The sequence below is a fragment of the Heliconius melpomene genome, chromosome 21 (assembly GCF_056956725.1).
Source record: "Heliconius melpomene rosina isolate 202511_hmr_F chromosome 21, ASM5695672v1, whole genome shotgun sequence".
NCBI lineage: Eukaryota > Metazoa > Arthropoda > Insecta > Lepidoptera > Nymphalidae > Heliconius > Heliconius melpomene.
The window spans coordinates 5,774,646-5,906,494 of record NC_140409.1 but is presented as its reverse complement, the minus strand read 5'-3'; the positions used below and the strand labels follow the sequence as shown (position 1 = coordinate 5,906,494).

The 131,849-nt window shown below is 32.4% G+C and overlaps 6 protein-coding genes across 10 annotated transcripts; 2 read left to right on the top strand and 4 right to left on the bottom strand.

Moving 5' to 3' along the window:
• Positions 1-13,362: 13,362 nt before the first annotated feature.
• Positions 13,363-20,421, bottom strand: zld (zinc finger protein zelda). Its single transcript, XM_085206159.1, has one exon. It carries the CDS (start codon positions 19,815-19,817, stop codon positions 16,665-16,667), a length of 3,153 nt encoding a protein of 1,050 aa, XP_085062285.1. The 5' UTR covers positions 19,818-20,421; the 3' UTR covers positions 13,363-16,664.
• A 15,014-nt stretch (positions 20,422-35,435) lies between these two features.
• Positions 35,436-83,280, bottom strand: Nca (neurocalcin homolog). 2 transcript variants are annotated; one of them, XM_085206828.1, is made up of 5 exons: positions 83,114-83,280; positions 43,644-43,793; positions 43,410-43,528; positions 43,043-43,231; positions 35,436-42,948 (listed from the first exon to the last, which is right to left on the bottom strand). In XM_085206828.1, the coding sequence occupies exons 2-5, from the start codon at positions 43,711-43,713 to the stop codon at positions 42,754-42,756; spliced, it is 573 nt and encodes a 190-aa protein (XP_085062954.1). In that variant the 5' UTR covers positions 43,714-43,793; positions 83,114-83,280; the 3' UTR covers positions 35,436-42,753. The 2 variants fall into 2 exon arrangements, with proteins under 2 accessions (XP_085062954.1, XP_085062955.1); XM_085206829.1 differs by lacking the exon at positions 83,114-83,280 and adding an exon at positions 43,861-43,900.
• Positions 44,081-82,841, bottom strand: LOC146527017 (neuronal calcium sensor 2). Of its 2 annotated transcripts, none has more exons than XM_085206831.1 (5): positions 82,696-82,841; positions 49,583-49,701; positions 48,874-49,017; positions 48,452-48,580; positions 44,081-48,367 (listed from the first exon to the last, which is right to left on the bottom strand). In XM_085206831.1, the coding sequence occupies exons 2-5, from the start codon at positions 49,691-49,693 to the stop codon at positions 48,191-48,193; spliced, it is 561 nt and encodes a 186-aa protein (XP_085062957.1). In that variant the 5' UTR covers positions 49,694-49,701; positions 82,696-82,841; the 3' UTR covers positions 44,081-48,190. The 2 variants fall into 2 exon arrangements, with proteins under 2 accessions (XP_085062957.1, XP_085062956.1); XM_085206830.1 differs by lacking the exon at positions 82,696-82,841 and adding an exon at positions 64,863-65,408.
• A 414-nt stretch (positions 83,281-83,694) lies between the features above and the next one.
• Positions 83,695-98,479, top strand: LOC146527015 (DNA damage-binding protein 1-like). The gene is made up of 24 exons (XM_085205866.1): positions 83,695-83,711; positions 84,170-84,331; positions 84,673-84,821; positions 85,035-85,300; positions 85,515-85,614; positions 86,289-86,394; positions 86,954-87,036; positions 87,340-87,493; positions 87,956-88,177; positions 88,857-89,019; positions 89,213-89,321; positions 89,716-89,903; positions 90,248-90,399; positions 90,809-90,980; positions 91,342-91,485; positions 92,936-93,059; positions 93,803-94,010; positions 94,407-94,540; positions 94,969-95,094; positions 95,512-95,661; positions 95,913-96,043; positions 96,901-97,067; positions 97,665-97,891; positions 98,356-98,479. The coding sequence occupies exons 2-24, from the start codon at positions 84,271-84,273 to the stop codon at positions 98,437-98,439; spliced, it is 3,420 nt and encodes a 1,139-aa protein (XP_085061992.1). The 5' UTR covers positions 83,695-83,711; positions 84,170-84,270; the 3' UTR covers positions 98,440-98,479.
• A 2,261-nt stretch (positions 98,480-100,740) lies between these two features.
• Ack-like (activated Cdc42 kinase-like) lies at positions 100,741-118,082 on the top strand. The gene is made up of 26 exons (XM_085206634.1): positions 100,741-100,908; positions 101,007-101,085; positions 104,094-104,274; positions 104,353-104,529; positions 104,658-104,807; positions 105,224-105,372; positions 105,470-105,610; positions 105,791-105,950; positions 106,363-106,494; positions 106,590-106,687; positions 106,790-106,886; positions 107,420-107,647; positions 108,465-108,633; positions 109,363-109,436; positions 109,975-110,070; positions 110,515-110,568; positions 110,872-110,955; positions 113,393-113,430; positions 114,134-114,259; positions 114,646-114,776; positions 114,894-114,949; positions 115,646-115,842; positions 116,117-116,165; positions 116,338-116,776; positions 117,312-117,424; positions 117,864-118,082. Exons 1-26 carry the CDS (start codon positions 100,893-100,895, stop codon positions 118,080-118,082), a joined length of 3,453 nt encoding a protein of 1,150 aa, XP_085062760.1. The 5' UTR covers positions 100,741-100,892.
• A 3,201-nt stretch (positions 118,083-121,283) lies between these two features.
• Positions 121,284-129,862, bottom strand: LOC146527013 (uncharacterized). Of its 3 annotated transcripts, none has more exons than XR_014879307.1 (3): positions 126,751-127,670; positions 126,159-126,238; positions 121,284-121,490 (listed from the first exon to the last, which is right to left on the bottom strand). XR_014879307.1 is itself a non-coding variant. In XM_085206480.1 (3 exons), exons 1-3 carry the CDS (start codon positions 129,836-129,838, stop codon positions 121,335-121,337), a joined length of 303 nt encoding a protein of 100 aa, XP_085062606.1. In that variant the 5' UTR covers positions 129,839-129,862; the 3' UTR covers positions 121,284-121,334. The 3 variants fall into 3 exon arrangements, 1 of the variants encoding a protein (XP_085062606.1); XR_014879308.1 differs by having other exon boundaries at positions 126,873-127,670; XM_085206480.1 differs by lacking the exon at positions 126,751-127,670 and adding an exon at positions 129,772-129,862.
• Between the last annotated feature and the right edge of the window lie 1,987 nt (positions 129,863-131,849).

Below are 131,849 nucleotides of genomic sequence, written 5' to 3'. Positions count from 1 at the left end.
ACTCGATGAAATAAATTATTTCCTCTATCTGAAAATAACTAGACAGAGCGCGCAGGCGGGTTGCATTCATTCATTCAATGTCGCAATGTCTCAAAAATTGGACGGAAATAAGGGACCGAAGTGTCTTAACTCTTCTCTCTACCAATAATGTTTAATGGACGTACTTATAACATACAGAACCAGTGACATGTTTAAACGAATTTAACATCGAGCATTTTTGTAGCGAGTGATCTAATAACGTAATTTGAAGGTGGCTATATACCTCAATGTGTGGTCTTCGATAATTTATGCGAATAAAATACAATCGTTCGTCACTAATTCAAATTAAGTTGTATGAAATTTATATGGTCGTTTAGACATCGGTGGATTTGAATATGTGATATGTATATACTACTGTTTTAACAGGATTGATTGTAAGTATAGCTGGTTTAATAATGGGAAACATAAAGAAGAAAATAGAAATAGGAAACAGACAATAAAATCATTCCTGCTCATATAAATATTCAACAAAAGCAGAACATAAGCGAAATATTTTTATTTTTACATTGCAATCTTAATCGCGATTGCTAATGTTTCGTGAATTCAATATGTAATTTTATATGCAGACCTAATGCATTCTTTATCAATTTAGCGTTTAATAAGAATCACATATTTTATGATTTCTTTGAAAAAATATTTAACCATAGTAATTTTCAGTATTTATATTACACTTGAGACCGTAGTGGCGCAGCGGCACAAGGGTGTGACTGTAACGCGACGGTTATGGGTTCGATCCCCACTCGAGGAAGTGAAATATTTGTTTAAGTTTATATTTACATTTCTTCGCTCTGCTGTAGAGGCGTAGAGTTCTGCCACTCAACACGCAATGCCTCCAGAATTCGGCAGAATGTGGGGAACGGAGTGTACACTAGGGTCCCTCTGCCTACCCCGCTGTGTGCGGGATACAGCGTGGAACTGATTTTATATATGTTACACTAAATAAATAAAATGTGCATTGCAGGTGCATGACGATGACTGTGATCGTCCTACCGGTGTGAGTACCGGTTCTTGTACCAATTGTTATTGACATTAGCAATAGAATGTGCCGAATGTGGAATGCTTTGGTGGTTTTTGTTACCCTTCATATCAAAAACTATGATTAAAATACTTAGAATTTTATTAAATTCTTACCTCGAGTGGGAATCGAACCCGCAACTGTCGCGTTACAGTTACACCCATGTGCCGGTGCGCTACGACGGCAAAACACATTGTTTTATATAATACTAGCGGCCCGCCCGCGGCTTCGCCTGCGTGAACTACGTTATTATTAATTTCTGTCTCCATGAGTACCTACGTCCTATAAGTGACGTCCATGCAAAATTTGAGACTCCTAACATTTGTAGTAACGAAGTTTCATACAAACTTTCAACCCCAAAAACAACCCCTTAAAAGTCGAATATTGCAAATTCCCGTCTTAGCGAGCACCTACGTCCTATGAGTAACTCCTGTGCAAAATTTGAGATTCCTAGAACTTGTAGATTCTGAGATTTCGTGATGAGTGAGTGACCTTTCGATTTTATATATATAGATATAGATATTTATAAAAATTTATACATATATTATAAAAAACAATTTATTAATTATTATTTAACCTTTTAATGAATGAACATTGCTTGTGCTTATACTACCCTTTTTAAGAAAAATACTCGCATTTGCATATTCTACATTTCTAACATCTATATTTGTAGTCTGTTCTAAAGAATATTACTCTTGAGATTTATTTGTAGGTCATTGAAAGATATTCATTTTTATACTATTTTTGATCATTAAATTGTCAGTCAACCGCGCGTAGGCACCAATGACCTATGAGTAATACGTGTTTTTTTAAATAACTCACAATTGCTAACAAAGACTTTAAAGAATAGCATGAATAAATATATAATTAAATAATAATATCAGATAGATTTATAATCGTTTAAAATATATTTAACTTGAGACTTAAATAATAATAGAAAAAAAAATAAAAAAATCAATAATAATTAATAATAATTCTAATATCTCTAAGAAAAGGTGTACAAAGTTTCCTGATAATCGGTTGAGTAGTTTTGGCGAAAAAGCGTAAGAAACAAACTTACATTCAAATATTAGTATTATGTTTGACAGACTGCTAAATCACACAAGTAAACCAAGATGGATGAACGGTTGTTAAAATTACTAATTACGGGTAATTGTAAAACATATTCTATTTAAAAACAATGGTAGGGTAACATTTCTAATGATAATATTTTCCTTTTTTTTCAGCTTCACGCTGTATCCCGCATGTATCAGGGCAGAGGCTACCCAGTGTTAAGACACTCCTCTCTTTCCGCCGAATTTTTATACGTTCATTACAATGGCAATGGCAATGGCAATGGCAATGGCAATGGCAAATGGCAATATAGATATTTATTATTATTAGAATCGATTTATTACTTAGTATTCTAAATACATATTTCATATAATACTTTATAATCTATGTAACTTTTACGAATATAGTAAATGAATAACAAGTTATAATATATTCTTTGCTTTGGCACTGATACTCAATATTTTGAATATTACCCAAGGTCCAAAGCTCGTTAAATCAGCTTAAAGATTTACTTTCACAGGTATGTGTAGTAGCGTTAGCAAGAAAATATTTTTATTATTTTTACAATATACAAAATTTTGTACTAATAAATAATTTGTTTTAAAATAGTAATATAGTAAATATTTCAAATGGAATTAGTTCCTATGATCCAGTGTGAAATTGAAAATTCGTGAGTTAAAATAAAAATAACAATATAAAAGTCGCGTGTAACTGTAAGCTCGACAGATTGTGGCTTCGATTCCAACTCGAGTAAATAAAATATGGAATATTTCCATTTTGTCAAGGCAAACCGTAACGTTGAGTTCTGCTACTCAACACGGAACGCCTCCAGAATTCGGTGGAAAGTGGGTAGCGGGTGTCTCTGTGTGTCTGTCGGGCAGTTAGTCTTGCAAGAATGAAATCACTGAACTGATTTTAGTGAAATTTGGTACAGAAATAGAATTGACCTTGAAGCATATAGTGTGCCTTTTATCGCCAATCGCCGAATTGAAGGGGTGAAAAATTGTACGAAAGTTGCTTCCCAGTGGGGATACACTGTTCAATATAAATTTAAACGATATACATAACTGTACTTTTTGAAAAGGTGGCCAATACAGCCCGCCATGTTATACAGGTCTATCTCCTAAGCAGTTTTGGCGGCAAAGAATAAAGATATGGATGACAAAATTCCGATAAAATCACTACTATAAGTTATACCACAATCTATTTACTGTAAAACAAACGAAGATTAAACAACCAACCATCCAATTTAATTTTCAAACTTCAACTTCCCTGAGCAGTAATGGTACTAGTGGTGGTCCTCGTTTCCAGGATTCCAACCAATATTCTTGAGGCTAAACAAAGTTAGTGCGGGCAACTTAGTGCCAAGACACTCATAATGGAAATTAAGACACTTCCGTTCACCAATTGCGACGGCTCTGGTGGTTCGATGGACACTCGGAGGAATGAAATAATTCTGGTGACGAAGCAAAGCGCGGTGTTGAGTTTCGTTATATTACCAGCGTGATATTAAATATCTACAATATTCGATAATGCCAAATAATTTACGAAAAAGAGTAGGAATTTTAAAATTGCATATTGGAATAAATAAAAACGTTATAGTATATTAACATTTATAAAAACACAATTAAAAGCCAAATCAATATCACCTTACAAATTAAACAATAATTAAGAATTGAAGTTTTGTATAATAAAATCTTTTATATAGATACTTAATATAACTTGATATTATTTTACATCGTTATAAAAAATAAAATTAGAAAAATATCCTATTAATATATGTCCTTGAATCTCAGACGACCTTAGGGCACAGCGCTCAAGCTATGCATAAGGAATCAAACGTTAAACTGGGGCTGGTATAAAAACTGGTTGGTTCACTTTTGCGTGGTGACGTCAGCCAGTCGCAACGCGGTCCCTTCCGATCTTCTTACGATTATTATAGAAATCGATAGTTTCTCAGCTACTAACTATTCGAAATTTTTATTTGTTATTGTTTCCTATTTACTTTAATTTTGTTTTGATTTTTTTTCTCATTTTATTTTATTTTAATTAATTAAAAATATACTTTTTTATATAAAATATGAAATACTTTTTTATATCAATATAATAAATTTATATTGCTATCATTACAAAGGTCAAGAGAAAATGTCGTCTAGTAGGTGTTTTTGACACCTTGTCGTTCATTAACTTAATTCAAAACATTTAATGTATTAAAAAAAAATGTTTTCCTGCTTCCCCGTATAGGGCAAAAAAGACAGAACTTAGTTAGACCTTTTCCGTTCCCGTAACCCATTCCCCGAGCAACCACCATATGCAACCCGTAACCCATTCTTCGAGACATTGATGCATGATTGCGTGCTGAGTAACGGAAAGCATCGCCGCGCTTTGTCTTCTTAAAATAAACTTAGAGCGAGAAAACGGAATCGAACCTGCAACCGTTGGGGTTACAGTCAGAGCTGGGCCGATTAGATGAACGTATCTACATTTTCTAAGTTCAAGAGAGCAAAAATACTAGGAATAATTACCACCTCTTTTATTATTTTATATTATTCTAATTACCGACTTATTAATAGAGGTAGTATAGTCTACTAATATGTATGTAAGTAATTTGCATTGTATTATGCAATTTTTACTTCGAAATGACAACATGTTTTAATTAAGTTTATTTTTTAGTTTAGTTATGTATAGATAGATTAGATAGAATGATTTTAACAAAGGCGTGTAGCATCTTAACTTAAAATAAATAAAAGAAATGTTGATAAATACCCAAACTTATTTACAAAAGTTTTTATTTTTAAAAAATGTACATTTTTTATGAAAGAATGCTTACAGTGATATATTTAAGTACGAAGTGAATGCATGTGATGCTTCTACTCAATATGGGTCAAGGAACGTTTCCCCTTGCAACCTCCTTGAGCTGGCAAGGCCAATCACCATCACTCGCTATTCTCGTTTTTCTTCCGAATCAAATCATTTTTATTTACGTATTGCTTGACCAAGCCAAGTTAGGGTTATCTGGTCATCAACAAGGACAAACTTAATTCTAACATACATTGTACATTAGTTACTTAAAGAAAAACAAGTATGTGTGTCATATATCTTTCAAAATGTAATATCAATTAGATATTAAAGTTTAACGTAGATCTAAAACAATTGTGCATAATTCATTATTGTATTATACATAATCGATTACAAGTAGGTGGTAGGTACAAGGGTGTGACAGTAGTGGGTTCGATCCCCACTCAAGGAAGTGAATTTTTATTTACGTTCTGCCACTCAACACACAATGCGTCCAGTTCGGCAGGAAGTGGGGAACGGACATTAGGTTCCCTCTGCCTATTCTACTGTGTACGGGATACAGCGTAAAGCCGATTTATTTATTTCACACTGTATCCCGCATATAACAGGGTAAGCAGAGGAAACTTAGTGTTAAGACACTCTGCTCCCCACTTTGTACCGTGTTGAGCGGACACAAGATCGAAGAAAGGGAAATATTAAATATTTAATTTCCTAAAGTGAGAATCTAATCCGTAAACTATCGCGCTTAGTCATGCTTGTTTTCCTGCCACGACTGGCCTCATTACATATACCTACTTATATTATAAACCTAAAGAGTTTGTTTGTTCGTTTGTTTAACACACTATTCTCAGGACTTACTGGTGAATTGAAATACTTCTTTGTGTAAGTTATTTCATTGATCGGTGAGGTCTATAGGTATATAGGTCTATCTGAGAAGGATAAGGTCTAATTTTTAATCAGAGCTACCCTACGCACTTAGTATATCACAGTAACATGTGTCATACACAACTTTAAGTTATTGCCATTTGACCATAGGAAAGTAGCCACAAGTGACAATAAAACATACATTATTTATTTATAATAGAAAATGTTTCGAAGATATAGTGAAAATGAAAATATAAAAAAATGGAAATTACAAGTACCAATATTTTTTATTAAGTACAATTATTTATTTCTATTATTATTAATATAAATAAATACCTAATTCACGTTTATTAATACAATCTGAAATTATTTTATTTCTCGATTTTTAAATTTTTATATTCTCCGAAATATACCTGTACCGAGTAATATGGCTTGTTATACCAATACATAAATTTATTGGTTTATATACAGGTGTAACGAGATCGACGGATCAATTTACATCATTTTCTACTTTACTCATGCGACCGTCCTAAGACAATGTATTGAACATTTTAATAACATTAGATATTCTTAATTTTATATTTATTATTAATGATTTTTAAAAATAGTAAAAAGTAAAAAAAATATATTATTTTTTATCGACTTTTCTGTAAGAAGGAGGTTATCAATTCGACTATATTTTTTTAACTATACATATCATCAACATCATATGCATAATTTAACACCTAAATAAATATTGTTTTGTATATTTTTGGGTTCCTTGTGGGTTATCGACCCCATTATAAATTAGTAATTAAGTAATAAGTACACTTTCAATATACTTATTCACGTTCCTTTACAGTATTGTAGTAGCTTTTTGTTTAAACTTTCTATTGGATTTTCATATTTTATGTACTTAGAATTCGGCGGAAAGTGGAGAGCGGAGTGTCTTAACACTAGGCGCCGTCTGCCTTCACTGCTACATGCGCGATACAGCGTGAAGATGAAAAAAAATATTTAGTATATTACCATGGTAGCTATTGCAATAATAATGAAAAATTCATGGCGAAAAACATGCCGTGTACGTCATTAGACCTGATATTGGAGTAACGTGCTTACATTATGCGCGTTAAGGGCTGTGTTTTTTGTACTATTGTAAATTTTGTAATTTTATTATTTTCTGTCAAAACAATTATAAATTTTATGTCATAATTATTAAAAAAAATATAAGATACCTAAACAAAGTATTCTTTTAGGTATCTGTTTATTTTTGTCGTTATTGTATATTGACTCCGAAACTAAAGAAATTTAAAGCACTATAACTAAAAATGTTATAGCCAAATATTCCCATTCGTTTGAAGACTTGCTAACACAGTCAGCCCTGTATCACGCTTGACCACGTTCCAGTCTCTAAGTTATAATTGCAAAACGTAATGGCGTCAGCGACACTGACCTCCACCGTCTCAAGTACAAGGGGTCGTTACCTTTGCAGTCCTGCACTCGTTATGCACACACCACTTACGTACGTTTCACAAGCTGATACATATTTACGGAAAATCGCACAGATTATTCCGAAATTGCGAATGCGGAATAATTTGTGTGTGTTACTGACGTGTACGTTGCTAAACTGTCACAGTTTTAAATAGTTACCATGATCTAGTTTATGGTTTTCGTTTCTTTTTGTAAATTAGGCCATGCCAAATATAGTATTTTACCGCCTATTACAATATGGAATTTAATTGTATTTTTTTGTCTTAATTTCTTTGTTTATCAATATAGGAAGTTCAATATACGAGGTTTAGAAGTTACGCTCGAGAGTCTTGCTACGGCGGCTTTCTCCTTGTATTTTTAATATTTGACATCTTCTGAGATATTAATTTAATAATATGTTCTAAAGATCAACTACTTATCTATATATATAAAATCGAAAGGTCACTCACTCATCACGAAATCTCAGAAACTACAAGTGCTAGGAATCTGAAATTTTGCATAGGAGTTACTTGTAGGACGTAGGTGCTCGCTAAGACGGGAATTTGCAATATTCGACTTCTAAGGGGTTGTTTTTGGGGTCAAAATTTTGTATGAAACTTCGTTACTACAAATGCTAGGAGTCTCAAATTTTGCATAGACGTCACTAGAACGTAGTCATGGCGACAGAAATTAATAATAACATAGTTCACGCGGGTGTAACCGCGAGCGGGCCGCTAGTAATCTTCTATCTATATATATAAAAGGACTTGTCCTCACTGACTGAGGTAAGACGCACGCACAACCTTAACCGCAGATGGTAGAAACGTTAAATTTGAACAAATGTTTACTTTCGTAATCTGGACATCCACTAAGAAGGGATTCTGAAAAATTTTAACCCTAAAGGGGAGAAATAGGGGTTGAAAGTTTGTATGGAAAAAAAATTAAATCGGCACCGATTTTTATAAAAATTGAAATTCAGACTCTTAAACGTATTTAATTGAATACGTGTTTCATCGTTTTCTAGAATTCCTCCTCTAAGGGTACATATAAGGGGTTGAAAGTTTGTATCGCCTTAAACCGCCTTAAACATCTTTAAACCGCCAGCGATTATTATAAAATTTGAAACTTAGACTCATAAAAATATTTAATTGAAAATGTGTTTGATTGTTTTCTAGAATTCACCCCCTAAGGGTGCAAATAAGGGGTTGATAGTTTGTATGGAAAAATCTTTAAATCGCCACCGACTCTTTTAGACTCTTAAAAATACATTAATTGAACACATGTTTCGTGGTTTATTAGAATTCACCCCTAAATACGCAAGCGAAGCTGCGCGCGTCCGCTAGTCTACAATAAATGCACAACGTATCTAATGAATAAAATTAAATAAAGGGGGAGGAATTTTAAAATAATATTAATAAATAAATCAGCTTTACGCTGTATCCCGCACACAGCACGGTAGGCAGAGGGCACCTAGTGTCAAGACACTCTGTTACCCCTGAATCTCCTTTGAAAATACTTTGTTTTACAACTATAAAATACTATGTATATATGTATACATATTATGTATGATTTCTTTGATAATTTAAAATTAATTAAAATTGTATCAAGTTAAAACAAATACTAAGAAATATTTGAAAATCCCTTAAATGTGTAAACATTAAAAGTCATTATAAATGTAATTTACTGCAAAATCTGATTGTAATATATTTTACATTAAGCTAAGAGGAAAATTTTGAGCATTATTATATTGAATTCGATGACCCCTTAATTTTGTCAGCTTGATAAATTCACCTTGGACAAATATCAATGACCATACAGCAAGGTGACCAGCCTTGTTTGATTTTAAAGTGTTTTTAAAATAAAACACGCTCGAATACTGGTTTAATATTAAATTAAATACCTACTTATATGAAAACAAAAGACCTATATCTGTATGCATTTGAAGGAATAAAAAAGAAATAACGAAGTCGTCATAGCGCAGGGGCACAAGCGTGACTGTAACGGCGGTTCGATTCCACTAGAGAGAATCAATTTTTATTTTTTAATATTTTCATTTCTTCGCTCTGGTATTAAAGCAAGCGCATGCCTCGAAAATCAGCGGAAAGTGAGGAACGGAGTGTCTGGACACTAAGTCCTATCTGCCTACCGACGCTGTATTTTTTTTAAAGAAAAAAAGACTGGTTAAATATAATTTAAACTCTCGCTAAAAAGCCTAACGCAGAATATTTAATTACCTGTGACTAATGGCATATGAACGAATCTGTGGCTTTTTTACTGCTACTATCAATAATCGAAGGCGATTAAAATTAAAAAAAAAACACTTTAAATTAAAAGAAGTAACCAAAGAATTTAACATCTAACTTAAGTTAATTTACAATTTCAAAAAATGCACTATGTGATGTCGACTTAAAGCTTTTTAAGCATACACACTAAGTTATCAAGATTAATATTTAAAGATTTATTTTTATTACGTCTTGTTTATTCATTATTCAATTAATAATTAATTATTATTCAATTAATTCATTATACAATTTAATTATTCTTACATTCAAATATATACCTATATATAATAGATATCTACTTTTGTATTATTTTGTACAATGGTCTTCTAAGGCTATATATAATTCTTAAAATATACTCGTATATTCGATAACCTCGAGATTTCGGATACTTCAAGATTTATTATACTTAACAAACCAATACTTAGGCCCAGCATTCAAGTTCATACATTTAAAATAAAGTGCGTGTTGTTCCTAGAAGTTCTCACCGCATTAAAGACGCCGGCCGCCTCCGCACCACGTGAATTACGTTATCAGACCACAGTCGGAGGCCGGAAATTAATTGAATACCGAATTAAAATGAGATTTAAATGAAAAACGGAAAAAGTGGAATATTTTAAATGTAGCTTATTTAGTCGCTAGTCGTAGCTTATTTAAAACAAGTTGTTAGTGCCGCAGTATATTTGTTACCCCAGCTTTAGCAGGATGCAACCTAGTGTTAAGACACTCTGTTCCCCATTTACCGCCGTGTTGCTAATCGCGGCGCTCTGCCTCAACACCAGAACGGAGAAATGAATATATTAAATATTTCATTTCTAAGTCATACACTTTAATATATCGATCTGAGAAGCATAATAAGTATTGGAGCACTTATAGATAAGAACATAATCAGCCATTTTTTCTTTTTCAACAATCTGTGGGGCGGCAGAATTCAAATCCGTTTCGCCTTTCAGTTTGCAGGCCCAAACTAGTATCAGAACTGGCACCCAAACTAGTATCAGTGTGACCAAGTAATAGTTGGAGTGTGGAATACCTGACTCCTTCTGACCTTTTGCTGTGACAAATAAGAACAGAAGACATCGGGAAACGTCTCGCAGCAGTTCTAACTGTAAGACATACGAAGCACGCTGGCTATCACACCTATAGGCATTATGCAAATTTGTTTTGCTATTTTCGATATTTCAATATTTATTTAATTGTCAGACATAGTCTATAATTTATTCTATGGCCGCTTTATACAATTTAAAAATATTGCTGTGATACATGCTTCGTTTTTTATGTTATTTAACTTAGAATAGATAGAGTAGATAGATATACAATCTGTACAGTCTATACTAATATTGTAAGGGTGAATAGTGTGTTTGCTTGAATGCGCAAATCTCAGGAATTACTGGTTCAAATAAAAAGCCACCAAGGATTATCTTATCACTACGTTCTCGTGGTAATCGGAGTGCTCTTTCTTCTCTTTAAATTTAACTTTGGCTAATATTTATTTTATAAGTTTACCATTTTATCCCAGTCTGGTTATGCACGCACAGTATCTAAAAGCATGTTCTTATTTCATACTTAGGTTTACGATGTATCTTACGTATAGCAGGGGACCTTATGTTAAAACACTCCGTTTTCCACTTTCCGCCGAATTTTCGTAGCATTACGTGTTTGGAACTCAACGCCTTTTGCCTTAGTACCAGAGCGGAGAAATTAAAATATTAATAAATAAAAAATCATTTCTCCGAGTAGAAACGGAACCCCCAACTATCGCGTTACATTCTTTCATTTGTACCCCGCTATAACTAGCACCAAAAATAAATATTTAAAAAAAAATTCAATTGTTAAAATAATATGAACGTTGAATTACTTGTGTGACCAAAAATTCTCATTCTCCATATACTTGTTGATGATCTATATAAATTTTACAGCGCTTGCGTTCTCTTGAAAGCGAACGCATCGAGCTTGTTGACCTCTGCCGGTTTCACTTTCATTTGAAGGTCATGTCTGAATCAGCGCAACACTAACCAGTTCTTATCATATAAGTTGATATACTAGGATGTGAATGGCTTATGTAAAATATTTTGTTTATAACACAGATGCTAGGATTAGAGACCATCGTGGCGCAGTAGATCAGCTTACACTGTTGGAGATGATTGTGGATTCAATTCCAGTTTGTAGAATGATTTTATTAAGTTCCCACAAAAACAGAAGAACAAAAAATATCTTAAAGAAAAACAATGGATTACTAGTAAAGTTTTTTTTTTCCTTTTTTTTAAATAGGTACGCACTGGTTAAGACTTAATATATAGTTACTTAGATCTCATATACTTAGACATACATATATTACCTATCATTTTATCGCACTAATTTACATATAACTTTACCCTATATATATAAAACTGGTTTCATAAGATACCTAAAGTCAATGACAGGTCAAAAAAATATGCAAATATCGAATACTATGCAAAATAAGACAAAATGACCTCGAACGTGTAAGCACTCGTGGGGTGTTGGCGCAGCGATTAATTATAAGTGTCATAGTAGTCGGTTCAAAATCAAAGCTAAATTTATTTCATTTTCGATTCGATGTTCTTCTTTCTAACTTTGATGACATGCCGTCGAGATCCGCTCATGGCGATGTCTCTAGAGGCGTAAAATGGAGAATGGGTATTTAATTGTACTGATAGGTTACAGAGTAGATTTTATGACCATTTTCATACAACTTATAATTCGAAAGTTAGATACTTTTGTTGAATGGCGGTACTCAACCTTGCGCTTTATTTCACCGGAGCTAGGAAAAGGAATCAATTAGGTTTTTCAAAATTATATCATATATTATAGATTCATAATGAAATGTTAACAAAAATGTATGAATAATTTTATTATAAGTAAAAAAATTAAACTTTGATACAACACTGCTCTGTTCCCAACTTCCTCCCTTTTTAGTTAACGTTATACTGAACTTGAAAAATGAGAAAACTATACGCTCTTTATTGAACCATATAGAGAAAACTACAATATTATATTTTAAAAAGGCCGTTTGGCGCAACGGCACAAGGGTGTGACTTTACAGTCGCGACGGTTATGGGTTTGATCCTCACTAGAGGGAATGAAATATTTAATTTCATTTATATTTTCATTTCTTCGCTCTGGTGTCAAGGCAAAGAGCAACGTGCTCGTGATGCCTCCAGAATTTGGCGGAAGGTGGAGAATGGAGTGTATTAACCACTAGGTTCCCTCTGCCTACCCTGCTGTGTGTGGTACCCTACGGCGTAAAACTGATTTGATTTGATTTTGATTTATATTTATATTTAAAAAACAATGTCTCGAATTGAGTAGCAACCTACAAGCTACATGATATACCATGAAATATTTTCTAATTACACCAGAATGGCGTCGTTCTAATCTTGTACATAAATAACTATTGATTCTTTTTTATTAGCAAAAATATTATCTTCTGTTCTGATTTTATAAAGCCACCGAGTGTTTGTTTAGTATATCTGTATTCAAAATTTATATATATATATATTATTTTATTTTATTGTCTCTTAAGGCAATTAAATTTTATTTTTTGTTCATTTGTTTTATTTATACTTACTACGAATATCCATACTTACTCGGGAACTAGCACTAACCGTTGTTCAGCCAAATGGTGACCACCAGGTGCAGATAAATTTATTTCTTATTTTAAATTTATATCCTTAATTTAAAATATATAATGGTGCAATATGGGAAAAGGAAGGATAATTTCTCAAATAAAAATCATAGATAAAAACAATAAACGCAAAAACAAGACAATATACATATGTATTATAAGTGAATAAAATTTTATTTCGCTTTAAGCAGCAAGGAGTTTGAAATAAAACAATAATATTTTTCACATTAAATTTATATTTACTGACAGATCTGAGACAGACGACCGACTGCTACATCAGCAGTGGTAAATGGTAAGTACAATTAGTAAATATTTCCAAGTAATCGAAAACTCAATACAGAGAATATGTCCATATTGAACATTAATGAATTTAAATTTTGGCAATGCTTTTCTCATTCAATCGATTTTAGTTAATATATAATGAAAATAATTAAACAACATTTAAATTTTGCCAAAATTTAAATTGTATTGTATTGTATGATATATAAAATCGCACAGCTGTATAAGTCGTGATACGTCCGTGTGTGCTTGAGACACACGGACATCACGGACATACACGGACCCATCGAGCATAGCAATAAAATTCGTTCGCCGTGGCGGTGTGACAGATCTGCCACCTATCACTAGAGTCAACTATCATCGATATCTTAACTTACTATGATTCTAGGCAAAGCCAAAGTAACCTCAATCACAAATTCATTTTTTAGATATTTTTTTTTTTGGGGTATTTAATTTTAGATTATCTAATATAGTTTTTTTTTTCGACATTATTTCGGCTTCGCCTAGCAACAGTTTAATTTCGCACTACGCTTACAATAAACAAATTTAACATAACTTAAAGATATTAAACGCAAGACAAGAAGATCTAAGCACACGCCAACTCACGAGGGATAATGTTTAAAGAAAAACAACTTGTTCTCGTATTTATCCTCTGCGATTTTACTCAACTGAATATAACAGAAATGTGGTAACTGATAATTAAATTAATATATTATACACAAACATAAATCGTAACCTTACACTTTTATATTCCTTAATAACTATTTTATAAACTTGAAACCGCTACTAAATTATAATAAAATAAGAGAATCATGAATACGGTAATAGAATATGTTAAATAACAAATGTATCGTTAATATTTACATGAATTACTTCTATTCAATACTACTAGTGCACGTTTTAAACAGTACAAGAAAGACAAATATGTCTATAATATATTTGAAGACGGGCGTCGGGCGGCAGGAGACGAGGTGGCCTGCAGTAAATAGAGGGCAGCTATGATTGAAGGCAAGTTGAGGTATTCGTTAGATCGGCGACCTCTGCCGGCCCACGGCCCGCGCCCTCACAACACATCTAAGCCTATTACTCGTTACTTGAGGTAGTTTAATTACATATTGGGTCATTGTATTTAATATTACTATGTCGAAAATATTTTGTGTCATATAAAAAATTCAATTGTATATAATATACTTTGCATTTTGATATAACAGTTTATGTTGTTATATATTTATTATTTATAGAATATAATTATTTTTCCTTTTTTTTATACGTTCCTTGTTTGTCAATTTTTTTTTGTATGGTATTATTTGCTATTAATTATATAGTGAACGCACGCAATATCGTAACTTTTATATTTTTGTACAGAAAAAATATGTATGAATGAATAATATCAATAGACAAACTAGTAACATTAATATGCGTTAATATTATAATATAAACCATTAAAATTTCACATTATTTTACATAATGAGTCAGATTTTAAAATTAATTTCAATACATGTATAAAGTTTAAAGATATAGTTAATGATGAGGTAGATAGGTACTGTAAGTGTCATTACATAATTATATATAAAAATATTTTTGAATATAATCAACAGTCAAATACAAACATTATCAAAATTAAGTCGACACAACGTTCATATTGCACGTTTACGTTCACAGATATTCGGATCTCGGCGATATATGTAGCTATAGTTATAAGACGATAGCTTTGCAAAATATTATTCTTGTTATTTCTAAGTACATAACGTAATCACCGCCTTCAAAGTCTAATTTATTTTTTGATACTCTCAATCTAGAACAAACGTGTTATCTGTCGCAGTGTGTTATTTCAATCATTTATATACTATATACAAAGTATTCAATAAAATATTCCTTATATTTCATTCGATACCTAAGTAAAATAATAAACATCATATTCATTTATTTATTACTATACAAAAACATTTACATTATTACTAAAATTATTGCTAGAGAATTTCATTATTAGTTTAAAAATTATTAAAGTTAATATGTATCGCAACAGATAGTTGGCGGAGATAATTTGGCAACGTTCAGGAAGACTACTTTCCTACCACTAGCGAAACAGGAATGTTTTAACTAAATTCGTTCAAATAATATATTGGTAACTTAATTGGACATAAATTAATTACTTTTACGAATAATTCTGAATTTCATCAACTACTTTAACAGTAAAACAAAGTAAATGTCAACAGATAAAATAATAAAATAGGAAGCACCGGAAAAATATTAATATAAGTTATAACCAATAGGATAATTTATACCTAAAACAAAAACGATAAGTATAACACGTATTAGAGGCGCACATGCGCCTGCGCACTGGCAGCGTGCGAACAACGCGCGTTTATCTCTATAAGATGCTCTAACGCTAGAAACGAGATGGCACGGAAGAAATCTTACAACTCTCACTCAAAAATAATTTTATATGTGCAAATTATCACGTAATTAATTAAATGGAATAAATTTTTGTCATTGAAAAATATTTCACAAAATTTAAAATCAATCTCCGAATATACGTCAATTTGAACCAAATAATTTAATTAATATATTTTCATTAACAATAAACTACTCACTAAGCGAACCAGAAAAGAGGTTTCGTGAGATTTAACGGTTACAATATAAAAATAAGTCTGGCATTACGTCCCCTTATTACATTATGTACATAAAATTATAGTGATACCTCAAAAAACTGACATCGCCCATTAAACATTAACAAACATAAACATAATTTTTAACTAAACTTCTCACGGTAAATCATCTCATTTACGATTAAAAGATATGTTCAGATTAAATGTCGAGAATGACGACTATTAAAATCACCTAATGTTTAAATCACCTGATATTTTTTATCTAACTAATACTACTATATAATAGTAATTCATATGTAAAAATGATATGGATCGGTCTATAAATATTATTGCGGAATATCACTCCGACGTCATGTAATTACATGTTTAGCGCCCAGACACTCAGACATGTAAAGTCACCTTGCACCGAATACAAGGTTAGATTGAATGAACAACAAAAAACATAGCTGGCAGACTAAATGCATGCGCCGGAGTCAGTCCGCGGCTGCGGCAACAAAACGTCAACTATTAACGTTATTAACTATTAAAGATATATTTTAAAATTAAGACATTGCAAAGATTAATTTAATAATGATATGTGTGTTGCAACATTAAAAACAAAGACCACATATATTATATTTTAACTGTTTTGTTTACGTAGAGGAGGACGGTGACGTCGAGGATACTGATGAGGACGATGATCGGAAGTTCTTTTTCATGTGCGTGTCAAAATGTTTCACCATGTGATCTTTTCTAATGAACCCTTTGCCGCAATGGTCACAAGCGAATGGCTTGCATCCCGAGTGTAGGCACATGTGCCTACGTAAATCTGTCTTGTGATTAAAAGATTTAGGACATTCATTACATTTGAAGGGTTTATTATCGGCATGTTTGAGGTAGTGGCCCTCGTACGAGACATCATCTGAAAAACGTTTGCCGCACCGATCGCATTTGAAGGGCTTGGCCCCAGAGTGGAAAGTTTTATTATGTTGAGTGAGATAGCAAGCTTTGTTGAATAATTTGTCACATTCAAAACATTTATGTATTGTAGTAGGTGCGGTTTTTTTCAATTGATTTCTCTCAGTAAGAGGTGTGGGAACAGTGGAAGAAATTGAAGGAGATCCATGACTTTCGTTCTCAGCCTTTGCGCTCTCTGGGCTTGCGGGAGATTTCATTTGAGCCCCATAGTTTTCTTTATTAGCGTAGTCCATAATATCTTCTATTTTTAAAATTTGAAGCTCGCTAGAGTCAGTCCGCATAATATCATCATCTCGTTTAATTGTTTTACCTCCCACTGCATAACCGAAAGGATATACTTTGACATTATCCGTGTTATAGCTTATAATATTTTCTTTAATTGTCTTAGGTGAAAAGCTATAATCATAGTCTAATGACTGTCCGTTAATATCAATACCATTATATTGCATAGGAGAATGGACTGGATCAACAATAATGTAACCGGCGGTAGACTCGTCGGAAACAACTTGACCCCCCACGTTAGGCGATGTAATATAGTTTGAAACAAAAACGCTGAAGTTCTGCGTTTGGAGCTGCGAGAAGCTTGGCAGGCGTCCGTTAGCAGGCTGGTTCGACGTTTCTTGTTCCATACCCTCGACTTCTTCAGGTGACGTCTCACCAAAAGTAGCCGGATTGGCTATAGGCAGATTGTTGATAGCCATATCCATAACGTGGGGGGCCATCCCGTTTGGGTAGTTCGGTGGTATAGTCTGTTGAAAATTCTGACCCAAATATAATGGGGTGTGCGTGGGGTCCGGAACTGAAGGCCCCAAAGGATCCGTAGACCTCGGATTGTACGGGTTGACACCCAAATGGCTGAACGGCGGTAGGGTGTGCGCCGTAAGAGTTGGCGTACTCTGTGTTAGAACTGGTGTTGAAATATTGCTGGTTGACACTGATAGCAGGCCCCTCATATGGTGATTTTGAGAAACAGAGGGACCTGCTTCCCCGTTTGGGGGATTGACACTAGTAGTTATTGGAGTGCCTTTTGAACCTTGAGGACTATCGTTATTAATACCTATACCCGACGGTTGACTACCCATATTAATAGGATGGGAGCCAACTTGATGCTGTAAAGGGTGATTAGCTAAAGGATTATTACTGAAATTATTATCTAAGTTACCCTGTTGTAGATGTGTATATGGCGACTTCGACTGCATATTGGCGACCCGATGCGAACGCTCGAAGTTTTGCGATGCATAGGGCGATTGCAAGGCACCCTCGTCAACACTGCGGCTGTCTTCAGATGGAACTGGGCTTTGAGTGTTTGAATCAACACTTTGTTGTTGTGCGCGATTTTGCAATGAATCGCGACTTGGATGATGATGGCTGGATATGGGCATTGTAGCTGGATCAGGTTGCCCCGACGATCTCACTGCATTTTTGTGAAGCGTTGTATTATAATGTCGTTTTAAGTGACCCGAGCTGGTAAACCATTTATTGCACGCAGTACAATTATAAGTTTTTGGTCTTCTTGCTTCATTTGACTTCCAATTTGCACCTTTTCCTCCAATTGACGGCAGTGATGAGGAGGTTGGGTTTGCTGGTTGTGTGCTGCTTATTTGTGGAGCTGATGGTGAATCGTAAGGACGATAAGGAGGTTTCATATCGGAGTTAGTTGATGCCACTGCCCCTGGATAGTCAGATAGTGGTGGAATCTGAATACCGGGGTATATTTTTTGCTCTACATGCATAAAAGGTTTCTGTTCATGATGTAGTAAAAACTTTTCCTGAGTATAAGCAAATTTTTGTTCCGGATGAAACATTTTCCCTTCAGCCGCATAAACCTTTTGTTGTTCTGCAAACATTTTTTGATCTTTGAACAATGACACGTCACCATTAAGTTGAGGATTATTATACAATTTTTGAGTTTCCCACGGCATCATAGGTACTGTTCTAGTATTTACTTCTCGGACTTGAGATGAGGCTTCTTCATAAGTTGTATTTTGTTGTTCAGCTTCATTGCCTTGATATACTACTTTTTGTGAATCTAAATCTAATATATCAGAAGATTCTTCATGTTCTTCTTTTACTTTTATATTATCATTTTGATACCCTGAATTGTTATAGGGTTTTCCAGGAAACTGTTGAAAAGGCATTTGAGCAGATCCTGGCGCAGAGCTGGTTCCTGCATGTGCAGAATTACAATGTTCATTCAATTGAACAGCAGAATCACAAACGAAGCCACATTTGTCGCATTGATTCGGTGAAGGCGAAGGAGTTGGTTGATTTAATGGTTGACCATAAAGTGGACTCGATGATGATACTTGTGACACACGATCTTGCATGTTATAAGGATGAAAGCGATTTGGTTTATGATAGTCTTGATTATATTGTGACTGATCCCAGTTTATTTGTTCTGCGTGTTGATTTTGTGAAAAATTTGAATGCGAAAAATTATTACCAAATTGCGCTCCCGGTGAAAAGTTTGTTTGATCTGGATTTTGGTATGGTGATGGAGCACTATGGTAACTTTGTGGTGTTGCTGGATGCGGAAATTGAACTGTTGTTTCAGGTGTTGCCCGCTGCTGGAAGTCGGGGCTCGGTTTGGTGATCATACTGTCGCTCGAGTCAGCCGGAGCCGACACTGTCGTCTCGTTCTTCACTTTCGCACTATTATTGTTTTCATTGTCATTTTGAGAGTTTTGGGTCCCCCACTTTACGTATAAATTCTCTTTGTGGTATTGAAGATGTACTTCTAGAGAATCCACGGTGTCCAAGTATAAATCACAAACTTTGCAATGATAATCTCTCGACGGCAAAGTCGACGTTACGGCGTTGTTAGCCATCTAATTCATTAATCGAAGGGAGAGCACCGTCTCCTCCAACGAAAAAAAAATAAAAATATAAAACTCTTCTTCTCGACGAACATGTATACGTGGCATTAATCAGGCGCTACAAGTCGAAGTCATGGCCGCGGTTGCGTTATCTCCCAGGCGCTAACTTATACTAGGGCAGTGTTGTCAAAGAAAGTTTTTCGCGGCATAGCGCGGGCGGGCGGCGCGGCCACGTGCGCGGCGTAAACACTCCAACCGAACCGGTGGATATCAAAACAAAGTTCAAGGTAACTTCCAAGACCACAATATGATGAACGATAAATGTCTCACTTTTAATTATTCCGGATATATTTCAAATATTTTTAAAGTTCGCAAAATCTTTGTATCACACAAATTTATAGTCTGAAGCGCGGTAAACTAAAGCACGGTAACAACTTTTCTAATGTTTGCTCATCACTTATATTTATTTTAACATTAAAAAAATAATGTATTGTTATAGTTTAGAAAGAGGCGGCACGGACGCGACACGAACCACCGCCGGGTACGGACGCTGCGAACGTTTACTAGCAACTGACAGCCTTCCCGAAGTCGCCTTCGGGGGCATGACTTCAATAACAATTCGCAACGTCGTCCCCCACCGAAGCGCGCGAGCGAGAGAGTAGCGCAGTGATGAAGTTATCGTTCCTTCGTCCTTTTGTGCGTCCCGAGTAGAAACGAGACGATGTGGAGAGACGCGGGGGGCCAGGGGGAGGGCGGGGGGGGGGGGTCGGTTGTGAGAGGGGAGGTGCGGGGGGGGGTACGCTTTCTCAAAATTGAAATGCCCGGTCGAAATGTCCGGTGATGCTGCGTCCTGTGTCCGAGTGGGACAGCGATAGCAGCCACCCTTACAATGCGGGACGCTCCAGCTCTGCGACTAAATTTTCTAAATTTCAAATCTTGTACGCATATAAGGAAATGTAGTAGGTTCTTGAATTTTTAAATTGGTTTTATTTGAAAATAATTTTGAACAATATCACTTGCACAACAACAAACCAACAGATGCTTATAAAATGATTCATATTTTAGTTTTTTTTTAAATTTTATATTGCTTTATAAATGTTATTTGGTTATAAATAGTCAATGGCCAAATAAATAAAGGGCAAAGTTGGAAATTTAGCTTTTTGTTATAATTAAATACACACACAAATTGTATTTCTAAAGTATTGACTTGAATAACTGTCCATCACTATATAAGTAAAAAGTAAACTATTAGCAACGTTTCTTTTATACGTTATAATTATAGTGAATCTATATAATTTAATATACATAATTAAAATACAAATATTTAAAATTAGATAACTGAATGAGCAAACGCGCAGGGCTACGAAAATTTTGCATCACGGGGTGAGGGGCGGGGAGCATGGACAGAAGCGTCCGTTTCTTTAATATTTAAAAATGTTTCTTCAAGTATTAAAACAATATATCAAAAAGCAAAGTAAGCTTTTCAAAATTTCCTAAAGTTGTAATGAAAAGTGTTTCAGATACAAGACCAACTGGTCACGGGCATGCAAACTATGAGGGGTGTCGACATCGATTTTCTCGGACCATGCCGATCGCTTCACATCCTCCCCTACCATTCTACACTCGGACTCTTCTTACCCTCTACCTCTATATATACAGAATAGGTACAAACCTCTTTGCTTTAAATAGTTCAATTTAATTTTATTTCACTTCAACTTGAAAGGTGCTGGAAACACGTGTTATTTTAATATTTTTACACATAAGTAATACACGTAAATACCCAATGTTATTAACAAACGCAAAATTTTTAAAAACATAAAATATCTATTACCTACATAATTTAAGGTCGGCTGTATTAAAAATGTAACAACATATTACATTTCAGTTTATTATATAATTTTATTCTTACCACTACCAATATACGTTCACACAAACGTTGACATCATAATAAATATAATATAAATTTAAAATTATATAAATAAATAAATAACAAAATAAACATTGTTTATTTCCTGTTAATAGCCAAAGTCAATTTTTTGGGATAGGCAAAGGTCTAATATAATAACATCGACACAAATCTGCCTTTAATCTGTACGAGAGGATCTTTCATAACCTTTTACGAGGGATGGCAATAAGCACGCCGACAAAACAAAGTTGGCTGCACGAGTCAAAGCCCTGTGTCTGTCAGTGTTTTGACCGACTTTTATGTTATGTATCTATATGAAAACAGCTATACTGCTATAGCTGACTCTCTATAGTCTTTTTAATAGATATTTATATTATATTTTGTTTAAATTATATTTAATTACTAGCGGCCCGCTCGCGGTTGCACCCGCGTGAACTATGTTATTATTAATTTATGTCTCCATGGCTACGTCCTAGTCACGTCTATGCAAAATTTGAGACTCCTAGCATTTAGTAACGAATGACAAAGACAAATGTCATTAGTAACGAAGTTTCATACAAACTTTCAATCCCAAAAACAACCCCTTAGAAGTTGAATATTACAAATTCCCGTCTTAGCAAACACCTACGTCCTATAAGTAACTCCTATTCAAAATTTCAGATTCCTAGAATATGTAGTTTCTGAGATTTCGTGATGAGTGAGTGACCTTTCGATTTTATATATATAGAAGAAAAGTTGTTTTGTCAATATAGTATCTCATTAGAATAAGGATTCACATGCACCCCGAGTATAGCAGGGTAAGCAGAGGGAACCTACTATTAAGACACTTCGTTTCTCACTAATAATAATAATAACAAGTAATAAAAATATTTAAAGAGATAAGCATATAATATACATCATTGTATTTGCAATTCTTATTGTTTTATGACGTTAAAACTATAAAAAGCAATAGAAGCTTTTAGTTCTTACAGTATTCAGGAAATTATATTAGTTATAATTTTAAAGTATTTTTATAGACATATAAACATTTTTGTAGAAAGATGCTTAATGTTAAGACTGAAGCGTGTTAGAATTAAGTATTATTAAAAAATAAGTACACGACTTACTCATCTTTAAAACCTTAGTAAATAATTCATAATAAATAATTCTTCATAAAACTATTTTCTATAAAAAAAGCCGTCATGGCCTAGCGATTATAAACACGACGATTGTAGGTTCGATTCCTATTTGGAGTAATTCGGAGAATTACTTTCATTTCCTTGCTTCGATATGAAGACATTTCCGTGACTTAACAAGCAATATCACGGAAATTGGACGGAATGCGTGGGCCACGTAGGGGACACTAGTAGTGTAGCGTAGTGTTAACACTAGGTCTCTGCCTACCCTGTGTTATACAGGAAACTCCGTGAAGCTAAATAAATTGCTAAGGTCACTTGTAAATTTTGATATATTATTTATAGATACCTATATAAGATACTAGCGGCCCGCTCGCGGTTTCACCCGCGTGAACTATGTTATTATTAATTTCTGTCTCCATGACTACGTCCTAGTGACGTCTATGCAAAATTTGAGACTCCTAGCATTTAGTAACGAATGACAAAGACAAATGTCATTAGTAACGAAGTTTCATACAAACTTTCAATCCCAAAAACAACCCCTTAGAAGTTGAATATTACAAATTCCCGTCTTAGCGAGCACCTACGTCCTATAAGTAACTCCTATGGAAAATTTCAGATTCCTAGCACATGTAGTTTCTGAGATTTCGTAATGAGTGAGTGACATTTCGATTTTATATATATAGATTATATAAATATTTTTTACTTATAGTATATATTAAGTTATTATTCTCATTTATTTATATCTTCTTAATTTATGTCTAAATATAAAAAATAAAAATATTTTTTTCACATCTACTAATAACCGTCGAGAATCCCGCGAGAGTCCTTTTTTGTCCCGAGATAAGACTTGAGTTGTAAGGCTCAGTTATTAAATAGATACCTAGTCTTGTTAATATATCAGTAAATAAAAAACGAAGGAAAACAAATGTCATTTTCATGTGTAAAATTATTTATTTTGTAGCAATTACATTAATTATAACGATAGATACTTAATTATTTCATATAATAGTGTACATAATAGTATCTATATTTTAATTATTTTTTAGGTGTTTTCCAAGTTTCGAGACATTACGTGGCGGGCTCAAATCTTCGCTTTCTTCTTTCCAGAATACATATAGTAATTACCCCAATCGGGACACCAACCCAAACCATCGGATATAAGTATATACGAGCTGGCTAATCAATATCTTTAGAAACTATTCAGATTTCTTATCGATTTCTATAATATTGTTTGTTTTACATTTTTTTTTTCAGTACAATTATTATTATTATCATTTAAATATAACATTATTCCAGTCTTAGTATGCTATTCATATTTTGTATATTTATAACGCTTGCCCATAATACCTAAGAACAATGTTATCTCACGTTCTTATTCTTTTACACGTATTATTCTCAAAACTTGTTAAAACCAAAACTAAAAAGTTAAAGCTCATTTCAATAGATTTTACAAGATATTATTAATTATTTTCACACAATAACTTAAGCTTATTGTATAAGGAAGAAAGTAATAAAAATATTAAAACAGATAAGCATACAATACACACACCATTGTGCTTGCAATAATTATTGTTTTATGACGTCAACGTCGTTAGTTCATATTAGTTATCATTTTAACATATTTTTTTACTATAGGCATATAAACATTTTAAGTATTAGAACTATTTAAATATAAATATAAGATTTATTTATCTTTAAAGCCTCAGTGGCTTATTTTAACTGATATTATCCGGAGTATTTAATAATAAAAAGCTAAGTAAGTCAAATTCTATTTAGAACATAAAGCATAAAAATACAAATTTGAAATTTCCAGTTATTATTATTGTTATTATATTTTGGCCAGTGGCCTTCGTGGTGCAGGGGCCATTAGGGGAAATTGAATATTAAATATTGTCATTTACTCGCTCTGGTAGCATTTTGAGTAGCGGAATTTAACGCCACGCTTTACCAGAGCAACAAAATAAAAATTATTTATTCCACTGAGTGGGAATCGAATGCGCAACCATCGCATTTTTACAGTCAGATGCTGTGCCGCTGCTCGGCTATGGCTTTATTCAAATGTTTAATTAAATGCCAGTCAATAATAAAGTTATAATAATATTTATTAACTGTTCAATTCATGATTTCAGTAGTGGTTCGATAACCACTCGAGGAAATGAAATTGTACTGTATGTATGTGTGTATATCCTAATAATGTATCTAATGTAAATAGTATTTCAATTTATTTATATTTTTAATACATTGACTAAAATAGTGTTTCAATACTAAAAGTTTATATACGAACAATTCTTAAAGATATATGAGATTCATAACAATAAACTGTTTCATGTTCACATACGTATATTTGGTAAGGAATTCGTACACTAAAATGATCGAGATGCTATTGCAGCCTGATGCAATCATTGTCTGTAATATGATTTCAATAATATGTTTTAAAGGAAGTAACTTTTTGTCAGTGAAATAAAAATAAGAATATTAATTATGATTTTTTTTTAGAATAATAAGTTGTTTGAAGTGCTTAGACTCAAAAGATTATAAATATAATATGACGATATACATTACATGTAATGTAATATGTAAGTATTTGAATGAATTTATATGGATTATTTTTCTTTTATACGGAAGGAATTCAGATTTGGCTTAGAACACCTGTACAAAATATTTCATATATCCATTGTCTTCGCTCTGTTGTCGAGACAAAGCGCGGCGTTGAGTTGCGCTACTCAATACGGGGAACGAAGTGTCTTAACACTAGGTTTCCTGTGCCTTCCTGGTTGTGTTAAAAAAAACAGTGTTCAATATAGAAAATGAGCTAACATGGTAAGCTTTTACGAACATCGACTAAAATTACATAAAATAAATGTGCACAAATGATGCAAATTGCATATATACGAGAATATCGTATGGCTAACTAATTAGATTCTGTCCCCGCTTTGACTTTAGTGCTGAGGTCACATTGATGGAGCAGTTCTACGAACGCTCCCGTTTAGTATAAGTAGAATTGACCAGACCTGTTATTATATAGTGATTACTAATCGTTATTTTTATTGAAGTAGTATATCACTACGCGAAGCAACGGCAACGGCAACGCCTACATCGACGAAGTAAAGCGGAATGCCCATTCTGGGTACCCCTTTTGCTCTTGCATCAAAATAAAAATAATATTATAATTACCTTTTTATTTTTTTTATAGTGTTTTGTCAATCGGAATGTGTGCTTTGCATGGAAAATTTCAATTAACACAAAATTAAACATAACATAACTTTAAAATTTACATATTTTTTTTTTTTTTTAAATCTCTTTCCTTATAAAGAAAACAAATACAGTACAAATATATATTTGTATAAGTGCGTAGGAAAATAAAAAAATATATACAACAGAAAATATAATATTTATTAGTAAATAATACTTCAAATATTGTTTTTTTAGAAATATTTAAAGCTAGAAAGAATATATAAAGACCAAACAAACACAAAAGAACTGAATTGCGCGACGTTGTCAAATTTACTAGGCTGAACGAAAAAAATGCATCTAGCAACATCGCACTAGCTGCACCTCCACGCACACACACACACACAGACTACGCACACAAGTGCAACAGCAGGTGTGATATAAATGTTCCCACACAAACACAAAAGTTGCACCCTCAAGGAAACATTTCCAAGAAACGCTCCCCACACAGAAACACTTGCGTCTGTGTGCAATTATCTATTAAAAATATTTTAGATAATAATAATAGCTCGGCCTCGGCGTTCACAAACGCAATCTTCGCATGCAATTTTTAGATAGGATATAATAAAATATATATTTAATTTCTTCTTCGAAGCTTCTTCTAGTTTCATAATAAATATACTAAATATGTGCATGTCAGTTTAGCTGGCAGATATATTAGTATGTGCAAGATAAATTATGTTTTTTAAATTACCATCGATCAAATCGTGTAGAAACATACCGAATGTGACCATGAAAAGGTCGGTACGTTCTCGTATAATTGAAGTGCCATTTTATTTATAATAATTTCCTAAAACAATAATTTTTCATTGTTTTACTGGGACGAGGTGTCGGGCAGAAAAGAGGAGAGTGGGACGTCGTCACGTTGCCCTTAAATGCAACTCCGTAGAAGATGGCAGAATCATAGCACTCGATATAACTCTTGTTCCCGTGAATATAAGGTCTTTTATCTTACTTATCTAGTATTTTTTTTTATATTTTACATTTTTCGAACTTCTTGTTCTCATATATGATGAATTAGAAAACCTCGAAATGTTAACTGTTAATAAAATTTAATGCATAATTTCTATAAGTAAGTAGCTTAAAATAAATTACATATCTCTGTAAGATGCTTATAGACTTATATAATCAGCCATATTTATTATAGTAGCATTATAATATATAGTAAAAAAGTTCCTTGTAATATTAGTCGAAAAATTAAAGCAAGTATAAAGGGATGGGGTGCATAGGAATGCAGCGCGGGTAAAAAACGATTTACAGTTAGATGCGGGGGTGGCTCTCCACAACCGGTTTTGAACCTCTGAACCACTGTCATTTTATACGATTTTGTTTTCTCGTGCTTTGAAAAGTAACGTAATTTAATCAACGTTATATAAATTATAGATATATTTTATTACATCTATTTATAGATGTTACGTCGGCATGTTATTATAATAATTTTGTAAAACAGACTTTTTGTAAAATATTTATAAATACTGACTAATATAATTGCTTTAATTTACTATTAAAATGTAATTTTTATATTTTTTTATAGTTTGTATAGTTAAAGAGGAATACACTGAATTTCATAATTTTAGATTGAAACTGCTTTTACAAAATGAAACAAAATTAAGTGGAATTCTCAAAGAAAAAACACCGTAAATATTTTAGTTTTTTTGTAGTTAAAGTACAGGTAAAAAGTGTAGTTATAGTTAAGTTTTTAAACATAACACAATTAAAAAAAAAAGATTTTGCGCACTTATTTAAAATATTCGCTCGTTTGATAAGTTATAATACCATGTGTATGTGATGGTAAACAGAATAGAACATTTTTTGTCTTAGAGACATTATTTTCAAAATCGTGTTGTCAAATTTTATTATTATTGATTAACGTTATGTCTGTTGTGGAAATCCATTTTAAAATTCACATAAATGTTAAAAATATTTTATAAATCGCGGCACAAGAGTAGGACGAACGTATCTATATTTTCTAAATTTTACAGGAGAGCAAAAATAATAGGAATAATCACCATACAGTAGTTTATCAAACTATTATAAATTTTTATAAATTAATTTCTAAAGTTTACCTTTGTTGCTCCTACATTATGCAGATTTTCAAGATTTTTTTTACATTACTACATTTATTTTTTCGTTTCTCTATTATAAATAAAATACTAAAATTATATATATCTAGTACACATATCTCATTTCTATCTATATTTCTATCGTGGCATAGATATTATTTCTTATTTTCTATTTTGAATATCGTTCAAAAGGGCATTAATGCAGTGTAGTGTCGCCGTCGTCTTTGTCGCTAATGTGTGATATTAATCCTACCCATACACTATCCTAAATAAAACATACATCTTTATTTATATATATAAATAAAAACAAAGTGTCTATCTGTGATTCAAGGTAACCGTGTTTACGGGAATTTTACTGAAAGACAGAGTAGGTAGATATGGAGAAAAATATAGGCTCCATTTATTCGGTGTCCTGCGGGGTTGACATCGACAAAATCGAATAAAATCACAAAAGATTTTACATTTAGTATGCCCATAACAATATACATAACTGTACTAAAATAATAAACCAATTTTCAAAAAATATAATGTTAATTAAATATTCGTTTAGAGATAGCGGGCGAAGCCGCGCGGGAATGCTAATGATACATAAAATCAGACTGAATATGTAGACGCATATAAAGGCTTAACTTATAAATAAATAGATATTACATATATGTAAATTCTTATCGTATCTACTAACTTTCTTACCTATATCAGTATAAAACTGAAGAAATATGGAACGAATTAATTTTTTGACATGTTTGAAAATAAAAAAAAAGTAATTAAAACAAATGATAAAAATATCAAAATAATTTACAAGAGAATATTAATGAGCGAGAATAAGGTTTGGAAGCGTTTTACTTTAAAACACGATATGTGTTAAATTTGAACCGATCTCCCTGCGGGTGGACGGTCATCAATTTGGCGAGGGGGGGTGGGGGCGCGGGCCGGGCGAGCTCAGAGCCTCGACTAACCCCTTATTTTACATTTCACACTCCGGGAAAATCGTTAGAGAAATCTGCGTAACGTGCATGTCCGAGACGAACACACACACGCCCGCGCCGCTGTAGGCGCGCGTCCGAGCCACCCTCGCCCGTCCTCCGCGATATCGACCAAACTTCAAGAAATCCTCTTACCTATACGCACATGTGTACATGTAAATCGAAATTAGATATCCGACTCCAATTTGAAATTTAAATTTCTGTTATACACAAAATATAAGTATATCTTTATCTTACTAAATTAGAACATAGTTAGTCTTTGATTACACTAGCAACATTTATTACTTTACAGGAACCATAAAAAAAAATCAAGTTCAAAATTATAATAAATTTACACCCGAATTTAAGTTTGAATATTACAGATACTGCTTTCTTAACTTTTATGAAGAAAGATGATGAAGCTGAGGAAGCGAGCCGCGCCGAGTGGTCACATAGGTACATTATTACTGTACAATGTCACTATGCAAATGTATGTAGGAAGGCTTTGTGCGAACACACTTACGAACACGGGGCGGCGGGAGCGTCCTCCACATAATCCGGGCTTCCCCCGATATCCTCGCGCCTGCCGGCTCTTGCCAAAGATGGTCTTCGCATGTGAGTATACACACGCGGCACTTTCTCTTGAAGCTCGCCACTGGCTTTTAAAGAGGGTGGCGGGAGGCTCTGGGGGGCCGGGGGAGGCGAGCCGTTCCGAACGGGTGACCACAGTGGGCGGCGTGTGGACGTGGCTCTCCTAGCTTTGACGCACCGTGCTTCGTTACCTGGCCAGCACGTCGTCACTCGTGACTGAACAGCACGTTGGTGACATAGCTCTTCAAAAATAAACAAACCAACAACTAAGATATCACTCAACTCATCTAAGGAAAAGCAAAATTAATATATATATAGTAGTTGGTGTTCAAGGAGACACTGACGGGTCTCGGTTAATTGAGTGTACTCAGCACCCTCGCCAAATGATAATCCGCTGCTCCCGAAATACCTGTACTAGATGTTAATTAGACCTCTGCTCCGTACGGTGTAAGGAAAAAATAATAATTTAAACAAGTCGTAATTAGAGATGTTTACATAACTGTAAAACAAATATTTTTTCAATTTTAATATTTTTTTCCGGCAAAGGGTCGGGTTTAAGCATATTTATATTTCTCAAAGCTAGAGGAAAAATCTAAAATTACATCTAAAAGACGAGTTTCTACGTAGTAAATGTACGGTGTGGGGGATTGGGGTAGGCAAAAGCATTTTAATTTAATAGTGTGATATCTGCATCACTACGTAACTACTGATGAATATGCAAATCCTATTGCTACCATCGTGCATATCATCACAAAAAGTATGAAACGGAATGATAAAACGAAGGAAGCTTTGACGCTGGGAGGCCACGGCTCGTTTGAATCGAACGCACGTCCGGGCCCTCCACCCTTAGGGTGTGTAGTGGACTTTTCGCTCAGCTTGATATATATTTTCCATTTCTCCCAATGTAGGCTATTGCGGCTGTAGGTTCCGGAGAGCGGCGCTGTCGTCTGTATTCTAAATTTACATGCGTCGCTTGGACGGCCTGCTTGATTGTCATCATGGCTGCGCTATATTACTTTTATTAGAATTTTTAATAAATAATTAGGGGATTGGCGTTAAATCTAAGGTTGATCACAATAATATACATTGATGGATTATAAAAAGCAAATAAACATTTGAAATTAACATAGAATACACAATGCTAAGAATCGAAGTAAATTATTTAATATTAACGTTCCAAATCCGTTGAGGCCGCGAGGCCGTTGTGGCGCAGCGGCACAAGGGTGCGACTGTAACGCGATGGTTGTGGATTCGATTCCCACTCGAGAAAGTGAAACATTTATTTACGTTTATATGAAACGGAAAGACAATATTTATACATTAAAACCAACTCCTCAATCAATTCTTCATTCTATATCTTTCATGTATAGACACCGGTCAGTAATGATTTTATTATAAGTATAGAAGATATATGAGAAAATCTATAATTACGGGCATTTATTCGTGTAATAGAAGCCAAAACAATGTTTTCTTTTTGTCTATTTATTGGCTATTTGTCTCTGTGTTATGTCCATGTTTATCTGAGAAACGTCTAAACCATTTTAAATGCAGTTTTGAGTGTTATATTTCACCAAACTTTACTTATATTTAGTGTTTCTTTTATTTCAACCAATACATAAAAAAATATGTCAATATAAAGAATTGCATGCGACAATGTTGCTACAAAATAAATGTTTTATTGAATTGCTTGAAACTTTAGATATCAATGTATAGAGGTTGTCTTTACAATGATAATGTTATTAGATCAGGATATTAAGATAAAATTCAGATGAGAAAACAAATAATCGTGTACAGTAAGAGCGGGCGAAGCCGCGAGCGGTTCGCTAGTTAATAATACTTATTTCATTTGTAATACTTATGGCGTAGGGGCACAAAGTGTGACCGTAAACGCAACTTGTTGTGGGTTCGATCGAAAGTGGGGAACGGAATCTTAACACTGGGTTCCCTCTGCCTTTAATTTTTTAGTTTTTTTTAATTTACGTTCCAATATATTTAACTTTTACTGCCACAAAGAAAGTAGCGAAGTAAAGAAAAATATGCCTATTATACAAATAAATTTTGTGTACATTTTTTGAGGTTCCGTACCTCAAAAGGTAAAAAAAGGTCATCTAGGTCACCGCAATCAAAAGATACGAACATTTCTGAAAGAAAAAAATCGAAAATTTAAAGATATAATTTTCGAGGCATTGCTGAGTGGAAGAACTCAAAGCCGCGCTTTACAACGTTGTTAATTATTTGTTATTCACATACGATTAGAATTTTTAACTAAGCATTCTGTGTAAAGATGCAGTTGGCATTTTGTAAACAATGGAACCTTTAGTAATGAGAGCTATAGAATAGTAACTTTAAAATGAAATTAAATATAAATACCTAAGTTAAATTAAATTAAATTAGCTGTATCCCGCACACGGCAGAGTAGGCAGAGGGAACCTGGTGTTAAGACAATCTGTTCCCCACTTTCTGCCGAATTCTGGAGGCATTGCGTGTTGAGTGGCAGAACTTAACGCCGAGCTTTGCCTCGACACCAGAGTGAAGAAATGGAAATATAAATGTAAACGTAACGTACATAAATAAATATTTCACTACCTCGAGTGAGTGGGGATCAAACCCACAACCGTCGCGTTACTGTTAAATGGGATAAATTTGGCATTTTCACAAATATTTGACAAAATATTTGATCGTAACGAAATGGACATGCAATGGACTCATTATTTGGGTTTACTTGATGCTATGCTCTTCAGCAGCAGTAACTCTCTCAGTACATGCTGAATGACATCTACATAATACAATTTTCGTTTTGAGCAGAGAGAGGAACCAGAACGAACAAATGCAAATACGAAATATTTAATTTCTTCAAGTTGGAATCGAACGATGAACCTGTCGCGTCTGTCCCCTGCGTCTGGTCTTAAAAGTATTATAATGTATTTTCAGTATTTTTGTATAAAATAAGTAATTTAATACAGATTCTATTACATTAAATATGAACTAATATCAACGACTTGAATTTCAGTAAACAAAGATCGTATATATTTGATTGGCAGTTGTTCAAAACAATAATTTAATGCACTCCGAGTTCCGATTACCAAATATAAGCATTTTCTGAAGGTAAGCTAAGATGTATGTAGAAAATAATCGTCATTTTAAGTGTATATTATCAAAAAAAATCATAACAAAGAGACATTTTATTCAATATTTGTGTGTATATTTATATAATCATTAATTTCCATATTTTTACGGTTTCAATAAAATAAAAACTACGACTACTACTACTATAGAACGGTATTTACTAATAGTGTATAGTTACGTTTTTATTTGCAATAGGATTTAAAAATGTGTCCGAAAGACACTTACTGTGGATTCTTTAGGGTTAAATACTCAAATCGCAGTTCCTTGGAGTTTAGGAAAACAAACTTCTAAATCAAATACCTACCATACCTATACTCCGTTTATTGCCGCATATTGTTTGAAGTTCTGCTTTTCTTTTCGAATGGATTTTATTGCTGTCTTGACCTACTGGTCTTGACAGGGAATCAAAAGCAGCAGGATCCAACCGTTAAAGGTGGAATTAATATTTTTGACTTCTGTTGCTTTAATAAAATCAAGTATTTAGGTACAGAATTGACTTTTTAATAATTTCCATATTATTTCCATTACCTTCCCCTGAAGATCATTGCTTGTCTTTAATGTTGAAACTTAACACTGTGTTTTTTTTACCAGAGTAAGTAACCAGCTCAAATTATCCATATTTACAATCGAACGCTGTCACTGTATTATTTTTCGACTAGGTACATATATAGATAATTTAGTAGGTATCACTTCAATTTCCGTCTTCCGTCCGAAATTAATACTACAGAACTCCATGACGTTCCATGGCGCTTTATCTTAACCACAACGAGGAAATGGAAATAATTAAAATATAATCATTCTCCTAAGTGGATGTTGAAGCTACTACTGCCTCATGGTGGCTTCTATTACTACAATACAACTTGTAAATCATGCAAATGGACACGTATAATATTTTGAAAATATATTGTATTCGATTCTATTGCTTCTCTTATCTACCTACTTTATTATTTTTTTTTTTATTAATTAATTCGTGGTGGACAATCGTGTCACTGTAAACACTATAGATTATGGGTTCGATTCCTACGCGAAGAAATGTAAATCATTTCTTACTTATTTAGAAAACGTATAAAATTTTTGAACGTAGCCAGACTCGAACCCGCGCCTCCTGGTCTCTCTGATATAAACAAAATATCAGATTTTACAATTACACTCAATATCAATTCGAGTATGCACTAAAATGCCTTCCGCAAGTATGACGTTCTACTGTGAAATATAAAAGCTTAATCGATTTCACTATAGAATGTTCCAATGTCCAATATATAAGCAAATTTCCAAGCGTCCCTTTCCCAACCTGTTCCATTTCCTATGTCTGCATAATAGATAAGTTTATATACGCACATATGTAAATAAGTACTCTATAGCGCGTAGTATACGGACCGATATATAGTTTAAAGCTATACGTATACATCGACTTGACAATACTAGCCTCCCTCATACCAGGATATTTTACTTTCTCTGGACGAGGCCCCTTAGGCGCGTTGAACGCCACCCACGAGGAGGCCTCTCCCTCCCTCTAGCGGACCCACCTCGCTTATACTATACACCATACAGAGAGAACTAATTCTGCCAACCTCCATAAACTCATATGTGTATATAGACTTATTTAAATACGCAATTTGGAACGAACCTCTACTTAAACAAGGAGGCACGTACGTACAAAGCTCAAATCAATTTAGCTTGGATTTTAGTCTGCGTGATTAAATCCAAATTGACTTACAATAATAACTTTGAACTGTTTACTTAGTTATGTTATATTATTTTATGTAATTCTGGCATTCGTGTTAATATTATAAAATTTCATCGTAAATCTTCGTTACGTATCTTTTTCTGGATTCACAGAATTTAAGGAAGTACCTACCTAAAGTAAAATATTCTTAGGTTGTAACAAGAAAAAATTAAAACATTGATACAAGAGTGATTATGACATTATTAATCATTTATCATATATTTTGTTTATTTCCTTTCATATATTTTTTAAAATGATTATCTCGAACTACCATGGTAGGTAAGTAGCAAGTACTAGATGTAATATTAATAACTAGGTCCATAGTAGCTACCTAGTTAAAGAAATTATATTTTTTTTGCAGTCGTAATTATGCCCTTTTAGTTGAGTAGAATATTTGAAAGTTACCTTTTTAAAAAAAGGCGATAAGTACAAAATAACACTAACAATAAAAGATAACTAAATACATTTGAGGCCGTCGTGGCGCAGCGGCACAAGAGTGTGACTGTATCGCGACGGTTGTGGGTTCGATTCCTACACGAGGAAGTTAAATATTTATTTACGTTTATATTTCCATTTCTTCGCTCTGGTGTCGAGGCAAAGCGCGGCGTTGTGTTCTGCCACTCAACACGCAATGCGTCCAGAATTCGGCAGAAAGCGGGTAACGGAGTGTCTCAACACTAGGTTCCCTCTGCCTACCCTGCTGTGTGCTGGATACAGCGTGAAGCTGATTCTTTTTAAGTTCCTTACGTAAGTATACTTGCTTTTAAAAATTATAACTTAAAATATAAAACTTTAATTCACTATTAGGGCTAGATTTTATACAAAAAATCTGTCAATTGCGAGTCAGACTCGCCCATCGAGGGCTTCGTAAGAATTCCATGAATATAGGAGGTATAATAAAACACCATTGAGAGAAGAAAGATTTAATAAATAGATATAATATTAACTTTAATCTAAAACAGTATCAGAACTAGGTCAATATTAAATTATATATTAGGAGTTACAATTGACTACTAGTACACAGAATATTTTTATGACATCGTACCATATTACGCATATACATATATTTTGTATATATATATATATAGCGATTATACAAAATTTTCACTGCGATATAGTAATAGTTTTTTCACAAATTATTAGAACTAGGGTGCTATTATTATAGAGAAATGGTGTAAACTACATTGTAACTTCAACAATCATTGATAGTTTAATCATAATAATAAATGTAATATGACGTCAGGAGGGTGTTGAAATGTAAGCATATTGATATGTTATGCGCGTGTCTGTATTGTGAAATATTCTTACGAATATGAGAATACAAATGGTATTTCTATCGACATTATACTATACATAAAAAAAACCTACAGCGTTGGTAGTGTTGGTCCAAGAATTTTTGTTTAAAAAGCTTTTGGAAAACTTAAATGATAATAACTTAAATGATAATGATTTGATTTAAGACTGAAATGTTAAAGTTTAATAAAACTGCTACAATCAAGCAATTTTTGGTTTTATATCAGCAACTAAATAAATACTATATATATATATATTATTTAAAAAATATATTATTCAAATTATTTTATCAAAAGTCTATTTCAATTGCGAAAATGCTATACAAAATAAATTGAACATAATTATGACATACTATAAATCGTTATATAACAATGTAGTATTACGATTACTGGATTTATAGGGGGAGTATATGCAAAAGACAGATCTTTTATCAGCTAGGTACTAAACTTGTCCTGTTCTTGACTTCACTATTGATTTCATAATCTAAAATTATATTTTAAATATGGGATTATATCAAAAAAAATTAAGGAAGACAATGTTTATGGTGATATATCTATACGTTACTACTACGTACAACTATTCGAAAAAACAATCTTTTCCACTACATTAAATCGTCGGAAAAACATTATATTTAGCTCTGATTAAGTCATATTTTTTTCAATTTGACCGTTGTGGGCCATGGTTTCACGATCAATCCTCTGAAAGCCTAGCTAAAAGAACAGTGTCACTCACTCCCCCATTATTAATAGCACCCTGAAAATACGAAGTTGTGATGTAAATCATAAGATCGTATTTAATCCCTAAGTATGTAAGTTATTGACATTAATAAACAGTTATTACAGATTATATAAATATTATTTAATCTCAGAACATATATTTATGCACCATAGATTATAAAAGTGATTAATTGTTGAAGATAGCAATAATAGTGAAGACTTTGAAGAGGCATTTAAGCTTAGGTATGTGGGAGAGCAAAATCCTAACTACATTAAGGGAAAGAAGGCGAAGAAGTTAGAATAAAGTAGTACTAGAGCCATAGTTAAATAAATAGCACGTATACGATATACGAAACTATCATTAACATTTAAATATTATATAAATAAGAATAAATAATCAAAGTAGATTGGGTCAATTTTGCAAAGTAACACCTTTTGGAGTTAGTAGGTGCCGTTCTCAACATATTTCTTGGTTTTACTTCGTCTAGTGCTTAAAATATTGGAAGACAGTAAAGAAACCTATAGCAATATGAACGTAGATTCAAGTTTTATAATTATTAATTTATAAAAAGTATTTAAAGTTAGCAATTCGCTGTAGTTGATAGTCCACAACTCGCGAGCCCGGCGTCGCAGGGTTGTGCGACGTTGCCGCTCCGCCCCTACTTTCGAGCCTACGATGCACGAGGCATGTTATTTCTTTAACAATAGAACGTAGGGCAGCTACTATAAAAAACAACAGGTAGTACTGTTTTTTTGCTCGCATTGTGAATAGAACACATTTATTACGCGAATTGTTTCGACGAAGTTAAATTCTGAGGACTCCGACGTTTAAATACCTGTAATTTAGAATTCACCAAACTAGGAAGTCGATTTATATGAAAATAACTTTTAAAGATACATACTTAGTAACAATATTGTAGGAGATTACAGCATGTACAACAGTAAGAAGTACTAGTACTTACACTTAATATGCATATTGGAAGAAAATTTGTTCTACATCCACTTAAGTAATTCGCTAAATTTTGATAAAATTTTCACGAACATCTAACAATCGATAATACGTTGTTAAAATTACGTAATAAAATATTTTTCCTCTTTTACATTATAACATTAATGTTTAAGATTTTTTTTATTGCAGAAGTTCCGGAGACATTAAACACTTAACACCACGCAAAGCTTAATATTAAGAATTACATAATACTTTGGAAGTAAAAGTTCGCTGTTTGTTGCACTGTGGCTCATATGCCATAGGTCCATACTCTTTTAAGTGTTCGTATCGATATTTGACATGTACTTTAATAATTATAGTCTGTATCCTTTTGTACTACTCGTGTTCCTATCCTAAGACAGAAGATAGTTGACGACATTTAGGTCACGCAGAACAAATTCAATGTATTTAATTTAACCTATATCGCGTCTAGCTATACAAAATTTTATCACACCTGATATTACCATTCAAATACGCCCCCATATTTTTAAACATCTTGGTTTACATTCTTAATTAATTATATTATTTGAAAATACAGTTAATAGAGTTTTACACATTCAGAACACAATTATTGTTTATATTATTTTAAAATATATAGCAGTAGAAGAGCACAGCAAAACAGTAGAACTTTTAAAATCGCCCGACATGCGTTAATATTGAACATTATAAACAAAATGGCCGTATCTAATAATGTACCTTTAGACATGGCCGTATCTAGAGATATTTTTTGTGAGAGGGGTCTGGACTTTGGTTTTGCACAAATTTGTTCGTGTAATTTTTTTTTTTTTATGATAAATTTCCGTGTATTTTTTCTTAGGCATGGGATGAGAGGGGGCCGGGTAGGCATGAACCACCCCTCTCTTTCTACGCCCTACCAGGTAAGCTTTATCCCGTTCTCGTATATTCAATAACCGATGTCACTAATAGTTTTATTATTGCTACAGGTCATGTTCACATTCAATATAGTTAATTACTCATATACACTTGTATAATGAAAAATTGTAATTAATATTAAGTAACACAGCCCTAGATGTTAATAATTTAGAATTTTATAACATTGTCTTTAAATGATGTTAGTATAATAGGTATAAATGTTTATATGTACTTAATATCTTATATATAATATAAAATTAGCTGACTTGTTCTTAAATAACCTTGCACCTGTTCGATTTCACCAGGTACGAATTGTTTATTTACATAAACAAAACACTGCAATGCTAAATTGTTACAAGATAAGGTAATTAACCAACGCCCTTACAAAGTAGATATCTCAACTCGTCCTGAACACGTTTTTAATATAATAAAATTATAAATAATATTTATACTGTATGTTTTTTTTTTGTATATTCAACGATTAATATAATAACGAATTAATATAATATTGCAAAAACTGTTGAACTGTCGTGATTTATATTATATTATAACAACATTATAATGGTAACGCTATTTATTTAAAAACTGATTAAATTTACTTTAGAATATGATTCTATAAATCTTACTATAATACAAATCGTGATTATTTTAATTTAACTAGTCTCATAGTCAGTTAAGACACTATTAAATTTAGGTCATGTATGAGGGGTCATGTATGACATAATAAAATTATTCGTCGCCAACCCCTAACGCAACAATAGTGTATAAACCTTATATTATTTATTATATTTGTTAAAATTCCAAAAAAAAATATCGTAGCAATGGCAGCCGATATACAATTAAGTAAGAATTACTTAATGATCAGAATACACAGCATCATGCGTGGGCTTCACTGGCGGGAGATACGCGTACTGCTCGTAGGCACAATATATTGAGTTTTCAAATGTAAAATTCTAAAAATTATCCGTATTTTATATTATAAAATAAATGGTATTTCGATATTAACTTTCAAATGTTAAAAATTTAATTCGCAAGAGAAATTGCAACAGAAGCATCCAAAACGTAGCTGATCTAGTACTATCGTTAAATGTAATTTAAAATTAACTATATTATCATGTGGTAAGACACATTATAGACCATTAGACGTCTGGCTGCAAGTATAGTTTAGAAAAATTGTAACAAGTGAAATAAGTACAACATACGACAGTTCCTTTAATGCGTGACTTAATTTTAACTTTTATGTAGTTTATGGTTGCATTATAACATAAATTCTCATAGCTAGAACGACCATTGGTTACAGATATTTTAAATATATTTTTGTTAAAAATTATAAGCATCATAAGTGATTGTCAGTAACAAAGAGACATTCCAACTATGCACACGATGACAGTACTAGCTCTGATTAAATTATATTATTATATATTAGAATATAATTAATAACAAGAAGCATTCTATTTTTACCTTTTAAGGTTAGTATATCATTGTGCGAAAAGAGAAATTGTGCATTAAACATAAATGTGTGCGAAATAAAAATATTTCATATAATATGAAAATGAATAATTTATTATAAAAAAGAAAATCACACAAGTTGCATTAATGTAAACGTGCTGTGAGCAAAATGAATTAATACTGTTAATAAAATATTAATAAACAATAAGGACAACCATTTGTTTGTAACATACATATTATATAAGATGACACAGACAGATGTCTCATTATAGAAAATTAGAAAAAACTAAAAGCTGCACCAAGAACATATATAAATTTAGCGCGTTATAAATTTATGAAATATAACAAAAAAAATAACACAATCCATATTGCAAATCAAATATATTAAGGTTTTGAGTCGACAATTAAAATGAAAATAGAAATAATACAAATAATGGAAACACTGAATGTTTGTAGACTATATGCTTATTATTGGAAGACTACTACGATAAATTATGGTGGTTAGTACATTAGGAGAACATCGATGGTCAACGATGTAGGCTGATATATTTTTAATAAAAAAAATAAACGCAACATCGATAAATACAAAAATAATACTGATTCCTCATTATTATTAATTTCGTTTCTTTAATGATATTAGAAAAGTCACACATCGATGATATGATTCTTCGTAAATGTTTATCAACAGTTGTATTTGATTCTTTATCTATAATGGATGCTTAAATTTATTATTATAAAAAAACTGGATTTAGAATTTCATTTCCTGTGTACGATAATACATACATAAATACATAAATATGCATATATTCGTTCTACCCTAAGGTTATGGAAAATTTTGTCTTAATTTAGTTAACTTATGGTTATAAGTTAGTTTCATTATTTACACTACTTATGTCTTCCTGTAATCTATTTAGTATTTCGTTATTCGAAATAAAAATTGGATAAAACGTTCAAATACCGCCATCAACGCAATTCGTTTAATTTTGTCCAATAATGTTGAAATATATATTTTCAGTTCAAATACGTTAATTGGGATGTACAATAGATATAACACATCATATGATCGGGAGAAGTGCATTTATTTTATGTATGTATTATAAAGCAGAATAATTGTCGACTCGAAATTTCTAAATTTAATCACCGATTCGTAAATAATTTAATTTTATCAATTATTAAATTAACTTATAAACTTGTGTAATACTTAAACTGACTCAAGACTATAATTAATCTTAAATAATTTTTATTAACAACTAAACCTTATAGTAATAGCTATGTAAAATCAATCAAAGTTATACAAGAATCCGTTGTTGCGTTCACATTATTAGCATTGTGCAAATAAATTCATTTCTTTTTTTTTTTAAAGTGCTACATTAAAAAAAATATAAATGTAACACGAATTTTCTTAATACTTAACATTCAATCGTATTTTATAGATGGTTAACTAACTTAAATAATAACGCACCGCCATGTTGTGATTACGACGCGAATGAAAACGACACAATTTCGGTGTTAATTAAATATGATTTAAACATTTTGTAAGCTCACCGGAAACAAACGCGTACAAACGCAATCTTTGGATAATACAAGAAAAGCGGAACATCTTCCGAATAGAATGCATCGACCTAATTGATAAAATATATTAAGGCCCTAAAGAATTTATTTTTTTAATTAGGTACTTCTACAAAATTGATCGTTCATTGTAAAGCGCTAACTATTGTAAGTATAGCGTTCAGTAACAAAACACACAAAATTGTGTGCTAACCGATATAACAAACTAGTAATCTGCATCTATATGACAAACCTAGCTACAAATTTTTACTATAATATATTTTAAAATTTATACTTATAATTTAGAATACGTCTTTCGTCATACACAATATTCTTAAAATTATTATAGAACCATTACAGACTGAACCAGATCTTCTGAGATATTAAAAATATATCTAAATTTCATTCTAACTAAGGATTTTATACAGATACTATATATTTTATACGAAAAATAAACAAATCTATATTGGCATCGGGGATCTCGTTGAGAAAAAAATGTATTGGAATAACGGAAGAAATAATGTAGGAGCTTTGGCGGTCGGGAACGATGTGTTTTAACATTAGGTTCCCTTTGCCTCCCCTTCTATACGCGGGATGCAGCATAAAATTTAAAAAAAATCTATGTAGGAGCTGTGAGGAACTTGCAGAGCCAAAATATTAACAGAGTGGCTATATTGTGTTAAGAATATTAGAAGTGCAGACTGCAGTGTTGTTTAATCTGGCTTGTTTTAACCGATATATGTCTATATAATGAGTTACCTTATATCTACTTATTCTATTCTATGTTTGCCCGCACAGCCCCATGTTACATAATATTTAAACAAAAATATTTTCTTTTAAAGTTTTTTCGATTATCTTATTGTTTAAATTTACTCTGGTATCTGGTTGCATAAGACTGTTCACTATTTCTAATATTACATCGATATATTGATAATAACAAGCGATTTAGAAATAACGCAAAAGCAACAAGCTTTGTTTTAAGCAATAATTCGTCTTATAATATTCTCTTTTAAACTTATTAAGTCACTCAACTCTCATATATAAGAGAATAAGAGGATCCTCTTTCTGGGACGCCAACAACCTAATTTGCGCGGTTCACAAATCAATGTCTTTGCTTTTGCGCCAATTCCAAATCACGTACATCACTTGTAGAGATATGAATATTACAGGATAGATAACACAAGTAAGGAAGTTTACAATCGGCTAAGCGACAGGACCACCATTAGAGATTCCTCGTGCATAACGCTTAACGGCGCGCACTAGCTCTTACAAGCATGATATAAGAGTGAAAGTATACTAAATGTCTATATAGAATTAAGGGATTCTTAAAGGATTGGTTTTAATTAGTATCTGAGATATCACTGAGACTGCGGGTCACATTGGAGAAGTCGGACGATGGAGGGGTCGCTTTTGGCGCCTTCTATGAACTCCTCGAGGGACAGCTTGCCGTCCTTGTTCCTGTCCATTTGACGGAAAATTTTGTCGGTGCGTTTTTCGGGTGTCGACTCGTCTTCGGGCATTTTCATGACGGATCCCACCATTTTGTAGATGGCCTGCAATATGTGAGATATATTTTTAGATTAATGTGGCAAAGTAATTTAATGACAAGTGGATGAATGAACAGATTAATCCAATGATAAGACTTACAGTAACTATTTCTAACATCTCTTGTCTGGAGATGTAACCGTTGCCATCTAAATCATACATTGAGAAGGCCCATTTTAGTTTCTGTTCGAGTTTTCCGCGGGACGTGACACTCAAAGCACATAGAAACTCTCGAAAATCTATTGTTCCATCACCATTTGCATCAAAAGTGCGGAAAACGTGCTCTGCGAACTGTACAAAAATTACAAATAAAATTATACATCATTAAAAAAAGAGTACATAAGTTATGTTTCAGAATTTGCATTTGCTTACTGAATATTTTTGAGAATAGAAAAAGTAGTTTGTTATTTTTTTTATGGTTACAAAATATTTTAGTATTAAGTATATTTACAACAATCTTTATGCATACCTTACTAGCGTCTCCATATGGGAAGAAATTACCATATATCTTTTTGAACTCTTCCACTGACAAGTGACCACTAGGACAATCTTTAAGGAAACCCTTGTACCACTCTTGAATCTCTGCATCTGTAATTCACAAATTACTTTTGTTAATCATCCATATTTTAAAATTACATTTTATAACATTGGGTTTGTAAAGACTACAGATCCAACAAAATATTGTGAAACGATTTAATTTTACCTGAAAACTCCGTATTCTGCTTCAGGTCCTCTAAGACCTCTGGTTTTAGTTTGCTATTTTGTTTACCCATCTTTATTTTTATAATCGCTTAGTAGAACGTTTCACTGAGTTGCGCAGCCTTATTTACTTCTTAGTTAATCAATTTAGCGCCTAAAAAAAATAATTAATATTTTTTTTAAATATAACATATACCAAAGGGTAAAAAAAATATATTTACCTGTCACAATGATAATATTTTGCATTATACTTACAATGCTCTGGAGGCAATAAACAGGTACAAAAAATATATTTATAGATACATATATATGTTTAATAAGAAAATCAGTACTGAACTTTACTTGTTTTCCATACCTAATTAAAAATTTCTAATTTTAAGTCATTCCGAAATAAAACTAAATACTAAATAAATAGGTGAATTTCGAAAATAACGAGACAAGTTAAGAACTATTTTTTTGTAATTTGTATATTATACATGAATAGGCAAAACGTGAATCATTAAAAACATGTATTCTTAGAAATACAACAGAGACATCATAGGGACAGTGGCTAATTTCCATCTATAAGTGCCTATGCATTACACTAATGACGCTGGTACGACACGGTTGTTTCTAAGATATACCGCAAATTTGATACGTTTGTAAATAAGTGCAACTTGTATGCACGGTAAATATTTAAAAACCTTATTCAGACTTGGGAAATTCATGAAAATAATAATAATACTGAGCGCCTACATATTATGTCAAGATATTTCTTTCACACCTTAACCTACTTCATATTGCATAAATTAAATCAACTTAAAAGTAAAAAAAAAAATATCATTTAATAATCTCTCGATTTGCTGTTTTTATTTAATGTTACCTAATAAAATGGCTTAAACAATGAAGATATATAAAAAATGTGATATTAATTTATTAAAAATTACTACTAAAAATAAGTGTAGATACAGCTGTAGATAGATATTGTAAGAACGTAAAGTGACACAGGTTACAGTGACAAAATCTTTCTAAAACCTCTGAAAAGTCATTTCATTAGGTGACGAGAATCAATTATAGTTTATTTCATGAATACAATCATTTGTGCTGCATTAAATACTGCTTTTGTGTAGTCCTTTTGAAACAAAGTATTAATAATCTGTGCTGCTAAAATAAATGTTTTATTTTTTCATTGTTTTGGTTTGAATTGTAAGAAAATACTAGGGCTAGATAGTATTGAATGCAACTACGTACGCACATATAATGATAACTGTAGACATATATGCTATGACACAAACTACGAGAATAATAAGATTAAAAATTGCGCTTAAAGCCTTGTAAAGATTTAAATTACTAAATAAATACATAAGAGAGTATCACAATATTTTCTATTTAATTTGGAAGAACATAATAAAAAATTAAAAACGAATGAACTTGATGGGTTTTAGATATGTTATTTGGCTCTATCATATACTAAACATAACACTTATATAACTTAAAATCTACAACAAAAACAACATGGTACTTAATTACAATAAATAATCCTAATCGTTATATAAAAAGAAATGTGTAATATAATGCGTTGAATAGTTACTTATACGGAAGAACTAATTGAAGACCACAGATTATAAAATTGACAGTAGGTATATTTTTATTTATCTATATATTGACTGTATTTATGAATAATACTTATAATTATTAAAAAAAAAATCTTAATATGAAAACAGTACTATATTTTGTTTTTAAAATACCTGCAATTAAAATAGTATTTGTGTGACATAATAATGTATTATTCTCTTTTATTTAATAATTTAGAAATAGTACCGTCTATATGTAAAGGTGACACGATAGTGATATGAATACATAATAAGCTTAGTAAACTTTACAAGCATATTAGGAATAAACATTTCAATTGAGCCACAAGTATAATTATTTTAAGTATTGCTTGTATCATAGAAATCGAATTCGAAACGTGCATTAGCATTTATAAAAGTGACCTACTAATACAATTTTAAATGGATCGATTTTAAAAATTACTAGAAACAACTGACACGTAGGCCTGGGTCGCGTTCGTGATATTGAATATTTATTACATAAAATATTACAATAGCAATGCAAATGTTAATGTCGGTTAAACAAAATGTCTAGAATAAATCTTTTTATACGAAGGTGTCCATACATTATATAAAATATGTTATCCCCATTCAAAACAACTCAGTCGGAATATCTGGCCGATGATCTTTAAACATCATAATAATAATTTTTAAAAATATTTTAATAATGAAGAAAAAGCAACTTTTAATTCGAGTATTACGTAGTATATTTATTTAAATAAAAATTTAATAACATTAAACTTATGTACGTAATAAATTATGGAATGTAAATTTAAATTAAATAGTGTTATAATTAATTTAGTTTACAGTGCACTCTTTCTCGTTAGGATACGAGTAGAAATTAAATATCAACAATGTAATTAATATAAAATATGATTTTATAAAATTTAAGTTTATTACAAAATAATGAATGATGTACAGTTTACTAGCACCATAACCTGTTTATAATTTCTTCATGTATGCATGTAAGTTTAATGCTTCGTGTCAATATTTATAAAAATATAATGTAATGCATTTATATGTTTTCGATTTAACAAAAATATCCTTAAAAATCCGAGATGCACTGAAAACTAATAAGTAACAGAATCATATAGTCATTCACAAACGGTCCGCGACCCGTCGATTTAAGGCCAACTAAAAAATAATAAGGTATTAGGTACAGCATTTTTTTAATTATACTAACATCTAATAAATATACAATCTAAACGATAAAGGACTAGGACATACTAAAATTGTAGATTCCTTAACTACTCTTTTGGAAGGAGATTTGTGCATGATTTGGCGAAATTCGTACTTGGAAGATATAATAAAATTATCTTAACTAATAAAAGCTTGGGGAGAAAGCTAATGATGGAATAAAATGTGAGTAAAAATCTATTTTTTACCAAGAACTAGAAGGCACAGTGTTAGGGGAATGTAAAACATGAAAAAACAATTATTCAAAAGGCGACATAATATCTACGTAGAAAATTCATTTTAAGCTCAAGTCAGTTAAGTATAAGGTAGTTAATGAGGCTAAACAATAAAAGGGATAGGCTAACACTAGTCAGTTCAGAACTGATCGAAGAAGATGAAACTCCCTGTCTAGATGATCAAGAAAAATGTACACAGAATATGAACGATTTACAACACCGATGTTCGACATTAGATCGATAAATACTTATTCGTATATAATGCATATAATAAAACTTACATATAATATGACTCAACTTCCACAGAAGTGATCAGATTGCCGTGCGTCAATGTGTTTACGGTTGGCTATGCGCGTACATGTATATTGCGATTATAAATCTATCATCTGACCTATTCCGTTATATTATAGTGGGGGCCTATACTAATTGTTGACTTAATAATTTAATAAGATTGACTTTGTTTATATTTGTGCAGTACATTAGATACCCATTGATAGATTTAATATTGAATAAGTAGTTCATTGAGAGTATTGGCCCAATATGTGTATGGTACGCTGAGACTAAAAAACTTAATTGAGCGAAAATACACATGAATTAAGACATTGTCAGTTTCGTGTCTGTTTAGAGGATAAAAAAAAATATTTCCTTATCTACCAAAAAATTTAGAATCTGGTGGGATCCACAAAGTATAATTCACTATGCGTTATAATCTAATGCGGTTCCATGCGTGTCACGGCCTCTATTCAATGTCCACACAACATGACAGCCATGACACGAAATCGCTATGTGATCTTTCCGCGACGTGATCGTTTTTCCGAAAGCAACAAAACAAAAATCACGAAGCGAATGTTTAACTTAAGAATTCTGTTCCGTTAAATCTTAGGGACCAAAGCGCCTAAGATTTTATTTTCGCCCGATAAGATTTTTAGTCTGTGAACGTAAAATACACATATACGGTAGCAGACAGAATAACCCGACAGGAAATAATTATACATTCCAATAAAATTAAATAAAGGGTCGTACAATATTTCACTTACAGCGAATGCGAAATACTTGATGTTTATTTTGTATAGTATAGATAAATTGACGTAAATAATACTATTGGCTTTTGATAAACATGTATCGATCGTGCCGATTTTAGAATAGAGATTTAGGTTGATTGAAAGCAAAGACCGCAGATTAAATGTATACAGCATACATTGAAGCTCAATTTGGTTAGTGACATTGTGAGAACTTATGTATGAGTTTCATATTTAGATCGAACATTCTGCAACCTGCTGCCATTAAGAAAAGTAAAACAGATAGGTTTCTATCTCTTTTATTTTGGTCTCGCAGGCATGATTAAAATTTTTAAAACTTTAGATTCTTTTGCACTTTGTCGTTAATTAAATAAATAACTCCGATAATATGTGCAACCATCAATTATACCTATACTAAGAAATAATTTGTGCGTCATTTTTTTAGTAAATAGATGAAAATAATTCATTATTGCTGTCGGGTTATCTTTAAGTGTAACAGAATATACTCGGGCATGGGAAAAATTTGCAATCTTAAGGTGCCAGCATCTTGGACAGCTCCTCGTCCTGAAGGCAACCCTTAAGGAACTCTTCTTGCGTAAGCTGACCATCGTTGTTCTCATCCATCTTCGCAAAGATGTTTTTAGCGCGTTCTTCGGCTGAATCGGCTGGCCTATTACTCGAGCAAGCACCGAGCATATCATAGATTGCCTAAAATAAAACATTCAATTTTAGGTCAATATCTAAAATACTATTGCAAAGATATTGACAAAATTAAAAAAAAGCTTTGCTCACTTGGACTATTTTAGTCATCTCCTGAATATCTATGACCCCATTTCCATCCACGTCATACATACGAAAAGCCCATTTTAGCTTTTCTTCAGGTGTACCACTAGAGGTCACATGGATTGCTTGAAGGAATTCCTAAAACAAAAGTATTAAAAATTTCGAGATGTCGCAGCCACCTCAACGTAAAATAAACAAGAATGATCCTCTTGTTTCGTAAACGTTACACAACCTACATCTATAAATGGTAATAATAATGAAAATTGATCTCATCTCGCATAATTGCACATAAAATATTTATACAAACAATTCGCAACAGCTTGCTTATACAGAGTCACTTACAAACACAGCAACATAATATTTTACAGTGTATTCGTTCGCATACGTTATTCTTACTTACTAAGTGATTGATAAAAGCGCATAGTTGTTACCTTAAAGTCTATGTAACCATTCTTGTCCATATCGAATGTTCGGAACACGTGATCGCAGAATTCGACCGCATTACCAGATGGGAAAAACATCTTGTACATATCGACGAATTTAGCCGGGGTCAGCCTTCCGTTAGGACAATCTTGCTGAAAATGTAAAATCTCTATATAATAATAAAACAGTAATAATATTTTGTCTGTACATTTAATATTTTTTTCTGAAATGGATAGAGGGACACTTAAAAAGAATAATAGAAAGCAAAAAAATATTTTTTCTTTCAGACTTTCACCAATTGCTTTGTTGTAAGTCAACTTAACATTTAAAGTTTGTTTTATCAAAATCGGTTCATGAAAAAAAAAGTTATGGGCATTTGAATGAACTCAAGGCAGTAGTTCGCCTGCAAATATATAGCAATCCATATCTATACATTTTAAATTTGTATTTGTTTGTGATAGATCTGTCTTTTTAACCGACTTTTAAAACAAGGAGGAGGTTCTTAATTAAATATTTTCGATTCGATATTCGATTCATTCGATTTCGATATTGGATTATTCGATTCGATTTGGGTATTTTTTTGTAATATGCAATCATTACAGTTATTTTACAAAGAATGTTCGAGCGAAGCCGCTGGCAGGCCGCTAGTATAATAATAAATATTTCAATTCAATTTAACATAGCATTCAGGTTTTGCTGTCCTTAACTTTAATTTACCTTGAAGCCCTTATACCACTCCTTGATGGTAGTCTCGTCGTAAGACGTATGCGTTTTGAGGAAGTCCATGTCCTCCTTAGTGAGTTTATCTTTACTGACAAAGCAACCCATTTTGCTTCCTGTAACAATAGAAAATACGATTTTAATAAAATATGCTAATGAACGTTATATATATAGATAATAGCCTACTTATCTAATAAAGATGGTTTTACTTTATAAACGGCACGATACTATTTACGGTATAAACATATATAGAATATCTAAAGCAGTGTAATCATCTTTATTTCGAAAAGTATGCCTTTGAACACCAGTCAGCGTAGAATCCGATGAATAAACAAAAGCGCCTGTCATGTACCTATAGGAGACACTCCCTATAGAACTGAAAGCGTAAGTATATATATAATTAAATTTCAATGACATAAATACATTATTAGATATTGTTAAGAGAATGTTTTTATAAACAAAAAAATGTTTGTCTTGTCTTAAAAATTTAAGCAATTGTATTTATAAGTAAGCCGTACTGTATATTATTTATAAGTAGTTCTTAATAAAAATACTTAAGTAAGATGAGGCAAAGACTAGAAAAGTTACAATCATTTTATTGAGATATTTAATATTTTTATTTTTGCCCTACATTTACATAAGTAGGAAACAATTTACCTACTTATGGAAATATACGACAGTCCCTAGGGTATATCTTTGATAGCTAATTCTCACTTCATTTATTACGTAAATAGTCTTTCTATTTATAAGCATATTATAACCGAAAACATTTAAAACCCTTCAGCAGCTTTCGGAGCTTAGGGCGTCAAATGTCACGGACGTCGTTCCGAGGTTGATAGATAAATCGGCCGAAAAACTAAAGTATCGAATTTTCCGTGATAGGTCAATTGATAACAATATTTGTTTTTCTTTTTTTAATAATATAACAACAATATAATATTAAATTACAAACATATTTTTAAAAATAACTTATATATTGGTAAATCCAAATGTCAACATCTCAAGAGCCTACACAAAAACTTCAAACTACAAAAAAACTTACAAGTCAGTTTGCGAACGATCATTTTACGCGAGAACGTCATAAGAAAATATTAACGAAAAATTGCATACTTTTATGAATGAAATATCATTATCTATATATATAAAAGGACTTGTCCTCACTGACTGAGGTAAGACGCACTCACAGCCGTAACCGCTGTGCGTAGAAACGTGAAATTTGGGCAGATGTTTACTTTCGTAATCTGGACATCCACTAAAAAGGGATTTTGAAAAATTTTAACCCTAAATGGGCGAAATAGGGGTTGAAAATTTCTATGAAAAAAAATTTTTATAAAATTTGAAATTCAGATTTTTAAAAGTATTTAATTGAACACATATTTCATCCTTCTCTAGAATTCTCCCCCTAAGGGTGCAAATAAGGGGTTGAAAGTTTGTATAGAATTCTTTTTAAATCGGCACCAATTTTTATAAAATTTGGAATTTAGACTCTTAAAAGTATTTAATTGAACACATGTTTCATGGTTTTCTTGAATTCTTCCCCTAAGGGTGCAAATAAGGGGTTAAAAGTTTGTATAGAAAAATTTTTAAAACGCCACCGATTATTATAAAAAATTAAGTTTAGACTCTTAAAAATATTAATTTGAACTGTTTCATGGTTTTCTAGAATTCACCCCCTCAGGGTCCAAAGAAGGGGTTAAAAGTTTGTATAGAAAAATCTTTAAAACGCCACCGATTATTATAAAAATTTAAATTTAGACTCTTAAAAATATTTCATTGAACATATGTTTCGTGGTTTTCTTTAATTCACCCCTAAATACGCAAGCGCGTCCGCTAGTTTTGTATAAAGCAAACAAGTTAATTAAAAACTATCATTTTTTCGAAAAATAGATTCTGGTTCTACATTTGGTGATCACTGGTAAAAAATGCAAGGCTCAGCTTACGCCTATAAACACTTAAAGCAAGTCAATGTCGTAATTGGAAAAGATAAACATAAAACCAGTCCTATTCAATACTATCGCGAAGATGCTTGAGAAAACAAAAGAATTAAATATAAAGTAGAATTAAAGTTTAACTAAGTATGGAAACACTTTTATCTTTCTCGTTGGATATAAGTAGGCTATATTGAACTTTTTATATAGAATTTTCTTATTGTTCAATCAATACTACCGAAATAAACAAAATTTGTTTATCCGCATGTATATGAGGCCGTTGTGGCGCAGCGGCACAAGGGTGTGACTGTAACACGACGGTTGTGGGTTCGATCCCCACTCGAGGAAGTGAAATATTTATTTACGTTTATATTTCCAATTCTTCGCTCTGGTGTCGAGGCAAAGCGCGGCGTGAATTCTACCACTCAACACCCAATGCCTGCAGAACTCGGCAGAAAGTGAGGAACGGAGTGTCTTAACACTAGGTTCCCTCTGCCTACCCTGCTGTGTGCAGGATACAGCGTGAAGCCGATTTGGTTTTTTTGTTTATCTCAACACAATGAATACTGGAACCGTTATTTTTTTTGTATCTATAGTATGTAACTTTAACATATTAAGTCGAAACTTATTTATTTTATCATTGATTGTTAATTATTTTGTATAGAATATTGAATTGAAATTCGCTCAGGCGTGGGCACTTTTAATGCTTTCTTTTATGAATGTGGTTCGGCGGAAAGTGGGCAACGGAGTGTGTCTTAAGTCTTATCAGTGGATTACCTCTGTCTTCCTCGCTGTAAGCAGGGTTGAGCGTTACAAACTGTCTATTTTTTAATATCGATTAACAAAATAATATCATGAATTGTATAATGTCAGGTTAATGTAGGTTAAATTAAAAAAATAAAAAAAAAAGAAAAAAAAAATAAGGAAAAGAAAAAAAATTAAAAAAAAAGATTGTCGGTAGGGGTCTTATCCAACCCCTCTAGTATAAGCTCTAGATATAAGTACAGTTTAAATTGTCCCAAAATTAAGTACGCCACATTAAAAGAACTTTCTTAAAATAAAAAAAGGCACGGGCAACTATGCGCTCGTGGATGTAGCTTTTAAAATAAAAAAATTAAAAAGAAAAATGTCAGGTATTATATATTTAGCATTTAAATAGTTGCATCTCAATTATGGAGCTAGAACTATAAAAAATAATACGTTTGAAGTATCGAAGCTGTCAATATTAAAATACGGTTCAAGGTAGGTACAAAGGAGGAAATTCGATAAAGTTACGTCCGACTTTATCGGCCCTCCCCATTATAGCTTAATCATATTACGTCGTTAACACGAGAGTGAAAATATATTTATGATAAAATTGATTGATTTTTTTCTTGGCACCGACTTAAAAAGTAACGAAAAAAAAATAACGGATTTAAATAGTAAATCCATATATAGGTAAAATCTCTCGCGATGGACAAAACATACTAATATTATCAAACTTGAGAACTCAACAATCCAGCATATAAATCTTTCATTTCACCCAAACTAGCCAATTCTCAATAGCATATAATTTAAAAACGACAACTATTTTCAGCATTATTAGAATATATTAGTTTGATTGTACCAAAATGATAAAAAAAAAATTAAAACTATTATAATCATATAATATGTATGAAATTGTATAGGGTATTATTAGTCAAATTTTACAAGATATGGAATTGGAACTTTAAACAGACAAATTAAATATTTCTATACCATCTAAAATCATAATGAAATAATGTTAACAGATTATTTTATATTTAGAAGTGGGATTCAGAAACGACACTTAGTAAAATAATAACTAACCGAACCTAGCATATCTGAATCTAGAACTCATCTTTGACTTCTTAAATAATAAAGAAAACCATATAAAATCATATAAATATTCTTGTAGAAAACATAACTTTCAGTACTCTTTCGAAAGAAAGATGAAGGTATGTATTGAGAATTAATGTTGCTGGTATAAATCGTTGAAATATTACAGCTAAAACAACAAGCACCATGTGTTAATAAATAACTGTATGGATAATATAAATTTATACAATTAGATCACAAATTATAAATTTACTATATGATAACTTCTTTGGTATTTATTTCTTTATTGGAATATTTTTACGATTACGATGTAAGTACCAACATAACGTAAAGCCACAGAACGGGAACCATAAATCGTTTATTTATAAATGTTACTTTCGGCGCTACCGGTACTTAGATGACTAGTCACTATACTTATAATAAAATCGTAACGATTCGGTGTCTGTACATCGAAGATATATAAGAAAAAATATTAATGGAAGCCTTTATGCATACAACAATAGAACACAAAACAATTATATTTAAAAATTTTGTGTTTGTCTGTGCGTTTCGTGCTAATCGCTGCAAAAGCTTAACCGATTGAAATGCAGTTTTCACTATTGGAACCTGGCTGGTCGAAATCGGTTTGCGTAATATTGACTTAGTCATCCATTTCTGAAGCGGGCGAAGCCAAATGGGGGCCACTAGTATAAAATAGATATGCGTGAAATAAAAGAGTTTAGCATGATATTGAAGACAAATCTATGAATAAAATAAAAGGAAACTCAGTAAACAGTGCGCCAAGGTAAGCATGCTTAGCATATTGAATAAAAAAGTTCGCATCGCATGACAAGCTAAAACAAATTAAATATCGAAAGAAGAGGAGATTTTCATTTCATCGCTTTGTTACTAAGGAAAAGCGCGGCGTTCAGTTCCGCTACTCAACACGCAACGGCTTGAAAATTCGGCGTAACTGGGGAACGAAGTGTCTTAACACTTCGTTCCCTCTGCCTGCTATATGTAGGATACAGCGTGAGGCTGAAAAAAAATCTATAGATGAATCGTCAGTAATACTAGGTTCTTGAAATCAACCGCTAACAAGTGTTTATAAACACGTCTACTCCGATCCAAATTAATAGTGATAGATTGTATGTATTCTCATACTGATGGCGGTAACCCATATCCGAAGCAACGTATAATTAATGCGGCTGCTGTCGCGACACAGGCGGCACCGCAATGACGACAGTGTATGCCTATTGTATAAAATTTAATATGTTTACTTGTTTTGTGTCTTAGAAACAGGGTTAGTCAACTATGAGGTACGTTTAGTACCTATACATAAATCGTTTAACTAATTCTTCTTCTTCTCCCAGCACACAGCAGTAGGCAAAGGGAACTTAGTGTTAAGACCCTCCGTTTCTCACTTTCCGCTGAATTTTCCGAAGCATTGCATGTTGAATAGCGGAACCCTGGTGCCAGAGCAAAGAAATGAAAATATGAAAAATAATAGTTCAGTCTCTCGATTGGTGATCGAATTCACAATCGTCGCGTTCCAGTCACACTCTTGGGCCCTTGGGCTACGACGGCCTCCTAAGTCTTAAATAAAAAAATATACTGACATATATCTCTATGCTTAGAATCTAGGTGCAAGATTCAAGTTGGGATTACCAAAAGGGTGAAAAGATTTTATTGAAAGTTGATACACGTACTAGCAATTGTGTTGGCGGCCATTATTTGTGATTGGAGGTCAAACGTGTCGACAAATGCCACTCACGTATGGCCCAGGACTTTACTTGATAGAAATTCGAGAACGTCCACAATTAAAGAGAATTTAATTTCATAAAATGTTATTAGGAAGACACGTTAAAATAAATCTTTAATATCATTTTGATTTTTTAGTAAAAGCGTATTTTTTTTAATGACACTAAATTCAAATAGATAATAAATTTAAGACAATATAGATGGTAGACGACCGACAGTTAGTCTTTGATTATATAAAATTTATGTGTATGTATGTTTGTTTGCACATAAACACATTTTACAGGTTATATAAAACTGTTTACGTTTCACACTGATTAATAGAAACATCAATAATGAACATACGTTTATTTTAAATGCAACGTAATAAGCGCGGTTAGGAGAATGTCTTATCGCAGTTGGTACGCAAGGAAGTTAGTTACTCTGTACTATAAAGAATTTAGATAAAAAAAAATATTTTAATTTGTTATATTCTTTGAAATGATACCTAAAATGGGGGTGATTAATTTATGTAGTTTTGTACATAATTATTTAATTATTAGATTATGTTAATTTTCCATATTTATTAAGCCTAAAATATGAAAATATCTCGGCTTTCAGGAATTTAAGATGTGAATCTTTCATTTAGCTTTCCAATATATTTTGCCCAAAACGATTTCAATAGGTATGTTTAACCAGACAGAGCACTAATTTGCTACAATTTAAAATATACATTCAAAGATAACAAAAAGGCATTTTCTAAGGAAATATATATACATAACTATTATTATGAATTAGATGAAAATATCTAGGTAATAACTGAAATAAAGTTTCGAAACATTTTTTTTGGTCATGCTGGTAATAATTTATAAATAAAACTCTCACGTAAACCTTTCCCTTAAAAATGAAAAGTTTCGAAAAAGAAATATCAAAAGTTGAAACAATAATATAAGCATAGGTACAGGTATAACATATGAAAACTTATAATTACAATTAAGTAATACATCAATATTTTATTTTGAATTAATAAAAAAAAATTACAAAATATATTATTTAAACACTATAAATAAAAAAGTTCAATTATTTATAAGTAAAGGAAAATGTCTGGTCTGGATGATGAAAAATAAAACATCCTTAGGGATTTAGTACTATTTCACCTACACATCCATAATGGCAGCCCAATCAGGAGCTGATTCTAAAATTGAGCAAGGCTTTTATGTAGATTTCTTAAACGAGCCTCCTTTCACAAAGTTTCTGGGTGGTTTGTTGGTTGTTTTACTTACTTCTCCCAGTAGGGAGACTAACACTTCTACTTACTAATAGTCTGGGTACAATTATACTCGTATATTACTGTCACCCTAAAGGTGGAGCAAAATTTCGCCAGTCTATATACTATTCTATAGGGTATACAATTTTTATATAATAAGCATAAAACTATTGTTTAGTGTCCATCACGCTAAAACACTGCTAATCTATTAGTTCCACTGATGTGGAATTATTGATATAAGCCAGTTTTACCTTTTGTATTTTGATAAAAAAAGTCTCATTTGGCTAAAATAACTTTTGTTTAAGATGCTTAAAAATTGTAATAGCGATTTTAAATATTTTATGTCCCGCCCAGGGCTTGCAGCTGTAAAACATAAAAACTAATTCACATCCATCCTCCGTCCAGATAGCTTTTTTATAGTACCTACCTACATTCCATAAGTAGATGTACTATAAATAGCATATGGTTATTTCTTCTAAAAAATACATAATAATAATAATATTTTTTACTAAAACAAAAGTTTACCCAATATTTATATGTCTGCATACGTTTAAAACAAATAGTATTCTATGCCACAAAGCCGCTTCTATTACTTGAGCCACAGATAATTGCATCTACTAGGAGTGTGACACCGATACGATTAGAACGTATTCGTAAGCTGCAATGTTAAGCATGTTAAGCAATCCAATTTTGCCTCCTGAGCCCGTGCAGGTGAATGTCACAGGCTACACGGCTATTAATAAAGGTTACTTGCTAAACATCAGCATTCCTTACTATTTTTCATGTCGATATAGCCTTTTATTTATCACTAGTGAACCGCTCGCGGCTTCGCCCACTTGAACTAATTACTAATACTAATAATTTATAATTTACTTATCTGCATTACTTTTTTTTGCATTATTTATAGGTAGAATCAAGTGTACACGCCTTAACTCTATGTACAAGCCCTAGCAGCACAAACTCTACACTTTCGTCAAAATGTGTTACTGAACCGTTTCGTATATCGTTAATATTAGATGATTTTTTCACCTTTCGTCCGAATGTATAAACTATCAAATGGTTTGCAATATGGCGACGACATTTATTAAACCATATTTATATATAACTATAATATAACTATAATAACTCTCTTTATATATATTCTCTCGTGGATACAAATAGGATTGGTAAGAACATTTAATATTTATCAAATATTTTCTTAAGTAATGCCAAAAGGCATTACAGAACACGCAAAGAAAACATACATTTTAGGCAGTTCTTTATTGTTTTTAGATATAAAATTGTCATTTATACTTTTTAGTTTCAGTTTTTGAGAGCGAAAAAATATGGGACCTTAATATACATATACCTAACCCTAATCTATGCATGTTTCTATAGATCCCTTCATTGCCGTGTCCGATTCGGACTTAACCACTTTTTTAATGGTAGCGTGTGTAGAAGCTATTAAAACGGTTTATGCAGAAAAACTTATTATAACCATAATATGCAAAGCTGTGCTATTAAGGAAAATAACAAAATCAAGGAGTCTTGAACTAAGTCATTTCAAACAAAAGAGGGTAATATAAATCTATATATATTAAATTACGGCAACATACTGTGCTGCACAATATAGAATTCATATACTGATAATATCATTATTATCATGATGCAAAATTCATAACATCTTGAAATGTAATGGTAATATCGAAGACACTAGAAATCAATAAATAAATTTGTTTTTTTTTTCAAATTAGATTTAATGTTTCGACTTTCCTAACGGTACCCTTTACTAACAGTATTTATTAAATACATTTTATGTATATCAAAAATATATCACTCTTTCCTCAACATCCCATGCACTAGTGCTTTGAGATGAACAAAGTTTATTACAAAAAAAAATATGCCTCATACTATTTATCATCAAATAATGTTGTATAATATTCTTTCAATCGTCTCTTTAGAACAATATAGTAAAAAATATTATTAAAAGCAAATGTTAACCAAAAAACAAAAAAAAAACAAGCATTAACTCAAAAATTCAAAAGTAATTTATTAAATTTCTAAAATACTAATCACCAACTTACACCATTGACATCATTGAAAAAATGCATTACCTATATATGTCGTGGCAAGTAAAATTGTATTTTTTTTATACGATTTTATAATATCATCGAGGGTTTCATGAAAAGACCAACTGAATTTGAGTATATTATTAAGTCTTCATCGACTCTATACACTTTATACTTTACATCGGCTCGATTCAAAGTAATAGTAACTAATTAAATTTATTTGTTTTTGACTTGTTATATTTAATTGAAGCTTTTGTATTTAAAAAATAGTTTATATATTAGATACTATTTTATAGAATAATAATTAATAAGAATTATTACAACTATATAACGATTTATTTCACCGTTGTCACTCTGTTCTTTTGTATTTTACATATAAACTTAAAATAAAATAAATATTAGGATAAGCTTAACTCAAAATGATTTCTAAAATCCACGTTGATTTGAAAGAAAACCGCTTCTTCAGCCCCTTTCGTAAAATATTTTGTAACTATGTAAATTATTTTGCGAATTGGTCAAAAATATTGAAGATTTTGATAAAGAATTTACAAAAATAAGACCAATTCGTGAAATGGTCGATTTTATCATGAAATCTATCTATTCTTCTCGATTTTTGGAATTTGCAAAACAATTCAAGTTTTGTTATTAAAAGTACTTAACTGGGTTCATGTATAATTGAAATGTGAGTAAAGTATTTCTATTTGTACTTTCTAAAATAACGTATGAAAATATACTCGTACTATACATATATACAATATACAAGTAAACAGAAACATTAAACAAACGTAGGTACCACAGGCAAGCTCGTATTCATAGTCCGCATTGAAAATGTCACTCTATCTATACTATTATATGAAGAGGAAAGATTTGTGTGTATGCGTGTATGTCTGTAGTAGATAAACGTAAAAACTACTGAACCGATCTTAAAAATTCTTTCACCATTAGAATGCTACATTATCACTGAGCGACATATTAGATATTTCTTTCTAGAAACAATTAGAGATCCCTACTAAAATTTTAAAAATGTGTAAAACAATAGGGATGTCTAGAACATCTATTTCTAAACTATAAGAAATAGTGAAATATCGCCTCAGCAATGGTTATTAAGCTGTAAATCAATACACATTTTCCATTGACATACAAAAATCGAAGATCTAGAATTATTGTAATGAAGAACTATAATAGTCAAGCTTATAATATGCTTGACTATTACTTGATTCAGCAAAATTTATATATAAAAGTCATTGAAAATTTAGGCTGTTGTGGCATAGTAGTACATTGTTTGACTATAATTGCGACGTTTATGAACTGATATCCCACTTATCCAAATAACAATATTTAAATTGCTTTTATTTCCACACTCCCGTATCATAAAGCGTAGAAAGTCAACACACTCAACACGTAGTGACTCGAATTTTAGTGGAAAACACATATAATATTCGTTTTTATATATATAGAAGACTTAATGCACTTCATTCAATGTTATATTTTGATACGCCACTTTCTCTTTCTCCACGCAAACGAAGTTGCTAGCAGCCACTAGTTACAAATCTTATTTTCCCCTCTTTATAAACAAAATTTCTATGAATTTTATTTTAAAAAATGTTACCTTGTTAATTATGTTAAATTATCGAAATCTCCATAATGTTTTTATTGTTTCATCTAATATACGTGTGTTGTTCCATGGAATAAGTTTTTAGACATCGTTATAAAATGTACAATTCCACAGTTTATTATTTTGATCTATCTTGTAGGCAAGGTTTAGCCAGCTTACGCGTACATCGCTGGAAAGAAACTTTTATACGAAGTTTCATCCCCAGTTTCAACAACCTCGAACGATTTTTTACTAAAAGAAAAATAGTCTATATCTTTTCCATGGTCAACTTTATATCTGTAACAAAATTCACTAAAATTGATTAAATGCTTTAGGAGTAAATTCGTAACAGATAGACAGATAAAATTAAAAGTAGTATATAGTGCGCAACTGCACATACAAAATTGTTCAAATGTAAATTTTGCTGCAAAGCTTTTTTAAGCAAAATTTTATTCAATCTTTACTTTAGTAAAAATTGGATCAAGTATGAGTTGGGCTCGCCCACCGAGGGTTCCATATCAATTTCATGATTGTAGGTCAACGATTACACAAGTTAATAAACCTAAATTGCATCCATATTCATTAACTCTCTGTATTTCTTTCACCCAAACTACACTTACGACATTTTTCCTCGAAGAAATATTAAAATATATAAAACAAAAATATATTATTTAAAAAATATTGTTACAAAAACATGTATTTTATTTTATGCAAACCAGACAGAATTTTGTAATTTTCAATTTAAGTTCGTGTTATAAATTTCATACATTATAATTTTTTGGGGGATTTCACTTTTCACTCACATTATATACCTACTTTGGGACGTAAATAAATAAATATAGAAGAGTAAAATTATCACAATTTTGAATTTTAAATTTTTATTGCTAACATTCTGTAAATTTTTAAAAATAAAGACATATAAACAATTTATTTTAATATAGTTTCATATCAAACATACAAAATACATAAGATGAAGTGATCTTTTTATAATTGTTAATAAATCTAAAAGATTTTATGATTTTACATTAAAAGAATTCTCAGTATAAAAAACATAAAGCTCCTTCAATATATTCAGACAGTACGAGAATTTTCAATTAAACTTCCATTCACTACACCGAGAGAACTCTTAATCGTTATAGAAATATAGGGTGAGCCATATAGCATTCACCCACTTAAGGATATCGAATGTATTGTCATAAGAAATAAACATACATATGCGAGCCACTAAGTGGTTATTACTTTTCTGCTCTTCTATACTAGTCTACTCGAAAGAGGAAAAGTAATACTACTCTTATATTGATAGTTAATAATTTTTGGTCAAAAATTACGTAACAAAGAAAGTAAAAAAACTTTTTAAAATAAAAAAAAATATTTCTCACAGCTAGAATGACTGTTAGCATTGAAAATCGAACATATTTCTATTACAAACTAAAAAAACTGGACAAGCGCGAGTCGGTCAAGCCCACCAAGGGTTCTTTACAAAAAGTGGCGGTCTCGAGCTTTTTTGAAATTCAATATTAGTTTAACTTTCATCTGATACCTCACTTGAAGTAGAGGCTTTATTACCAAATTTTGCCCCCCCTTTTAAGGCTATTATTTTTAGGATATAATCACAAATGTATAATTTTCAGATTGTTTTCCTGAACTAGTTCTACCTGTAGATACTAGCTGGCAAATTTCGTAATTCTAGGTCAACCGGAAATATCCTATGAATTTAGATTCCCTTTATAGTGTCGAAATACGCGTTTTTGGTAGGTTAAAAGTATATGGCTTGAATTTCAACTCGTACTTGAATTTCCTTAAAAGGTACGGAACCCTAAAAACAGTTTTAATTTAGTCACATTCCTGAAAAATAGTGAAATATAAAATAACACGTAAGCATTTAATTAATAAGAAAGTTAGTTCTAATAAAAGTTGTGAACTCGATCGGCACTCGAGGGAATTAAAATATTATTATTGATAGATATTTTCATTTTTTAACTCTGGCAACAAGCTAAAAGCCCGGCGTTGAGTTCCGACACTCATTACGCAAAGATTCGAAAAATTCGGTGGAAAGTGGGACACAGAGTGTCTTAACACCAGTTTCTCTCTGCCTACCCTGCTGTATGTGGGATACTGCGTGAAGCTGATTTTGATTTTTACTTAAGTAATTACGGTTACGAGACAAGACGTCTTGACAAAAATCGTTCAATACTTGTTTTAACCGACTTTCAAAAAAGAAGAGGTTCTATAGTACAAAAAGATTATTAATTTTCTAAAGAATGATAGAATCTCGTAGAAATCAAAGGTTATTTATATGTTTCATATAATTTCTTAAAATAATCAAAAGTTTGCTTATTGTAATCATCATCCATTGCGGAGCTGATGATGATGATGGGATACACTACTCCTCAATCATTAACAGTTATAGTAAATGTTTTAAATTGTATAGGACTTGTCTTTTATAAGGCTGGTGGTGTTTTATCAAGTTATTCGGATAAACTTATGGTGGAAGATAAAACTCCTCAACTCCTAACGGTTAAGTTTTGTCTTAGTCTTATCTCTTAAAATTAATATCAATAACTTTAGCTTTAGCTTTAAATAGGAGGAGGTACTCAACGTTTGAACATTAATCAACAAAAACCAAAAAATATACATAATTCAAAGATCACGTTTTCTTTTACTTAAGGTGTATTGAGGAATTTGAATTTTATTTATTATAAAATTGTACCTAAGCAGTTTTATATTGAGACCTACGTTCAGCAGCGGACAAGAACAGGCTTGTGATTATAATACCTATTTTTGAAATAGGACTTCTTTAGCTACATTTTACGTCGTTTGTTGTCTAAGAAAAAAATAAAAATATACATTAAAATTATATATTTTAAAATGTATAAAAAAATAAAATAACAACAAACAATAAATGAAAATCGATTTCAAAACTATACGTACATAGGCAGAAAAGTTAAGAAAATAATATTTTAAATATAGAAAAATTCAAAATAATAAATAAAATATAGGTCCAACTATTTCAAAACCTAGAGTCGGCGCCAGACGCGACAAAAGTGACATGAATAGATATCTAAATTTTAACCGAACCGAATCCGAGTAAAAGCAAAATAAATAATTTAAAAAAATTACACAAGTTAGTTCGGACTTCAAAAAATCTGACTGTGAATCATGGATTCTATAAGGGTGCTGATTTTTTTCTTTTGAGGTAAGGAACCCTTATTATAGACTTAGAATACTATAATATAAACTACGTATAATGCTAAGAGTAGTGCTTGAACAAGCACGCTGCCAGTCATAAGTACCAAGTAAGCGAATACACATTTACGTCGATCGTCGATTTTCTACAGTTTAAATGAAGTGATATACAGAAAGGAAATACGTATTTATTTGTAGTCTTTATATAGTTATAACTAATTATATTTAAATATTCTATATTTTAAGCATTAATTGGAAATCATATAATTTAATTAATATTCGAACAAAACATTATAATGATGTTGGTTGTATCATTTTAATTATTGTAGCTTTAGTACCTATTTGTCGCTTTAATTTTCACATTTTAGTTATAATTATTTTTGAATCTTTGTTATTTTGGTACCTGTTAACCGCTTGTCCGTTGCATGTACACATTGAAAGGTTCCAAATTAATTATAAATTATAATGACATGGCAGAGTTTAAAAAACATTTATTAAAAAAATCTTTATTAAAATTTGTTAATGATGACAAAAGAAGTTTTATATACAATACATTGTTTATATGTGCGATACACAATAAACATTGTCAAAACTCTATGAGCAATTATTAAAAAAGTCAAACGATAGATTTAGAAAGAGACCAGGTCGAAGGTATTGAGGCAATTTACTAAAAAGGGTTTAGCAGGATAAGCGTGGAAAAGCTGCACTGGCTTCTATTGAATTGTTTGTAATATGATTGTACTGGTTCTTATCAACAATTTTTTTGAAATAGCAACACACCAATTTTTTTGTTTGTAGCCGTGTAAGGTTTAGAGTTAAAGTTAATTAACATTGAGATAAAGTAGTATCCCTATATAAACCTATCACATATCAGTTGTATATGCCTGTACATATATTTCTGGTGTAACGATAGGATGTTGGCGAATAAAGAGATACGAGTGAGTCAGGTAAAGTAGATCATTTTATGATATAACATGTCGAAAGTACGATCACATGATCATACTTTACATATATATATGCATGTCAAATATATATAATAGGGTGTAGTATTATTTTAAAAATATTGGTACTTGTAGGCAGGAGAGATTATTTTAAAACAAATTTAGCTGATAATTTTAACGTAACGTTAAATATAACAAAAAGTAATGCCGGTTTTAAAATATATGTACATTGTTGCTTTTTTTTAACATCGGCGAAAATTATAACAAAGGCTTCACTGTCAGAGTTAAGTGAAAAAATATTTTCGCCAATCACGTCATACGGCGACTATAAATTTAAATTTAGTCATGCGCAGTATAAAAGAATATATTTTATCACCAAATATTAAATATTATTTAAAGTCAATAAAATAAATTGATAATGTTATTATTGACGTTATTTCAATTACACAAAAAAAAGCTGTTATAAAATATGTACGACGATAATCTAATAAAATTGTTCCGCAAATACCTAGATGTTTCTTTGGGGTTTACGATATCACAATCTAACTTTAGCTTTATAAACCAGATGGCTAGCAAGCGTTCGATAGAGGTATTTAAAAACACTTAACATATTTTCCGAAATAAATACTAATAAATCGTAATAAATATTTATAGAGAGTTTAATATAAGAAAGTGGTGATATAAAAGTATATATATATATCAAGAATACAATTCGCTGTACAATATTGCTCTACGAAAAACGACAATAAAGAAAAACTCACCTGTGTTTCAGTAATCGGAACCTAAGTAAGTCGGAACAGAACTCGGGCAGGGGGTCCACCAACGGCCAGGTACACTTGCAATCGCGTGCACCGCTTTAACAATCAGCTCAAGCGTACATGATCGCGCGAACGCAATCCGTATATATACAGCGCGTAAACAGTGCAGCAAGGCCGGCGCCGACGGCGACCGCTAGGCGAATATCCCGAGAGAGCGTTGTGCACGAGCGGCCACACGGACCGTTCAGATCGATACCGGTGCTGCCGCGCGCTCCCCAAACACCGCTACACTAAATGGGACCGGACAGATGCTCGTTCGATCGCCCCCGATAATTGTATTACTATATCAAATATATATATGTGACGATCATTAGAATGTGAGGCTCTACGATGATAAGACTTGTACAAATATAATATTACGTTAAATACACATTGCTTTTTTTAAGTTTGGGAGGAAGGAGGGAGCATATGTCGCTCGGGCGGAGCATGCGCGGTCTGTGATAGGCGCGGCGGTGCGACGCGGAGGAGTTGGCGGTGTGCGAGGAACAAAGCGAAGGCACGCCGCTCCACCGCCGACGGCGAACACCACGGGCAGGCCGTACCTTACGCGAGATTCTACCACCACCGAGAACACGCAACACCATCGATCATCAACACGCATACCTTGCGACCTTAAAAACATTTTAAATGCCTAACCTATTTTCAATTCATTAGTTTTTCTTTGTAGCAATAATAATATATATTTCTGTATTAATATTAATGTACCTACTTATATTCAAGCTATGTAAAAATGTTCTTAATGTATGAGGATATAACATAAAATAAAACATAGTAGAAGAGTGTATGTAACGTATAGCAATAATACCAAGAATTAACTAATTTATAATGTCTAAAACTATTTTAAAGATATCGACCTGACTAGATCGCCTATAACTGATGTAATAGTGCGACAATAAACCTTACGTTTGTAAGGTTGAATATACCTTTTTCAAGGTGTATTTTAAAGATCAATATTGATGAACTTTGGCACAGATATGGATGCATTCCGTAAAACAACAGCCTATTTTAACATTATTGAATGAAGCTACATGAAAATTCTAGAAATACCGAGCTACGAAGAAACTTAAACTTGACAATAATGTTATCATAACCTACTTTTTAATAAATACGGATGAGATAAGGGGATAAAGGGATGACTTTCTCTGTATTTCTATTAAAAACTCTAGACACTTTAAGCTTTGAAATTACCAACTCGCCTTAAAGTTCTGACGTTTTCGTTGAAATTTAAGAAATGGTCAGTTCAGGAACTAGGCGTTTAAATAAATATCATGAAATAATAGAAAAACTAATGATATAATACCTTCAGCAATAACGCTAGCACACACTGCCCTATCAACTCTCGCTGGCAGGAAAATGAGAAACAGTAGAAAATGATACGGTTTTCATTTTCTACGTCTTACGTATTAACAAAAAAAAATTTAATAAAAAATGGTTATAGAATGTAAATCTAAAACTTTTATTTCTGTTTATCTTTACACTCTAAACTCCGGAAAGGTTAGTTTATTTTTTAATGTGAGAGCTTAAACACTAGATACAGAACTTTCATTTTAATAAGGTAATGACTACTGAGAAAATATTAGTCAGAGCTATGAGCATTTTTTATTGACGTATAAGAATAAATCTGAAGTGAAATTTAAAATAAAATAATAAAAATATTTGCTTATTTACCAAATGCTATAAGCTGCGAGTATCTTCACATGGTGAATACCAGATCAGAAGGACGTTACCGACGTTTTGGGATCTGCTCTGAGGTGCGTTGGGCGGTAAATAATAATAAATACGGTAAAAGCACAACAATGTATATTTAATTGATATTGAACGGCAAATCATGTTTAATTAATAAATCGACCAAAATTTAATAGCTATATAATCCTAATTATCTGATTATAATAGTCGTGTGAAAGAAATTATACGCTTATTATTTGCACGCCACAACAACGCAGTTTATTCTTTAGCAAGTCAACAATAGAAAAATTTATTACATTTACGTAACTCAATGGTAATTTTCTGGTTGTGCAGGTTAAAGAGGTGCTTCCACTTACTAGGCTGAATAAGTGGTTGTATTTAATATCCCACTCACCCAGGTTCCTTTCATGGGGGCGGGCGGCGAGCGATAAATTAGTAACCTCAGGTAAATAGGGACGATAATTCGTTCATCTATTACCAATTGTGCAAAATTAATTGTTTTGGGTTCTATTACATTGATAGATATCCCCAAAAAAAAATTTTGCAACGAATTTATAGTTATTCTTTTATTTAAATGCACTGAAAAATTATTGTAGGTATGTCTCAAAAAAGCATAATAAATTGAGAGAACTATTATCGACATTTTGAATTGTTGTTAACTTTATTACTACATCAGCCCTGATGACAATAAAATTACATATAATAAATATTGTTATTAATCTTAAACGGTCGCCGCGACAAAATGGCGTATTACAATTTTTTTCACGATCCACCTTATATGAGTATGAAATGAAAGGGCTTCATATGGGTTCTTATATATTATCAAAAGTCGTCAGTATCATTTACTTAGATAATATATAGAAACAGAAACAGATGTCTGATTTCGATGGTAACGTATGATTCTCTAGAACAAAAACTATAACGTGAGGGTAAAATAAGCAAGATAAATATTGTATAACAAAATAGGTTAGAAGAAGGAAAACTCGCCTCTACGAAGATAAAAATCTAGTTGTAGTGTCTTAATTATGTCTAGCTCTCACTCAATACAGAAATGCATAATACTTAGAAAAGTATATAATATTTCTTTTAGTTCAAAGAGGAACCACTAGGATACTTATCTAATAAAGAATTCTTTTATATAAAGGCAACTTTACACTAAGCTCGTTATGCGCTGGTCGAGCCGTCAATGCAATTTGCAAAATTCATTTAGCTTCACTCTTTCCTCAGCCAAATACGAATAAGTACGAAGTGTCTGATATTAACCTTATCGTAACACTTGCAAGTTAACTTAACTTGCAAGTTAGTTTAACTTAAGTTAAATTATTAAAATATATTTAATACTAGTGGACCCGAACGCGGCTACGTCCGCTTGAACTATACGAATATTTATTAAATATATTTATGAAATTATTTTCAGTTTTCAATAGAAAGATGCGTTAAGCAAGCTCATTTTGGGTGACGTTTTCTAACAACAAACTTTGCAAATCGTTGCTTAGCGACGGTTGTTATTAACATGGCGGAATAAATTGCATGTCAAATTAATAAGTATTTTAATATATTGATATATATCGAAAATATTACAAATATGAGAAAAAAAGTATCCTATGTTCATCCCGAGACCCTCAAGTATCTCTATATGAGTATTTTATAACAATTAAATTAGCGGTTTGGCCCTGATTGCCTAAAAGACAGACAGACAGACAGAGTTACTTTCGAATTTATAATATAGGTATGGATGGAAAGAGTCCGTCGTGGCGCAGCTGCACAAAGGTATGACTGTAACGCGACGGTTGTGGGTTCGATTCCCACTCGAGGAAGTGAAATATTTATTACGTTTATACTTCCATTTCTTCGATCAGGTTCCGAGGCAAAGAGCGGCGTTGAGCTCTGCCACTTAACACGCAATGCCTCAAAATTCTGCAGAAAATGGGGAACGGAGTGTCTTAACACTAGGTTCCCTATGCCTACACTGCTGTGTGCGTGATACAGCGTGAAGTACACAGTAGTGTACCAACACAATGCTTTGATTTTTAAAGCTCAGTATAAATATTTGAATTCTGTTTCCAAGCTTCGCGTTATCAATATTTCATCAGTCTAACATAAAAGTGGGTCATATTGCACCTCGCCTACAAGTCAGCTTCATTAACTAATTTGTACACAGTAAGCTTTATACTAATAAAGATACTTTGTACATCAAATGGCTAGCTTTTATGTTTATTTATTTATATAAGCATAATTATAGCGCAACTACAGGTTCAAATCTTAATATGGGCAATATTAAAACTTATAAGTCATTGTTTAACTAATCTAGTCATATACAAAGTGCAGCGAAGAATCGCTAAAGACTAATATTAAAGAACAGATAAAAAATTTTTTTTTTTTAAATATTATGGATTTCAATTCATTTTTTTAAGAAAAAAAAAATTCGATTTTTAATTCAAATTCATACTTTAATTTTACGCTTTAAATTCATCAAAGTTACAAAAAAACATATTTCTATTCCTATAATATAAAATTATTAATTTGTTATACTATATGTTATCTACATACTTATTTTAGTAAGTGAAATTATAATAAAAATAGAACGTCTAATATTTAAAACTTTTGTTCGTTTATATTTCAGTTCCCTTACACATTACTTTTGGAACTAGATATTCGATAGATTTTTAACCGACTTCTGTAAGAAAAGGAGGTTATCAATTCGACTGTTTTTTTTATTTTTTTTATTTTTTTTTATGTTTGTTACCTCATAACTTTTAACTGGGTGAACCGATTTTGATAATTTTTTTTTTATTTGAAAGGTATAGCTTCCCGAATGGTCCCATTTTTTTTTGGTCCATGTCTGACAATGGTATCCATGAGAAAATCACATAAGTCTTAAATTTGCATTAGGCATGTGCGCGACTAATAACCGAATAACTCAATGTCGCGCCAATCGATTTTGATGATTCTTTTTTTATTTGAAAGGATACACTTCAAGGATAATTTGGTGAAAGTTTGGTTAGGTTTCAATTATGGAATCCGGAGAAAATTGAGAAAGTTTGTTTTTTTTGGTAAAAAATTGGTTATACTGTAATAGTTACAAACAAAAACTTTTTAAATTGATGTTAGAAGTGAGATTCCTGATGGTTGCATTTCTTTTCAACCAACCTCAAAAAAGAGGATGTTCTCATTTTCAACTTCAAAGAAGGGAGATTCCCAATTCGCCCGAATACTTTTTATGTATGTTCTTGTCAATATACCAAAATGTAACTTTGCACAAAAATAATACCTAATTAAATGAAATTTTACATGGGACAACCACTACCACCACCATCACCACTCGTTTAAGAAGCATCATTTTAAGATCTACCCATCACTTAAAATCGTAAAATAAATTAATTTTTAACAAAAACAAAAACCGACTTCTAACAACGAACTAAAAAGTGAAAAATAATTTTACAAAGATTTTATAATTTTGAAGTCGGTGCCAAGTAAACAAACAGGCTTAGTAATTAGATATTGTAGTAAGGGTGTTGTAGCATTAGCTTGACACCGACTTCAAAATTATAAAATCTTTGTAAAATTATTTTTCACTTTTTAGTTCGTTGTTAGAAGTCGGTTTTTGTTTTTGTTAAAAATTAATTTATAATGGATTTTTTGTTACTAATTTTTCTAACAAAATACTATACTCTATGACTAGATCAATAAGCAATATGTGAATATATATTTGTGTTTACAAGTAAATATTTTACACTCTCCAACTATCATTTGAATTCATCGGTAGTGATTTTTAAACTTCAATTTAAAACATGTAAAGTAGTGCAGTAATAAATTGGTAAGTAGACACGTTTGACGTCTGTGTTTAAACACGATAAAACACGTCCCGACCTCGACAAGCCGAAAATCAATATTCGGCGCGAAATATTTGTAGCAGTGATTTGTACTGGAGCTCGGCTGATTTGTTACTTAAAATTCATAAAAGCATTTCTTACATGCAAAGATATTGTTAGGTTTGCAAAGTCTCAATTTTTATTCATAATCTATACATATTATAATAAAAAAGTAAAAATAGCGCGTCTGTACATTGAATATATTTACAAAATAATAATTGAGGGGGATTTAGGAACAGTAATACATATAGCCCAAATCCATAAAAAAACAAACCAGTTTATTTGTATGTTTGTACGCGCTAATCTCCGGAATTATTGGACGGATTTGAATGAAACTCCTTTGTTGTATAGCTATTGAATCTAGGCAACATCTAGCTACTATTTTGAAAATCTAATGTGGAACCTTAACAGCCTGTCTAAACTATAAGAGATATAAATATAGCATCTTAGTAAAAGTTGATCAACATAAGAGGGCAAAGCCGCATGCAGGCCGCTAGTATATAATATATTAAGTAAGTATAATGATTTTAAATGTTTAGACAAAGTATTAAAATCGTATAGATGATCCAGTAAACAATAATTCAATATGTATGTGACAGATAATAATGATAAATATATATGTAGACAGTTCTTAATAGTAATTGTAAGTAATGATTAACATTATTACTGACTTTTCCTTATACTTACTGAGCTTACCTTACCTCACTTACCATATCATATACTATCATATATCATATATATATCATATATCATATAGATACATGTATGACCATCAGCGTTGCCAGACGTCCTGATATAACCCAAAATTTAAATAACTCGATCGGGACACACAAGAAATGAAAAAAAATAAAATGTCTAAACTTTTATAGCTTTACGATTGCATCATGTTTTTATTGCATAAAAAAGTGTACGCCGAGTTCATATAGAAAGTGCTAACTTTTATTATACTCTCAGAACTTATTTTCTCTATAATAAGCAAATATACATATTTAAACGACAAATCGTATCTGGAAATAGCAGACATATCTACTATTGAAGCTAGCCCTCGTCAAAGAGCTTAAAATCGATAAAAAAAGTGCTACATGTAACTGCAGATAGATAAGAGAAATTGATTCAATATTACTTAGTATCTCAAAACCTTACTTTTAATTTCTATAAAAGTAAGTGCGAGTCGGACTCGCCCACTGAGGCTTCCGTACCTATTTCAGGATTGTAGGTCAACGGGAAGTACGAGTAAGTCGTACAACTTATAAAAGTTAACAAACTTAAGTTTGTAATTATTTTTTTCTAAGAAACCTATAAATCTTTACTTTTAGGAATTTTTCCTTTATTTGTTTTGTAAGTTCTCACTTCATAACAAATTTCATGATTGTAAATCCGCAGGACCCTTTAGATTTTGGTTCCGCAGTGGATTTCATACAGCAAAATCGGTGCATAAATGCTCGTATCTTTTGATTGTGTTGACTTACGCCCAATATTAATAATGTATCTCCTATCTCCAGTTAACGTCTATCTCGTACTGTCCGACATATCTATCCAATCACTAACCTGCATGCCTATCTCCATCTCTGTCTATTTCAATCTATGGTAGCAATTTTTGGATTAGGATTGGTTATTAACATTGGGCGTTAAAACTTCAAGGAACCATAGATGTAAAACTTGTACTATTAATATCAGCTTGAAACCTTCACGCGATCCCGAGATAAATAGTCTTGACAGACGGATGGACGGACGGACATGCAAAGTGATCCTATAAGTGTTCCGTTTTTTCTTTTCGAAGTACGGAACCCTAAAAAGAAAATTTAATCTATAGGATGGTTTTATCAGATCTCATGTAAATGCCCTGACTTCACACTACTATGGTACATCTTAGTCAAAATCCGTGATTTGGCCGATTCGTTACAATAAATATTGAATATTTATTTTCCCAACGACTAAGCTAAAGTATTTTGATTAAAGATATAGTTTTTGATGTTAGTGGAGCTTGTTAAGTAAAAGTTTCTTAACGATAACTTTTTCATGGTCTCGTTCTGGCAATGTTTTGCTCTTATTTGATCGTATATGTATTTATTATCACGTTCCTATGCATGTGTATTCTTATACAGGTATGCACTAAATGACCTTATGTTTATCTGTTTGTTGTCTGGATGTTATACAACGTGTGTGCACTTTTTTATGTATATACTATATATTGTTCAATGAATTATTTCCTATTCTTTTCTAATAGAGTTAGGATGTCTGCAGTTAGAAATTTGGCTCTACATGAAATCTGATAACTTTTTGACAGGCTGAGCCATCGTCTTGGCAATATATTACGTAAAAATATTTTTGATAAGATTTCATTTCTTTTTGTAAAATTTAAACATTGCATGGAATATTGAGACGGATGTGTGGAGGGACAAGACTGGACCAAACTACAAATATGCAAAACTAGCGGCCCGCTCGCGGTTTCACCCGCGTGAACTATGTTATTATTAATTTCTGTCTCCATGACTACGTCCTAGTGACGTCTATGCAAAATTTGAGAGTCCTAGCATTTGTAGTAACGAAGTTTCATACAAACTTTCGATCCCAAAAACAACCCCTTAGAAGTCGAATATTGCAAATTCCCGTCTTAGCGAGCACCTACGTCCTATAAGTAACTCCTATGCAAAATTTCAGATTCCTAGCACATGTAGTTTCTGAGATTTCGTGATGAGTGAGTGACCTTTCGATTTTATGTATATATATATAGATAGATGAAAGAAATGGAAGATGTTTTTATGTCAACAAAGCAAATCTGTAGGCGTTCCCAAAAAAAATTGAATCTATATACAGTAATTAAATGTTCACCACAATCATGGTACAATCGAAAGTGCGTTTTAAACTATAGTATTGTTTTTATTATTACTTTTATTCTTATATTTTCTCTTATTCTGTATATAAACTATATAGTATAGATACAGAAATAGAGAAATATATAGATATCGAAAGCATTGCGTTTGTTTACCTAATTGTAAGTGTATGGGGAGTCTATGATATATGCAGTACAATTTAGAGCGGGAATTCTAACTGTGCGCATATATTTGCCTAGCATACTAACTACCCTTACTATTATAACAATATCGAAGATATAAATGTACTTTGTATAATATAAGTTAACAAATTACATATCTGTACATTTTAATATTTTTAAAAATATAGTTTTCACATTGCATCCCGCTAGCCTCATTTCTAGATAAATCCCCTTACGAATGAGTATTTCGCCGCAAGGCACTTCATGAATTTCAAATAACTGCATTTCCCTCAGCAGTAAATGGAAATAGAGGCTAATAGAGCATCGTATAATGCTTCTTTTCTGATTTATTCAGTCAGAATAGAAACATTGTAATATATCAAAACAATATTTTTAGGTGAAGCAAGTTCGTTTTGATCTTCAACAGTAAATGAAGAAAAAAAAAATTATATAAAGAATCAGTATTTAGGAACTCTTCTGCTCGTCTTGGCACTAAGTCTATGCGAGCAGAGCCGTGAATTTATTTTTTTATTTATAAATGGAAATTTAAAATTTTAGATTTATTATACCAAAAATAAATACATGACCTTGACTTGGAAATATGTAGAAAGAAAAAGAGAAAAATATTATTACCCAGAAATATCATTAACCGTTGTCATAAACAATCGATCGTTTGCTTCATAAGAACTGGACAGATCCGAAAATCCATAAAAATAATAATTTTTACTACCTACTAGAAACATCTAATAGATGCAATTTCCATATTATAGGTACATAGATGAGGGTAACTAATTCATACATATATGGATATGATAACGATAGTATATTTGAATAATAGACGTATGAGTACGCACCGGTAAGTAATTGCAAGCTCTCATCCATACACACGCCAAACACAAAAGCTCCTCTAACAACTATTATTAATCAACCTATATTCAAATACACTTGATTAACAATAGTATTTACCTAATAAGTGTTTTGTCACCATTATGTTTATTATTATTTGTTACCTGTATTTTTATATTATTTTACAATTATCATGAAAAGTAATATATCTCTAGGAATACGTAGAATAGTATTTATACTTAGGAAAGCAAGTTCCATTTTCAAAAAGAAACAACAAAGACGAGTTAAAATTTAACTAAAAGTATTTTTAAACTTTTTTTTTGTAAATTCTATCAAATTTTAATTATTATCATGAAAAAATATGATGAGCGGTTGACTGTTAAGACGACAGGTTGTGCATTCAATTTGCACTGGATAATATGGAATATTAAATGTTTTCATTTCTTCGCTCGAGGCAAAGTGCAGCGATGAGTTACGCCACTCAACACGCTATGCCTCCAGAATTCGGCCGGAAGTGGGAAATGGATGTGTCTTAATTGACACAGAGTGTATGTTAATACGCTCTCAATTTCGGTTAAATATCTCTAGGTTCCCAGCTATAAAAAACATACTTTAGAAATTTCTTTTGAATTTTTTTTTAAATTTAATCAAACCACATCTATCATCCTATGTATAATAACCTTTCACGCTTTTTGCAAAGGAAATTTGGTAGAGAATATTTTTTATGTTTATTAATTATAGCTTTCGTCACAAGGGGTGTTTTAAGAAATAGGTGTATAATATTAATTGTCTATATATTATATATACAAAAATTTAAACACTTCTAAGTTACATTGTCAAAACATGTCTTATAACTTTGTAATAGATGAATAATTTAGAATCAATTTCATCAATTAGAGATATTCGGCATAAAATTAAGAAAAAAATATTATCCCACTACAGTTTTTAGGTATAACAATGTTATTATAAAGTAGTTATCGGATCCATCTAGGTATTTTTATAAAAGGTTTCATGCGATTCGTGCGACATCTATTGCAGTTAGAACAGCTCTCTTTAAGTATTTTGGGAGCACTGTAACAGGTGGCGCTAGCCGCTCGTATATCAAGAGCTATATTTTTCAGAAAAAAAAACTATCTTCAAAAAACTCATACAGCTTAAAAACTGGATGAATAATAGAAATATAATTTAACAGTGTCCTACAGACTACAGATTCTCAAAGTATTATCGAGTAAAATATTTCTACTTATAAAATAGTAAAAAAAATAGCAGTGTGCTAAAAAACAAAATTACACGCAATCGTTCCTCACGAAATAAAAAAAGACTACGGCAATAATGGATGTTAATTATTATTTTCTACCTAAAAGACATATAGTATAAAATATATTTTTAAAACCAAGAATTGATTATTTTTAAAATTAAACCGATAATTGATGCTAAAACAAAGAAGGGAAGTTAAGTTAGGCTTTTATTTAAGAAAAATATACTATCACATTTTATCCAAATAACGTGGAGAACTTAGACTTCATAGTTTATGACATACCCTGGCTAATAAATCCAGTACACGCTATGACTTTCAATACTGTCCCCCACACTGCAGTATTTTTTATTTCTATTTGTAACTAAGCATTGTCAACATATGTGAGACGTACTATTTATATCATGGAGCGATCGATAAAAATAACTGGTCTTAAAGAGTCATATTTAATTCTCTATACATCGGATCAATTATTAAATGTGTTAAATCTTTTATTATGTATATTCGTTAATAATTTGATATACATATTATACAAATAATAAATAATACAGATATTATGAGACATAATATTTAAAAATTTTGGCTCTAAATTTCAATAATAACGGGTAATTAACATATAGAAGTAGTACTGTCATAAAGTCCACACAACACGAAGTTGCGGGCTCGAAAGCAATCGAAAGAACTTTTATGAAGTTAACTTAAACTAGCGTTTTAAAATCAAAATAGTATTGAATTCTTAAGTCATAAAGGCTGTTTTGAAACAGTAATAGTTATTCTAGTCATTTTTTTTTGTTAATGCCGGCTTGAAAGGAAAGTAAATCAAGTACTACGCTGTTTACGCTGTTTCCAAAGCTCTGTGACCTTTTAGACAAATATTTTAACATTTCAGTTTGAAAAGATCAACAATAATAAAATTCCCGCGGCATAAAGCCATGAAACAATAATACCTACTATTGTATATAAGTGGTTTCATGTTACGTAGTAATGTGATATTTTTTTAGTTACAATTACCTAATATAGTACTTACCTAATTTAAACATTCTAAGCATGAATAACCTATAGAGACACATTTATTTTTCCAATAAATAAAATGGAATAAGTCAATATATTTGAGATAAATTTCTATTTTAAAGAACATTTTGATGACCTGCATTTTTAATACAGTTCCATTAGCTTGGTATGTAACTAGTAATGCACTGGAACCCGGTGAATTTCATCCAGACCAGGAAGTTAGGCGCAGGGTGTGGAGAAAATATTTTAAAGACAAATCTTTCAAATCTTCTAAGTCACCTATGATTATGTCTGGTCTCTAGGATCACATCGTAAACTTAGAATTGCACTAGTTTTGAGAGTTACTGCATGCCACTTGTAGACATTCCGGATCACTTTCGCCTCAGTTTTAAACTCAAAACACTCAAAACACCTAAATAAATCAGCTTCACGTTGTATTCCACACACAGCAGGGTAGGCAAAGGGAAAGGAATGTCTTAACACTAAGACATTCCTTTCCCCACTTCCTGCCGAATTCTGGAGGCATTGCGCGTTGAGCGGCAGACCTCAACGACGCGCTTTGCCTCGACACCAGAGGGAAGAAATAGAAATGTAAACGTAAACAAATACTTCACTTCTTCGAGTGGGGATCGAACCCACAACCGTCGCGTTACACACACTTGCAAATGTTATAAAATATAAAACTGATAAATATCGCGAATGCTACCACTATAAATTTCACGACAAATAAATATCAAACACCTTATTTAAATTTAAAAATAAAAACAAAAAGAAGAGTCGAATTAATTTTTGGCGGCATGTATATTTATATGAATAGGAAATAGAAAATAGAAATAGAAATAGAATACAATACAACAATACAGAAAACCTACTCTTTAAATTACGAACTTTTATATTAATGTATTTGTATATATTAAGAACATCTTAATGATTTTAACCAGAGTTTGTTTATTCGACTTAATATTCTTCTAATTGGTTAATTTTAGATTAAGCTGAAAATTTGTATTTATTTTTGTATACATATCCTATATACATATATATACAAACTCTAAACTCTACGCATAACTTATATATAACTTTCAAACTTTGACCGTCTATTGTCAATGTTGGCGATATTTATCGATGCACAGGCACGTTGTATTATACTACGTGTTCGAGCTACAATATGAATATAGCTTAGCTTATCTTATCACAGTACCTATATGTTTCTTGAGTGGAAAAATGAAGCATTATTATTTATATACGTTTGCCAAATATACGTGTACGAGAACTTTGCATTTGGCACATGGCGGTGTCTGTGCTGTTACGTTAAAAATATTCGGCGTCATAATAGTCATACTAGCTCATCGTCTAAAGAAACTGGCTTAAATCCAAGCTTTACGCACTAGGACCTATTCATATATCTACAGCAACACTAGAATGAAACTGTCAAAGTATTTTCGGAATGCAAAGATGGCCGTTAGGGAATGTGTAGTACGTTCTTCTGTAATATCTTATGTAACTTCAAGTTTAGGAACAGAAGTAATAGATTTAATTTCTTTTCTTTTTAAAATGTGCTTTATATAATTTTATAAGTTCAGAAGAAAAAAATACATCGAGACGAGCGGCAGTTGGGTTGTCATTAACAGGGCGAAATGAATTCTAATAATGAGTATGAAATTTTAGGTTCCTCATTCGGCTACTTTCATTTCCACAAAAGAAAAAAAATGACACATGAAAATAAACAAAACGGAAATATAAAATGTACACTTCATATTTAAATAGCAGAAGACCATTGTCTTATTTATGCATTGTCTAAATTAAAATAATTTATTTACTTCTCTAAATACATTAGACGTCAGACGTCATCCTGACAAGCAGTTAAAAATAATGTTAATATGTTTGTGACAAGAAATATGGGTTCTACTTTAAGAAGACTAAAATGACGTAATAAGATCAGAAATATGTATATTCAATACAAATTATAACTCCTACTTTTTATAAATATATAAAGAATATATACTTTCAATTTATTAAATATTGTGATAGTGTTAAATTTAACATTACAGTAAACACTTTTACTGTAACATTATAAAAATGTGTTTGCCCAGAAAATATTCTTGGTATATGGTTATAATATATAGTTACACTAATATGGAAGCGTAGCGTAGCACAGCGACCCAAACGTGTGACTATAAAAGCGACAGGTTGTGTTTCCACAGGAGGAAATGAAATATTTTTATTTCTCCGCTCTAGTATCAAGGCAAAGCACGGTGTTAATTTTCGCCACTCCACACGCAATGCCTCCAGAATTCCCCCAAAAATGGCGAACGGAATATCTCAACACTGAGCTCCTATCTACCCTGCCGTGAGCGTGGTAGCGCGTGAAACTAAGAAAAAAATAAAACAAAAAAACGTGACAAATGTAATGGCCGACAGACTGATGTCATATACAGTTGCGTATGGTCAAACGTGTGTCACTTGTAATATGACATCACACCCGTGTTTATTTTAAAGTAAGCTAGACTAGGTGGCTTGCATGAAACGTTATTTTTAATGTATGTTATATGTGATCGCTTGGCTCGGCTGCAATGTATCTTGTTGGCATAGCTTACAATGCTGGAGATAATTTCGTTAAGAGATATCAAATATTTTTTTGTATTGGATTCAAATTTTACCAGTTCAACCCCGTAAGCTAACTTTTATGCAACAAATGTTTAGAAAATTATCACGGTTTTCGTCGACTTGGTAGTTATAGGTAATCAAAAATATATATATTTATAATTTAATAAAATATAATTGATATCCACATACAAATTGTTTGGTTACAATGTTGTAGAATTCGGTGAAAAAGAACTATTACACAAATTAAACATGTATGTACAATAAAATAAACAAATATTAAATATAAAAATTATTATTATTTTAAATAAATATTAATCTTGATTATATTTTCAGTTTATCGAAAAATATTAATAACTGTAAGAAATTTGAGATAACGTATATCATAAATGCTATTTATGTGTTTGCAAAATAATAGTAACTTAAACACGATGGTTGTGGATTTGTTTCCCACATTTATTTATTTATAAGTGAGGAATGGGGTGTATGTTCATTTGGTTCCCTCTGCCTACCATGCAAAGTGAGTACAAACAAAAATAGTAACTAAAACCTTACATTAAATTTTACAGCTTCAGCTTCAGCTTACAAAAACTTTTATATACATTTTTAGTACTTCAAATATTAAAAATGTGTCAAGAGAAATGAAGAGTGAATCAGCCTCAGCACATCATAAGGAATATAATGTAAACTTTTCATTTTAATTTCAATATATTCAAATAGCGTAGTTATGTAGAAATTTTATTGTTTAGCAATTAATCCTACTAATATCATAAATGAAAATATTTGTGAGGATAGATGTTTATTCCACTCTCACGCAAAAATTACTGAACGGATTTAGATGAAACTTTTCAGTTATATAGCTTATACAATAACATATAGGCTAAAATTTATGTAAAGATTTTGTTCAATTTGGCTATAAAATAACAATAAGTTTAAACAGGCCAAGACGCGTTCGGATACAACACACCTATCCCCCGATTTACACGGTAGATACGTTCCTGAGAAAAACGTGTAAATCGAAAATTAAAAATTTTCAAGTCAAAACCGTGTAAATCGAAAAGCTTGCAGAAAATTCATAATTTTGCTATTTAACAGTTGTGTTTTTTCAATATTTTTAGGTGTACACCACCAACCAGTTGTTTTAATTCACCATAACTAGACTGTTTAACAAAAGTTTAATAATTAAATTTTATTCATATTAAAATGTTTTTAATTAAACCTTTTTTGTAAACTGCCATCATTTCTCTCCAAAATTTCCCGCATTTTTCCCTCTAAATTTTACTTTAATCACAACCGTTAATTTATAATAATCTAAATTATGCACTTACTTGTAATTTACGAATATGGAAAATTAAATCATTTAGTAGAGTGCGATAAAAACGAATAAAACTTATTTGGAAAACCGTGTAAAAAAAGTACCGTGTAAATCGGGGGATAGGTGTATATATTAAATGCAATATTATTATAGGAAAAAAAAATTAAATTATACAAATTATCATTGTGAGTGATGTAAATGAACGCACAAGTTAGTAAGTCGTTAAGTGTTAATCATAAGTGAAACGAACGACGTACACAAAAAAACTATAGCAATCAAAGAAATGCATAATACATATAAAATTATATAAGATTACTATTTGAGATTATTTTTACACATTATAGAAAGATTCATTAACAGCAACTTTATTTATAATGCAATATGATAAAAACATCGAAAGACAGTTATGTAAAATATTTTTTAAATTTATATCAATAAAAACAAACATATGCATGTATATACTGGACCCTTCTTTTCTATGGAAATTATACCAACAATTAAAGGTGATAAAAGCACGCGACAGACGACGGCCTGTCGTACCAAGTTATCATGTAGAAATAATTTATATAAATAAATAAATATTATTATTTATGCTTTTTTAGCGGCAGAGAGTACCCGGGAACTTAGTTCTGTTCCCCACTTTCTGCCCATTTTTGAAGGCATGGCGTGTTGAGTGGCGGACCAGAGCGAGTTATGAGTGCGAACTGCGAAGAAATGAAAAATATAAAATATTTAATTTTGTCGAGCGATAATGGTTCCTGCAACCTGTCTCTGCGCCCTGAGTGGAATAAATATGTACAACTGACTAAAGTAGTAGTATACTTCAAATATGATAATGGGTATGATAAAAATTCACAAGAAATTTATACATCAAATTACTATATGGATTAAAGAATACAAAAAACAGTCAGAAACTGTCTCACTGTACCACAATACAATACTTAAAGGTTTTGAATATAAAAAATTAATACAGAAATTACTTGCGAATTCTGTCCCAAAAAGGGGGTATAGAAAGATAGAAAGGAATGTTGAGATTTTTCATTTTCTGTCTAAATATAAGGCAAATCAATGCCACCCAATTTCTTTTTTTAATATTTCATCTATAAGTGAAAATATGTATCTTTTTTATTGATATCACTCATTAATTTCTTCAATACATGTATTCATTGCAAAAAATGCAAAAAACTAAAATAAATAAATAAAATAAAAATCAGATTCACACTGTATCCCGCACACAGCAGGATAGGCAGAATGAATGTAGTGCCAAGGCACTCCATTCCACTTTCTTCAACACAATACCATGCCTTGCTGCGACACCAGAGCAATGAAATTAAAACAAAAAATAAATTTAAATAAATATTCCATTTCCTTGACAGTTAATTTCTAACACATACATTGAAGGTGGTATGTGTAAGATAATTTCAAATATAATATAAGTTAAGTAAAGAGAGGAGAATATATTGTGAAGTACGTATTCATGTGCATTAAAGTAAGCAAGTACCAATAATCTGACCAGGAATTAATTTGTATACTCTAGAAGAGAACTAACAAATCATGTTCATGATCAATAAAGAGAGGTGCTTGGACAGTGGAGGTGCGTGATAATGTCAATTTAAAGAAATCCTTTTAACCTACAGTTGGGTGCAAATTCCAGGTATTGTATCTCTCTGTTGGAACAGCCCAAATATGACAATTTTGATAATGTTGATAATTTTTCTTATCAAATTTCATGTCCAGTAAAGAAATTTAATTTTTAATCACTCAACACCATGAAAAACAATAAATTGTACAAGGTAGAAAATCAATAATTTGAACAATTTCAAATTATAAACTTAAGATATTTTTTTCTATTATGCTTTTTATATCTACATATTTGGGAATGGATACAAAAATAACAAATATATATACTAGGTAGTATATATATTTTACAAAATGTGACAAATCTTTCCATGTAATTCTACCCTCATTCCAAATATTTTTTATAGTTGGTATCTTTTAATAATGTAGATTAAATGTATAGTGAGACCACTCATGAATAGATAGATTATTATCTTTCATAATCAATCTATTCACAATTCTTAACTGTATAAACTTACTTGTTCCAAAATTTGAACATAATGGCTTTGCTTACTATTTGGAATAGTTCAAATTATTTTTCAATATAACGGTAATAATGTTAAAAACAAATAGCTTACCTGCTTAAATAGTCCTCCTGAACAGCTCTCCAGCTCCTCTTAATGCTAATTAATCACATTGTTGGGTCTCATAAACAGTCTTGAATTCTTAATAGGTAAATATTACAATTCGCCTTAACTTATATAATATTAATATTTAAATAAAAAATATATTTAAAAATAAAAATGTACAATATAAAGAGAGAATTATATCTAACGATAACAAAAACTATCTTTATAAACAAACACTAACAATTTAACAATAAAACATCCTGACATAATAGGAAATTAGTCGTTATTTTTTAATGGCTTATTTCAGAATGACCAAACTAAAAAAATCTTACGTTTTTTTCTATTTTTTAAACAATAAAGTTATCAGTACTGTAATTAAATAATATTTTGCTTGTAAAATAACGTAACGTATTATTTTATCACCTACATTGCGCAAAACCCATAATTCACTTTTAAATGTTCAGTTATCACTTGTTTTGATGAATTAGGTCTTATCCTAAGTGCCTATCTTTTAATTTAAAATTTAGAATTGACAATTATAAAAATTATCTACAACTGCATTTTGTACAATCCTACGCCATATTTGCAATATATAAAATGTCTATGTCAGTGCTGCCATAGCTAATATAGATATTTACTAAATGTGATAGTAAACTAAACCTAAAAATTTAAATTTTTAAAGAGTTACGGTAACTAGATATTTTTACGTTATTTCTTTTTGAGTATAAATTCTCATTTTATTTTCATAATTGTGAACACTTATACCACCTGTGAAGTAAATTTACGTTACCATACTTGTTCAATTTATTGTCACATAATAGTTAATTTATTTTTTAAAATATTATTAAAGTTTTTTTATGTTTACAATTATAAAAATCCGTGATAAGCCACTAAAAAAATCAGAACTTATATTGTCATCTGTAATTTATAGCACAAAATTAGTCTGTGGTTATTGGTCAATATTCAATAGTCAAGCCAGGGCTTGTTAACGTTACCAATTCACATTTAAATTAAGTTTATTACCGGTAATTCCATATAGATACCTAAGTATTGTTACACTTTGGTAGCGATACTTGGTAACTTAACGGAATAATAACATTATAATATGGTTAATTTTGCGATAATTCTTAACGTTAAATTTAGTGTTACTTCGAAAGTAGCGATAAAAGTAGCGGTATAAATCATCCTTTTATTTTGTTACCTTTATGCGTTAAATTTTATTTTTTATTTTAAAAACAAAGATGGGACGTACGTATTATGGGCTATACTATAATAAGACAAAAAAGTGTATTTCTACAATAAATATTTTTTCATAAAAGTAATTTACGTTAATATTGAAAATAGAAAATTAATAATACCGAATGATACTGTGGATATCAAGTTAACGGTAATATTATCTAAATATAAAGGTAAATATTGTAGCGCTACTTTTCTAGTATCGATACCCGGAGTAACGACACCAACTTTTAAACGTTATTTCAAGCCCTGGCGCTGAGCCGACAGCCGCTTTCAATGTTATATTATGAGAAAAGGAAATAAATAAAAAGTTTTTTTTAGTAAATAGTTTACAATATCTAAGTCATCATGGCTTATCATTACGTTGTAACTGCACAGAAACCAACAGCGGTTACAGCATGTATTACAGGTAGTTTCAGAGGTTAAACCTAATAGTATATAATCAAAGCTATTTTGAGCCAATAAGATTATTTTTGTTATTGATATTCATATATAGCATTAAATATTCTTCTCAATCTTTTGTGTCTTAATGTATTTAATGCATTTAGGAATTTTTAGACTTGTTATAATCATAAATGTGCAGTTTACATTTTCGATTTGCGAGTTTACATTTTCGCTTAAAAGAGATCGAACATTACATTTGCTGAAACGGAAATTAATTATTTACTATTAATGAAGAAGACCCTTAAAAAGTATTAAGAAAACATATAAAATTGTACCATATTTGCTACAAAGAATGTACTTTTCTAGGAAATTTCACATCACCCACGGATTTAAATTTGCTCGTGGCGAAGGTCTCTCGATTAGAGATGTACCTTGTCACTCCAGAAGGACTGAGGCCAATGAAAGAAGTTGGTTTATATGGCAAAGTAGCTAAGATGAAACTATTTAGACCTCCGGTAAGTGGTCTTGCATATTAATATAACTTCAGTTAAATTACTTTAATAAATGTGCAGTAAACATTAAGTTATGATAATTATTTAAAAAACTACATGTATAGCCAATTATTTAGAAAAAATTGGGTAAACATACCATATATCCTTAGTTTTCAGTTATAGTAACAATAATAAAAAACAGAATCGGCAATAAATTATAAAACATATTTTTTACAGTATGAAAATAAAGATCTAGTATTCATATTAACTGCCAGATATAATGCAATGATATTAGAATGGAGGACAGGTGCCAATGGTGAATTGGAAATAGTTACCAGAGCTCATGGAAATATTTCTGATAGAATTGGGAAACCATCCGAGAATGGAATTCTTGCAGTCGTTGACCCACAGGCTCGAGTGATTGGTTTGAGGCTATATGATGGTTTGTTTAAAATAATACCCTTAGATAAGGATTCTACTGAGCTAAAAGCTGCTAGTTTAAGGTTAGTGAATCAAATAGTTTCTATATTGTTTAAACTGATGTTAATATAAAGCTATAGTGGCGTAAAATTAAACAGCCATGCTATAAATAAGCCATGCATATATAAATTTTTATATCAATTTGCTTTTGCATACATTATATGACATAGGATTGACATACATTATATGGGTCACATTTGAATAAACATGATTGTTCTTTAATTTCTTTGTTTTCAGATTGGAAGAATTAAATGTATATGATTTAGAATTCTTGTATGGTTGTTCTAATCCTACTTTAATATTAATTCATCAAGATCTCAATGGAAGGCATATAAAGGTGATATATTATTACTAAATTTTTATTACTTTCAAATATTTGGTGGGTCCATGAGGATTGAGTGTCTAAATTTTTAAATAAGTGTCATTGATTTATGTGGAATAAACACCAAGATTTTCTTAAAGGTCCATAAAGCTTTTTAATTATATAATTGTTTTCAAAGAATCTAAATTTTATTTTATTTTTACTGTCAGTAAGAACTGATTCTTAATTTATGGCATTCTGAGCAATCCAGTTGAGCACTAACCACTGCTAACTTCTTGCAGTCAAGAATATAATGCCAAATTAATAAATACTCTTCTTCCTCTAATCTTAGAAAAAAAAATCAGCTTCACGGTGTATCCTGCTCAGAGCAGGGTAGGCAGAGTGTTAAAACACTCCGTTCCCCACTTTCTGCCGAATTATGGAGGCATTACGTGTTCAATGGCAGAACTCAACGCCGTGCTTTGCCTCGACACCAGAGCAAAGAAATAGAAATATAAACAGAAATAAATATGTCATTTCCTCGGGGGGGATGGAACCCACAACCATCGCGTTACAGTCACATCCTTGTGCCGCTGCGCCACAACTCTAATCTTATGCTCATGCTGTTTTTATTAATTTATGCTGTTTTTACTTATATAAATGAGAATCGCATCTCAATATCAATCATCTTCATACATATATTTTTCCAGACTCATGAAATAAATTTAAGGGATAAAGAATTTACAAAAGTGCCATGGAAACAAGATAATGTTGAAACTGAAGCTTCCATACTAATACCAGTGCCGAGTCCACTAGGTATATTCACTATATATTACAATGTATTTTAAATAGGTATTTTTAAATTTTCTTGACTGAAATGATATCTCTTTGGAGCTAAATCCTTACATGTTAAGTGAAAAAGTAAAGAGTAAAATTAAAAATTAAATCAGCTTCACACTGTATCCCACATAAAGTAGCATAGGCAGAAGAGAGAACCAAGTGTTAAATCACTCCGTTCCTCCCTTTCTGCCGAATTTTGGAGGCATTGTGTATTGAGTGGGAGAGCTCAGTGCTATGCTTTGCCATATTGAGTGACATGTGCTTATTATAAACATGAGGCCATTGTGGTGCAGCAGGATCAAGTCCATTTGTAAATGCAATGGTGGTGGTTTCCATTTCAACTTAAAGTATGATTTTTTATTTTCATGTTCTGATAGACAAGCTGCGGTGTTGAATTATGACTTAGGCCTCTCCAAATGCATTATGTTAAAAAATTTACACTGAAAGTGGAAAATAGTGTTTTAACATTATGTATCCTCTTTGTACTCTGTGAGAAAAAAAAGGAAAGGAAATTTTTTAATATATTTTTTTTTAGGTGGTGCAATTGTCATAGGACAAGAGTCAATAGTATACCATGATGGGCAAAGTTATGTGGCAGTGGCACCTCCCCAGATAAAGGTAATTTAATTATATTGTCTTTTTTTTATATAATCAAAACCAATTTTATAATTTTTTAGTGTTCAATAAAAAATACTTTTTTAAGAAAGTTTCGAGTTCAAGCTTTTTGTTCACTTCTTACAAAGTGAACAAAAAGCTGTTTTGAGACGCAGATTGAAATGTCATTGCAGTAAATTTTTGTAATTTTCTTTAAAATAAAATCATGTCTACGATAACAAAACAATATTATGAATGCTCTCATCATTTCTCATATTAAAAAAGAAATAACAGACTGAGGGTTCCTTATATTTTTATTTATTTCAGTTAACCCCAATAAACTGTTACTGTCGAGTAGACAGCCGTGGCCTGAGGTACTTACTAGGTGATACAGCAGGGAGATTGTTCATGCTACTCCTGGAACTGCAAGAGAAGATGGATGGTACGCAGTCTGTGAAGGATTTGAAAGTAGAACTTTTAGGTTTGTATAGTTTACTTTTAATAACATTATTTGTTGTCTTGGACTTGGGACTTGGGAAGCTAATGTGAGGACACTCTGCTGCCATAAAATCCATCATCTTCTGGGGACATAAAGTTGCGAAATTCAACACCAAGACACGCTGTGCCTCGTTACCTGAGCAAAATGAAAATATTAAAGATTAAAATTCCTCGAGTGGGAATCGAACCTACAACCTGTAACATTGTGCCCTTGCCCAATGACTGCCCTCAATTTTTTTATAACAGTTTAGATATAGGATTATTTTTTTTGAAAAAAAATTTTTCATCATTTTAAAAATTCATCATCATCATTTTTGGGAATTTGTATTTTAAATTGTCTTAGGCTTTTATAGTGTAGTTAAAACTGTGGTTTCATTTAAAAAGGTGGTGACAAAAACACTGTATGTATAGGTAAATACTATACTTAGTCTTGTTCATTTCCCAGGTGACATCCCAATACCAGAATGTATGACGTACCTGGACAACGGTGTGGTGTTTATAGGGTCTCGCTTAGGGGACTCTGCCCTCGTCAGGCTTTCGGCTAACCGGGACGAGTCCTGTCTGTACGTCCAACCCATGGAGAGCTTCACCAGCCTGGCGCCCATTGTGGACATGTGTGTGGTGGATTTGGAGAGACAAGGGCAGAATCAGTTGATTACTTGTTCTGGTGAGTGGATTGATATTGTTTTGTCTCTATATACAGTGGAGTAGCGAGCTTAACTCGCGCCAGGGACAAAATACTTCCTCAGCGCCACCCAGATACATCCATTTAATTTTATTAAAAAATCACAAGCACAGACCCAAAAGTTGATAGTTGTCGCTTTACCAATTCATTAAGAATTTGGTTCTTTTTCAAAAAAAAGCACAATTCCAAAATATCTACTGAAAGAATGAGAATCGCTGAAAATATATGGCATAGGATAGACATTGTTGATCCGTCTTCCGTGTTACATTGTATTAATTGTGTTATATTAACATAAGAAATTGTGGGGTATTGACTGACTGTAAATGCAATGATTGTAATCAGTTCAAATTTCACTTAGAGAAATGATTATTATATTTAAATTATTTACACTTTTCATTTCCTTCTGTTACTGGATTTTCATTTGGAATCCTTTGAAAAGAGGAACTGTTGAGTTAGTAGTAGTTTTTTTTATATGTTCATTCGACGATTCAAAAGTGCTTATAATAATCTATTTGAATTATTTAGTTTCTAAAGAGGCTAAAAGAATAGAAGAGAGAAATATGAAAAACACATTCTGTCTTGATTGAAAGCAATGAAAAGAGATACAGAGTATTCTAAAGTCTCCCCTATGGATTAAACTAATTATTTCCACCCTCACTAGGTGCATTTAAGATGGGTTCCCTGCGTATAATCCGCAACGGCATTGGCATCCAGGAGCAGGCCTCCATCGACTTGCCCGGCATCAAGGGCATGTGGGCGCTCATGCTGGCGCCCCAAGACAACCACCACGACACCCTCGTGCTCTCCTTTGTGGGGCAGACCAGGTCACACACATGCATACCTAAAATATGTTTTGTCATAACATGAACTAATTATTATAAAGAAATTAATTATTACTAAATTAAGTACTTTTGGGTACTAAAATACACTTTTTGCTTGTTTGGTTAAATAATGTAATGCTATACCTGAATTAAGTGTTAATTATAATAAATCTGTTATATTGTATGTTATTAACAGAGTGTTAACTTTAAATGGCGAAGAAGTGGAAGAGACCGAAATCAAAGGCTTTGTGTCAGATCGACAGACATTCTTCACTGGGAATGTCTGTCATGATCAACTTATACAAGTAAGTTTTTAAACATAATAAATTTTCAATAATTAGAAAAATGTATTTTTTTGTAGTGCGATTATAAACGCGAGTTCGACTTCCAATTAAGGAAATTAAATATTGAATATTTTCATTGGCTCGTGGTGCAGGGGCACAAAGTGTTAATGCAAAATCGACTGGTTGTAGGTTCGATCACCCTCGAGAAAATTAAATATTTATTTAAGAGGAAAGAACTATGACGGAAGAAAATATTTTGCTACATTGTTCTGTTTAAATATTTATCTAGTGATTTTATTAAAATACAAGTAAAATGCGCGAGCGGAGTGGGCACAATAGTTCAGATAAGCGGTCGTTCGGTTAACCAACATACGAATAAACGGTACTGAAATTATTGTCTTTTTCGCTTCTTAAGGTAACAGACGAGGGCATCCGTCTCATCTCCCGCGGCTCGGGCGGCGCGTGGGGCCTGTCGGCGCAGTGGTCGGTGGGTGGCGCGCGCGGCTTGTCGGTGGTGGCGTGTTCGGCCACGCGCGCGGTGGCGGCGGCCGGCCCGCGCCTCTATCTGCTTGCCGTCGGGGACAGGGAGCTCACCTTGATCAAGTAAGTGTTCGTGCTCGAACGTCTCCTGTCATCTATCGGGGCTCAATAGCAGCAGTCTTGGCGCCGGCCACAAAGATGTGACTACGAAAGCGACATATTGTGGATTCAATTCCCACTAGAGGATATAAAACATTTATGTTATCATTTACACGCTCTGGCGTCGAAACAGCGCTGCGTTGAATTCTGCCACGATACGAAATGGGTCCAGAATTCTGCTGAAAGAGAGAAATGTAAGTGTCTTAACACTAGGTTCCCAGTTTTGCTCTGCCCATCCTACTATAATATGCAGGATACAGCATGAAGCTAAGAACAAAAAAGTTAATAATTACTTATTTATGGTTTAGATCAGTCTGCATGGAGGAGGAAGTGGCGTGTCTAGACTTAGGCCCGGGAGGGGAGTCAGCTCTGCTCGGCGTGGGTCTGTGGACGGACATTAGTGTGCGAGTGCTGAGACTGCCCTCGCTGGAGCCCTTACACACGGAGAGACTATCTGGCGGTATATCATATATTTCTCTTGTATTATTGTTTTTTTAGAGTTCAGCTGCCTGCTATGTGCAGGATAGACAGAGGGAACCTGGAAACATAGTATTAATACACTCCGTCATTTTCTGTCCAATTCTGGAGGTATTGCGTTTTGAGTGGCTTAATTCAAACGCTTGCCTTAATACCAGGACGAAGAAATGAAAATAGTGAAAAAAAATCATTCCCTTAAGTTCAACCTGTCGCGTTTACAGTCACACGATAGTGCAATCCAATTCGGCGGAAAATGTAGAACTAGTAGTTTTAACACTAGATTCCCTCTGTCCACCCTTCTAAGTACGGGATCCAGCGTTAAGCTAAAAAAAGTATAAAAGTAAATGTTATTATGCAGAATAATCATCAACATTATTAAACCTATATTCCAGAGATAATCCCTCGTTCCCTCCTGATCTGCGTGTTAGAGGGTGTTTGCTACTTGCTGTGTGCTCTCGGAGACGGTTCCATGTTCTACTTCACCGTGGACCAAGAGACGGGTGTTCTGGCTAATAAGAAAAAAGTCACGCTGGGCACACAGCCCACTGTGTTGAGGAGTTTTAGGTAAATTATACTATATTATTATACGTATACATAGATTGTAAACGCGACGGTTGTAGTTTTGATTCCCACCGGAGGAAATGAAATACTACATATTTACATTTACTCGCTCCGGTAACGAGACAAAGCGGGGCGTTGAGTTCCGCCACTCAAAACGCTATGCCTCCAGAATGCGGCGAAAATTGAGGAACGGAAGTATCTTAATAAGAATGGAGTGTTTTAAACTAGTGTCCTTTACCTTTCTGAAAGTTGAACACAAAATCAAGGTTCAAGAGTGATCCAGCAACAACGCAGCTTTCACATGTAACACTATAATTCCAATACTTGATTTCTTTTTTGTTTTGACTCTCTTTTGTTTTAACAGATCTCTATCAACAACAAATATATTCGCGTGTTCAGATCGGCCCACAGTGATCTTCTCGTCCAATCATAAGCTTGTGTTCTCTAATGTCAACCTCAAGGAAGTTACGCATATGTGTTCGTTGAATGCTTCGGCTTACCCTGACAGGTGGGATACTCTTTTTTTACTTTGAATTGTCAGAATTTGAATTGTCGAGTTCGGCGAGAATAATCGAGAGGGAATCGATCCCACTAGAGCCTCTTCATGACTATATATTTGTTTACCATCTCTAGTGGGTATTATTTTCATTAAATCTCTATGGAGAAGATAAAAATTGGGCGGTGCGTATAGAATGACGTGTCTTAATATTAGGTTCCCGTTTACCCTGCCTTATGCTGAAGCGTGAAGCTGACATATGGTACAAAACATTTTGAAAAGGATGTTTTAATACTAGGCTAGGTTTTAATACTATGATGTCTGCCTGTATATTTATCTTAATGTAAACGCTACAATATCATCGAGTTGTCACCGTCCTGAAGTTAGAGCACTTTTGAACTATAGCACATTGTTCATTCAAGACTAAAAAGAAATAACGAACGGAATGCAAGATTAGTGTAAATGGTATGATATTAGAACAAGTTCAGTAGAGATGAAAAATATGAAATGGATACGTAAAAGCGTATTGCTTCCCTTTAACATGGTTAATTGTGCCTTAACTGCATTGAGAAGATGACGAAATGTCAGAACATGGGCACATTTAGCCGTTTACAATGCATTATTGGTGTCGACGCGAAACAGTGGTATTGCAGAAAAAAAATGAAAGAAAGATAAATACCGTGGAGATGCGATCTCTTCGTAGGATATGCCAAGTTAGCTTACCTATTCGAATCCGTAATCATACTCAGGATAGCAGGTACTAGCGAGGATGTCAAGATGAGAATGAAGAACAACGTGCTCAGATGGTTTGGGCACGTCAAAAAAAGATTTATGAAGGAAACTTGAGCGATAAGAGAGGTAGGGTCAATTGACCTTCGAAAATACAGTATCAAAGATACTAATGGAAGGTAACGGTATATGAAAGGTAACACGTAAAAGCTTGAGGACTCCTCGGAGGGCATGTATGAAGAGGTTGATGACAGTGGACGAGCCGAAAGGGGTATATAGAGACCGTAGCGTTGGGCGGTCCGTTCCCTCTGACTACCCCATTAGGGATTTATCCCTAGTTATCCCTATCCCTAGAAACCTTTAAAAATAACACACAATCCAATCGATTGTGTGTTATTTTTTAACGCCCAATATTAATAATGTATCTCCTATCTCCAGTTAACGTCTATCTCGTACTGTCCGACATATCTATCCAATCACTAACCTGCATGCCTACCTCCATCTCTGTCTATTTCAATCTATGGTAGCAATTTTTGGATTAGGATTGGTTATTAACATTGGGCGTAAATGTGTATGAATTTTATAATCTATTTGTTTCCGTAATAAAAATAAATAAATTATTTAATTAATAAGAAAATTCCCGATCAGCGCAGCCATTTACCGCTAACATCAGGGCAGCCACGACTCGTCGTCCACTCTGTATTTATATTTAATCTTTTTATATATTTTTTAGCTTAGCTTTGGCAACGGACAGTACTGTGACAATAGGAACAATAGATGAAATACAGAAATTACACATTCGCACTGTGCCACTTGGTGAAACGCCTCGACGCATTGCATATCAAGAGGCTTCACAGGTATGTCGAGATTGTATGGGTTTTCCTTTTTTTTATTGTATTTAGGAAAATTCTGGTTTCGGAATTGAAGAAACAGAAATGTTAGTAGAATCATTATATTGGATGTTTAATATGATGATGATATTCAGAATCCTTGGATTAAGGAAACACATATAAATATGTGAAACGTTTTAAAAATAGAAATGTGAAAATGTATTTTTAATGTGATCAAAGTTCTGCACTAATTAGTTCTTGAGTATTTTTTTACCACAATTTTAATCTTGTTAGATGTTCTGAAAATCATACATATATTTTTTTCTATTCCATAATAAGTTATTAACACTCAACCATTGTATTACTTTCAAGACAGCATTGTAACAATGTCGATACGTTTTGTGATCTTTTCATTTTAAAAATTAATTGTATTCAGCAAACAATACTATCTCATGGTTCTTTTCAATTAGATATGGTAAATAATTTATATGTATTAAAAAGAGAAAAGGACCGAGAATAGCCCCTGTGAGATCTCCATGCTGATACTTACCCAGGATTTCGTTTACATTAGCCCTTAGAACTCTGTCAGCTAAATAGGAGGTCAGAAAATTGAGGGAACATCGTCTAATGAGTGCTGCACTCAATCAAATGCTTGAGACAGGTCACACAACATACTAAGTGATTATGGTTGTAATCCTAGTTTTAACAAAAAAATTGGTTCTTTTCTTTGGATCTGAATAAATTAAATTCACATAACGCACTCATTGCAGACATTCGGCGTAATAACGATGCGCGTGGACAAGCTGGAGTGGTCCAACAGCAGCGCAGGCGGCGACACGGTGTGCGTGCGCTCGTCCGCCTCCACCGCCGCCGCCACCACCAGTGGCGCGCCGCCTGCGCCCGTCGCCAAACACGCGCCCGTCCACGCCGACGTCGAGGTGCACAACCTGCTCGTCATCGACCAGCACACCTTCGAAGGTGACCACCCTCCTTGTGTTGTGTACTCACTCACTCATATATAGAAGAGCAGAGCGAGCTGGAGTGGTGTCCACTACCTGCTCATCATCGATCAACCTTCGAATTTCCGTGGACAAGCTAGAGTGGTGTAGCAATGAGTGGACACGCGCCTGCCTATATTGACGTGGAAGTTCACCTACTTAGTAGGAAAGTATAAATACTAGTAGGAGTTATTAAATTAGGGTAATTATATTAAGGTAAATTGTATAGTGAAGTGTTAGATCTCATACTTTTTCCATTGATACAAAAAAGACGCTAATATGAATAAGACTCATAAGATACGAAAAATTGTATGTCTAACTAACTCTCAACGAAATTTAAATAAAACAAAGTAACGTTTACATGTACATTGCGCAGTGCTCCACGCGCACCAGCTGCAGAGCAATGAGCTCGCGATGTCGCTGGTGTCGTGCAAGCTGGCGGATGACCCCAACCACTACTACGCCGTCGGCACCGCGTTGCTCAACCCAGAGGAGTCTGAGCCCAAACAGGTACATACACACACATAACGACGATACTTACACATAAAGACACACACACTGAGTAATTGAGAAACAAAATCTTCAAACACCCAAATTTAAAGTTTAAACCGCACCATTTCAAGAATGTACTCTGAAACAACTGTAAAAGATACTGAAGAGCAAAGAAGTCGTAACTGACACGCATTTACTCGTATTGTCTGTGTATTATGTCCGTCGAGGCGCAGTGGAACATACATCTGACTGAACGTAGCGGATGTGGGCTCGATTCTATTCTTGAAAATGTTTAATTACGTTTTCAATTTCATTTCACAGACATTTAAAAACCCAAAATTATAAGTAATATTTGTCTTAATTATAAAAATAGGGTTTTTTGTATACTTAACAATAACGAACCTCAAACTTTCGATAAAAATAAAAATATTTTCTTCTATCAACAGGGCAGAATTCTCATCTTCCACTGGAACGAGTACAAACTGACGCAAGTAGCTGAAAAAGAGATCAGAGGCGGTTGTTTCTCCCTCGTAGAGTTCAATGGGAAACTACTAGCGTCTATTAATAGTACAGTGAGTGTATAATGCTTTAATAGTTTTAATTTCTGAGCAGTTGTTGAATTGTGTTATTTAAATCTAGAAGTAGTTTTGTTTTTAACCTGTCTGTAATACATGAAGAAATTATTTAAATTAACCATTACTTAGAGGCCTGTCGTCGCGCTCTGGTTAAGGCGCGGCGTTGAGTTCCGCCACACGCCCAACACGCATTGCCTCCAGAACTCGAGGAACAGTGGGGAACATAGAGTATCCTAACACTAGGTTTCTAATTTCCTACCTACCCTGTCATGTACTAGATATAGCGTAAAACAGGGATAGAAATCAGAAATATTAGATCTTAGGGCCTAATGAAAATCTATCTGGTTCTCATTAGTTTTAGTATATATTACATAATTATATATATATATCTAGCTTTAATATTTTATATTACAGGTAAGACTGTTCGAGTGGACATCCGAAAAGGAACTTCGTCTGGAATGCAGTCATTTTAACAATATTGTAGCATTATATCTCAAAGTCAAGGGTGATTTCATAATTGTAGGAGATCTCATGCGATCGATGTCTTTATTGCAATATAAACAGGTATTTCATTTATTATATTTGAACTTTCTACTTTGTTAACATTTCCTAAGTGACTTTTAAATGTACTCCATACTTTTTACTTTGCGTCTAACACATATGGATAATGAAATAGAAACTGTATAAAAAAAATAACTGTCATCGTCTTCATTTTTATTTTATTAATTGAAATTCTATGACAGAAATTTTATTTTATTAGGTAATTTTAAAATTTTTGTATAACGTTATTTATTATTAATTAATTTATTTAACAGATGGAGGGTAGTTTCGAAGAGATCGCCAGAGATTATAGCCCCAACTGGATGACGGCTTTAGAAATATTAGACGATGATACTTTCCTCGGCGCTGAGAACAGCTTGAATCTCTTTGTGTGTCAGAAAGATAGGTACACGAGTACAGTAGTATAGAATTTAAAAAAAATAAAAAATAAAAAATTTAAATTTTTTAGTATATATAAGAAAAAAATAGCTGAATTTAAAATCGGTATAATGCTACAACAACCTTACTACAATATCAACTAATTTACTAAGCCTGTTTGTTTTACTTGGCACTGACTTTAAAATTATGAAATCTTTTTAAAATTATTTTTTACTTTTTAGTTCGTTGTTGAAATTGGTTTTCTTTTTGTTGAAAATTAATTTATCTGAGATCTCAAAGTCACATTCAAAATTAGAGCCTTAAATACACTGTGATATGTTTTTTCCTACTAACATTCTAACTTTTGTACAATGAGAAATTATTTCATTTGAAGCCGCTATACTCTTTTGTACCATCACACCTCCTGCCACCACAGTAGCACCTAGATGAAAGTTCTGCATAAATTCTTAACGCGCACTTCCAAACTGGAATGGATTTCTTCTGGAAATGTTGCTTTGAATATAAGAGCTGTTAAATATATATTTAGGATATAAAGCCACACTAAAGCCGACAATCTTCGATCAATTATACACTAGATGAAGATATATAAGGTTGGATTTTATTGAAATAATCTTATGTCGTAAGTCTGTGTGTAATAATAATAATAATGTAATAGTAATAATATACTGAATTGATGTTTATATTAACTGGTGCCATATATTTAAGCCATATTTGTATGCAATCCTTTATCTAGTGTATAATTGATCGAAGCCGACAATGTATCCCGCCAACTCCTTAGATGTCCTTAGATCCGCCTACCATGATCCTTAAAAAGTCACCCTAGATCAAAGCCACAAGTAATTTAATAACATAAAACGTATTCAGTGCGGCGACCACGGATGAGGAGCGTCAGCAAATGGGCTACATGGGGCAGTTCCACCTCGGCGACATGGTCAACGTGATGCGGCGCGGCACGCTCGTGTCGCAGCTGGCCGACACCGCCGCGCCCGTCTCGCGCCCCGTGCTGCTCGCCACCGTCACCGGCGCCATCTGTGAGTGCACGCACACACATACACACACGCACACATACACACACACTCACACATACACACACACTCACACACACACACACACATACACACACACACGTAAACCCATAAATACTCATGTGCATTTATATTTTATACATACACAAATACCCACAGGCTCACACTCGAACTTAAATATTGGCACGTTTTACCACCTCTTAAAATATACTGCATATTTTCACTAAAAAAAAATAATTCATATTTGCTAATAGGAAATACAATTATGTAGAATAAAAAAAACAATATTACATACTTCCGTCGTGGTGCAGTGGCATAGGCGTGTGACGGATAAAACGTGAAACTGAAAAAAAAACTTACATGCTTGTTAAGAAATTATAACAAGCAGCTTCAACAACACAAATAAGTACTTGTACGTTTTTTTTTAAATATTTTACTATCCTTAGTGTAAACTAAGAATGTAAAAAATAAAACTAAAATCCCAAATTATTTTTTATCTCTTCATAAATATTATTTGCAAGATAATAGAATTTAAAAATTGAAAAACTACAGATACTACACACAAATTTCAATAAAGAACCTACTCATTTCCAACCTTGGCAGGTCTAGTAGTCCAATTACCACAAGAGCTGTACGAGTTCCTCCACCAATTAGAGGAACGTCTGAACCACACCATCAAGTCGGTGGGTAAAATACCGCACGCGTTCTGGCGCTCCTTCAACACAGACATCAAGACGGAGCCCACTGAGGGATTCATCGATGGGGACCTCATTGAGAGCTTCCTGGATCTGTCGAGAGAGAAGCAACAGGAGACTGTGCATAAATTACAGGTAAATATGTACACAGGCACACCCGGTAGAACAACCCTTTATACCTTCCTGTCTTATAATTCATATAGTCTTTTAGTGATAGTCTTCTCTTCCTCAAAATCTGAAAAAAGATTTTCTGTCTGTCCTGTTTACTTTTTTAAATAAAGTTAAAAGTACATGTAATCTGTATGTATCAAATTTTTTGGGCTTTGTTTTTTTTAAATGCAATAAATAATTTCAATATCGTGCCCAGATTGTCCGGTTTTTTCGACTTGACTAAAATGCTGTTGATTTAGAACGGTCTCGAATAATGCGATTTCAATATTCTTTTTAATCTAATTTCCTGTGAAGGAAGTTCCTACGAAACCGTGCAGCAGTGGAGAGTGATAACTTACCGTCAGGAGATCCGTACCCGAGGTTGCCTTGTTTTGTTATAAAAAATACATATATTTAATGTTATTTAATGAATGTATTTGTATATTTAGATCGACGACGGCGGCGACATGATGCGCGATGCAACAGTGGACGATATCATCAAAATTGTGGAAGACCTCACGAGGATACACTAATGTTACATTTTGAATTAATAAACATCTTGTGTCATATGTATTTCTTTTTTTATTCTTTTTTTATATTTGTATGTATTTACTTCATATAAATTTAAATGTTGTAGTAGTTGGGTAATTAGTAAGTGTTAAATTTTATATCCAAGGGTTGGATTATGCTTAAAGAATGTTTATATTTCTTCAACAATTTCGGTGTTATGTGTGTCTTCACTTATGTTTACATATACTCATATAAAACAACATAACGCAACCCAGCTTCACCCTTTATCCCTAGCGGCGTAGTTAGAGAGAACAGAGCACCAACCGCTACGGTCCAAAATTGCTGGCAGCAATCCCTAAATTGACCCCTTGCTTGCTCGCAGAGCCTTGCCAACCTTTATGAGGGATGCAACGATCCATCCGCCATGTGCACCGCCACCCAACACGCCATGTCTGGAACGGCAGGAGGTGGAGGACGGAGCTACAAGTATACTTATATGTAAACATTATTGACGGCCATCGTGGCGCAGGAGTATAAATGTGAGCCTGTAAAAAAGTGTGGGTTTAATTCTCACTCAGTTGAATGAATGTGACAATGATAAGAAGTCACCCACCACTCCTCTCCCTAAAATCTGCTGCCCTAGAACCCTAGCCTATTGAAATATCTATCCGCCACTGATTTCTGCTATTTTTTACTAACTTTAAGAATTAAATGAAATTTTCATCAAATCAAAAAAGGAAAGATAAATTAATTAAATAAAAAAATCACTAAGTATATTCCCATCATTTAATAAACAAGGCAATAATCACAGGTTGCTTTAACAACAAACAATCACTTGAGACTGACATACAAAAAAAATATGAAATTGAAAATGGTGAAATTTTACAATTAATTGAATAAAATAATACTTAAATGAGTATTATTAAAATTGTGTGAAAATTTATACAAGCTTTTTAATAATAATCATTATTATAAATAATGGTTATTATACTTCTACAGAACAATAATGTGATACAGATAAGAAAATACAAACTTTTTAGGCCCTGCCTTAATTAAAAAATACATGTGATTTTAGGACAATAAAATACTTCTAATAATTAAATATGCATGAAAAGCTATAAATATACACTGTAACAATCAAAAACCCTTCTACTATTAGGTCCATTAATAAAAACATTAAAAAGAAAATACATTATCTTTTATTAAAAAAAAATACTATTTAGAATTTGGCTACGATGAAATTACTAAAAATAAAAATTACAATGGAACTACATATTAAATGTAAAAAATTACATACTAATTATGATTCATTTTGCATTCTTCTAATACCTATTTCTTTTGCTACTTCTTCCACTGGCTTGTTTTTATCAATAATTCCAGCACACATTTCAAGTGCAATGTCAAGTGATGCTGGATATTTATTAGTATCTATTATATCTTCTTGGTGGTCGTCAAGATGAATCCAATTGTAATAAATTGATAAAATAAGAATGAAAAATATATAAATTGTTATATATTTAATAAACAAAAGTGTTATATTGTTAACTTAAGTTAAATATTTTCCCGGTCTAAACTGCTTCACGAAAACCATCACCTTCCTACTAACATTAAAAACTACGATAGCAACGCTATCGTGAACTTCAAGTAAGTCTCAAGTCTTCTCTTTACCATTTTGTGTGTAATTAAATCTAAATAGTTTCTCGTAAAGAGAATCCGCGAGAGGTGAAATGTAAACTTTCTTAAAATCCTCCATGGTCTACTTTAACTTTATTTTAATTATAATAAAATAATGATATACTATTTGATTTAAATAATGCTGTTTTAAGTTCAGCCTAAATCAACGTTAATATGAAGATTGAAGTAAAATGAAGATATTTGTTTTCTTAGTCAAAAATTATACTTCAAGTTCAAATCTGCAATACAACTTGATAAATACAATTTTCAAGTGTCACCGTAGATTTACACAGGTTATATTTGTCATCTTTAGCGTACCTCAACTCAATGATATTTTAATCACAAATTAAGAAACGAATATAATTATGATGCCAATAATGAGGAACTAAAAAAAATCGCCATTGTATTTCTTATTCAATAATTCTATAGAATTTGAATATAAATTAAATAAGTTTATTAAATATTATGTAGTAGAAAGCAATTCGATAAAGAAATAATATATAATGTATAACATAATCTTTTTAAAATATTTTTGAAAATTAAAAATTCTATTTTATAAATAGATACACTCAAATTGTTTATAATTTACAAATATTTTGGCAAATATAATTATAAGCTATGAAGTCACATTTATATTATCTGTATTCTGTACTGTACTAAACTAACTAAAATGCTAGAAGTCAAGCCTCAAGTAGTCAAAGAATAAGCGTCTCAAAACTTGAAAGTTGTTTTCATTTCTTTACTGTTTTATAAATAAATTAAAGTTTTCGAGTGTGTTCTATTTAAAATCAATAATTTCCACATGGATAAAGACATGGGTAATAGTAATAGTCGTTATATGAATTGCGTGCCACAATCGTTTGCGTCTTGTATATTTTATGAAATTCGAAACTAATATTTAATACTACTTTTTTAGACAACATCATAGAGGATCAAGAAAATTTGAGGGAATTTTTAGAAGAAGCTGAGCTCGGACAGTATTATGAACTATTCAGGTAACTATATTAAATTCTGTTATAAACAATGCGAATTATTTTAACATTTGCGAATTGAATATCAATGCTATTTTCGTCAATGCAACGTATGTATTAAAGGTTTGATTGCCGTTATTTTCGAGATGCGTTATATTAAAATGAATGAAAACTAACTAGCATAGCATACTATTTTAGTTTAATATATATTTATATATTGCTTCTAGGCGAATCTTATTATTAAGTTTTTTACTTATATATTCTATTTAAATTTTAAAATTTTTAGACAATAATATGAAATAAATTACTCTAAGTAGAGGAAATCCTAGTGAGCCTCTATTGCAAATTATATTTATAAAATGTGTTATAAATTGTTTTTATTTAAATATATAGACACAAGCTCATACTAACAACTATTATCATTAAAGTTAAGTATTTTAGAGTATAATAATACCAACATGTAGACAAAATAAAGAAAGGAGAGGTCTCCTTCATTTTGTACACCTGAGAATATAAAAAAAAATTTCATTACACCACTTAGGGCCAGTTGCCACCACTGGTTATGACTAAACTTTCAGAGAGTAATCTAATATTTAATGTGAGCTTACAGATAGAGAATGAAAATACAAAATAGCTGTTTCTTTTATTTTCTAGAATAATTTTCTCATTAATGAGTGATAACAGAAGAGAACAATTAATATGATTTGTTACATTTTTAAATTATAAATATTTATTTTCAATTTTAAATTGAGACCTGTGAAACAAAAAAATATATATTGTCTGGCAGATAAGGTGTGAAACTGGCCCATAAACTTCATTCATGTTTATCGTATATCATATAAAAATTATTTTAATATTTGACACTTAAATTTGTGTTTTTGTATTGCTATGAATTCAATTAACAAGAACTATGCAAATAACATGAGTATTTGTCTATTGTACTATACATTGTATAAGGTTAAATAGAATATAAGGATAGAATTACAATTCTCTTAAAGTTTTCAGCTACTAAAAGGTATGTGGGGTTGAAGCGAAATTAAATAAAAAAAATACTTTGACTCTCCAATTTCTAAGCCAGAAGTAAAATAAGTTCTTTTTGTGAATTATTATTTTATTGTGTCCGAATATGTAATAATATTATGTTGGTTGAGTTGTTTCACCAAAATCTTCCTTTCTTTCTCCTGGCATTGGTCCTGGTGTTTGCCAAGGTCTTCTTTTCTTATCAACCTACGCCACTTTGGTCTCTAACATCTTTGGTGTTTAGACCATTGGCTCTCATGCCGTGCAGCACAAAATTTAGCCAGTGTCTCTTTACAAGTATTTCTATCTTATAGGTTGTATAACAGATTGTTTTTCAATTTATTTTTACATTATATATTTTGACGACATTACTAAGAGATTCAAACATATATATTATGATAATATATTCCTATGTAACTCATAGAGGTAGAAAGCTAACTAATATATACTTAATATGTATATATAATTTGGTAGCTCAATTCACAGGGTTGAATATAAAATCACCCTCAAAAATAAACCAATTTTTATACGATTTATCATTATAAATTCTGAAAAAATATATATTAAGCTTGTAGATAGCTACATACAATTTAAATTTCGTTAATATATTTTTAATAGACATTGAGAAAATTAACTTAAACATCACGGGCTGTTACCCTCCATAACTCCTTTACTGTAAGGGTCGGAGGGTTAGGCACAGACCTTTCATCTGATACTTCACTTAAACTACCTGGTATAATACTAAATTTTGCTTCCCTTTTAAGGCTATTATTTTTTTTTGGATTTAACTACAAATGTATAATTTTCAGATTTTTTCCTAAACTAGTATTACCTGTAGATGCTAGCTGCCACAATTTCATAATTTATGGTGGCGAAATAAGCGGTTCTTGCGATATAAAGTGCCCATATATTTTTTTACAGTAAATGTAGAAATACGTTTTTATTCAAGAATTCACGGGCCCGTAGATCTCAGTAAATAAAAGCTTATGTTCACAATTCCTGTATTTCCTTTTTCAGTATTAGCGGGTTTAATCAATAAATGTGACTATGTTTTGTATTAAATTTGTATTAATATTTTTTTAATCGCCTTCGAAAGTTTCCTGTCGGTAAATAAAAAACTTCGCACGTCAGTATTTTTTTAGTAAGTCGAGGCGGCTTTTTCAAACATTGCATCGGAATGGATTATTGTAGAAGTAAAATATTACTTACTGGCACTACCATAAGTACCATTTTTATGCCGCCGATTTCGTATTAGGCATCATAGATGCTTATCTTATGGAAATAAAACCTTTGAAGAAAGCAACCTTCGTCACTGTTATTGTTTTGATTCAATTATCACTAAACTCTAATTGCAGTTTTATTCGATAAGTATGTGAGTAAGAGTTTAAAAAAAATATTGTTATGACGCACAAAAAAGTACCTTGTGACTCATGAAGTTAAAATTGAAATGCTTTATATATTGGTGAATTTTGCTTTGCATCCATATCATGTTCATGTGCTATGAAGCCACCTATAATTTACAGATCTTTAAATACTCTTCTACAAGTGCTGCGTGATTTTTTGGCGTGCAATTAAGAAAATTCGAGTAGCAAATTGCGATGTTTTGGGTTTCGTACGTTTTATGCAAAACTGGAAACCTTATAAGATCACTTTGTTGTCCGTCTGTCTGTCACGAGCTTATATCTCGGGAACGCTTGGAGATATCGAGTTTAAATTCAAACCATATACTCAGATGATATCCTATGATTTCCTGAAAAAAACATATATCTACATTTACTATAAAAAATATATGGCCGTTCATATCGCAAAAAACGCGTGTTTTGACACTATAAATGGAATCAAAATTAATAGCAAAGCTAGTATATTCTAAGTAAAAATGTATATTTTTTATCTTTTAACATATCCACAGTTCCACATTAAGGATTTCTGTATCGGCGACACATCATAATTTTTTTATTACAAGTATTGTTATCTTATATCAATAATTACAATTTTGTAAATTTTTGTTACAGAGATATATTAAAAGTTACTAAGTTATCACAACTAAAATTTGTTGCATTGGAGGACTTAGTACAAATCGGCCTATCAAGACCTGAACAAAGAAGATACAAGAAACTTTATTCGAAATTCTTTCCAAACTCATATGTGACAAAAATAAAAAAACTTTTAAGTATTAATAAAAAACATGAATTGGTAAGTGTTGTCGTCACTGGATCACTTTACATTATTTTTAAATTAAATATAAAAATGTAATGAGCTTCCTCATTTTAGCCAAAAGGACAAATATTTATGTCAGCAGACTTCCAAGCGAACTCATCGAATTCAGACAACATCAAAGTTCCTACAAAACATATCATAGCTATAGAGGACATTTGTATCAACAAAGAACTAGGTATGGGACAATTTGGCGTTGTTCAACAAGGAACATGGGCGACCGGAAATCAAAGAGTAAGTAATTATTAACATCTTTATTTGTACATCACATTATTTAATAGCAGAATGTTTCTAATACACAGAGTATTAATAATATTTTATATTAGTATTATTTACAATTAACCAAATACATAAATTTCCAGTTGCAAGTCGCAATCAAATGTCTTGGAAATGAAAAAATGACGTCCAACTCTACGGAATTTCTTAAGGAGGCAGCGGTAATGCACAGTATAGAGCATCCTAATATTGTGCGATTGTATGGTGTTGTTTTGCATTTAGACTCGTTAATGTTGGTAAGTTATAGGCTACTAATACTTATTATTATATTAGCTAAATACATATTTTATTACTTGCTTGCGACCGTCGTGGCGCAGGGGCGTAAGGGTGTGACCATAACGCGACGGTTGTGGGCTCACCCCACTCGAGGAAATAAAATATCACACACACATTTATACTTTCATTTCTTTGCTTTGGTGTCAAGGCAAAGAGTGGCGGTTAGTTCCGCCACTCAACACGCAATGCGACCAGAATTTAGCGGAAACTGGGGAATGGAGTGTCTTAACACTACGTTCCCTCTGCCTACACGGTTGTGTGCGGGATACAGCGTGAAGCTGTTTTTTTATTGCTTGCTACTTTTTTTAGCTACGACGACGACTGGCCACAGCTGTCTGACGTTCTACGTCAACTTATTATACTCTTGTATTTATAGGTAACTGAACTAGCTCCATTACGCTCATTGCTAGAATGTCTTCGCGAAGTTACCTTGCGTTGTAACTTTTCAGTTGCAATTCTATGTCAGTTTGCAGAACAAATTTGTGATGGTATGACTTATTTGGAGAATAAAAGACTGATACACAGGTAATTTATCTTACATATACATATATACATTATATTATATACATATATTATATTTCCTTTTATTCTTACCATATTTATTATAATTTTAAATTTTCAGGGATCTAGCGGCGAGAAATATATTGGTATTTAGCAAGGACAGAGTAAAAATTTCAGACTTTGGTCTATCTCGGGCGCTGGGTGTTGGAAAGGACTATTATCAAACAAATTATAATGTGAATCTCAAACTACCCGTGGCATGGTAATTCAATGAAACTTACCTACAATGACATCTAAGAATATTGTAATAGCAATATAATATTTATAGAATATGTCAATATCTTTGGCATGAAGTGACCACCGAACTTATTTGACGTTTCGCCTTTGTAATGTATTCTACTTGCACCTTTATTGTCTTTCTAACGTTTAATATTTTACCTAGGTGTGCTCCGGAATGTATACTGTACTTAAGATTTACGTCGTCGAGTGACGTTTGGGCTTTTGGTGTATGTCTATGGGAGATGTTCACATATGGTTTTCAACCTTGGGCAGCTTTTACTGGTCAACAAATTCTAGAAGCTATCGATGCGCCTGTCTATCAGGTAAGTTTATATTTGCTTTACACTTTGTTATGATTTTTTTATTATATCAAATTGCATTGGACTAAGACTACTGGTTTAAAAAGAAACAAAATTTGGTTTTTTACAATGGTCACCTAACCTAATCTATGAATATGCACAATTTAATTAAATAAAATTAAATCAGCTTCACGCTGTATCCCGCACACAGCAGGATAGGCAGAGGGAACCTAGTGTTAAGACATTCCGTTCCTCATTTTCTGCCGAATTTTGGAGGCATTGCGTGTTGAGTGGCAGAACTCAACGCCGCGCTTTGTCTCGACAGCAGAGCGAATAAATGGAAATATAAACGTAAATAAATATTTCACTTCCTCGAGTGTTGATTGAACCCACAACCTCAATAAATATATAATAATTGAAGTATATTCTGTTCCAGCGTTTAGAGCGTCCAGAATGCTGTCCTGATGCATATTACTCGTTGATGCTCGAATGTTGGTCCCATGATCCTAATGATAGGCCGAAATTTAAAGACTTGGTGCCGCGACTCCGAGCTATACGACCTGACGAAGTATGACCATAGCTTTTTTTTATTTTTGATTTTTTGTAAATATTTCATTAAACGTACTTAATTATTTTATTTCAAATTCGTTATATTTGATATAGGTTCAGACTACAACAAGTTTTAAAAAATCAGAAGAAGGCAGACGTAACAACTTTCTGGAATACAAAGCAGGGCAAATTATCACCGTACTCGGGAGAGAGTAAGTTTTTCACGATCGCTGCTTATTATTATTATTTCATAAACATTATGTATGTATATATCATAGGTTTGCCCATCACACTTCATCCTAAAATCCTTTCAGAAATTATACTAAATCAGCTATGTGGTATGGAGCTCTTCCAGGTGGTGCCTGTGGCATGTTCGATCCGAACCAAACGAAACCATATCTAAAGCATGAGGTAAGAAAATAACACTCCAAATGTTTTCATTGCATACATCATTCATATTTGCTTTATATCAATCATGTGTAAATGCTAGATCAGTGAATCCTGTATTATTGGATGTACGTGTTTTGAATGTATTGCGATATGTTTTACATTATATCATTATCATTTGTTTTCCGAGTTTTAACAGGGTATTAAATTATAATGACTTCATTATAATTAAATCATTAATAGATATTTTGATTTGTAAGTAATGAAGTAATCATTATAAAAAGAACGTAACAAATGCCCTTTTATTTGCTCATTCTAAATTTAATCTGTCTTATTACATTTTCTCTTAAATATTCAATAATGAAATGTTTTTTACTATGCAATCGATAATTTTAATATCAATCAATAAGGGAATTATTCTGTGGCATTTATAAGAATTTCTAAATATATATATTTTGGTTTAGAACATGTTTAATTGAGCATTTATTGACTAAGAATAAAAAATATAAAATAAGAAATAGTAATTAGTAAAAAGCATTTTTAACTACTTTCTATAGAGGAGTTCATTCGCGCCTTCACTGTCACCGCACCCAACTCGCAACTCTTCCCGCTCCATACGTTCTTCGCTATTGCGCTCTGACGTCAAACGGCACACGTATACGGGGAAACGTACGATACAACGAAGCATGATATCTAGTCCACAGGGTGACGTCAAGCATACAGGTCACGTGGGCCTGGATGGTGCCTATTTTGGGGATTTGTCATTTTTGGATTCTGCTGGTTGTGTGAGTATTCGAGAACAACCGTAGAAATAGTCATGAATGTTGAATAGTGGGCCACCTATAAATTATGTCACACGAATTTTGTGACTTTGTCACGTCCCACTTCCTTCCGGTTGTCAAAAAACCGTTTGAAAAATATGTTTGTCCATCAAAGGACGGAAATTATTATTTATTTTTTCCACACATATTTTGTGTTTTAATATTTATTTGAGATATTTTGAAATGTGAAGTCATAAAATTTAAGCCTTCACCTTAACATGTGACGTAATTTATAAAAACCCCTTACTAACTGCGATCGTATGTGGGTATATTACCTACTTACCCTTTGTTTTACATTGAAAACTCACTTTTCACTTGTATTAACCTCAGCTAATCTGGAAGTATGTTTGTACAATTGCGCATGATCTAATATTAAAATTGAGAATTGTAATGATTAAAACTTGTTGCAATAAAAAGCACCGCGTGGAGAAACCTTTATGCTGCTGATATATCAGAACTTAAACGAAATAAAACGAATATTATTTATTGTTTGGATATTGTAAATGTTTAATATACCTTATTAATAAAAAATAGAAATTAGAATATTTTCCAAAATTCTCACAATCATTTAAAAAAACAACGTAAATTCTTAAATTGAAATAATTTTGCCAATACTCGTCGTCTACAAATGACCTATATCAATACTAAAATAATTTTTGAATTCCTTCCAGTAGCTTCTGTAATTAGGGCGGTCGACTAAACAAATTTCAGCTTTATAATATTAAAAGTTAGTCCATGAATGTTTGTGATAAATAAATAACGATTTACCATTTTTCTCCAGCCACCTCGCCAAATAGTGACTCCGTACAAGCCATCGGAAGACTTGGAACAAGTGCCACTGATCAATCCTAATTCACCATCGCATTTGACAACCACTAATACTTCGCCATATCCACTACTCACCTCTTCTAATTCCAAACCCAAGGAGTGTGATGAAGTTGATTTATCGTGTAAGTTTATATCTTTTTTACCAGACTGTACAACGCAATGGGTAATATGTTTCCCTATCAAGTATTATGTACGTTTGTTTCTATATCTTTACATCAAAAGACGAGTAGTCTTAATCTTGGGGATGCGGAAGGATTGATAATCGGGAGCCATTTTCCAACCATACGTTGGTTTCAGCTGGTGTTTTTTTATTTTGCAAAGCACAATTTTAATCAATTATCTTTGGGTAGCGGAAATTTATAAAAATGTCCCTACAGAGATACTAGCAAGATAAATAAGTTGCAACAAGCGTATAAAAATTTCGACGTAGCTCGATGAAAACATGTTAGTGGGTCAGAACGCTTCGACGGTTTCCAAGTAGGCGCAGGTTGAAATCCTGCTACGTTCAATCCGTAGCAGGTTTTCTAATAAGTATTTTTGATTTGCTCATGTATTTAGTAGTTCAGTATTACTTTTAACAAAACTTTTTAGGTTTTTAATGCAGCGGGGTTTTTATTATTTTTTAGTTTCAGTGTCAAGACACTCGTTTTTCCGTTTTCCGCTCAGGTGGAGACCGAACTCTCAACTACCGTTTTCACATACATACGCTGTTTATTTGCGATTAAATATAACTTTTCGTATATAAATGTTTTAGTATTTCTTTATATAAATTTTTATATAATTAATTTATATATTATTTTCTCTATAATATATGAATATTATCCGTACATAAGAAAATATACTGTCCTTAGATGCTGACAAGTCCAAAGCAAGTAAAAAAGGCCACAAATCGATCTTAGAACCGACAACCAGTCTTCTATATAAGGTGAGATCTACAGTGCAGTTTTACTTTCGTTTATGCTCTCCATTAAAAACTTGTCATATATTTATTTTATATTGTACCTGCTGCTACGTCCCCTCGCCCCTGTCGTTTCTAAGTTAAATGGACTCTCTAACACAAAAACATTTTAAGGAGAAATATTACCGAGAGAGGCCGTTGTGGCGCAGCGGCACAAGAACTGTAACGTGACGGTTGTGGGTTCGATTCCTACTCGAAGAAGTGAAATATTTATTTACGTTTATATTTCCATTTCTTCGCTCTGGTGTCGAGGCAAAGCGCGGCATTGAGTTCTGCGACTGAACACGCAATGCCTTCAGAATTCGGCAGAAAGTGGGGAACGGAGTGTTTTAACGCTAGGCTCCCTCTGTCTACCTTGCTATGTGCGGGGTACAGCGTGAAGCTGATTTATTTTGATATTACCGGTTTCAACCAAACAAACTCCACTTTATAATATAATGAATCGATTAATTAAATGAAAATCGAAAAAGTAACTTTACTTAGCATTAAATTATATCTGTTTTAGATGAAAAGTGCAACGCTTGGTCGTACCAACAAAAATGAAGAGATCCCAAAACACGACGAGGTTCATGAATATCATGAAATATCTGATACTGACACGGTAATTAATAAAATAAGTTTGTGTAAATTAGTATATTGAAATAAAAATCAAAAAAGTCAAAATCTCAAAAAATAAAAGCAAAAAGAGCAGAAAAAGACACAGACCATCAAAGTCCGTGGTGTATTGGGTTTTATTTAATAATAATTAAAAAAAAACACCTATTTCATATTACAAATAATAAATGCATATTCGAGGTCATAGTGGCGGGGCATCTAACTGCTAACTGTTATTTCCTCGCTCTGGTAAAGAGAAGCACGATGCTGAGTTTCACCACTCAACTTGCAATGTCCAACTACAATTAGGTGATATGTGGGGAATGTAGTGTCTTTCTGTTTGGTTCTCCCTGCTGTAACCTGCCATGTACAGGACACAGCGTGAACCTGAAAATGCCATATTTTAATAAAATCCAATGAAATTCTTACGTTATTTTATTTACATTTACAGGAAAGTATTGCAGCCGAGTTGAAAGGAGATTGTCCTCCAGAAAGTCCTATTATTGTAAGTATTTTGAATTAATTATCAATGTTAGAAAATGAGGCCGTAGAGGTCGTGGCGCAGCGGCACTTGGGTGTGACTGTAACGCGACGGTTGTTGCTTCGATCCGTCTGCCTACCCTGCTGTGTGCCGGATACAGCGTGAAGCTGATTTTAATGTTAGTAAATAGAGGTCATCCATTTATATAAAGAAAACTGTAGTCATTGCAAGGAGAACCGCTACGAGATCGATGAACTCTTGGCCCCTTATTGTATTTACTTTATTAATACTAAATACTAAATCTATTTACTATTGTTTACCTTATAGAAAGGATGTGCTGACTTTAGTCAAAGTTTGCTGGACGAAATGGAGTCTATATTCAGAAGCCTGGATGTAAAGCGCGATGAAGAAGTAAGTTATAATTTTATTTCCTAAGAACAAAAGGATTTACATGACACTTCATTTTTAAAAAGAAAAATTAATTCGACTTCTTTACTTTACCAAGAGCACAAATATCACAATTATCATAAAATATATTTATCATCTATATATAATTTTAATTGTTTTCCTTATATTTTGCCTAAAATACCTTCCTTTGCCTATTAAGTAAATCGAAAAGTAACTTTTACGTATATATAAATTAAATGTGTATATTTTTATTTTATGTATTATTTTTATATGCTACTACATAATTTTAAATACAATGAGATCTATATTTTTAACATTTTTAAAGTGTTATTTCACACTAAGGGTAGAAAAATGTTTTAGAAAAGTTAAAAATTTTAACGTAAAGGGACTCGAATCCTCGTCTCTGGTTTACCGTCCAAGCCGTTGCCACAACCGTTGCCAGCCAACCGTTGATCACAAAACCATTAGTTCTTATCAAGTCCTTTCGAAATTCTTTTATACTGGTTACAAATTATTTATGGCTATACCTCATAACGCCTGGATGGTTGCCAAGTGGCGTGAGTTCGATTTTTTATAGTTAAAAAAAATTTGATCATCTCTACATCAATATCGTGTTTTGCAGACTCACGAGCTTTCTGTGGACTTGTCACTGTATGGATTCAATTCGACCCATTACACTTTAACTTACATATAAATCAAAATTTAGACACAAAATAATAAGATCATCGAAATTAATTATTATGTTCTCGATTGGCAATTAATGAAAAACATTATTTTTTCAAAATTTCCCTTATTCAGGTTCCAAATCACTTTTCGGACCGTGGGTAAGACTAGACTTGGTTGCAGTTAGAATTTTATTAAATTTGCTAGTTTTTAATGTTTATATTAGAGCATTAGTGTGGTAATTGAGAAAATATTGTGTTACACCTGTCATAATTTTGACAGTAACATATTTTTCTCATTTACATGTTTGAATGTAGTTTGAAATAAATAATATATAATGTAAATAATATATTAGGCTATTTACAGCCAACGTTTTCGAACACTTTTGTTCGTAGCGTACGATGTACGTACGCGAACGTAGAAAGAAACCTTTGTTCAGTGTTAACTCTTAAATGTTGTTATGACACTATAACTCGTAATAAAAAAATTTTGTCCCCTTTTTCCTATTTTATTCATTTCTATGGTTTTTGGTAAACCAAGCCAAATAAAAAATAATTTATTTGATAAATATATTAAAGTTATCTATAAAATTTATCTTTGCGACTTTTCGAAGATGAACTGATATTCATTATAGACTGGTAGCATAAAAAAGACTTCTATCAATTAAAAAATATTCTCATGTCAATTAGATATTATATTCCGAAATGGACGGGCTTTGAATGTTAATTAAAGATATTATACACATAAGAAATCTTATATTATAGTTTTATTTATACAACAAACCTATCTAATTTGTGTATGAATTACGTTTATAACGTTATATTAAACTTTATTATCACTCTAATATAAATAGTATGTTTAATACAGTATCCATATTGTTACACCTGTGTAGGGTATCCAGAAAGTAGGGACAAATATTTAAATGCAATAGAACTTACTAAAAATATTAAAAACGTTAATTTTTATTAATAAAATTATGTAAAGTAATGTTCGTTCAGCTACAATCGTTTCAGGGCATGTGTGACAAGTTGTAGCATCTTATTGGAAACAAAAGTCTTTATGCTTATCTACAACTGGCGAAAACTAATCAGAAAGTTGGGTTCACGGCAGTTCTTGTCACTTGGTGGATCTCAAACGAAATAACTTTAAATTGAAATTTGTCTCTACTTCCTGGATACCCTCCCTATATACATATATATTTATAAAATCAACATCATCATTTTTGTAAATATAATAATATATAGAAGTAGATTACGTCGGAGGAAGATTATGCTAATTTAAAGTAAGAAGTCTCAAAAAATAATTTTTATATCGTATGTATGTTTTTATCTATAATGTTTGTGTGCTAGTTTTTTTTATTGGCTTTAATTAAACTACAGCAATAGCGTTTAAAGATTTTTTAATTTTATGCAATGGTCACTGCGTAATATCTAATATCACAAATTATTATTTTATATAAATATAACTTTAAAATTTGAACAAAACTTATGGTTTTAAGATTTAAAACATCATTTTAATTTACTTCATGTTGAATATTGCATGGATGTTTAATATGTAATTTGTAAGTACGTAAACGTGTTTAGATATGTGATATATTATTTTAATTTCTTAGTGTCCTTATAAACCCTTTTTACGTGACGCATGGATTCATAGTCACTATTCACATTAGCGTTTGAAAAGTTCACATTATTGTTTTTTTTTAGATTTATAACTTGTAAGTGTAGTGCTTAACGTAAGTTTAATATATAATTTAAAATAATAAAAAATACGTTTTCAGGTTCGAACAATGCAAAGCGAAGTAGAAGCCGCTTTAAGGTTAGTATCAGCTATATTTTTTATTATGAATAACCGATCCCCGGTCCGATCTTATATTCTTGTATGAGAAATATCTTTATATGCATCACTGGACCATACCTTGACCGAAACGATAATATAAAAGCTCTCATATTACAATAGGAATATTATAATCTATTAACACACATTTTTTAAAAAACATATAATAATAAGTAAATTTAATTAAAGTATGTGTAGTTGGAATCATTCATCCAATTCATGCCAAAGAGGAACTCATTAGACGATACTGAAAATTCTCGTAAATACTAGTTTTAATTCCTGCACAAATAATGGAATTTATACGCTTAACGTTTTCCTAGAAATAATTGAAATATCATTACGCCATCGCTTACTGAATAAGCGATGGCCTAATTGATACGACATGGCGAAGGCGATAGATTGGTTATGTTTCGAAATAAAATATGATCTTATTAGTATAACGAGAATGTCGTGAAACTGTGGGATAGCGTCTTACCAAACGATATGGTAGCTGCTTCTATTCACACTCGGAGCTCCACCTCTCAACATGCAGTGTCTCGAAAATTGGACGCTGCATGGGGAACGAATTATCTTAACACTAGGCTGGCTTTACCTACTCTGCTATATACATGAAACAGCGTATATAGCAGACGTATATTCTTACTAAATAAATTATTGTTTGAATGTTTTTTTATGTAATTTATAGAGCTCACACTTTAAGCAAACTGGATAAAAAGAAAGGCTCGAATACTGGAACTATGAAACCTATGTCGGCACACGATGAGAAGACACTCAACACAGCTGTTGCTATGGCAAATGAAATTACAACTAAGTAAGTACAGTTTATTAAATTTTTATAAAAAAATCAATCAAGTGCGAGTCAGACTCGCCTACCGAGGGTTCGGCACCAAGTTACGACACCTTATGGGCAACCTAGTGATCCCAAAAGGGTTTTTCCTCAATTGTAGTACCTACTGAAACTTAATATAGATTAGTTACTGATATGTATTATATATAGCCAATTAAGCCATATTTTGCAATATGCATAGCTATAGTATGCAATAACGTATTTTTTAGTAGTTTATCCCTTCAACGAGTTGGCCATATGATATGTAGTAGATGATATATGGTTCTTATCACAACATAAAAACGCACTCACAGCTCCTCCCTTTAATCTAAGCTCTGATTATGTTTTAAAATTATATTACCTATTTATAGGTCTATGAACGATTTGGAAAGTGAACAGAAACCGTTAAACTCGCCATGTGAAAAGTCCAAGTTTCACTTCAAATTTCCACTCGTGCCGTCTTTACACGCTACTCACCATGATACAGAGAAGGAGCCAAATAGTAAGCATTACGAATTTTTTGTTTAAATATTTAAAATAGAAATTCATGTGGCATAATTGTTTTACTGAAAAAAAAAATAAGAAAAATATTTGTATGTAATTTAAAAATGTATTCTAGATAAAGCGGAACGACGCAACTTTAGTGAAGAAGCGAAAAGTGTTCCAGATATTCAGGTATATCAATTTATCCAGATTTATTTAAAATTTTTCAAATAAATTTGATGAACAATAAAATGGACCGTTTATTTTGAAAGTGGTGTAAGTCCATTTTTGAGAAAAATGAGCTATCACGTAATTCATGCTTAATTTAATGTAATTTTTTTATATATAACTAGTCCGTGTTTTGAACACCCATATTTATGGGAAAAAACCCATATTTTGAACAACTTAAAATCGGTCGGTAAATGAAATTGCATAATCATCGACATACTAACCTTTAATTTTCTCGAAACAAAAGAAAATGGACTTACACCACTTTCAAAATAAACGGTCCAAATAATGAAACCAATTTGACGACATCTTGAATTTAGAGCTTCTTTTTTATTTATTTAAAATTTAAAATATTTAATACTCTTAATATTAAGTCTCAAAAACATATCTTTGGAAAGTTATCTTAAAGAAATAATAATTTTGAAACCCTAGGTTTTATCTTTGTTTAATTTTATAAAACTGAAAAATTTTATGTGAAACGCGTTAATCACAGGAATTGCTGGTTCGAATCGTAAAAATATTTTTGAATATGATTAATTTATAGAGGAACTCTCATAAAACACAATATATAATTACTTGGGAGTTATGATCCATTAGCTCTACAAAACTATGTCGAAAATATAAAAAAAACTAATTTTATTTTATTACAAAAATTTACAGGCAACTCTAACAGAGGAAAGTAAACAAGCGTATGCGAGTCTCATAGAGCAACCGACGCCGTCATCGTCGCTCATGTCACAGATGAATCAGGATATGCCGAACGCCACACTACCCAAACCCTCGACCATACCGAAACCAGCTCCCAGACACAATAATCAGCAATTCCATTCGTTACAAAAGATTACATATCCGCACAGGTATTAAACCCTTATTTATTTATATAGAAGCTAATACCGCAACGCAAAAATATCAATAACTCACTAGTCAGATGTTTCTTTTATCTACAAGAAAAATGAGGTCATTTTTTTTAGCGTATTTAAAATACGACAGAACTTTCCCTCCAACCGTATAAATATTCTGGCTTCCCAATTAAATATAATCAAATTTAATATCGTATAGTGTTATTCATATGAGGACTGCATCCGGAACAATTCAGATATATATAAACATATTGTTTTTTAATCATTGCAGGAGTAAGACATCGGAAACTCTTAAGGATATCAAAACGGAAATGGATGAGGTAACTTAAGCCTGAAAAATGATAAGTACAGTAGGGTCAACGAGTCTTGCAGCAGTCTACAGCTAATTTCAGGGCTCGTCGGCTGTGCAGTATTAAATTCATTTACATTTACATATACTTATATGCTTTATTTCAGTTTTTTAGCAATAATTGATTCCTTGTTACATTTCAGAATTTAAATCTATCTAACTCAATTCCACTCCCGCCGAGGGGTAGCAAACCAAAATTAGTAGATAAGCCGAGACACTTTAGGAAATATCCTCTACGATTACCAGATTCCAGTACTTATGGAGTTAAAACAGAAGCTATGGTAACTCAAGTGAAGGCGCAACCAATTATATATCAAAATACAGTTAGTTGTACAATATCTAGGAATAGAGTTAAAGAAGAAACACCTGAAGTAGGCATAGATGTGTTTGACGGACCGTCTTTACCTGTAAAAGCTGACACTAATCCTTTCATAGCAATACCTAATGAAACTATTAAACCCGGGCCCAGCTCAGTAAATCCATTTAAATGCTATTTAGAAGAAAATAATTTTGACAATGATACGGGCAAACCTGTTGAGAGCTCTAGTGGAGAAAATTTCCCTAAAAAGTCATTGAACAAAGGTGAGTTAATTTTTTTTATATTTTATTTAGTTTCCATTATATATTTTTTTAGTTTAACACTGTATCTCGCATATGGCAGGGTATACAGTTACGCTCGATTTTTGAGGCATTACGTATCGAGTAGTGGAACATAAAGTTACGGGAAGAAATGATAATTAATCATTGCTCCGAGAGGGAATCGAATCCAACACCGTTGTGCTTACACTACACCACGACGCCCTCTCCTTAATAATGGATGCGTCAGTGCTCCTTTTACGGGAACAGCATATAGGTTAAAATATTTTAAACCGATACCTAAAAAAATAATCAAGATACCTCAACAGTTTAGACGTCAGGACATCGGGCGACGACAAATGAAGTTTCACTTTACAACATTTTATTATTTATTTTGTCTAAAAAAATTCCATTTTTGGGATTATTCTTTTAAATTTTATTCGGCTTTTATAGAGTAGTTAAACTGTGATTTCATTTTAAGTGCTGCTATGTAATGCTTACATAAACACTCTGTATATAACTAATATGTTTTTTCTTGCAGATCACGTGTCAGTTGAGGATTTACTAGAGTTCGCTGATCAAAAACCGTCGGCAAAACAGCGAGGTGTCGAGTCTGATGAAGTCAGAATTATAAGTAAAGTTCTCAAACAGCAGGTATAGTAATAATTTATCTTATATAGTGTGTTGGAGAGGCAGTCGTGGCGCAGCGATACAAGGGTGTGACTGTAACGCGACGATTGTGGGTTCGATCCCCACTTGAGGAAATTAAATATTTATTTACATTTATATTTTCATTTTTTCACTCTGGTGTTTTGGTGTTTGGTACTTTTGGTGTTTAGCAGAAAGTGAGGGACAGAGTATCTTAAAACTAGGTCCCCTCTGCCTACCCTGCTGTGTGCAGGATACAGCGTGAAGCTGATTTATTTAGTGTGTTGGAATATCCTAAGCTATTATGGGGATGCTGTACAATCTTATAATTTTCTATCTTCGGATTTTCTATTTATTTATTTTTTTAAGGCTAAATTCGTTCATAAAGGTCAATTAATGTTTTCTCGAAAAGTGTTATATCTCTATCGTCTTGTCTTATCTCCAGGTCACACCCGAAGGATGTCTAGAAGCTTTGGAATTTAGCGGCTGGAACGTACACATAGCCATAAAGTTGTTGAGAGTGAAAATAGCCATAGGTGATGAACCCAAAGTCTCCTTTGAAGATTGTCAAAAAGAATTGGAAGTCGCTGACGGCGATATAGTTAAAGCGTCTGCTGTTCTAGTTCTATCTAATAAAGATATACAAAAATATTATTTTGTTTAATTTTTCATTGTGATATTTGCTATATTTATCGATCATATTTGAATCTATATTTATGTATGTTTATCTATATTTATGTATGTTTATTTTCGGTCGCGGACGTGACAGGAAATGATATATTTAATATTTCCATTTAATATTTCATTTAATATTTCCACTTTGGTGATGATGCGAAGCGAGTCGTTGAGTTTCGCCACTCAACGCGCAATACCTTTTAAACTTGTCTTAATACTGGGTTCCGTCTAACGCTAATATTTGAATTGACCATACGGTTAAATAAGATGCCCATAAAATATTTAATTTCATATCCAGTATATATTACAAAGTCATTATTTGTGATGGTAATGTTTTTATTCTGAATAATGTTAACTGTGAAGTATAATTTAGTACAATTTATCATATCATTAGTTTAGCTGTATCACAATAGCTTCTTTCGGGTGGTCGCTCTTATCTATTTATTCGATGCATAAACTTGAAAATTACACGAATATATAAATTAATTTGAATAAAATATAAATACAATATTTCGTTTAGTATTATAATACGATTGTTACGCCAGATTAACTAATATTTTTACATCAAAGCATTTTAATTACTTTACCTAACCTAACAGCCGCCATGCTCTCACCGTAGCTTCTCTATCTATAATTAAGATAATTATTTTAGGATTTCATAAAATAACATTGACCATTTCATAGAGTAGCCGCACGCTTAGGATCATTTATATAGCCGGCGCGAATTATAGTCTGGGTACTGGGCAATGTAGCATTTCCTGAAATGCTGGGTAATTTTATAAATAAGCCAATTCTAAGATGACCACGTTCATAATATATCATATCTTAGAATATGTACTTATTTTACTATTAGGTACTTGTTATATCGTATGAATGTGAACTGAATTGTATCTTTATGACTATAAGATAACAAAAGATATCACACGATTATGTAAACATTAATTTTACGAATGTACCTTCATTCTATGTTATTACTAAAAGGTGTTGAATTAGTATATATTTAACATGAAAATATATTTTTAAATATTGTGTGTCGAGTTATGTTTCATCATCATCATATCAACCTTTCGACACCTACTATCCAACATAGGCCTCCACCAAGGATCTCCACGCCGATCGCTCCTGTGCTGACTGTATCCAGCGGTTTCCCGCGACCTTGACCAGATATCAGTCCATCTGGTAGTAGGCCTGCACCGACTGTCGCCCAGTTTATACAAGAACCTTAGCGCCCCAAATGCCATCGGCTCTCTTCACCATATTTTCCGCCCACTGCCACTACAGCTGAGCAAAGTTCAAGTTTTAAATAACATTTATCATTTTATTGATAGCTTATAGTATTTTATATCTTGAAATGAACGTTGCTCAAAGTTTTGCCTTTTTAGGGTTTTTGTACCTCGAAAGGAAAAAGCGGAACCAGGATCCGTCCGCCTGTCAAGACCCTTTTTCTCAGGAACTCATTAACGTGTGGAGGTATCAAGCTGAAATATATATCAAATACTCAGGTTTATTTGCTAATCAAGTATTAATCATAATACATTGTTACGTCACAATAACTAACAAAACGATGTATCCATACAATACCTTCCTAAAGACATTAACTAATTTATATACCTAGCACATATAAACACATACTTATAAAGTAATCAAACAAGTATAAATATAGATTATCAAGTGTTATTCGTCTTCGCCTTTACGGTTAACACAACTATTAGAGTTAACAATATTATGATATTATTTTAATTATAATAAATATTTTACCCACTAATTAATGCATTAATTATAATATAAGAAAGAGAACAGACCAGTCGTGGGGAAGGGGCACAAGTGTGTGACTGTAAACGCAAAAGATTATGGGTTCGATTCTCACTCAAGACAAATCATACTTTCATGACAATAATAATTTCATTTTCTTGCTCCAGTAACTAGGCAACGCGCGGCGTTATGTTCCTCCACTCAACACGCAGTCGCGCAGCGCGGCGTTATGTTCCTTCACTCAACAGAAGAATATTAATGAGAAACAAGTGTCTTAACACTAAGTTTTCTTACCCTGCTTTGTGCGGGATACAGCGTGAAGTGAAGGGAAAAAAATATATACAGTAGCTCCACCACCTTTGCATGCAAGAAGCAGATCTTTAAAATCCTATAGGACCAATGACAGAGATTTAGTTTGGATATAAAGACACTGAGGTTCTGTCCTTTGATTTCTATCCTAGGTCAAATGTTACCTGTCATTGAATCCTGATGTTTTCAACACTTTCAAATGCAATAAAGTTGCTTTTTACAGCCTTATGCTGGTTTCCTTGTAACAGAGCAGACAAAAAGGGAGTGGGAGACGAGTGTTCCTCGCTTTCCGCCGAGTTACCTAGACGTGGCCGCTACCTAGTGGCGTCACTCAACGACGCGTTGTATCTTTCAGAGGGGGAAACTGAAAATAATTTAAATATAATCATACCCCGAGTGGAGATTGAACCCAAAACCTAACTAATGCAGTTAGATCCTATCCCGAAGTCCACTGCGCCGACGGCCACTATTGCTTTAAAAAAATACAGTTTGAGTATTTAACCAATAAATATTCATATCAATAGATACCCCCAATTTTGTTTGCATCGGCTTTGTCACTCATGCGTTGCTTCTTCCATTCACTACCTCTCAAGTAAGCAAAGAGAACCTAGTGTCAAGACTCTCCTTTCCCGGTTGGTTTCAATATGGGTGCTATATGAGCCAAATTCAACCTTGTCTTACTGGAGGATCGGGGATCTAAAATGGTTGATTACTTGATATTTAAAAATTGCCGACCATACCTACTCAAGAATTTTTACTAAGGTTTCTTGCTTATCGGATTTCGTTATTTCTCTTCTGCTTTAGATGAACTTTTATATTTCAGTGGAAATGCCCACCACGTTAATAAACTTTCGTTAAAGTGGACTTTTTTTATTTTTTATGGTTTAGCTTTGTTATATACATCACTAAATATAATAAAAGATAGATTTCTATCTATCTATATCTATCTAGTTCATTCTGTACATGAAAGATAAAAAAAAATTAAGTCGGTTACCATATAGATTATAGAAGCTAAAAAAACACTCAGCAGAATTGTTGCATACAAGTTTCAATCAAATTCATCCAATAGTTAACTACATACTAAAGAAGTGCGTATATAAACAGAGGGATAGTTTAAAAAAACATAGCCATGTTCTAAATTATTTATTTGTAATATATTCCATGTAGAGGCCGTCTTTTTTTATGGACAAAGGACAAGGCAAACGAGCGTTCGGGTAACCTGATGGTGATCACCGCCGCCCACGACCCCATGCAACACCAGAGGAGCTACAGGTGCATTGCCGGCCTTTAAGGTGGAGATAGCCGCACTTTTTGAAGGTATCCATATCGTAACGACCTGGAAACACAGCTGCCAGTAGACCATTCCACAGTTCCGTGGAAAAGGGCAAAGGTTCCGTGGTTTGTTGTGCAAGGGCACAAGCTGTAAACGTGGTTGTGATTTCGACATCCACTCGCGGGAATTATATATTTAATAATGTCCTCGCTCTGGTAACGAGGCATAGCGCGTCGTGGAATTCCGCCATTTAACCCGCAATACCTCCGGAATTGGGCGGAAAGCGGGTAAAGGGAAATGGCTTAACGGATTCGAAGTGGCTTATTGCTAGGTTCCCAGCTCCCATTCCCTCTGCCTACCCTGCTATTTTGGGATACAGTGAGAAGCTAAAAAAAATAAATAATAAATATTTTTTTTACTGTTTTAATCTATTACAGATAGATTACTATAGTACTAGTTACTTATACCAGCTTTGATCTCTACTCTCTTTGTCTGTTTTATGTCAGAAGCGGAACTAGGCTTGTTGGTCATAAAATTGAAACAAATAAAAATTCAAAATAATTCTCATTTTAAAATTCCTGAAATGGAAATATGAAAATCTAGCATTCCACAGACTTAGCGTCTCAGTGAGGCGCTCATACCAGTACCTAGAATTGCAACCCGAGTGTGGAACAAAGGGGAATATGGAAACAGTTTATTAAAACAACGTGTTCTCATTTTAATCTACAAAACTACCATTTAACTAACGCGAATCAGTTATAAAGCTATGAATAACGAAATTACATATAGTGTACACACTTTGCATTAAACAAGTAATACCTAGGGAATATTATGTTAGAAAAGCCAAGCTGGGCAAGTATTAGCTGAACAGTCTACATATAATATAATCTCAATAGCGGTAGATACACCCAAAGACGCATGCGCGAGTTTTTCGGCCTAGTTCTCGGACGAGGCCGGTGTCCGCGTGTGTATAGAGCGTGTACGACAGGAGGCCCCTCTGGTGGTGTGCGCTCGGGCCTCGGCAGTTGGCACGTAGGACGCGGCTCTCGACCTAGATACGCTGAACAGTGAACACCGCTTATACAGACGTTTTATATAACGGATATATAAGTTTGATGAGCTTGGAATATTAGTATGGCTTGTATAAGTTTAATATGGTTTAGTTTTTTTTTATTGCAATGCCTTTTTTTTTAATTTGGAAAACGAACCAATGTTTCTCAAGCTAGCATTGTAAAAATTGTTTCGAAACGATCTCTTCGTTTCGTTACTTGAAAGCTGAAGATTAACGATGAAGAAAGTAATATTTCATTTGTATATTCCTTCATACATATTATGATTTACTTATATTTATCTATAATTCCAAAAATATATAATATATTTCGTACTTATCATGTTTTCGTTGTTTGGCTTAGAAAACAAAAGTAGAATTTGCAAAAACGTAAACATATTGAAAAATATAAAAAAATATATTTACATACTAATGTACTAATATATAATGAAAAACCTATAATAACATAAATATATCTAAGAATATCTAAATCTAAATGTGTAGATAGATATTACAAAAAGATTTATAGCCTCAATAGTATCATGGTTAGTGCTTAAATGGGTTAAGAAAATGGCACATTTCATTTGGAACGTTGCTGAGCCCCCTATGCCTCTACCTCCTACTCACCTACTTATATAACATCATGCAACCTAGTTTCTCTCTATATAGGTACCTCCTGACAAATTCTACCCTCATGCCACCTACATACAAGGACGAAATCTGTTACAAGAGATTTATATGAAATAGTTCATATAACTCTAAAACCATATGTAAAATTAACACCAAATATTTTCTTTTAATATAAAAACAAATATCCAAATTAGTGCTCACTAAACGTTATACTTATAAAATATACGTATTAAGATTTTGGAAATATTCGTAACTCTACATATTTTACAGTCGATTTGCCATTTTTTTACCATAAAAATTCAGTTCAAAAATTGTTAGAGAGGGATTGGGAACAAATGATATTTTTTAAAACGTACGTGCGGCAAATAAAAATATTCAAATATAATTTAAAGTAAGAAGTAGACACGTTGTACAGGAATAAGATATTCCATCTTTTAGCTCTATTTTGAAACACTAAATTGACATCAGAGTGAGTCTTTAAATAATTTAATAGTTATTTTTATAATATATTTTTATATACTTTGAGAGACGGTGTTAAACTTTTAATTTGTAAGAATCCTAGATCTTTAAAATTGTATTATGCTACGGATGAACAAAGAAAATTTAAACCTGAAATTTACCGACACGTTATACAAGTTTCAGTGTTGACTCGCTTCCATTGAAGTACATTTATTTCATCCAACCGGATATATCAGATCTTTACAAACTTGTTACTAGGTGTGAAATAATATAAAAAATACTAATAAAAAATATTTTTCATTCTCATAAAATAATCTGAAAAAAAAAACATAAAGAGCGATACATCTTTATAATTGAATTATTTCTTTTTAAATACTAGATTTTTTAAAAAAAACCTAACAAAGGCTCACTTATAGGTACATACATATTGTATTTACAGTAACATCAAACGATTGTCACAAATGAAAATAAATTTCTCATATGTATTTGAATAGAAAGAAGTTAACTCTTATGGTAAGGTTCTATGTTTTAATATAAGCAATATTACACGTTCACGAACCGAGCCAAAAAATATATAGTAAAAGCAATCTATATTAATTAACAATAAAATGGATATATTAATAAATGCTAATGTAGATTCAGTTATTAATCGAATAGGCCTGTAAAGTGTAAAGTGTTGTATTGGGAACGCCGTAATTACCTTATTATTTCTCATAATAACAAATGCTGCTTGTAAAATTAAAACTCTTATTACATTTATTGAACAAAGCAATGCTTGCTATCGTTAGATATTTCATTTGCAGCGCGATGAAAAAACGGGCCGTGCACCGGGGTTCGGAAGTAGGGCACCCAGTTTATCCCCCCTCCCCTCGCTGGTAGGGAGTGCCGACCTATTTGTTTCCTGCTTTACGTAAGGCTGAGCCGGCCTTGGTGCAGTCTAAATATGACTATGATACCTTTTGTTCTTCTCGTGTTTTAATGAAAATTCTAGGCCTTAAAAAACTAACTAGTAGTAGGTAAAATTAGATTTAGTAAGATTTTTTTAATAAATACGTGAGTAAGTGAGAAAAAATCATTATTGTTGATGGCTTCATTAATATAGTGAATATAAACTTACATATTTTATATGCAGGCATTTTTTTATATCTATTCAGAAATATCTAGATATCTAAACTCTTACTAATATTTTCTAAATTGTTATTTTTTACCATCACATATCTCCTTCACATAGCGGAATAGATAAAGACAGATTATTACACTCCGTCCTTCACTCTACATCAATTCGAGAAATATAAATATTATTATTTATAACTAGCGGACTCGGACGCCACTACGCCTGCTTGAAATATAAGAATATAATTTCTATAGAAATATAATTTCAATCTAGATGCAATGCTAAAAGTGACTATTACATTTATTTTCATAAGGATGAATATCAAAATCACGCGGTAACGAACGCGGTCGCGTAGCAACGACGGTTGTTATTAACATGGCAGAATAAATTGCATGTCAAATTAGAAAGTATTTTAATTTATTAGTATATATGTGTAATGTAATATTATATAGCCTATAGCACTTCTGAAGAATGCAGCTTTCATACAAAACAAAAACAAAGTAAATCGATCCAGTAGATCCAGAGATCTTAGCGTTCAAACAAACAAACAAACAAACAAACAAACAAACTCTTCCGCTTTATTATATTAAGTATAGAAGTATAGATAACAGGCCCGAGAGCGTTTGAGCCAATATCATTCCTCGCAGTTACATACTACCCTACTTATATCAACTGCGCTACAATGGCGTCAGTTATTCATTATAACTTATAAATAAATAAATATAACATACAATTGTTTTGTACTGGTTAAAAAGCTCATGAATCGTGTATTTTTTTAGCGTCACACTGTATCCCGCACACAGCCGCGTAGACGGAACCTAGTGTTAAAACACTCCGTTCCCCATTTTCCGAATTTTGGTGGTGGAACTCAACGTTGCGTTTGGAAACAAACCAGAGCGAAAAAAATGCGAATATTAAATATTTCCCTTCCGCCACTTTGAATCGAACCCACACCCTGTCCCCTTTATCGTGTAATAGTTTCTATTATATTAACTTTAGTAGTATTTTCAAATATTAAAAAAAAAATGTGAACTCTTAATAGGTGCCTCCTTTGGTTTTTTTAATATAACATTTAATTAGCATAGGTATATATTATATTTTTGAAAGCAAAAAAAAATTTGAAAACCTAAAAAAAAAGCTAATAGCATGGGAAAGTAGATTTAATTTGGATTGAGTTAAAATTCCAAATGCTCTAATGATTGTAACTTTCCCTTTCACGCACGGAGCGAGCGTTACAAAATAAAATTAGTATTGACCCAAATGCACAATAATAGCTGTAGGTACTTGTATGAGAAAAAAAACTGTGCTATACCAACATAAAGAATAACAAACTATCTGAATCATCTCTGAATGTATAGAGGATTTAATATGAAAGCAGAATAAATTAGCCATAACTGTTAATAAGCTAAATTATAAGACATTTATAACATGAAAATTATTCTACAAATTTAGCAATTCTCTATAAGTAGGTATTGCTTACCTTTTCATACGTAAATCTTTTGAAGTATGAGTTCATCTTGTATATTCTTATATGTATCATATAATTTGAAGGGATGAAATCTGAAATAATAATAATATATATTGAATGAATATATATGTAAGTTACTTTTTTAATAGAGTAAAAAATTTAGACTTTAAATTACTGGCGGATCAAATTATTATTATCTGTAAATCGGTCAAGAAGCTCTACAATTATAATGGCCGTGTGTAGCGACGTTCCACTGGAAAACTCACTTTTAGTCATTGGAGGCGTAGCTCTCATAACTTTCGACTTCTTTGAATAAATAGTTTGAATTGTAGAAAAAATAAATATTTTGACTATACGTAGTTTTACAGTTTTTTTTGCTTTTACAATAAAAAAAATATAATTAATGCTAAATATACGGTTTTATATAAGTAATAAAAATATATCTCCATATTTTTATAAATTCCGCCTACTTGACTTATGAAGTCAAGTTATTAATATAATATTATTGTTTGTTTTTCAGTTGATGGGTTCGAGTGTTAATATTACATAATAGTTTTGAATTAAATTAAATTAAATACTAAATATAGAGTTTGCAGGTACCTACATCATTCTGAAATATTGTCACGATTATACTTTTCTTATATATATAGTAACTATCATTCTATGACAGACGCTCTATTCTTAGTCATTATACAAAATGTTGTAAATTTTATGTCATATAGTTACCATTAATTTAACTTTTTTTTTCTTGAAATAGTTAAGGTTCATCATTTTCTTATAGTGATGTAGGAACAGAAGGTTAATAAATTAAATATTAAAAAAATAAGATTATTTAGAGAAATTGGTAAACTTGAATTATAACCAATGTAATCGAACAAAGTGATTGTAGCGTTTCCGTTTGGGCTGCCGATGCGTCGCAGTTGCGGGGGAGGGGGGGGGAGAGGGGGGGGGGCGGTGGACTAGGGGGCACGGGAGGGCAGAGGGGGGGGGCGATGGAGCCAGCCAGAACTTCTTCCGCGCATACGTATAGTTGTATAGAGCACAATGCGGCACCGCTTTGCGTCGACGTGGGCCCGCGCGCCAGCGTACTAGCCGCCGCAACACTCATAAATACATACAACACGTCGGCCGCCGTCGGCACACCACCGCCGACCGACGTCAGAGAGGCCGCACTCCCGCACTCCCGCACTCCGCCACTCCTGCACCAGGAACTGCCAGGTAAGTGGTGCTTGCGATGTTCCCGCGCCTTCACTGTCACGGCGACTTCTCCATCGACGTCTTTAATGTGCTGGCGACGTTTCTACAATTTATGTTATCAATAAGCCGTTACTAATGTGTAAAATTCACTGGCCTCGAAAATTTGAGATGTCATTTGTATGTTGATATATATATATATCATCATACAAATGAATTAACGACCCGAGTGGATGCTATATGTTCGTAATGACTCTTGGACTTTAATAATTTACATGTAACATATGTACATACGAGTACGTCTCTCAAATTGTATAGCTACTATTCGCAACGACGTTTAACTTCATATCACAACTGAATAAACATGAAAACGCTGAAGTAACAACCGGCTATGATAAGAATTTCAAATGACCTTAAAACTTACATTTTCTTGTTTAATTTAGCTAATCTATATTTGTAACTAGATATAAACGTATAGTACCTACAAACAACTAAATGGACGTTGAATTCATGTAAATATATATTATAAATCTTTCATATATACTTAATTATAAGTTATAAAAGATAGAGAAACGTAATTTAAGTGCTGATTTTTATTAATTTCTAAACGTTTTTATGGTATCCTCGTAGTTGGTATTTAAATAAAAACTGTTGCTTAAATAGAATTGCAAGAAATAAAAATAAATGCTATTTATGAATTGATATCGGAACAAAAGAATAACTATACAAAATAATAGTAAAATAACAATAAATATTCATATCATGATATTTGGGAAAAAGAAAAACTATAATCCTATAGTACCTATTTATTATTCAAAAAATTTATGTAGAGAAACGGCTCTCATTAAAATTATCTTAATTTTATATTATAAACACAAGAATATAGTACCCTAGCTTTTCAAATAAAGCCAATTTAAAGGAAAAGCTAGAGTAAACCACGGTTAGAGTTTTTTAAGAATATTATGTACTAATAACCTCAACTCTATGTACCTAATCACATATATAACGAAAATGAACTTATTAGCATAAACATATAAACATACATATTAAGCATTTTATATATGTAAATATAAAACGTTCGATACGTAAATATTTAATCATTTATATAGAAGAAAACGCAAGTTTCTGAACTGGCTACATCGCTGATATTTATGTCCTTTGTTCCGTTCGTTCCTAATAAATGTTATCATTCATAGCTGCTCTAGTTTTAACTCAATTTGTATGAGCCCAGTTGGGTACTTTATCTGTTTTATTGATACAAATATATATATGTAAGTATATAGAAGTGTAAGAGAAATATATATGTAGGTGTAGTGTGTCCACAGTTTTTATCATTTACGAAATTATATTCCCAGAGAGAGAGAGAGAGAGAGGGATATATCTGTTTCGTACAAAGTCGATTTCAAGCATTTCACGCCCAATTCCATTTGATCTCTTGGTGCCTTTCTGAATAATTATATCGACCGCTTTGCAGCATAGTGCGTTCCTCCACTCGAGGGTCTCGGTACGCCGGTGTTGAGATACACGCTTTGCCTATGAATTTTGTTAGCGACTGCGCAGTGACGGTGCTCTAGTTATTTCGGGTGCTGTCCTAGATCCGAACGAGGTCACCAGAAGCGCGGTTTTCATCATCAGAGCGCTTTATTCGATGGGGCCGCGTTGGGCGGTTCGACCTCGGAGATATGTCCAAGTTAGATAGTGATTAACATGCTAACTTGTTCGTTGTTTGTTATTTAAAATGATTTATCTTTATTCTATAACGGTTATTTACAAATTATATTCGTATACGACATAGTTGTGATGGTAGAGCTCGCGTTTTAATAAACAAAACAGCTTTTTTTATGAGGTCCTTATGTAGGAAATAAATTAATAATATATTTTGTTACAACTTTTTTGTGACTCTATATATTTATATATATTCTAATTCTATTAATATTTAATAAAGTATATCGCATGTATAATAGTAAAGGAATAGTGCGAAACAGACAGCGAAGGGGAGGTGCCATTTGGTACAAAGTAAGCCAAGGCCGACTTGGAGGGGATAACGTTTACACGTGTGACCTACATAGAGCCCGAGCGGCGGCGGACCGAGCCGACGACGCCCGAGCGCTCGCTGTTTGCTATTCTTTGATCAATACGGAATGCTAGATTACCAAAGCACCTAACGTTCCATTCCAACTACATTGCTCGCAACAAATTCACATTCCTTTACTGAATTAAGTATTTGTGTTTTTTAAAGTTGACCAGCAACTACACGTGGCTTAAGAACGTGCACGTGTTGCACGATCGGGTCAGTGACCTGCCATATAATTCTTTTTTAAACTATTGTTTTGAAAAAAATCACGATTCAGTTCTGACTCTACATGCTACATGCAGTAGTAAAAACGTCATCAGTAAACGTCGATGGTATTAGAAATAAAACTTTGATAACCTTCGTGGATACAGTCGTGGATGGTAGCGTTAGCCGCAGCGGTTGCTCCGCGCGGTACGGAGTGCATCGATCGCGATTACATCACCATTTGTGTCCTTTCTCTGCGCGCGCAGCACGCCCCGCGCCGCCGCCCCCTCGCCCCCGCGCACCCCCCCGCGCACCGCCCGCGCGCCTCCCGCCTCGCCCCCCTCGCGGCCGTCGTCACTACGCCATCGCTCCCCGTTTCGCTCTACCATTCGCTGTTTGATCGTCATCTGGCACAGTCGTGTCCGCACTCGTACCATACCCTAGTGGAAGTTTAACTATATTCAACAAATTTATTGTTAGTTTCTCATCCGACTGTTAGCGTGGTTGACGTAATTGGAAATAGGAAATTTTAGTGACGTTTCAAGTTTCGTTTAGGAAGTGTTTGTATTTGGCCTTTACTATTTTTTTGTTTTTAATTGTGTTTATCATTTCAGAGTTTGAATTTTATTGTAAATCAGTCAAAATAATTTGCTTACTCTAATTTTTTTAAAATTTTATTTTTATTCGTGTTCGTTAATAATTAGTAATTTTTCTATTTAATACGTCATGACGTGTGACTAAGGCGCCAGCGGCCATTGAGAATTGGCGGGAAAATGTTTTACGCGTCATTTTAATTGTATTTTAACAGATATAATAATTCAAGAAGAAACATGAAGAGAAATCTGAAGAAAGAAGAATTATGTCAGTCGTATCGGCGGGAGAAATTGACTCGACTTTGTAACGTCAGTCAGTCTTTTTCTCTCTCCTATATGGTCGATATAAAATATCATCACACAAGCTGTTATCAACGAACTAATCAACATTTGTCGTCTAGTTATGTCCGCAGTGACGTCGGAGATTACGCAGCCTGTAATTATTTCAGATGCGAAATCACTGAATTTTCTGCAAGTGACACAACGTTTAGTATTTATTATCTTTATAATCTTAATAATTATATAAATTTAGTTAATTTACTTTATTTTAATAATTGATATTTATGAATGTTCAGTTCACTTATAGCTGTCCATGATGAAATAATAGCCTCCACTCAGTTAACGGCGGGAATTGGGCAATCCGCGAGCGAGCGGATGTGCGCCCGCGCCGTGCCCCCCCATTCCCCGCGCCCCGCACCTCTGCGCACTCATTCGCCAAGCCTAAAATTTCAACTCTTACAACGGTTTGAACGAGTTGAACGTACGAATTGGACAATAACGGCCGCCTTTGTAATTTTCTTTTTAATGTTCCAGCCCTCGTCTGTGACGTCTTCCTGAACATCATGTTTTGCAACATTTCTTAAATTATAATTTGAGCGTTGCGATTGATAAAATGGTTCTGCGTCTGCGATGAAAATTGTGTGCATTGCGAATAAATATTATACATTTTATTGTAATTTTACAAATAAATATATTTAAAATAAATTATTTTATATTTTCTTTCATCTAACAAAGCTTGATTATAAATAATATAGTGTGCTATGTTCCTAATCTCACTAAAATCGGGCCATCCGGGTTACACCCCCGGCCCGCCCTCGCACGCTCCGCCCAACGGCGTGCCGCATCCTAGTCTTTTATGGGTTTAGTTTTTTGCATTCAACCAACTAACGAATAATTAGCAATGGCTAGGCGAATATTCTAATTAATAATTATCATTTTAAATTATAAATAATTATTTATTTACTAACTCTACACAAACACTGAGACGCATTTTTTTTATTTTTCTTAGAAATAACACCGAAATCATTATGAACTAATTACGACATATAAATCGTAGAGTTACTAAATATTTATAATGTCTGAACTTCCTATTATTAACTAATCATATTTTATTTAATCTTCATCGTACATCGTAAAATGGACCCGGAGAGAAATAAATGTTAAATCCCTCTGTCTCATATTGTTTATAAATATAGTAAAAGTAATATTTGAATAAAAATAACTCCTTTTTCTAAAGATATATTGTACTGTTTTCCTATATAAACTGATGACTATTTCTATCGAAATAGTCATAGTTAGGTCATGCATGTAGAGTAGGAAATAAAGCATAAAAACTTATAAAATATTGTATTGGCAGTA

Bases quoted from the DNA above. Each gene is read 5' to 3' on its own strand.
- zld (XM_085206159.1), bottom strand. From the start codon at position 19,817: ATGGCTAACAACGCCGTAACGTCGACTTTGCCGTCGAGAGATTATCAT.
- Nca (XM_085206828.1), bottom strand. From the start codon at position 43,713: ATGGGTAAACAAAATAGCAAACTAAAACCAGAGGTCTTAGAGGACCTG. The intron at 43,232-43,409 runs GTATGCATAAAG...ATTTTTGTACAG, and splicing joins CATATGGAGACGCTAGTAAG to TTCGCAGAGCACGTTTTCCG. The intron at 42,949-43,042 runs GTAAGTCTTATC...CACATATTGCAG, and splicing joins AGATGTTAGAAATAGTTACT to GCCATCTACAAAATGGTGGG.
- LOC146527017 (XM_085206831.1), bottom strand. From the start codon at position 49,693: ATGGGTTGCTTTGTCAGTAAAGATAAACTCACTAAGGAGGACATGGAC. The intron at 49,018-49,582 runs GTAAATTAAAGT...TTACATTTTCAG, and splicing joins AGTGGTATAAGGGCTTCAAG to CAAGATTGTCCTAACGGAAG. The intron at 48,368-48,451 runs GTGAGCAAAGCT...GTTTTATTTTAG, and splicing joins AGATGACTAAAATAGTCCAA to GCAATCTATGATATGCTCGG.
- LOC146527015 (XM_085205866.1), top strand. From the start codon at position 84,271: ATGGCTTATCATTACGTTGTAACTGCACAGAAACCAACAGCGGTTACA. The intron at 89,322-89,715 runs GTAAGTTTTTAA...TCGCTTCTTAAG, and splicing joins GTCATGATCAACTTATACAA to GTAACAGACGAGGGCATCCG. The intron at 96,044-96,900 runs GTACACGAGTAC...AAACGTATTCAG, and splicing joins TTTGTGTGTCAGAAAGATAG to TGCGGCGACCACGGATGAGG.
- Ack-like (XM_085206634.1), top strand. The intron at 108,634-109,362 runs GTAAGTTTATAT...TACTGTCCTTAG, and splicing joins TGATGAAGTTGATTTATCGT to ATGCTGACAAGTCCAAAGCA. The intron at 114,777-114,893 runs GTAAGCATTACG...AATGTATTCTAG, and splicing joins TACAGAGAAGGAGCCAAATA to ATAAAGCGGAACGACGCAAC.
- LOC146527013 (XM_085206480.1), bottom strand. From the start codon at position 129,838: ATGCACTCCGTACCGCGCGGAGCAACCGCTGCGGCTAACGCTACCATC. The intron at 126,239-129,771 runs GTTATCAAAGTT...TTATTATTTCAG, and splicing joins CCACGACTGTATCCACGAAG to ATTTCATCCCTTCAAATTAT. The intron at 121,491-126,158 runs GTAAGCAATACC...CTGTGTTTCCAG, and splicing joins AAAGATTTACGTATGAAAAG to GTCGTTACGATATGGATACC.